This window comes from Bidens hawaiensis, unplaced genomic scaffold, assembly GCF_021521415.1.
Source record: "Bidens hawaiensis isolate Kalapana, Puna unplaced genomic scaffold, B.hawaiensis_p1.1 tig00025005_1, whole genome shotgun sequence".
Taxonomy (NCBI): Eukaryota; Viridiplantae; Streptophyta; class Magnoliopsida; order Asterales; family Asteraceae; genus Bidens; species Bidens hawaiensis.
Window position 1 is genome coordinate 40,370 of NW_027493972.1, and position 144,179 is coordinate 184,548.

The window sequence follows — 144,179 nt, forward strand, 5'->3', positions numbered from 1 at the left end:
GTCCAACGTTGTAGGCTAAAAAAATTTATAGAAGCTAAATTTATATATATTTAACAATGTCCTTTGTGACTAGTGAAGGTTGTTTTAGTTATATTCATAGAAGCTAAAAAATATATATTTAACACCCTTGCAGGAAGAGCATTTGGATGAGCATGCTCAGCAGACTCAGCAACATCAACATAGGCATGTTGTTAGAGTTGAAAGGGTGTCCCACCAGCTTACTCAGGATTTTGAGCACTTGAAACACCGCATCGAACTTATGGTGGACATGCAGGTTATGGCAGGCTGAGTTGGCGCGGTCACACGGTTTTGTTGTTCCTGAGTTGACGCAGCGACAACAGGATCCAAGTCAACCCTCCCTCCACATGGCTAGGGTTTTGACGTTTCTACAGGTTGGTCATATTTTGGTACTGTATTTTAGACTTATGTTTTTAATGTTATGGTGTTAAGACTTATATTATCTTTTGGGATATTTCTTTGTAATGTATTAGGGATGTTTGTTTAAAGTTTAGTTATGATGTTATTTGGTATTTTCTTTTGTTTATTTGTATCTTATTATTGTTCTATTTATTTATCATATTAAGAAGCTACACCAAGAATGTTGTGTTGAACTTCTTGAAAATTCACATGTTGGACAAGTTTGCCCAACCCAATTTTCCAAGACTTTCTATGGCAAAATATTATTGTAACTATTAGTATACCTAAATTCATTTATTATAAATTGGTATAGTAATAATCTAGCAAATTGGGTTTATGCTACATGTTTTTTCCTTCTGAATATACGGATCTCGCGCCGAACGAACAAGACAAGAAACTAGTTATACATTATAAAAGTTTAAGCCTTTTAAAGTTATAATTTCTTAAAAAAGTTATACCAAAGTTCCGAATAATAAACGGGTAGTTAACACATGCATCTACCCAAAGCTATACCCTTTCTCAAAACTCACACGTCCTAAAAAATATCGTATAGTTGCTTGTTTAAAAAACTCACAAACCCAAAGTTATGCAAATTGTTAAAAAAAAGAAAAAAACCAAGTTCTACTATTGTATAGTGTCCATACAATCGTATTGAATGTTCCTGGACAGCAGACAAAGGCTGCAAGAATCTGACAAAAGCTGCAGTCTTATACGATCGTATAAGAGCCATACGATCGTATAGATTTCAAGGGTGTGTGAATAAGTCAAATGGTGTGTGGATAACAGGAGCATTTAGAGATAAACTTTTTAATAGTTTAATAATATACCCCTATATGTTTTAGAAATAAACTTTTAAAGTATTTTTATGTGGTGACAACATTTGATGTTGTTGTTGCTTAGCGGAGCCGAGCCAAAAAGAACTCAAATATGCTCGAGCTCGGTTTATTTAACTTTCATATAACTCGAGCTTGAACTTAAGCTTGGCTTGTTTTGATCTCTATTTTTAAAGTTCAAGTTCGGCTTGCGAGTAGTTTTTCAATCTTGTGCTCGGCTCATTAACCATTTAAATTAAGTTGAAGTTCAGATAAAAACGCAATGCGACTAAGCCAACGACAACAATAGCATAATCCTACTATGTAGTACATTTGTACAAAGTAAACCACCATGACATTCTATATGTTTATTTAGTGAAACAGAGTGTTACAATGAACTAACCTTTTTCCTATTTATAATGCGTAAGGCATATTTAGTCTTCTGAAAGGGAAATGAAAAATCATGTCCAGTGCTTGTATATTTGATGAATAGTAGAAGTTTTCTAGTTTTCACAATGAATGAATAGATATAAATACAAGTTTTTTTCTTTCAAATAGGCCTCAAAATTTCCTAAAAACAAATATGTTGCAAACACATAATTATTAGCAAAATATAATAATGAGGGAAATAACGAAAACATATTTAAGCTAGACATATTATTTTAGTGCTATTTTGTCAAATTTATAAACTAAATTTGATACTACCACAAAGGAGAAAAAATAAGGTTATTTTACACATATTTAACATTCGTACATACGCAGTTGTTAAATCTACTGCTACCGATATAAGACGGTCGCAAATCAAAGCAAAATCTATATAAAAACTCCGACCGCCTAGGTCACGGTGCAAAAAATTCCAAACCTCTAGCCACCGCAGTTGCAAAAAACTCCGACCGCAAAATAAACAATTGCAAAAACTCCGACCGTCTAGCCATTGAAAATAAACGGTTGCAAAAACCCCGACCGCAAAATAAACGGTTGCAAAAATTCCGACCACCTAGCCACCGAAAATAAATGGTTGCAAAAACTCCGACCGCAAAATAAGCAGTTGCAAAAACTCCGACCGTCTAGCCACCGAAAATAAACGCTCCGGCCACAAAATAAACAAATAAACAATTGCAAAAACTCCGACCGCAAAATAAATGGTTGCAAAAAATCCGACCACCTAGATACCAAAAAGAAACGTTTGCAAAAACTCCGACCGCCTAGCCACCGAAAATAAACGGTTGCAGAAACTTCAACCGCTAAGCTACCGCTACGCTTGATTGGCATTTTCGGTAGCAATTTTGCTAAATCGGCCGCTAACTTTGCTACCATTTTTTTTGGTAGCAAATTTTTTGTGGCAATTGCTCAATTTTCTACTAGTGGTAACCCATTCGAGATGTTTTAAGGGGTCGGATGACAATCTCAACATATCCGACAGCTTCCTCCGTATCTCTCATAAAAATAGTGCAGATGTTGGAGATTTTAGCGGGTCAGTTCGGGTTTAGAATTAGCATCGGGTGTAAAAAAAGGTTGAGGGCAGTTCTCAACTTTACACGAAAGAGACCGAATGACCTAAGATAAACCCGAGCCCAGAACAAAATCCAAGCAGTTCGGTTTGGTATTCGGAACAAAAGGGCCAGTCACCTTTTGCTGGTCACAATCCGAACAACAAATATTGAAAAAGCAGGTGGTGTGCATTCATGATTAAATGTGAACTGATTGCAAGTATAACCTGTAAATATGTTTTTGACAGAATTGATTATTGTTAGTTCAGCACATTCAAAAGTATATTTCGTAATTCGATACAAAATTCTATACAAATTGTCGATAAACATTAAATAAACTACTTCAAATTTACTTGTTTACACAATATAATACTTGTTTAAATTTTCAATATAATATTACGCCTTCACGGTATTGCTTGACAAATCCCTGAATAAAGAGAAAATCTTGATGATAAATACTTTTAAAAAGTTGCAGGCTTAAGTTAAAACTTAGGATCAGATTATTTGTTGTAAACCTGGCAAAACGACGAGGCTGGTCAGGATGAGTCCTTTTAGAAAATAGCATGGGTCAAAACGGGTTATTTTACAAATTAGTCCGAATTATTACAACCCAACAATCTGTTTTTGACAGAATTAATACTGATAAGAAACATACAAGGGTTCGGAAGCTAATTTGTCTATCATCATACTAAACACATGAAAACTGAACAGTCAAAGTCGCTTTATTGTGCAATCAAAACTAAAGAGAGTAACGATTAACAATGTGTTAAAATAACAAATAATATTCTGGGAATTTTGATGTACCTGATTAACATTGTAACGAGATACTCGTGTTGTGACTGATTAAGACCGAGTATCTGTTGCACCACTGTTCTTTCAAAATGGTTGTAAAACCAAACGACTCAAGTTGCTCCCTGGACCCATAAATACGCAGACCTTTCAATTGATAAATGCTCTGCGGAAGACAACTTATGCATGTACCTTCTATATCTAACACCTCCAAACATTCTAAACTCCCAAGTTCATCCGGCAATTTCTTAATATTATCACAAAAGGTGATCTTCAAACGTTTTAAACGTCTCATCTTACATATGCTATTCGGAATATCTAGTAAGGATTCAGAACCCATTATGCGTAAGACCTCTAAACACTCTAATTCACATATATTCTCAGGTAACTGCTCAAGAGCCAAACAAGAATAAAGTTTAAGTGATTTTAGATGTTTTAACATACAAATGTTATCTGGAAGACGTTGAAATTGTTGCCTCCACAAAGATAGCATCTCTAAACTTTCTAACCGCCCCAGATCCTGAGGAATACTTCCTTCAAGCGTAAGCTCTCTTAGGTGTTGTAAGCCACAGATAGTTGCCAAAATGTACTCAAGGTTTTTGCAAACGCACGGCCCAAAAGAAATAAGTTTCTCAAAATTTCCACTCCACGAAGATCTAAGTTCAACATATTTACATGTAAACGTAAACCTTGGCAAACTACGTTTACGATACAGTGGACATAGATCAACGCATTTTACATCTATTTCAAATGTAGCTACAGAATCAAGATAAGCTGAGTCATGCTCTTTGTCAACCCTAAAATATGCAAAATTTAAGCAATGCTCTAATTTAAAGTCGACAAGGTTTTTTAGACATGCCATCGAAGCATTAATTTCTTGAAGAAAAGAGCATCGTTCAAGATATAATTCCCGAAGATGTGGAGTCTTCCCAAGGTTAAGGTTACTCACCTTAGAATGACTTAGGTCGAGGACCTTGAGGCTTAGACATTCAACGGGCATGCGGAGTTCTACAAAGTCTCTACATTCTCTAAGATTTAACATTTCGAGATGTGGAGTCATGCTAATGTCAAAAGTTCTCAACTTTGAATTACTGAGGTCAATGAACTTAAGCTTATTGAGAACCTGTCATAAGGAACAAAAATGGATGATTATTAGGGTAATGACAAAGTATAACATTAAATGCAGTATGCAAAACAACCAATCAACCATTATTTACCTTTCTTTCTCCCCCTACCCAGAGTTCAGATATATTTCCATCACGCATGTCAAGGTTAACAAGCTTATTTGCTTGAAACGTTTCAGGTAAGGACCGAAAAGGGTATCCATGCCAGCATAGAGATTGTAAGGCATCTGGTAAGCATTGGCTAACTTCATCATTTTCTAAATATAAATATCTGCAATCCATGTAAAGTAATCTAAGTTCCTTCATCTTTCTAAGACCATTTATGTTAATGATTTCTCGATCAACATATGTAAAATTTAGTTGTATACTTCGTGTTGCTTTGGTGCCCTGTAAATAATAATAAAAAGTTGTTATGAAAATTTGACATAGAAAATAGAAAACGTTCTGGTTTTCCACCATTCATATAAGCTTGAAACTTACCAATTCATTAACCAATATATCTTTAATTTCCTCTTTAATCCATAATCGACTATGTTTGCTAGGTTAGTTAGGGTGCAAACGCCGAACAATATTCCTGCCCATTTCTTCTATATGGTCATGGATGTCGAAACCGTCTCCATTGGAAATAGTTATTAATGATTTTTGCTCAAGAACTCTTAAACCAATTCGCGCATTAAATCCACAACTTTCAAGTATTCTGATTGTTCTGTATTTCGTTTCACCTTTCAAGATGCATACAACATCTAAGAATATTTCTTTCTGGTCATTTTCTAGACCATTATAGCTTAGTTCCAATTTTTCTAAAGTTTCTTTCAACGGAATATTTTTTAGTCTATTTACGGCATCTACCCATTCAAGTTCACTTCTACCACAAAGATGTGAACCCAAAACTTTGATTGTTAAGGGAAGACCAGCAGCGTAATGTACAACTTTTTCTGATAACTCTTCATACCCGTTAATTGGAATCTCTCTCCCAAATGCATGCCAACTGAAGAGGCAAAGTGCTTCCTGATCCGATAACAGATTGACATCATGAATGTTGTTCACTTTGTGTGCTATCAGCACTTGCTCATCTCTTGTTGTGATGATGATTCTACTTCCTGGCTTAAACCAATTAGGCGTACCTGCTAATGCGGCAAGCTGTTCAATATGATCCACGTCATCTAGAACAACAAGAACCTTTCTACCATGCATCATCTTTTTCATCATATATTTTCCATCATAAACACTGTTTACATCAAGTTTTTGATCATTTAAGACATCTTGAAGGACCTGCTTTTGCAATTCCTTCAAACCAGAGCCTTGTGAACGTTCCTGGACATTCTCAACAAAGCTTTTACTTTCAAAATGAATGGATATATGATCAAAAATAGCTCTGGCCAAAGTCGTCTTTCCACCACCTACCATCCCCCTGATCCCAATCATAAGAACATCATCGGAATCAAGTTCTAGAGATGAAAGCACGTTTAATACCCGGGTCTCCATGCCTACTAACTTGTCATCAACATTCAAGCTGATTAAATGTAGCTTTGGTGAAATGTCTTTAATAATTTTTTCAATGAACTTAGCTTCATGCCTGTGTTTTAAAGAAGATTCAATCAGATTAGTGAAAATCCCAAATGGACAGTGTATATTTCAATTCTATATCAGAGCACCGACATTGGACCCACCTTCTATGAAAGGCACACTACAAAGATAATTATTGAAAATATTTTTTCGTTAATGGAAATCAGACAATCTTGGGAATTTATAGAAGAAGTATTTTTGAATTAGTGATCCTTCATATAATTCACATTATAACTTGAATCATTTTTGTTATCATTTTATTAAGCGAAGCAATATTTGAATAAATGGCGGTTCGGTAAATCTCATGGGTGGCTTTGAGGAGAAATCAAATGATAATTTATTTATTATTTATTAATTAATAAGGTAGTCTTAATTCAGTTTAGTCTTATCCTAAACTCTATTTGTATTAGATACAAATTATGTACTATTTGATTAGGATTAGAACCGTCTGGGTGTATGTCAGTGTACACCCAGACGATTGAGTTTTTAAGTTTGTAATTTATCAATAAAAAAATTGAACCGTTTGTTGGTGTATTGTGGTGTTTGATCAGTAGCTTGTAGCCAAAGGTTTCGTTTGTTCGTTCAAGAAGCAAATGCAGGTTGAAGGTTCGTGTTCTTGTAATCTTGTTTGTGTTGCAGAATCTAGCTCTTCTTCTACTGTTAATCACTAGTGAAACCGGTTCTAAGGTTAACACATTTCTTATTTTTTAAACAGATTTTGAAAAACCCTTATTTTTATTGCCCTGTGCGTATATACTCATGTTTTCAACTAGGAATATGACAATATAAACGAGATGAAGGTATTACCCATCAAAGGTATTCGTCAATTCCTATCCCGCAAGACTGGTTGCCTCTTCCATGGAACGTCTCCATCTTGCAACATCATCTTCACTTTCCTGTTTAACAAATTGCAAAGCTTTCTTAGTATTAACTTCTACAACTATAAAACAAAAATGTTTTCATTTTTTATGTTAACAAATGCAAAATGCAATGATAAAGATACAACATCTTCCAGCATCCTCTTCCTCTTTCGTGTGAACCACTTAAAGAAGGAGAACAGCCCGCTGCCCTTTTAATGTTTGGCAACAAGTTTTGCAAAGGCTTCTCCAACTGCCCCACTTTGGTGGCGGACTTCGGTGGGTTCCACATCATAGAAGACCGGGTAAGCAGTCTGCTCCTGCGTCTTATGGCACTCCATAATCTTTACGAGCTCGTTTAAGCACCATGATGAAGACGCATAGTTCTTGGAAAATATAATGATGTGAATTCTCGAGTCTTCAATGGATCTTACGAGCTGCTCATTGATTCTTTCCCCTTTTTCGATTTTTTCATCATCTTTGTATGTGGTTATGCCTCTATTGCAAAGCGCATGATACAGATGATCAACAAAGGTCTTACGGGTGTCTTCTCCCCTAAAACTTAAGAAAACATCATATTTGAAGCTTTTTTCAAATGATGAAGCTGAAGTAGAAGCCATTGAATGTACGCTTCAAAGCCTTCAAGGATCTTAATAAACCCAAATCTGATTGCAAACAAACTTGTAAGAAATGACAGAATAACTCTTCAAGGGTTGATATTTTAAGTGGAAAAATATGTGCACTAACGTGGAGAGAGTAAAGCCTCTTATTTGGTCTAGAGAAGATAAGATTCATGTTCTTTGTAAGTTGTAATGCCTTTTTGGTGGAGGGAGTTCTAGAGATCATACTTGAATTTAAGCTTAAAGGCGGATAAAACGAAATCTGTATTAACAAAAAAGAGAAAGATTAGTTACACAAATAACACATTAAGTACATCTGGAGGGTAGATGCCTTCAAGAGCTGATATATTCAGTGGAAAATGTTGTGAAGGTACATGTGGAGAGTAAAGGCAACTTTTTTGGTCAAGATAAGATAAGATTCCTTGTCTGCTTTTATAACCAAAAAAGGGAATATAAAGAATTAGTTACACAAGTAAATATGTTAAATAGGCTTGTTACTGTTCAGTTTTCTAAGTAACTCCTGAACAATATAAAAATATATAAATATTTGATGTATTTTAGGAATCATAACAGGGAAACAAAAGCATATATTTAATCTAGGACTATGATTAAAAAACATATACCCTGCCCACTACTTACTTCTTCGTTGACTTGATTTCTTAGCAAAAGTTTAAACACAAATATAACTGTTCCGTTAGTTAGAAGCTTTTGATAATTAGATAAAAGCATTTGCATTATAAAAAAGTGCTCCTGGACTTGATTGATTTTTTTAAAAGTTCAAAAGCTAAAATAGTAAACTCATAATTTTAAATATATATTGTGTAACAGTTAAAAATAATCTGTTTAATTGATTTAAAAATAAATATATAATTGTAGGAAAACCTTAGGGGTCTGCAGGTCAAATGGTCAACTATAAGAGGAACTGATCAAATGGTTTAAATCATGGTTTAAACTACTTGTTTATATATTAGTTGTAAATTTTAGGTGTCTGCAGGTCATTTCTCAAAGTTGTTAGTAAGGTAACAAAAGTACTAGGTTGAGTTATATTGCTTTTTGTTCTCATTGCATATCTTTGATGTATTGTCTATCTTTCAGGTGTCTAATAGCCATGTGTGATTCTGATATTTTATAAATGTTTTAAATATATTGAATGACATTGTTTTGTTGGTAAAGTTGAATATAATCAGCTCATCGCTGCTGGCTGAAATACTTATTGTAATGATTCCTAGGAGAAATTTTAATCTCTGTTAATCTTGACAAGCTCGTCTAAGCACCATGATGAAGATGCATAGTTCTTTGAGAAATTAAACAATGATGTAAAATCTCAAGTCTTCAATGGATGTGATGAGCTGCTCACTGATCCTTTTTCATCTTTGTATGTTTAAAGGATCTGATAATATAAACTAATTGGGAAACCGTTTACGAACTGAAGTGAAACAGAGTTGGAAGAGATGATCAAATAATCCTTTAAGAGCTGATATTTTGAGCGGAAAAATCCGTGCAAAATACATGTAGATAAGTGAAGAAACACAGATCCGATCCCCAATACGGGTCCTGGATCTAATGAGTCCACAGGGTAGCATACGATAACAACCGGCACAATATGAGTATAGCTTCCCAAAGTCCAATGATCGGAACCTGCAAAACAGACACCGTGAGTCTCGTCACGGGAAGGACAAGAGGGGGGGGGGGGGGTCTTCCCGTAACCACCCTCCGGCGTGAGAATCAGTACAGTTCTTCAGAGAAAATACTAAAGTATTAAGAGTAATACTATCAGAGTATATGTGAGTGAATACCTCATGCAGGTTGACAAGGTATTTAGAGCCGAAGGATGTGGGAAGGTGATTGGGCCAGCTGTCCTTTCTAAAAGACCTTAATAACCGTTTGGGCGCGTGTCCCTTTATGATAGGTTGAGCTATACGTCCCATGTGCATGAGTATAACAACCCGGACACGTGTCGCCTTACGATAGGACGGATCAAACCCTGGCCATGTGCACGGTTATAACAACCTGGGCAGGTCTTCCTCATTTATTGGCTAACGGGTCACGTATTCTCCAAGTAATAATCGTGGTTATTCTTCTAGAAGGTAGTTGGTTATTTACAGCTGTCCTGTTGGCATTGCCTTCCGGTCATTCTGGCGAACAAATGTCTTATTCTGCGGATGACTTCTGAGGGTGTCTGGATGCTTCCGCATGTGGTACAAGGGTGTTCTTCCTCTACCATGTCGTGCGGGTGATCCGTATGTTCCGCGGGTGATATATGAGGAGTTCCTCTCCCACCCGCATATGGTACTTAAGGGTATTTGGGTCTTTTTGGTACCCTACCTTTATAAGTCCCCCCAGTCCAGTGTTTCTTCTGCGTGAAGTTTTTATGCGGGTGAAATTTTGGACTTAATGTATTTTGGGGTTTTTGAATATTGTAAGTTGTTGGGATATCTTTGTTGGAAATTGTGGATAATCATGAAAAAGGACAAGTTGACCACTCGCAAGCGCATGAATAGATGATGGGATGTTTATGATGGCTGTCACTGTACCCGACTGTGCAACTTTTTCTCTTTTTTGAATTTCCCGCGTGACGTGGCAATCTTTGATTGGGCAATGACTTTCTCTCTCCACTGTTCATATCCCATCGCATTAATTGCGATTGGTACAAATAGTGGGAGATATCTTATGTTCGAAGTTTTATCGCCTTTGATTTCCGAATATCTTCCTTCTTTTTCTCCCTGAATATTTTGATTAATCACTAAATTTCTTCCAAATCTGTTCATTGTTCTTCATTTCTTTTGCTAAAGCGATGGGATTGACGAAATAGAGATTCAGTGGGATCGATCAGACTTCGAAAGGTTGATCGAGACCTATGGTATTCCACCAGAATGGGAACATGAGTTCCCCTCTGCCGGGTCCATAGCTAGCCTACCACCTCCTGGTAAGATGGTTGTGTATTCCGATTACTTTGTATATGGGAATTTACGTTTTCCCATTACAAAGTTTTCATGAAGGTTTTGAGCGCGTATGGGATACATTTATCCTAGTTACATCCGCGTGCTGTTATGAGAATTCGTCATTACGAATTCGTGTGTACGGCACATGGGATGTCATCTCATCTTGACCGATTTCCTGTTTTCTACCAACTTGCCAACCGCGGCGGTTGGTTCACGTGCCAAGGGCTTTCCGATAGGAGTATCGATTACGAGGTTGAGAAGGGCTCGAAAGATTGGCGCAACAAATTTTTCTGGATATCAGAGGACGTAGTGCCTATTACTATGGTCCGGCGTGCGGCCACTGAAGCACTCCCGGAAGTCGTTACGGCTTCCCACGAGGGTCGTGATTGGTTCCGTGTCTTAATGTCGGAACCGATGCCGACGCGGGCGCTACCATAGGAAGCACTTGTATGGGCAGGCATGAGCCGCCTGTGGCCATCTGAGTTCTTGGAATATGTTTTTCTTGGTTTGGACGAACGTAAGCCACCCTCTTTGATTTTCTCTTGATTGTAACTTTATGATTGATTGTTTTATGTTTTCCCTTTCAGGTCAGGGTTCTATGCTCAACGCTCTTTTCGAGGATAGGGGTTGTACCCGGAAAAGCATCCGTGATGCGGGTGATAAACCCATCCTTGAAAAGACTAAGGACTGATTCCTTTTCCCAACGAAGGTGCGAGCCGAACCCTTAGTTTCGGACACAACCTTTCAATCAGGTGTGTATGTTCTAAACCCTCCTCCCCTTAATGCTCTTACTTCTGATGGTGTGATCGCCATTCTATCATCGAGTGACGATTCCGCATCCCAAGAAGAGGGGAGCTCTGATGACGATGCCTCTGAATTTTTCTATGTCTCACACTTATTGGCAGAGTTGGAGAAAAAGAAGACTTTCTCGTCCTTTCAGGAGAGTGATGCGGGTGCCAGTACCGCGGACGCCGGCGAAGGATCCTCAAAGAAGAAGCGGAGGACTCACCGTCCTAAAAAGCCTCAGTCTAGCCGTGCAGAACGCATGAAGACGGTAACTGGTACGTGTTTCATTGTCTACTTTTTCACTGCTTTAATACGTGTTTAAACGTGGTTTTTGTTTGTGCAGATCCGTCGATTATTGGGGATGATATGTCGGAGACATTGCCATCACCAACCCCGAAGTTTGAGAAACGATCGTCTCCTCCTCGTGAGAGGGAAACTATGAATAGGCCGCCTACCCCTCCGATTGAGACTACCACGGAGGAGCCAAACCTCCAGTCCGGAAATGATAGTTCTTTGGACTATCTTTTTTAGGCTGGGGACGTTGGTGGTTTCCAGAAAAACCTTGCTGTGAATGCAGAGGGTTTTAGGACTAAGGAATCTCCACCTCGCCCTCCTCCACAAATTTTTGCAACTTCTTCTCCTCCACCCATAGGTGGGAGGGGGGGGGGGGGAGGTTCTCATGTTGGACAAGCATCTCGGGGTGTCTGGGAGGCAACAACACAAAGTGCTCCTCAACAGTCCTCCTCGATCCCCGTTTGCCTTGAAACTTCAAGTTCACGTTATTACGGGGACGCGAATCTAGGAGATGAATTTGACCTGTTCGTCCCGCCATGGGATATTATCAATAGGTCTCGGGTTTCCGACCCCGAGACTTGTATGAGTTTTGTCAAACACCGTGTGCCGCCTGCAGAAATGGCGCACCAGCGTGAACATTCCCGCCATGATCTTCACACCGACTTATCTTTTTCCTTGGCTAATACTTTGGCCTGTAGACAGGAAATCTTACGTGAATGGCGTACCATGGGCGGGAAACTAGGTGAAGCTTCTCGAGCTGTCGAGATTGAGAAGAAAGAGGCTGAAGATCATCGCTTGCTAGCCAGTGCAGCCAAGTGGAAACAGACGGACGCAGAGATCGCCCTTAGGGGTGAACAAGATCGAAACGCTGCTGCCCACGCTAAAATTCAAAAGAAAAAAGGAAGACTTGGTGGGAGCCATTGAAGCTAATTCGGCCTTATAAAGCCATGTATCCCGTCAAGGCAACCGAATTCAGGAGCTTAAGGCAGAGCTGAAGTTGCAGAAGGAACAATCTGAGCTTAAAGATAAAAGTGCTGCTGAAATGCAGTCTGCGTATGATTCCTTGCTGCAATCTCAGGCGGAGGCAGAAACTCGCGCCACTGAAGCTTCTGCTGACAATCAAAGGATTGCCAGCGAGATGCGGGAGCTGCGGAGTAGAGCAGAGCGTGCCGAGCAAGATCGCCAATGGTTCCTCACGCGAGGACTTGACTCTGTAAGTTTCTTTCGTTCATTTATCATTACGCATTTAATACTACCGATACTAACGAATCGCTTCTTTGCCTTTGTCAGGTCATTTGTCAAATTAATGGAAGTACTGAGCTTACTGACTGCTTTGCACATTTGATGACTGCCTCCTCCCAGCTTGGACGAGTGAAAGGCTTTAACGAGGGGATGACCTATGCTCAAACTAATCGCTCCTTTGAAGATCATCCGCTTCATGGCCTTGATGTCAAGCAGGAATACGACACGCGGATCAAGGAGTACGATGGCTTGGTGTTTCCTCTACAAAATATGGTCCCGGAGTTTGCCTCAGCCCATGATGGCGTGCAGCAATTGAGGAACTATTTAGATGATGAGTCTGAGGACGCCTCGTCTGAGGACACTCCTCCTGAGGACGCATCTGCTCCTAATCCATATGATAGATTTAATGTTTAAGACTTTGTAATTGTTTCTCCATATTTTTGTAACCGTCTTTTGATTATTTAATGGAAAGAAACTTTTTGTCTTTGTGAATATTATATTATTTGTGTGATAATATCTTTTCAAGATATTTTTGAAATTTGAATTTTTGCAAGTTGGATAATTTTGATGACGTGGCGGAGTGAGGAACTTTAAGGGACAACTGACAAGACGTGTATGACGCCTTTTTAAAGCCTGTTCGCAATTTCTTGAATCTCCCGCCTGACGTGTCAATCATCTAACGGCCCACGTTTTCTCTCTCTTCTGTCAGTCAGTCCGTCACATTTATTGCGATGAGTATAAATAAGTCATTTGTGGTTTCCAATTTAATCTTATCGCTTTCAAACTCTCTCTCTCTCAAACACCCAGATCTTATAGACTTCTTATATACATTCATCTCTGATCAATCATATCATCTTAATGGCAGGTAATAAGAAGAATACTCCGGCTATTCATGAGGTTGTTGTTAATTTGAAGGAGAAAGATTACAACCACGTCATCAACGTATATGGTTTGGCACCGAAGTGGGGACCAGAACGTCCTGCCAACGGTTCAATTGCTACCAATCCTCCGCCAGGGAAGATGGCCGTGTATATTGATTTCTTTACGACGGGGAACTTCCGGCTACCCGTAACGAAATTCATGAGGGCCATCTTGACATCTTATGGTCTTCACTTGTCCCAGATTCATCCCTTCGGGATGTTGCGGGTTTGACACTTTGAGTTCTGCTGTCAGGCCAACGTTATTGAGCCTACAGTTGCCCGGTTTGCCGCTTTCTATAAATTGACGAGCCGGGATGGGTGGTACGGTTGGGCCTCTACCAAGAAGGAGCCCATTGGACTGAGTGGTACCGGAGCCTTTACGAGTGGAAACCCAAATTCTTCTGGGTTCGGGAAGACGCAGTTTTGTTTGCGATGGCTCGTCGCAAAGCGGACGATGTTTCCCCCTCCGTCACATCGACCACCGAAATCAACCTTCCGTGGTATATCACATTGACCAAGACCCCTACGCCACTGCGGGTAATTCATGAGGGGGCGTTGGTGTACGCGAAGATTCAACCTGCCAAGGCTGCTCCATCAAAGAAGCCAAAAAGGCAAAAACCCGCTGATTTGGAAACGCGCCTTCACCGACTTGCTTCAGATGATATCTCTTTGTGTAAGTTTAATGTTTCTCAAATTTTTCTATTGTTACGGATCAAATATAACTTTTTACAGTGGCCCTGAATGATTTCTCTGAAGATGTTTCAGGTCTTAAGAGCTCGACTCCTCCTCTGCCTCCACCATCTCTGCCTCTCAACACTGCCAAAGATCCAATCTTTGTAGCGGATGACTCTACTCTGAAGAATAAGGAAGTTGGTGACACTGGTTTCTTAAATATGTCACCTTCCTTCAATGTTCATCCCTTCAGAGATCAAGGAGGTGTTAGTGCATTCGCCTATGGGCGTCAAACCTCTCCTCCTCCTAATAAGGAAGACTCTTCCCCACATCATCCGCGTTGGTCTTTACGTCGAAATTCGACGCTAAACGACGTGGATGTATGTTTTGAATATCTGCGGGAAAGCCTTCCCGCTGCTGAAAGGGAGCGACAACGTCGCCGTATTCACCAAGAGTTATTAAGCTCAAACTCTTATCATTTGGCGAATACTATTTCCACCAATCGGTAAATATGCCAAGACTGGCTAGCGATGAATGAGGAGTGGGATGACTTAGAGGTCAATTTGGCTGAAGCCAAGAAAGAAGCCCTCGGGGCTATTGATGAGGCTAAAAAGAGCCGTCGCGCGCTGGAAGCAGAGAAAGCTGCTCGTTCTGTCGCTGAGGAAGCCATGGCTATTCTCCAAAAGCAATTGGATGAACAAGCCGAGTTGATAAAGTCTCTTCAGGCTGAATCAGCGGCCAAAGACAAGCGCTTGAATGACCTTGCTGCTAAGAGTCGGGAACAGGTCTTAGAATGCGCGGGTCATAAAATGGAACTTGTTCGGGCTAAGGCGGACAAGAAATGGCTGCTGGCGGAAGGGATCCCCCAGGTAACTGTGTTTTTATATTCTCATGATCACTCGTGAAACACTTGCTTATAGTTTATTAGCCAGGTTATCACTCAAGTCCGGGCGAGTGATGAACTCGGAGATTGTGTCGCCATTCTTCTGAATGCGTCCAAACAAGCTGGCCGTCAAATAGGCTTTCAGGAAGGCTACAAATTTGGTTCAGAATCCAAGCTTCCGGAAGAATATATATTGTATATTGCTGCCGTAATCATTCAGAAAACAAAAGCTTTTGATACTTTGAAGTTTTTTCTTACGGAGCAGATATCTGAGCTTGCGGATAAGGAGGATGGCGTTGAGCAGTTGAAAGCTCTACTTGACGTTGAAGGAGAAGATGAAGAATCTCAAGATGATGCGGAAGATAAAAATGCGGAAGACGAAGACGCAGCATCGTGGATAGAAATTTTTCTTCCTTGTAATTAAGATCTCTTTTTGTAATCCCTTTTGATAAGTAATAAGAAGTTTTGTTATCCGAGACACTTTGTTTTATTCTTCATAATATAAGTGCTTGTAGGATCTTCTTTGTTTGTAAATACAGGATTACAAAATAGTAAGTATTACATATAACTGAAATAAACTTTCCATAGATAAGGCATAAGCCGAATTACAAAAGATGAAATTACATAATTTGTGTGTAGCTAATTAGGCACGCAGGCCAAAAAAGAAAAACGTATTATATGTAACACTTCTTCAATTGGGCCCCATTCCAAGTTCTAGGGATCTAGTCCTGTCCAACTTTTCTAACTTGTAGGCACCTTTAGATAATATTTGTTTAACTTTGTAAGGGCCCTCCCAAGTCGGGGCCAACTTGCCCGGAGGCTCTTGCCCGGAAGCCTCGTTGTTGCGGAAGACAAAATCTCTCGTATCAAACTCACACTTTTGGACCCGCGAGTTATAATATTTTTGCAATTGGCGTTTATAATTGTGCTCGCGGATCGATGCTAGTTCCCTCCTCTCTTCGAGGAGGTCAAGATTCATCCGGATTTCGTGATCATTGTCATCGATCAATAAAACTCTTGCGGATGGAATCCCAATTTCGGCCGGAATCATGGCCTCTGTGCCGTAGGTTAAGCTAAAGGGGGTTTCAGAATTACTAGAATTCTTTTGGGTGCGGAAGGCCCAAAGTACATGGGGCAACTCGTCAACCCAACCCGTCCGTTTAGTTCCTAACCTTGCTTTGATTCCTTCCTTGATTGTCCGGTTGGTTCTCTCAATCTGATGGTCTACGGATGTGAAGATTTGAGAAATATGCAGTTCTTTCAACCATTCCTGTAGCCCACTATCCGTGAATTGAGTGCCATTATCACTTACTAGTTCCAGCGGAAGGCCAAACCGGTAAATTATGAATTCCCAGAGTAATTTCTTAACACTTGTTGCTGTTATGGAAGCAACTGGTTTGGCTTCCACCCACTTCGTGAAGTAGTCGGTCGCTACTATTGAAAAAACTTGACGCGTCCCGGGGCTTCAGGGAAAGGACCCATTGTGTCGATAGCCCATTTCTAGAACGGTCAGGCTGAAGTGACTGGAACAAGCTCTTTCTTTGGTCATAGCGTGTTGGGAACATGGCGTTGGCATGAATCACACTTTCTGATTTCATGCACAGCGTCCAGATGCATTCCTGGCCAGTAATATCCAGCATTCATCAGCTTTGCTACGACCATGCGCGGGCCCGCGTGAAGACCACAGATGCCTTCATGAACTTCTCTGATTAAATAGTTCACGTCTTCGGCATCCACACATCGAAGTAGTGGACCGAGGAAGGAACGTCGGTATAACACACCGTCATGCATCTGATAGTTCAAGGCTTTGTGTTTGATCTTTCGGGCCGCGGTTTTTCCTTCTGGAAGGGCTCCTGATGACAGGTATTCTATGATAGGTGTCATCCAAGATTCCACTCCGGTTTGAATTACCAAAACCTGATGTTGCGGTATAGATGGGCGATCCAATATTTCAATGCGGATGTCCTTAGCGAAGTGTTCAAAGTTCATTGAAGCCAACTTGCTAAGAGCATCTGCTGACTTGTTCTCGCTTCTATTTATGTGGATTACTTTGATGAAGAAAACTGAAGCATCAAATCTTTTGCCTATGACACATATGAAGCCATTACATCATATTTTGCTTCGTACGTGCCATTGATCTGTCCCGCGATTAACATGGAATCCACGCGGGCTTCCAAGTGTTTCACCCCAAGCTTTTTGGCTACCCGCAGGCCTGCCAGGAAAGCTTCATATTCCGCCTCATTGTTAGTACTCTTAAAGTCTAACTTTATGGCGTATGTGAATTCGTGGCCTTCGGGATTGACTAGCCTGAGGCCTGCGCCAGATCCCTCACTGCTTGAAGCCCCGTCCGTGAACAATGACCAAATTTGTCCTTGCTCAGGAGGTGCTTGAGGTTGCTGCTCAATCAAACATTCTTTCTCTTTGTGTTGCGGGACTTCAGTGACGAAATCCGCCAACACCTACCCCTTAATTGCTGGCCTGGGTTTGTATTCTATCGCATGTTCACCCAACTCGATGGCCAACTTCGCTAATCGTCCAGACAATTCCGGCTTACTGAGAACGTTTTTGAGTTTGTACCCGGTTAACACGTTGATAGGGTGCCCCTGAAAATACCTGCGGAGGCGTCGGGCGGCATAGGCTAGTGCTAAGACGAGTTTTTCCAGCGTCTCCGGGTCTGACAATGTTCTGCTGACATAGTAGATCGGTGTTTGAACATTCTTTTTATCCGTCAGGAGGACAACCCCGATAGCAATGTCTTATGCCGATAGGTATAACGTCAAAGGTTCCCCCGCAAAAAAGGTGCTGTCAACGTGGGCAATTCCATCAAACACTTTTTGACCTCCAAGAAAGCTTGTTCCGCTTCTGCAGTCCATTTAAATTGTGCTTTCTTGAGGCGGTTTCTTAATGTTGAGACGAACGGATTGGATTTAGCTGCATGATTCGCCAAAAAGCGATTCGGGGCAACCAATCAACCATTAAGCGTCTGAACATCTCTGAGGGAGGAAGGAGAAGGCATGCGGGCTATAACTTGGACTTTATCTGGGTTAGCTTTGAAGCCCGCACCAGTGATAATTACTCCAAGAAATTTCCCTTCTTCCATTCCAAACGAACATTTGGCTGGATTCAGCTTCATGTTAATACTCCTCAAAGTTTCAAATGTCTCTTCGATGTCCCTCAACATTTGATCCTCCTCGATGCTTTTGATTACAAGATCGTCCATATAGACTTCCAAATTCCGACCAATCTGATTTTTGTATGCTATGTCCATCAATCGTTGATATGTGGCCTCCGCATTCTTCAGTCCGAAAGGCATCATTTTGTAGAAAAAGGTGCCCTGATCAGTACGAAATGTTGTTTTATCCTCATTGCTCGCAGCCATACGGATTTGATGATAACCTTTGTAGGCATCTACAAAGCATTTGAATTTGAATGGGCCTATAACTTCAACCTTGAGATCGATCTCTGGTAACGGATAACAGTCCTTGGGACACACCTTGTTTAAATCCTTGAAATCTATACACATCCGCCATGTCCCATTGCTTTTAGGAACAATAACCGGATTGGCGACCCAAGTCAGATACTAGATTGGACGAATAATTCCAGCCTGTAAGAGGTCTTGAATTTGCTCATTCATTGCTTTTGTTTGTTCCGGACCCATCTTACGCTTTTTCTGGACAATTGGTGTAAACATCGGGTTTACCCTTAATTTGTGTTCCGCAATGCTGTAACATCCTAAAATTTTTTATATTGATAAATAAAAGAAAGTTATGTTTAGTAATTTCACGTTTTAGTTATTTAATGTCGAGTAAGGAACGGGTCTTGGGCTTAGTTATTTTATGAACTCGGCCTGTCTCGACCCGTAGGAAGCCAACCCGAGCCTAACCAAACCCGTAGTATATAAACGAAAGTTCTTGACACTTCCACCATTTTTCACCATCTTCCTTCACTTACACCCACCCAAACACTCTCATTTCTAGAGAGAGAAGCTAGAGAGAGAAAGTTCTCAAATCACAAATCCGAGTCCACAATCTTGTTCCTAATCGTTTTTGGTAAGTCCCTCTCGAAAATCATCCGTTTTCATAACCATTTCGGCCTCAAATCGAGCAAAAACGTAACTTGAGTTTTCGGGTCAAAAACCGCCTTGTTTTGGTGTCAAAATGCAAGCTTTTGTGTTTAAAAGTACTAGGAATCGATAGCCCTTTCAATCCCGAGCATTTCCATGTCAAAAACTTCGATTTTGGGTCAAAAATCTGGAAAATCTGGAAAACCCGTGGGTTTCTCCGTCGCCCAGCTTGAAGGAGTCGAATCAGACTCATTCGATCGAACCAGTCGATCGAATCAGTCCATTCGATCGAATGCGTAGATCGAACAAGTCCAGTCGACCGAATAGGGAAGCAACCGAATGGTCTCCAACTCATTCGATCGAATGAGTTTTGTATTCGATCGAATGAGTGTTGTATTCGATCGAACGTGTTCCTATTCGATCGAACGTGTTCCTGTTTGATCGAACGTGTTCCTATTCGATCGAACGTGTTGTATTCGATCGAACGTGTTCCTATTCGATCGAACGTGTTCCTATTCGATCGAATCAAGCCAGAACCAAGCTGTTTCCAAGTTCGCCTAAGGTTTAACTTCGCCTGAAGCGAAGTTCGTCTATAAAATAAATTAAAAACCTAATGGAAAATGTGTTAAGGCAGTTATCGAAAATAAAATTTTTCCAAGCTGACCTGGCAGCTTAACCCCAGCCAGGGGCTCTGCCCCTTGGACCCCGCTAGGGGCTGCCGCCCCTAGAACCCCGCTGCCAGGGGCGCTGCCCCCGGACCCCCGTTCGTTGTGGGTCATATATAGATAGAAATACAAACGAGTAGCAGTAGTTAATTGATATGTGTAAATATTATACAGTTAGCCGAGCCCAGTTAAAGAAAGGAATTACGATCAACGGCGAGCGTAACAGGATCCAGGTGAGTTTCTAGCCCCATTCCTTGTTATGTTTTCGGGGCTGTGTGCATACTTGATGTGTTGTTAATACATTTATCCAAAGTGATAAGTGTATGCCATAGGTGATATATGTGATATGTATGAATGATTGCTTGATGGTTCGTGAACGATCTTCGGATATTGCACGTACTGTCAGGTTGTAACGTTATAAATATGGCAAGTATGATATGTATGTTTATGTGTATGAACGTAAGAAAGTTAATAAAAGAAGGAAATGACGGTTGTATGGTTATATGGTTACAAAAGGGGTACCGAGCCCTAATAATACTCGAGGTATGATGTATGGTTGTATGGTAACGAAGAGGGAATCGAACCCTACTAATATTCGAAAACATGGGACCAGACCCTAATAATATCTGTGATGTTAGGGACCAGACCCTAATAATATCTGTGATGTTAGGGACCAGACCCTCATAATATCTGTGATGATAGGGACCAGACCCTTATAATATCTGTGATGTTAGGGACCAGACCCTTATAATATCTGTGATGTTAGGGACCAGACCCTTATAATATCTGTGAGGTTATAGGGCGAAAGGCTCTTTAAAACGTATGATTATGAATGTAAAGAAAGTATGTAAGTAAGAAAGAAAGTATGTAAGTAAGAATGAAGGTATGAGTACTTATGTGTGTATGAAAGAAAGTTATGAGGTTAAGTACGTATGTATGTAACAAGGTATTGCATGGTAGTGTATGATTAACTAGAACTCACTCAGCGTAGCTGACTTTTAGTATGCACGCAGGTGAGTAGGTTGAGACAGCTGGCTTGAGTGGAGGACACATGGCAGAAGACTAAAGCCTGGCATCTGAAGATCCGATATGTTTTATAAGTTACGTTTTGATTTTGAAAGACATGAGGAATGTTTAAAGACATGATTATGAATTGATATGTAATGTTTTATGAAAGTTTTATATTCCGCGTAAAGTTTTTAATTAACTCTGATATTTAGAACTGTGTTTATGAGTAAATCCAACACGAAAGTAGGGTTACCGGTAACGGGGCCTTACAAATGCTTCACGGGACACCAGTCATGTCCGCGGGTTGCCATGCGAAGACATCAACATTCTTTGTTAACAACTGTTTCAGAAAGGTCCTCACTATCTCAGCGATAGCAGGTCCGATTATTACAGTTTGTTCTGGGAATTTCTTATTTAGGATCCATTTCTCGGGTTCAGTCCGCCGGGTTTGCTTCGGAATCTTACTTGGCTTAGAGCTTTCTGTCGCGAAGCAATGGCGATTGACGTGAATGATAGCTAATCAGGTACGAGTTGGGATTCCAACCGCGCCGTGTGCTGTAGAAGGATAAGCATTGAAATCTCCAATCTCTTCCCGCCTCAAGATGATGTCGTGTTTCGATGTTGCTGGTAAAACTAAAAATTCGACCTCCTCAGTCCTTGAATGGATTCCGCCGCTTAGAGTGACTGGGAAGGAAATCACCCCTCGCGGATGCATTACCTCCCCTCCAAATCCTGGCACAGGAGCATTAATGGGTTTCAATCTCTCCTTGTCTTCCTCATCAAGTTTCTCAAAGCACTGTTCGTACATGATGTCAGATGTACTACCAGTGTCAAAGAAAACATATTGGGAGCGATAATGACCAAAGAGAGCGGTGATGATCAAGGGGTTCTTGTTACTGGGACCTCCCATGATTCGAGGAAAAATTACTGGCTCATTTTTCCATTCTTCTTCGTCGGACTCTCGTCTTTTTCCCCCAACCTTTCGTCCGCCTTGAATCATGTGAAAGTTTAAGTCCTTGACTTGCCTTTTGGACGGGCCCTGGTTGTCCCGTACGAGAGTTTTACCAGTCCCGGGTTTTCCATCTTTCACCAAGTGTCCAAGTTTCCCGGACTTTACAGTCGCCTCCATCTCGCTTTTTAAAGCATTACATTCGTTCGTGTTGTGACCAATGTCATTATGGAACGAACAATGTTTTTTGGCATCAAGGAATGACCTCCTTGTGAGTGGTTGCGGTTTTCTAAAATTCACATTCTCTGTGGTGAGAATTTCAGCGGGTGTCTTTGAAAGAGGAGTCCAATTGTTGGGACCTTGCTTCTAGGGTCCCGTTTGGTTTTTATTGCCAATAAGAGATATTGCATCGAATGGCTTCGACACTTCCGTGTTCGGTTGAAGTCTTGACCAGATTGGCCCCTTTGCCTATTTATTGGGCCGTGGAGTTTGAAACTCCACTTTCAACTTTTGTTTTGAACTATTATACCCCAATGTTTTTTCAGTTCTGGCAAACAACTTCGCCGTAGTCATGATGTTGTCCCATTCTTGTGGCATTCCATCCCTACCTGTCAATGTGCGGATCAACGCGTCACATCTGACATTCTTGCGGAAGGTACCGCGGAGCATGTCCTTACTGATTCCTCCGATGTTTAGACTTTTGTCGTTGAATCGGGTATTAAAATCTTCCACGGATTCGTTATCTCTACGGATAACGTCCAAATTTTCTGACTGGTCATGAGTATGCTTCTTTTGCTGGCTGAACTGTTGAGAAAAGTTTTTCACCAGATTATCCCAGCTAGAGATTTGACCATCAGGTAACTTTTCAAACCATTCTCGCGCTGCCCCTGTTAGTGTCAATGCGAACATGTGACACCAATAGGGGAGCGTCCATCCGCTCACACCACCTACCGCCACAAAGTTTTGAAGATGATCGCTTGGATCAGTCATTCCATTATATTTACCCACTAATGTAGGTATTTTAGCATTAACGGGGAAAGGTGCCATGGCAATGCTTGTTATGAAATTTGATTTCTCAGAAAAGGCTGCCGGGCGGTACGATTTAGAGAAATCCCTCTCTGCATCACTATGATACTTAGTATGGCGGACTACGTCCCGCGGACGACTGCTTCTTTCCCGCGAACGCATCCTGCTGTCACCAGTGTAAAATCTGACGTCTTCCGAGTGATAAGTTGAATCATAGCTATCATATTCATCTTCGAGGGTGGCATCCGCATGTCCATACAAGGACGAGGGCACAACCTTCGAAGTTCACCAGACTCTTGTTCCATCTGTTGACTATACCGCATCTGACTTCCTCTCACTGTTGGTGGAGGGGAAAGAGATCTCCTGGGAGATTCTTCGTAAGTGCGGGCATGGAAACGTTCATTGCGCACCCTACGCTCATACTCAGCTGCCAATTTCTCTTGCTGGATGCGGAGCCACTCTTCCGGAGACAGTATTTTCCTAGACCTAGAAATATGGCGGTGAGACCTCGCCAGGCCAGAGTCTCCTGAATTGTCCTCCAGACCCGCTACTGATCGAGTTCGGCGAGTTTCTCCCATAATTCTTCCAAGGTCACCCATATTGGAACCTTCTGGTGCCGTAACACGTCTTAAATCAGTGGGAGTTGTCCCAGCTGGCGCTGTGACACGTTCAAGGGTACGAACTCCCGGTGATACATCAGCATTTCGTAACCCCGGATCAATGATACGTGCAAAAACACTTGAAGCAAAACCTTTAGGTGCTTCAGTATTAATGACACGTGAAGTAGGTGAATGAGTTCCCGTCGACCCTTCAGTAAGTCTACTCATACTGAATGAACCAAAAAACCAACGAAAATTAGTGCAGTTCTAACACCAAAATGGATGGCGCCAATGAAGAAACATAGATCCGATCCTCAATACGGGTCCTGGATCTAATGAGTCCACAGGGTAGGATACGATAACAACCGGCACAATATGAGTATAACTTCCCAAAGTCCAATGACCGGAACTTGCAAAACAGACACCGTGAGTCTCGTCACGGGAATGACAAGAGGGGGGGGGGGGTCTTCCCGTAACCACCCTCCGGCGTGAGAAGCAGTACAGTTCTTCAGAGAAAGTACTAAAGTATTTAGAGTAATACTGTCAGAGTATATGTGAGTGAATGTGAATGAATACCTCATGCAGGTTGACAAGGTATTATAGCCAAAGGATGTGGGAAGGTGATTGGGCCAGTTGTCCCTTTCTAGAAGACCTTAATAACTGTTTGGATGCGTGTCCCTTTGTGATAGGTTGAGCTATACGTCCGATGTGCATGAGTATAACAACCCGGACACGTGTTGCCTTACGATAGGATGGATCAAACCCTGGCCATGTGCACGGTTATAACAACCTGGCCAGGTCTCCCTCATTTATTGGCTAACGGGTCACGTATTCTCTATGTAATAATCGTGGTTATTCTTCTAAAAGGTAGTTGGTTATTTACAGCTGTCCTGTTGGCATTGCCTTTCGGTCATTCTGGCGGACAAATGTCTTATCCTGCGGATGACTTCTGAGGGTGTCTGGATGCTTCCGCATGTGGTACAAGGGTGTTCTTCCTCTACCATGTTGTGCGGGTGATCCGTATGTTCCGCGGGTGATATATGAGGAGTTCCTCTCCCACCTGCGGATGGTACTTAAGGGTATTTGGGTATTTTTGGTACCCTACCTCTATAATAAGACACGATTCCTTGTCTGCAATTACAACGAGAAAAATCGGGGGCTAAATAGTTAGCTGCGCATATAACACTTGGTGTTCTATTAAACTAATTTTGTTGAGTTTAAAACAATATGAATTAAAAGAATTTATATTGAACTTTAATACATATTCATATTTCCATTCTCTGGGAAAAAAATCAATCTTCATGAATCTAGGATTCGGTCACACAGTTGCTTGGTATAAAATAACAAAGGCTTGTTCTATTCGATCAAAGGGGTTACAATTAAGAAAAGTAAATAACTTTTTAAATAGCTACACAATTAACGTAAACCGCTACCAACCATCTAAAGACTCGAACTTGATAAACAAGTCTGGCGAACCTATTAAAAAAACTACGTATAACATTCAGATACACCATGTGCCCAAAGAATCCTTCAACCCATGTATAGAACCATGAACTATAGAATTGGTATTAGGTTTCTTTATTCAATAATCAATGTCAAGGCAATTACATGATTAAATAGGACTCTTCTAAATAAGAAAGAGAATCAAACTAATAAAAAAAATGATATTCTAATAAAAACATAATATTCTATATTCCCCTCAAGATGGAGCATCTAAGTTAGCAATGCCAATCTTGCCAAGAAGAAGATGTAGTTGTTGAGCAGAGAGTCCCTTTGTTAGCAAGTCCGCAACTTGCATCTTGCTGCTAATGTTCATAGGAGTAATTTCTTTTGAGGTAACTCGTTCACGGACGAAATAACAATCCATTTCAACATGCTTGGTGCGCTCATGGAAGACGGGGTTGTTGGCAATGTGGCGAGCCGCTTGATTGTCACAGAATAAATGTTGGCAATGATGCGGGGACCTTGAGTTCACGAAGCAACCATCGAACCAATATCTCACTAACTGTAGAGGCCATAGCTCTGTATTCCGCTTCTGCAGAGGAGCGTGAGACAACCGCATGCTTTAAGGTTTTCCAAGAAATAGGTGAACCACCCAATAAAAGGATATACCCGGTGCGTGATCGTCTGGTGTAGGGACAGCCTAACCAGTCAGAGTCACAATAGGCCGTTAGAGTGGGATTTCCTGCACGAGAAAGCAAGATACCTTGACCTGGTGAATTTTTCAAGTACCGAAGAACCCGATGGGCAGCTTCCAAGTGGTTGGTTCTGGGATCAGCCACAAATTGGCTTAAAATGTTAACTGAGTAAGTGATGTCGAGCCTCGTAGCTTAAAGGTACAAGAGTCTCCCAATCATGCGACGGTACTGATTGGCGTCAACCTTTGATTCATTCTCACTTTTGTCTAACTTCAATCCTTGTTTGATTGGAAAGGAACAAGGTTTGCAATTCAAGTTCCCACTATCCTTTAGGATATCCAAAGTGTATTTCCTTTGGCTAAGTACCAACCCTTCATTCGTTCTGGAAACCTCAATACCGAGGAAGTACTTCAATTGACCAAGATCTTTCACACTGAACTCGTTGTCAAGTCTTCCTTTGATTTCTTGAATTTTCTAAAGACAGTTTCCCGTAATGATTACATCATCAACGTATATCAAAACAATCACATGGACATTATTGGCCTCGAACGAGAACAAGCAGTGATCGGCATGCGACTGCTTAAAATTCAAGGTTAAAAGAAACGCGGCGAACTTGTGATACCAGTTACGTGAAGCCTGTTTCAACCCGTATAAGGACTTCCTCAAGCGACAGACTCGAGTCTCATTTTCTTTGGAGAAACTTTGAGGAATCTTCATATAAACTTCTTCGTCCAGATCTCCATGCCAAAAAGTGTTGTTGACGTCGAGTTGGTGGATTATCCAATCTCTCTTGACGGACACAACCAACAAAGTACGAACCGTAACTAACTTGGCTACCGGGGCAAATGTATCATGATAATCAATCCCTTCCAGTTGGGTGAATCCTTTGGCCACAAGACGAGCCTTAAACCTTTCGACCTCACCATTCGGTTTAAACTTGATTTTGTAGACCCATTTCGAATCTATGGCTTTCTTTCCCTTTGGGTGTTCCAAGGTCCAAGTTTCATTTTTCTCCAAGGCTTTAATCTCCTTTTGCATAGCTTCACACCAACGAGGATCCTGTGCAGCTTTTTTAAAATGTTTAGGCTCATCATTTTTATTGATAGCCGACAAGAAAGCCTTGTGATTAGTGGAGAAATTATTGTAGGAAACATAATTAGAGATGGGATAGTCTACCTTGGAGGAACTTTGATTGGATGCGGAAGCCGGGTGTTTGACCGAAGGGGAATTTGCAAGACCAAATCTTTAAAACTTTGATGGTTGATGCTTGGCTCGGTGAGGTCGGCTCTTGGTATGAAGTTCTGGTTCCTCATCAGGAACATTTTGGTCATTATTTTGGTTTGCTTCAATATTTTCTTGATTCACTTCACTAGAGTTTTCTTGTGGGCCATTCGAAACAATTTCTTGGACTTCATCAAAAGCCTCATGGGCTTCACTTTGATCTGATTGGGCCTCGGCAGAACTAGAGCCACCTGGCTGATCTATTGGGGCCGCCTGATCAGGGTCAGGGACAGTGGTTTGGGCCTGGTCTGGACAAGATGGATCCATACTCACATTTGGGTTGGTGCTTTTGATCTCCTTGGAACAGTGACAGTCATGAATTACCACGGGTTCATTTTCAATATTATCATTAATAGTTTTGATGCCCTTGAAGGGAAAATTATCTTCGTGAAATATAACATCCCTGCTAATAATGATCCTTTTAAACTCAAGATCAAGAATCTTATAACCCTTTGTTCCAGTGAGGTATCCGAGAAATACCCCTCGTTTCCCGTCTTCAAACTTATCTCCCTTCGTGTCTGTGTTTTTAAAATAAGCTAGACACCCAAAAACCTTTAGGAAATCGTAGTCAGGTTTGGTTCCCCAAACCATCTCAAAGGGGCTGTTGTTTTTTATAACTTTGGAAGGAAGTCGATTGATTAAATAGGCCGCGGTTAAAATGCATTCCCCCCAAAATCTCTTGGGAACATTCGCACCAATTCTCAAGGAACGGGCAGTATCAAGAAGGTGCCAATGTTTTCTCTCAACGACCCCATTTTGTTGAGGGGTGTGAGGACAAGAGGTTTCCAACAAGATCCCCTTTTCGTTATAAAACTCCAACATATTGTTGGAAGTGAATTCCCCACCGTTGTCACATCTAACCCTCTTGATTGATTTTTCAAAATGTATTTCGACCATCTTGTGGAATTTTTTAGACACTGACTAGCATCACTTTTATGTTTGAGAAGAAATGTCACACCCGGCCCTGAACGGCGGAAACAGCCGGGCGCGTGCGAGTGGGGATTGATAATTAAGCACGGGCCATTGCAAACATTCAAAGTAAGATTTTCATTGCGCATGAAATGTTTAATACAAATACATTACATTGTTTAAAAAATTACATAAAAACATCCAAGTATAAAGACTGTTGAAGATTTCCACGCCATATCCCCTTGCGCGGCGGGAACAACCACGCGCATCGAAGGGATAGAACTAAAATCTTCCAAAAAGCTAGTTTTAGATGTTCAGCGTGAGGTGCTCTAAGTGTGACTCCATGCGCTACCTAGTTATCTCCTGAAAGACACGTAAAACATTTGAATCAGTATAAACTGAGTGAGTTCACAAGTTTTAGTAACTTGATAAATCGTATTGCATCATAGTCTTGGCGAAAATCATATTGAAACACATTTCTGATTTCATGTCTAAAAATATGCTTGATAAACCGTATGAAAACATAGATCTGACAACATATTTCTGATAGAACCGTTCCGCGGGTTACGCGCGAACGTTTCTGGAAAACGTGCTCGTCCATGCAAAGTGGCGCTGCCACTACGAGCTAAAATAATGTAATACCGTCCCGCGGGTTACGGGTGGACATTTCTGAAAAACCGTGCTCGTCTATGCAAAGAGGCGTTGCCCCTACGAGCTAATCAGTAATACCGTCCCGCGGGTTACGCGCGGACGTTGTGCCGGAAAACAAGGCGCTCGTCCATGCAAAGATGTGCGACCCCTACGAGCGGGCTCAATCCCATAGTACTGCCCCATTCTAGGCACTCGTCCATGCAAAGAGGTGCGACCCCTACGAGTGGGTGGATCAAACCAGCAGTCCCTACCCTTAGAGATCCACTGGTAAAGTGATCACTTACTCGAATTCTGGCGCACATACATCGTAAACCATAGATAACCGTTTGCATTGCTCATCATGAAACATAATTTAAACACAATCGTTTGCATAACTTGTAAGTATACCATGATAAATCGTAATTTAAGTACGTGTCCCTTTCCCCGAAAACAGTTTAAAAACAGTGAAAATAGTGAAAATAGGGGCTGTGAGACTCACCTGTGGTTTTTGTTAAGGGATTAATCGAGATTCGGGTTTTCTTGGTGTTGGCCTCGGAATTGAAGGTCTAGAATACGATTAAATAACAAGAAGTATATAAGAAATAGGAGAATATAAGGGTTGGAAAGTAGATCTCAAGGTTATAATCTCGGCTTACCTAGTAACAGGAACGGAATTGAAAATCAAACGGATGCTTGGGCGATGATTAGTGCAATTTGCAACTTTAAGAGAGATGTTTGAAGTGTGTTTTGGGTGATAATTTAGGTTACATATTTATAGGCAAACTCAAGGGAACACAATCCCTTGCTTTAGGGGATCGTAATCTTTTCATATCTAGGTGTAATGATGATAAAGTATGGAAATTATTATTATTTATTTAAAAGTGGAGGAGTGGATAAAAGATTCTGATTTGATTTGGACAGGACATGCAGGTCTGTGGTTGGTGGGAGTAGGGTGGCTGACAGTTGACTTTTCATGTTACAGTGTGCTTTTTCAGGTGCTTTTGTCAGTTGTACAGTAAAAAGTGGAAATCTCTGAAACACGCTACTGTTTCCTTTTGGGCGGGAATAATCTCCTTACATCTGGAGAATAGACTAAGTGTTCTGCGCGTATAACTTTGTGCGCATAGCTTTCTGCGTGAAGGACATTTCTTTGCTGCGGGTAGGTGCGTAACCTTCTCGCAGTTAGGGACATTGAGTTTCATTTGTAGATTCTCCAGGTGGTCTTGGTATTTCAACATAGTGATCAGTCATGTTGAAGTCAATTCCATCTTGGAGCTTCAGACAAACTAGCTCTCAATGTTCCCGCCATGCGGGGAGGTTAGTTCCCTTTCCGCATGCGCATAAACGTTTTGGGATGCACCCGCCTTATAATCATGCGGGACGGTCAACCCATTAGACAATATAAAGTTATGGAAACATAAAACCAAAACACTCGCGCATGGCGCATATAACATATGCCCACGCTGGTTCTTAACATGGCGCGCTCGCGCAGGGTGCACATAACAAATACCCGCGCTGATTCTTAACATGGCGCGCTCGCGCAGGGCGCACATAACAAATACCCGCGTTGATTCTTAACATGGCGCGCTCGCGCAGGGCGCACAAAATTCACAATCACCTAATTTATAGGATTGGGAAATTACCGGGTGTCACATTCTCCCCCTGTTAAGAGTATTTCGTCCCGAAATTTAGGAGACGTTGCTGGCAGGAGCCATGCTTTGAAAGAGGTATGGGTATTTCTGGCGCATTTGATCTTCTCTTTCCCACGTGAATTCAGGCCCACGCCTTGAGTTCCATTGAACCTTTACTAACTTGATTCGGCTTCTGCGCAACTTTTGTTCTTTCCAATCGGTTACGGCTATAGGTTCTTCTACGAAGTGCAGTTGTTTGTCGATGTGAATCTCTTCCAACGGTAAAATCAACGTTTCGTCAGATAAACACTTTTTGAGGTTGGACACATGAAACGTATCATGAACTCCACTGAGTTCGGCGGGTAAACGGAGTTTATAAGCAACCGGACCGATCCTTTCCAGGATCTCAAATGGTCCAATGTAGCGCGGATTCAACTTTCCTCGCTTGCCGAAACGGGGGACTCCTTTCCATGGAGAGACTTTCAAAAGTACTCTATCCCCTACTTGAAACTCCAACGGGTTTCCTTCGCACATCTGCGTAGCTCTTCTGTCTGTCGCGCGCTGTCTTAAGGCGATCCCGTATCTGAAAAATCTTGTCTGTTGTTTCTTGGATCAATTCTGGACCAGTCATTTGCTTGTCACCCACTTCAGCCCAGCACAGTGGGGATCTACACTTGCGCCCATACAAAGCTTCAAACGGCGCAGCCTTGAGGCTTGTGTGATAACTGTTGTTGTATGAAAATTCAACCAATGGGAGATGAGTATCCCAGCTACCTCCGAAATCGATCGCGCACGCGCGCAGCATATCTTCCAATGTCTGGATTGTTCGCTCGCTTTGTCCATCCGTTTGGGGATGATAAGCTGTACTCATGTCAAGACGAGTACCTAAAGCCCCTTGTAACGATCTCCAAAATCTTGAGGTGAATCGACTATCTCTATCAGAAATGATGGACACCGGGACTCCATGTTTTGAAACTACTTCTCGAATATATAATCGGGCTAACTTTTCCATCTTATCGGTTTCCTTGATCGGCAGGAAGTGTGCTGACTTAGTTAGCCGATCTACAATAACCCAGATCGTGTCGTAACCCCCAGGTGTCCTTGGCAGTTTGGTAATGAAGTCCATAGAGATTTGTTCCCACTTCCACATGGGAATTTCTGGCTGTTGAAGCAACCCTGATGGTTTCTGGTATTCAGCCTTTACCTTCGAACACGTCAGGCACTTACTGACATACATCGCGATGGCGCCCTTCAGATTGGGCCACCAATACAGCGCTTTAACATCTTGGTACATCTTGTTTGCGCCAGGATGTACAGAATATCGCGTTTTGTGAGCTTCGTTTAATACTTGCTCGCGTAATCCTCCCTTGAGAGGGACCCATATGCGGTTAGCGAAATATAGATTGCCGTTCTCTTTAAGTTCCAAACTCTTAATCATACCCCCAAGGGATTCGTTTTTAACAAACTCTGGTTTCAAGGCTTCTTGCTGAGCGTCTCGGATGCGGGTGGAGAGCTCTGCGCGAATGGTCAGTTTTAGAGCCTTGACTCGTGGCGTTTTTATTCGCTCCTTCCTACTTAGCGCGTCTGCTACCACATTCGCCTTTCCAGGGTGATACTTTATTTCACAATCATAATCATTCAACAATTCAACCCATCTTCGTTGCCTCATGTTTAAATCCTTTTGATCAAATATATGTTGAAGGCTCTTGTGATCCGTAAAGATTATACACTTTGTACCGTAGAGGTAATGGCGCCAAATCTTTAGCGCGAAGACAACCGCTCCAAGTTCCAGATCATGCGTTATGTAGTTCTTTTCATTGGTCTTGAGTTGGCGCGAGGCATACGCTATGACTTTGTCTCGCTGCATAAGGACACATCCGAGTCCCTGATGTGAAGCGTCGCAGTAAACGACGATGTCATCCGTCCCCTCAGGCAGAGACAAAATTGGCGCACTACATAACTTCTGTTTCAACATTTGAAACGCCGCTTCCTGATTTTCGTCCCAAACAAACTTCTTGTCTTTCTGAGTTAGCGCGGACAGAGGTAGAGCTATCTTGGAGAAGTTCTCAATGAAGCGTCGATAGTAGCCAGCTAGTCCTAGGAATTGCCTCACCTCAGTTGGGGTTTTTGGCGCTTCCCAGTTTTCGATGGCCTTGACTTTGGAAGGATCAACGTGTATTCCTTTCTCGTTTACAACGTGACCGAGAAAGTGAACTTCTCTAAGCCAAAACTCACACTTGGAAAACTTCGCATACAACTTTTCTTTCCTCAACAATTCCAAAATCAATCTCAGGTGTTGCTCATGCTCGGCCTTGGTCCGAGAGTAAATCAGAATATCATCTATAAACACAATCACAAACTTGTCCAAGTATGGTTTGCACACGCGGTTCATCAGATCCATGAATACAGCCGGCGCATTAGTTAGTCCGAAAGGCATCACTAAGAACTCATAATGGCCGTATCTAGTTCGGAAGGCTGTTTTCGGCACATCTTCCTCATGGACCCTAAGTTGGTGGTATCCTGACCGTAGATCTATCTTCGAATAATAACTGGATCCCTGCAACTGGTCAAATAAGTCGTCAATCCTCGGTAAGGGGTACCGATTCTTGACTGTCAGCTTGTTCAGCTCCCTGTAGTCAATACACATTCTGAACGAACCACCCTTCTTCTTAACAAACAGTACTGGAGCTCCCCAAGGTGAAAAGCTTGGGCGTATGAAACCCTTATCCAATAGTTCCTGTAACTGATTGGATAGCTCTTGCATCTCAGATGGAGCTAGTCGATAAGGCGCTCGAGCTACTGGCGCAGCTCCTGGGACTAAATCAATTCGAAACTCGACTTGTCGCGGCGGCAGTAATCCGGGCAAATCTTCAGGAAAAACTTCTGGAAATTCGCGCACTACTGGTAAGTCTTCAATTCTTCGCTCATCTCCTTTCTTCTCTACTACATGCGCCAGGAAGGCGTAGCACCCTTTCCTTAGGCACTTGCGCGCCTTTAGGCACGAAATCAGTTTTGTCGCAACTCCCCTTCTTTCCCCTTGAATTACCAAGGTTTCTCCGTTCAACAGTGGGACCCGAACCTGCTTCTCATGGCAAATAACTTCCGCGTGGTTCTCGACTAACCAATCCATACCTATTACAATGTCAAAACTTCCCAAGTCTATTGGCAACAAGTTAATATTGAACCCGTGACCTCTCATGACTAATACACATTGCTCAGTCCTTTCGTTCGCGCACAACTGTCTACCATTGGCCAGTTCTATAGTATAAGGTATGTCTAGCCTACTGGTCGCTAGGCCTAGGGAGTTTTTAAACTCCGTGGATATGAAACTTAGGTCAGCGCCAGTATCAAATAAGACAGATGCAAAATGGTCGTTAAGTAGAAACGTACCAGTTACTACATTCGGCTCTTCTTTTGCTTCGCCCGCGCCGATCACAAAAGCTCTCCCGCGAGCTTGGTTTCCCTTTTGCGGGCAATCCCGACTAAAATGCCCTGGCTTCCCGCATGCGTAGCAGTTGTCGCTCGCTCCAGCTTCTCTGATACGGCAATTCATCGTCTTGTGCCCTGGTCTGCCACATTTGGCGCATTCGATTCTTGCGCATTCACCCTCGTGGTGATACTTGCATCTGCTGCACCATGGACGAGGCCCGCTGTATCCTTTTCGCGGTGGCTCCGCGGCCTGAATCGCGTAAGTCCTTGCGCTTTCTTGCTTCTTGAACGGTGGCTGCTTGGAGTCGGACCCTCGGTGGTGAGAGTTTCATTTCCTCTTGGAGTCAGAGATTCGCTGCTCGTTTCCGCGTGTAGTCAACATACCCGCACGGACCGTATCCCTTGTAAGGGTGATGGCCCGCGCTACCGCCTCATCAAAGGTTGGAGGTGCTGCGGTGTTGAGCGGAACCCTAACAACAGGAGGTAACCCAAAGATATACCTCTCGATCTTCTTTTCCTCCGTGTTTGCCATGTCTGGCACCAACTGGCAAAGCTCGTTGAACCGGTTGTTGTAGGCGTCGATATCCGTTCCTATCATGGCGTGGTTCCAGAATTCCTGCTGCAGACTCTGAATTTCTGCGCGAGAGCAGAACTTTCTCATCATCATTTCCTTCAGCTCCTCCCAGGTCTTGTGAAGAGCAACTTCTCGCCCCAAGGTCTTCACTTGAAGCTTCCACCAAGACGAAGCTGCCTCTTGGAACATGCAAGTCGCGTAAAGGACCTTCTGGTTCTCACTACATCCGCTAATGGAGAGAACTGTCTCCATCTTGTCAATCCAGTTGTAGAGCCCAATGGCCCCTTCGGTACCCTTGAATGGCCAAGGCCTACAGGCCATAAATGTCTTATAAGAGAACCCTTTGTCCAAGGCTCCTGATTCGGGTTCTGGGGCCTCGTTCTCCTGACGACCCTGACTAGATTCGGCCTTGCTGGCCTCATGTGTTGCGATCGCTTGCGCGATTATTTCCGCGAGTTCCTCGGGTGTCATGGTAATTCCCTTGGCTCTAGTTGGAGGCATTCTCGCTTTAAAAGAGTGAAAATATATCAAACTTAGCGCATGTACTCTGAGCACATAATGTTCTTATCTTTATTCACTAGACACTGTGTGACCCGTGTTCCTAAGTGTGTGTATAGTTTCTTTTGAAAATATTTTCTTTGAAAAATATTTCATGCGATTCCCCAACGGTTATAGTCTAGGTTAAAACTTCTTTTCCTAGTTCGCTATAACCAGTGCACTGATACCAATCTGTCACACCCGGCCCTGAACGGCGGAAACAGCCGGGCGCGCGCGAGTGGGGATTGATAATTAAGCACGGGCCATTGCAAACATTCAAAGTAAGATTTTCATTGCGCATGAAATGTTTAATACAAATACATTACATTGTTTAAAAAATTACATAAAAACATCCAAGTATAAAGACTGTTGAAGATTTCCACGCCATATCCCCTTGCGCGGCGGGAACAACCACGCGCATCGAAGGGATAGAACTAAAATCTTCCAAAAAGCTAGTTTTAGATGTTCAGCGTGAGGTGCTCTAAGTGTGACTCCATGCGCTACCTAGTTATCTCCTGAAAGACACGTAAAACATTTGAATCAGTATAAATTGAGTGAGTTCACAAGTTTTAGTAACTTGATAAATCGTATTGCATCATAGTCTTGGCGAAAATCATATTGAAACACATTTCTGATTTCATGTCTAAACATATGCTTGATAAACCGTATGAAAACATAGATCTGACAACATATTTCTGATAGAACCGTTCCGCGGGTTACGCGCGAACGTTTCTGGAAAACGTGCTCGTCCATGCAAAGTGGCGCTGCCACTACGAGCTAAAATAATGTAATACCGTCCCGCGGGTTACGCGTGGACATTTCTGAAAAACCGTGCTCGTCTATGCAAAGAGGCGTTGCCCCTACGAGCTAATCAGTAATACCGTCCCGCGGGTTACGCGCGGACGTTGTGCCGGAAAACAAGGCGCTCGTCCATTCAAAGAGGTGCGACCCCTACGAGCGGGCTCAATCCCATAGTACTGCCCCATTCTAGGCACTCGTCCATGCAAAGAGGTGCGACCCCTACGAGTGGGTGGATCAAACCAGCAGTCCCTACCCTTAGAGTTCCACTGGTAAAGTGATCACTTACTCGAATTCTGGCGCACATACATCGTAAACCATAGATAACCGTTTGCATTGCTCATCATGAAACATAATTTAAACACAATCGTTTGCATAACTTGTAAGTATACCATGATAAATCGTAATTTAAGTACGTGTCCCTCGCCCCGAAAACAGTTTAAAAACAGTGAAAATAGTGAAAATAGGGGCTGTGAGACTCACCTTGGTTTTTGTTAAGGGATTAATCGAGATTCGGGTTTTCTTGGTGTTGGCCTCGGAATTGAAGGTCTAGAATACGATTAAATAACAAGAAGTATATAAGAAATAGGAGAATATAAGGGTTGGAAAGTAGATCTCAAGGTTATAATCTCGGCTTACCTAGTAACAGGAACGGAATTGAAAATCAATCGGATGCTTGGGCGATGATTAGTGCAATTTGCAACTTTAAGAGAGAAGTTTGAAGTGTGTTTTGGGTGATAATTTAGGTTACATATTTATAGGCAAACTCAAGGGAACACAATCCCTTGCTTTAGGGGATCGTAATCTTTTCATATCTAGGTGTAATGATGATAAAGTATGGAAATTATTATTATTTATTTAAAAGTGGAGGAGTGGATAAAAGATTCTGATTTGATTTGGACAGGACATGCAGGTCTGTGGTTGGTGGGAGTAGGGTGGCTGACAGTTGACTTTTCATGTTACAGTGTGCTTTTTCAGGTGCTTTTGTCAGTTGTACAGTAAAAAGTGGAAATCTCTTAAACACGCTACTGTTTCCTTTTGGGCGGGAATAATCTCCTTACATCTGGAGAATAGACTAAGTGTTCTGCGCGTATAACTTTGGCGCATAGCTTTCTGCGTGAAGGACATTTCTTTGCTGCGGGTAGGTGCGTAACCTTCTCGCAGTTAGGGACATTGAGTTTCATTTGTAGATTCTCCAGGTGGTCTTGGTATTTCAACATAGTGATCAGTCATGTTGAAGTCAATTCCATCTTGGAGCTTCAGACAAACTAGCTCTCAATGTTCCCGCCATGCGGGGAGGTTAGTTCCCTTTCCGCATGCGCATAAACGTTTTGGGATGCACCCGCCTTAGCATCATGCGGGACGGTCAACCCATTAGACAATATAAAGTTATGGAAACATAAAACCAAAACACTCGCGCATGGCGCATATAACATATGCCCACGCTGGTTCTTAACATGGCGCGCTCGCGCAGGGTGCACATAACAAATACCCGCGCTGATTCTTAACATGGCGCGCTCGCGCAGGGCGCACATAACAAATACCCGCGCTGATTCTTAACATGGCGCGCTCGCGCAGGGCGCACAAAATTCACAATCACCTAATTTATAGGATTGGGAAATTACCGGGTGTCACAAGAAAAGTCCAAACGGCTCTACTAAAATCGTCAACTATTGTAAGAAAATAGTTAGCTTTTGTGTTGGACGGTGTCCGATAACCCCCCTCCCCCCCCCCCCCAAAAAAAAAATAATATCACAATGAATCAAATCAAAACAGGTAGTAGTTTAATAAAAATGGTAGGAAAAGACAACCGAGTATGTTTGGCTCTAGAACAAGAGTCACAAAAATTACCCAAATCAAGAGTACTAATATTGAGAAAATCAATTCTAGCAAGATTTCCCTTTGAAGCGTGGCCAAGTCTTCTATGCCATGTCTCGACCGAGGTAGCCATAGCCTTTCTATCTTGAACCATCTTCATCTGGTACAAACCCCCTTCGCATCTACCCGCATCAATCAAGTTCCTCCTCTGCAGACCCTGCATGACACAAAAGTTAGGGAAAAAGGATATGCAACATTGAAGGTTGCGACTGAGGCGACTAACAGAAAGAAGATTGCATTTAAAATCTGGGATATAAAGAACCCCGTTAACTTTGGCTCCCCCCGGAAACATATATTCTCCCTTTCCTTTTACGGGAATGGAATCCCCGTTAGGAATGATAACCGGCGGCTCAAAGTGGGCATCCCTTTGATTAGTAAGGACGTTTGATAAGTAAGTAATATATATTCGGTGCAACCCGAGTCGAGAAACCACTCACCTTCCTCGTCTTCTTTGAGAGCCATATTGACAACTGGTTTCATACCTTCTGTTTTACCTTCTCCATTAAAATGTCTTACAAAAAGTTGGCAGTCTTTGTTGCTCAGACCTGGGATCGGACTAGGGTCGGTCTTGACACAAGCTGCCTTTGCCTTTGGTTTTTCTCTCCCTTCTTTCCGGGCCACCATCCCGGGTAACCAACCAGTTTAAAACAACCTTCCCGCCTATGCCCATCTTTGTCACAAAAGGTGCAGTGTCCATTACCTTCCTTCATGTTTCTCGGGTCCTCCTTCTCTTTGTTCTTTTCCGTGTTCGGTTTAGGCGGGTTGGTCAAAACCCCTTTCTTCTCTTTATAACTTTGGAACGCAGCGGAATCGTTCATTCTTTTACCCATGGACACAGCCCTCTGTTGTTCATCTTCCAAGACGAGAGACGGTATGCCTCTCCCAAGGTGGGGGTTGGTTTCATAGCCAAGATTTGAGTTCTTATTGTTGAGAACTCACTGTCAAGGCCAAGAAGAAATTCATAGATTTGTCTTTGTCTTTCATATCCACAAATTGCTTGCCCATCCCACATGTGCAACCAGAACATGAGCACTTCGGTCCCGGAAACACGGAGCTCATCTCATCCCATATAACCCTCAGCCGTGTGAAATAGGTAGAAACAGAAACACGATCTTGTTTTGTGGTGGAGATGAGTTGCTTCAATTCGTAAGCCCTAGGAGCACTCTCCTCCCCGAAACGTTCTTGGAGATCATTCCATATTTCTTGAGCAGTTTTCGCATACTTCACGCTGTCTCGTATATCTTTTTCCATGGCTGTACTCAGCCACCCCTTTATCATGGCGTCACACCGTAGCCATGCCATGTGGTTGGGTGAGATTTCTCCGGTTTTTCAAAAGTTCCGTCGACGAACCCGATTTTGTTTATTGCAAATAAGAAGTTCTCCATCTCTTGAAACCAATCAAGATAGTTGTTATCATTAAGGATTTCGTTGACATGGACTTGTCGTGGGTAATCGGATGGGTGAAGGTAGTAAGGTGAAGAGTGATCGGTGGTGTCGTTGGGTTTGGTGTTTTGGCTGGAAGCATCATCGCCAGTTTTGTTGTTTTGGATGGAAATATTGTCGCCGGCCATGGTGATAGTGGTGGTGGCCAATTAGGGCTTGAACGGATTGAGCAACTGCTCTGATACCATATAGAGTTGGTATTAGGTTTCTTTATTCAATAATCAATGTTAAGGCAATTACATGATTAAATAGGACTCCTCAGGAAGAGAATCAAACTAATAAAAACATAATATTCTAATAAAAACATAATATTCTATATGAACTACCATTGTACCCCCGGACCATTTAGTAGTTTGAGCTACAACCTGCTGGCCCGTTTGACCCGCTGACCCGATTAAAATTATTTTCCAACAATAAGCTCCTTTTAGTACGGCTTTATTCAAAAATTTTAGCACTCCTATCTCAAGTAACTCAATATGTAAATCTTTGAGTCAGCCTTTTTAACTTTCACTATTGTGTCCTTAATTACTGCTCATTTTGGTAATAAAATCTATTGAACCCGTTGTCTTAATGGAAGTTATTAAAAATCAAAGGTTGATTTTTGTGATTAGTGTTATAAGTCAATCCTTGTCTGGCTTGTATTGGACTGAAAATTATGTATTGGGTTTGGGTGTCCAAAATGTTGGTATTGGGCTCTTTGGTAAACTTTTTCATAGTAAGGGTAATTTGGTCATTAGGCTCTTTGGTAAACTTTTTGGTTTTGAGAAGAGAAAGTTTAGGCACAAATGAAGGTAAACAATATAATCTTGAGCTGCGCAACTGGTTTGGACTAGTAATAAAGTTGTCACTATCTGCAGTAAATTCTACATCTTTATTGGACTTACTTGACTTTATCCTCGATTGAAAGTTTTAGAACAATATTCTGTTTGATTTGTGTAAGTATTTATTTTGCGACTTTATGAAAAAGCAAAAGAAAAGCAGAATTTTGTAAGAAGTTGAAAATAATGCCGTATTTGTTGGGTATAATCTTGAACTGTCAAGTTGGTCAGGGTCAGCAGTTAACGGGTCAACTGGAGTTAGATCGAGTCAAGCTGGATTAAAGGGATTTACGCTTGTTTTGAAGTGTTTGTTGCTTTGCATTTTTCTTGTTTTTATGTTTATTAGAGTTAAATCTTGGATTCAACAGATCGATTGTATGATTGCATACTATATGAATAATTTGTAGCTGCCAACAAGCGAAAAGTAGCTGATACATTATGACAAGAAAGTCCATCATAGTCAAAAGGTGTATTTGGAAAAAAAAACAGTTCTGACCAAAGAAAAGTCAATGTGGCAATAAAAAAGTCATTATTGGCAAAATAGCCCAAAATGACCATGACAACGGTAGTTTCCATGCAATCCAAATGTTGATAACCAAAGAGCAATTCAATTGATATAATAAAGAACAAGAGATGGTTGATGAACAAACGTGAATTGTGATAATTATGAATAATAATAAACACTTATTACAATTGTATTGACATCGGTGTTTATTATTATTCATAATCACAATTCACGTTTGTTCATCAATCATCTCTTGTTCTTTATTATATCAATTGAATTGCTCTTTGATTATCAACAGTGGCATCAAAACCAAGGTTTTTATCGATTTTGGAATTATGTTGTGAGCGTCCTAGGTTTAATCGATCCATTGTGAGATTATTTGTGTTTTATCAATCGATTAAAGGAAAGAGAGTGTTGATCAAACAATTAGCAATCGGTCCAGAAATTGACCAGGGAATTGGTCAATTGAGAATTATCTTCGTGATTAAAAGGCGATCAGATTGATTAACCCAAGAAGCAATTCGTATTAATTAAATCAAGTAAGTCGTTCAATTGAACCTATTCTTTTAGAGGGCCGTCGAAGAACAATTTAATTTGTTTGTTTTGTTTGTTTATCCTCGCTTAACTTGGGCATCAATTGATTGTTTAAATACAATAATTGCTATCAATTGATTGTGGAAAATAAAAGGAATAGTGATGAGGACAACCCACGTTCAATTCAAATTGTAGGGGGTTATCACAAATTTCTTAAATATTAGTTTTTTTTGAAGTAATAATAAAAGAGCACATTTGGATTGAGTGCTTATTTATTTGTTTTGGTTTCAAAAGATTGGTAGGGGTTATAATAGTTGAAAGAAGTTAAAAAAACAAAAAAAAAGTTTAAGAATAGTTGGATTGATTTGTTTGGCAACCGAAAAACCCGTGTATTGTTGTCGGTGAAGACGAACAATTGGTTTTGATTTGCCTTGCAATCGAAAACCCGGATACTATTCTTGGTCGAAGCAGTTGGATAAACCAGTATACCGTTTGTGTTTTGAATAGTCGGCTTAGGCAACGGATAAACCCGTGTACTGTTGTTGGTTGAGACAAACAGTTGGTTTTGGCTTGCCTTGTTAAAACCATGTGCTATTCTCGGTTCAAAAAAAAGGTTGTTTTTTGTGTTTTGAATAGTCGGCTTAGGCAACGGATAAACCCGTGTACTGTTGTTGGTTGAGACAAACAGTTGGTTTTGGGTTGCCTTGGTAAACCCGTGTACTATTCTTGGTAGAAAACGGTTTGGTTTTGATTTACGTTGTGATCGGAAAACCCAAGTACCATTGTTGTTGAAATAGTTGGTTTCAAAAACCCGTTCACTGTTTATGGGATTAACAATTGGTTTGTTTATAACCCGAAACTGTTTAGATTAAAGTTGACAACAAATTTTTCAAAATTTGTAATAGTCAATTTATCAAGTTTGGGAAAAAGAAAACTCGTAAAATGGTCGAGTCCAAGGATAAAGAAGTTGTGACTTCAAAGAAAGGAGGGACATCAATGAGTTTTCAATGCCCTGTGTTAAACTCCACAAATTTCACCATTTGGGCTATAAAGATCAGATCGATTTTTAACGTCCATGGAATTTGGGAAGCCATCAAACCAAAAGAGGGCAGCGAAGTTGATGAGAAAAAAGATAATACTGCAATTGCATTATTATTACAAGAGATTCCAGAATACATGGTATTGCAAATTGCTAAGTTTACTTCGGACAAAGAAATTTGGGATTCATTAAAGGTTCGACATGTTGGAGTTGACAGAGTTAAAGAAGCGCGTTTAGAAACACTCGAGTCAGATTTTGAGTCTCTAAAAATGGGTGTTGACGAGTCGCTTGATGTGTATATCGGGAAAATAGGTGAGATTGCATCACAAGCGAGCAATCTTGGGCATACTATGAATGACAAGAAACTGGTCTGAAAGCTACTCAGTTTTGTGCCAGAAAAATTCATACACATTGTTGCTGCGATCGAGTAGTTTGTGGATCTTGGTGCAATGTCATTCCAAGAAGCCGTTGGAAGGTTAAAGGCTTTCGAGGAACGCACCAAGAAGAAAAACAAGGATGTTGACATGCATGACAGACTTCTGTTCACTAAAGAAGAAGGAAAAGAGAAAGAAAAGGAACAAAAGTGTGAACATTGCGGTCATGAAAGTTCAAAGAAAGGAAACAAAGAACGTGGTCGAGGCAAGTATGGGAAGACTTGGAAGAATAAACAAGGAAATCAAACCCAACAGGACAAGGATCACATAAAATGTTTCAAGTGTAATGAACGTGGGCATTTCATGCATGAATGTCCAAATTGGAAAAGAAGGGAGGAGGCAAACTTAATCCGGGATGAAGATGACGAACCAACGCTATTGTGATGGCAACCGGATCTTGAAGAAACGAAGACCTCACTTAAACTAAGTTTAGTTTAAGGGGGAGTATATTAGTATATAAACTAAAATTATTATAATTTATATTAAGTATAGGGGTCTTATTGTAATTAGTAGGGTTAATATGTAATTATATAGTCTATAAATAGGATGATGTCAGAAAAATTAACACTATGTATTCAGTATTTTCAATCGCATATGTTTAGTGTTTTAATTCAAGATTTACTTTTGTGTAACATCCATCTTGTCATTATTCAATTGTGAATTGTGTGATTTGTTCGCTGATTACCAACATCAAATTCCCATATTACCCCTCGCAGCCCATATTATTACCAAGATGACCAACTTGTCATAGTGTCATGTCACACAAATCAACCTCATATAAAAGATAAAATGATATAATGACAAAATAAATTTATTAATTAAAAAAGATCGTATTAAATAATTGATTAATTACATTAATCATGCAGCCAAGATAATCGGTTTATTGTTTTGTTCTTCACTGGAAGATGTTGGTTGTTTGTATTCAAATTGTAATTCAAACTAAAATTTGTCTGTTTTTTAACGATCTGATTTTTTTACAAATTAACTTTAGTGAGCAATGCATGCTAGTAAGAAGATGATGTAATTCTCTTGGGCATTTATGTAACTCAATTGCTATATATCCCTTGACCAAATGTTGTTTATGAGATCATTTCAAGAAAATGATAGTTTTATAAGCAAGAAAACAAGAAAATGGAATAGATCTAGTAAGAAACGGAAATACTTTGCAAAACCATATAATATAAAATCTTACGTAAATGAACTAAGAGTGAAAGGGGTAATAGATAGAAAGTAAAAATCTAGTGGCCAAAATTAGAAGACTAAGTTTACCACCTGATTACGTAATGTACAATTATAAAGAAAACCCTAAGCCTTATGTATTTTCACATGTGACGTCTAATTAAATGTTTAGAAATCTATACATGAGCGAAAAGCTCCAAATACAGAAAACAATCTTTATTCCCCGCCACTCTAAATTATGAAATCACGAATCTTGACGGGATATGAAGTGAAATATTAATAATTATGAAGAATCTAAGAAATCTCTCGTTCACCTCTTTTGTGATTGTTTAGATAATCTTCTCAGAAACTACAATCTTCTTTCCTTGCACCCTAATTTTGATATCGTCCCCACAATCTTTAGCATTCTTCCAGAACACAGAGATAACATTCCTGTACGGATCACACCTCACTGTAATATCTTTTAGAATCCATGATCTAGTCCGAAACGGAATGATCGGCTTGAAATGTCTGACTTTCGTATCCGAATCATTCAAAAGTGCACAAATTATATTGGGTCCATGTCTTTCACAACTCTGGCCATTTGTATTAACAAACAAGATAAAACTGTTAGAATCAAAACATATCACAATTATAAAATTCAATGTATATCCGAATATGTACCCAACGGACAAGTATTGTTTATCCGTATAAGTATATGTATCATTTAAACGTATAAGTGTTGACCACAACCATGTATTCATATACGTATGAGTATATATAACGTATTAATGTTCGATCAGCAGATATGATTTTATGTGTCATAGAGTGTAGTATTACTATCTACACCAGCCAACACATGTAATACAACATTACAACTTGAGTAAAGACACACTTCTCACGCGGGAGAATGTGTGGTTGGCACGCCTGTACGTGTAGGTAATTCTTTATGAACGTGAATGTGTATTTGAAACAAATTTGGTGAAAAGTAAAATATGATATATACAACTATCAGCTATCCATATGCATTTAATTTTTGTCATAAATCAAAAACAAGAAAATTGAATATAGTAAGAAACTAATAATAATAATAATAATAATAATAATAATAATAATAATAATAATAATAATAAGAGTAAACTAGGGTCTTCGTCCATGTGGTTTGTCCAAATCTGCGGTTTTAATCCAATAATTTCAAATTTGCGATTTTCGTCCCTGTGATTTCATTTCACTTGCAATTAAACCCGAATTCATTAACTCCATTAAGTCTGGTCGTTAAACTCATCCGCATGCTCCACACGTGAAGGGCATTTTGTCCTTTTTCTCTCCAAATAAACCTAGTGCTAATTCACAAGCCCCTCACGTGAAAGGCTTGGGTGTATTTAGGAAAAAAAGGACAAAACTGCCACTCACGCGAAGGGCACGCTGACGGGTTTTACGACCAGACTTAACGAGATTAGTGAATTTGGGTTTAATTGCAAGTGAAATGAAAACCATAGGGACGAAAATCACAAATTTGAAACTATTGGACTAAAGACATAGATTTGGACAAACCACATGGACGAAAACCGTAGTTCACTCTAATAATAATAATCTATACTATATATATATATATATATATATATATATATATATAGGAGTTGTGGGCAAATTAAGACGGTAGATTTTAAGGGATTTACAATTGTTTAAACATATGGTACAACCTAAAATGAGAGCAAAGTGGTAATTCTAACATTAAATTTCACCTGTTTTCCAATTTCTTTCAAAATAGTTACAAACTTGCCTTAACTTTAATCAACTTAACTTTTGTAAATTTAAATAATAGTTATAAATTTGGCCATTCATCTTATAACCATACATTCTCTATAATTTCATTTTTAACCCAAATAACCCACGATTTTTAAACGGTCATAGCTTTTTCGTACGTTAATATTTTTTTAAAAAAGTTGCACCATAAAAACGGGTATTTAATTCTCTTTACTTTGAGTATGATACTGTCATAGTTTCTTTTCAGTTAAAAAAAAATAAAATTTTGCGTATAAGCATTTGCAGTCCGTTTATTATGGTTTTAAATTAAACTATGAGCCAAGCCATTATTAACGGTTTTTTGTCACAGAAAACTGAAACTAGACCACTGAAAATTGAAGCCCAACAAAACAAAACCATTAACAATGGTTAGGTTCCGTTTCGTTTGTACTTTGATTTTAAATTGAGTTTAAAATAAGAAATATGAATCTACTTATAACAGGCACCCAAATCTATGTGACTACCAAGGTTTGTGTTTCCCGCTGCATCGTGCGGGCACCCGTCTAGTATTAATAGTATAACAAAATAAACAATAAATAAAAAATAATAAAATTATTTTCCATACGGACTGATGAGGCCTATATATAGATGTAACCCTAATATCTTTTTATAAACACACAAAACATTCTCTGTTGCTTATAACGCCGCACCTGCCATCGTTTGATTGTTTATGGGAATGAGAACTGAAGAGCTGATTGTTAATTACTAATAACATGTTGATTGTTCATAGGGTTTTATACAAAGAATCAAGTACGTATATACATCCTATAATTTACCTCTTAGATTAACAATACTTATTAAACGTTAATTTATTATTTTGAAACCTCATATTTTATCGAGCACCTCAGAGTTCATGGTTGTTGAAAAAAAAATGTTATTTAGCATTAATTCTCAATGATCATCTCATATTTTATTACATCTAATCACCAAATTTTACTATTGTTCATTATCTATACATCCAAAATGCGGTAAACATATATGGTTCAGTTTGGTTAGTTTTGGGTTAAAACTGAACCAAACACCAAGAAGTCGGTTTTTGAAACTGTTGGGTTTTCTATTTTTTGGGTTACCGTTTGGGGAAAGTTTTTAGGCCGAAACAAAATTGGCCAAATAATGAGTTTAGGCCATAATGTTTTTGACAATTAATGATTAATTGATTATTATATATTTGGGCTTAAATATTTGTATTACACTACCTGTTAAATTCTTACAAAATTACTTAACATTTACACAAAAATATATATAGTTCTGCAGTTGGGTTTTATATTTTTAACATGCTAAACTGTAAGAACCAAAAATTCAGTTTCTTCCGTTTAATGCAAGTCAATAGATCGTTGTGTATGTAATTTCTAAAATATGAAGTCAATAGAATATCATTCCCATATTTATTTATTTATTTATTTGAATTTCAGGTCAAAAGTTTTGGGCCTTAACCAATAGATTATCTTTTCACGAATGTGAGCTTTCGTAGGTGGTTATAACAAAATCTGGATTAGGGTTACGCAGGCTTTCTATATATACGAATGAAACTCCCTTTCCTGTCCAGACCCGGCTACCAAAGATGGCATTCTCATTCAGAGATCAATGTAAGAGCTTTTAGTTTTGTTTTAACGAATCTTATTTGCCTAAATCGTTCTTTACATGTTTGAAAATTACAGCTTGTTTTCAGAAAACGGATTTGTGAAATTTTAGTTTTGATATTTTTATGAACATATATCCATTTATTTAGTTGGTGTTTAATGTAGCATATTTACTTATGTTTGAGAAACGAAGTAAATCGATATCATACATATTTTCCCTAATATTTTGGGAATTTTGTTTCACTACATGCGTCTTGTGATATAGATCTCAGACAATGGATGAATAATTTGTATTGGAAATATCATTTTTGGTTTCATATTTGGCATGTTTAAATCATTTGGAATTTAACAATTTCTACTTGTTTTGTCCAATTTAAATGTTAGGTTTGACGTTACGCATCACACATTACTGTGATATTTGGCTAATCAATTAGGAGGGGATTATAGCATGTTGATTGTTTATAGAGTCTTGATGGTAACAAAATTCTCGACTTCATTCATTATGTCTCATAATTAGCAACCAACTTTGTTAAGGTCGCAAAAATAACGACCACAACAAGCTTTTTCGTTTATGTTTTTTATTCTTTCAATTTTTAAGGTAGCCAAAAGGAAATATATTATAAGTATTCTTGAAGTCCAAAATATATTAAGCTAGAAGCAGAAGTTAACTAGTGTAAAATGTATTAATTTATAATTCAACTTCTTTATGTAGCATGACAACAAAGGAAACTTCGACTTTGTGTTAATTTGTTGATGCGGACAAACCAAAATATCTTAACTATCACGAGTTAGTGATGAAACTTGTGATGGTGAATGGGTTCATCGTGTATGACAACACACTCTGGAATGGATTTGTTGCTATGTCTAAGGATTCGGTTACAAGGCAACTGAACAAGGCCGAATGGATACTTCAAAAATTTAACAAAGCACCTTGAAGTTATTGTTATGGCGTATGCCTGTTAATGCTATAATTATGGAACAATGCCTGATGCTATTAAGTGAATGGTGTTATTTATGGAACTTAATGATAGTGCAGAACTGATTCCTTTGATAACGTGTGGGTGAAACGCCTACTTTTAAGAAATACGTTTATGAAAAACATACTTAAGTTATATAAATAAAAGTTGTAAATATGTGGTCTAAGTTAGTAAATTTTGTATTTTTATTTACCGAGGGTCTTGAATTTAGATGACCAACATGACATGTTGTTGTAGAGCCAATAGTTCATATTAGTTTTAGGATTGTGTATGTTTTTATATTTGCTTTTAGTCGACGTTTATTTTGTATGGACAAATTGTAAAAGTTTGAGAAATTTGGGACTATATATTAAACTCACTTGGAAATAAAGAGAATTCTCTCTCTACCAAACTCCTCCAACTTCATCTTTTTTTCTTTGTCTTACAAACTAAGATCCGAACTCCGAGTGTTGTTAGTGATTTCCGCTAGTTAACAACACGGATTGATCCGAGTAAAGTTGTTAGATCCATCCAAAGAGCACATACAAGTGGTATCAGAGCTTTTGGCACAACTTTATGGTTTTCGGATCAAACTTTTCGGATTTTGATCTTAGTTTTTGGTAGATTTGAGGTTGTTCTTCGTGTTACCGACTACTTTTGGAGTGCTTCACATCCAAGAAATACCCGAAAATATTCAAATTTAAGTTTTTGGTGTTCTTGATTTTTGTGTTCGGGTTCAGATCCGGAATAAAAACTCAGATCTAGACCAATCTATTGGTTTTTAGGCTAAAGTCCTTTAGACTTTATTGATCTTTGGCTTAATATCTTCCCGGAAAAAAAATTGAGTCGAATGGGTATTCGAGTCTGACTTTGACTTTGACCGAAAAACAATATCAAAGTCATTAAAAAATTCTGCAAATAGTATTGTTATATAATATTAATTTCATCTTTACTCCTATCTTTTTCATTTTTCTTGTTTTAAATTCAATTTTAATATTATATATATATATATATTCAAAATATTATAATATATGAAAATTTCCAAAAAGATTTTAAGTTTTTACGTGTTCGTATATATTTTATTAAATCTTTGTTTTATTCAAAATCATGTGTTTTGTTGTCAAGGTCGTTCATACAAAGCTCGTTGGAAACCTGAGACTTAAACAAATCATTTACAAGTTGAGAGACTGAAATTGTATTTTATGAAAAGTCAAGATAAAATAAAATTTCAGAATTATTCTGCAAATACTTCAAACCAAGGGCATGCTTTGAAAAGGAAATTCTTCTTTGACCCTCTGAACGAATCTTATTCGCTCCAAGTTTTGTGCAACCATACATGGACGGGTAGATCAAGATCAAGTGTCCTGGGCTGCAGAGACTGAAGTTGCTGATGCTAAAGCTCTTAACAGAAAACGAGAACGTGACAGTTGCCGGCTTTGATGCACGGAAACGCCTGCAACCCACTGTACCCCGTCCCGAAAACTTGCCGGGGATGGAAACGCCTACGGGACGTTTCCATAACGTTTCCTGAGATTTGGGGACGTTCCTTGACCGTTTCGATAAGTCAAAGGGTGTTTACAGGCCGTTTCCAGATTTTGGGGACGTTTTTTAAAGGTTTCCAGTTCAGAGGTAATTCTTGTAAGTTATGGAGCTATTTGCGTAAGTTTCCAGAAAAGAGTCGATTCATATATCTCAACCCTATTCAGTTGATCCAGTCACAGATCTCCTTCAACAACGAAATTCAACAATAATATTCACAAATCAAATCATCTATCACGATTATGGCTAGTTCTCAAGAAACACAAGGTCAAAAATCTTCATCAACACCAGTGTCATCAACTGATGATCGCCATTGTGAGAGTTTGTAACCAAAAATGCAAAGCATGGTACATGAGGTACTTGGAAGTTCACGTGTAATTTTTGTGGCGACAATTGACAAGGCTCATATTCAAGGGTTAAAGCACATCTACTTGGGATCAAAGGTAATGATCAATTGATTATATTGTAATTTATATTGACTTATGATTGATTATCATTAAAAGATGTATGAATTTTGAAGATTACATCAACGTATGAATATATTTTGGGCTTTGTGGTACATTATCTATAATATATATTTAATTTTTATATGTATTTATTGTCGTACCCGTGCCGTACCCGTTTCTTGATTTTTTGAGTTTTGTTGTTTCCTGTTCCCATACCCGTGCATGTTTCCCATTCTCGTACCAGTTCAAGTGCAACATAGGTTGGCGGTTGAACCTAAAAAGGAACTGATCATGTCGAAGGACAAAGTAAAGAAACAAGTCGGCACAAGAAAGTCAACAAAAGAAAATTAGATGTCGACCCTCCCACATCTGATGTTTCTAAAATCTGCCGTTGCCGATACTTAGCGGAAAATAAGATTGAAGTTCAAGTCTTCAAGATTGGAAAATATAGATTTGTCCAAGATTCAATCTCGTTCAAGCTATTGGATCAAGACAAGTACTAAATTTCAGGGAACTTGATGAAGGTTCCTGAAGATACTCAATCCTAGAGGGAGATTGTAAGGCCAATTTTTCATATTAGTTTTATAATTGTGTATGTCTTTATATTTGCTTTTAGTCGGTGTAATACGTACCTCAGTACGTTTATTTTGTAAGGACAAATTGTAAAAGTTGGAGAAATGGGGACCATATATAAGGTCACTTTACCCATTTCTCCAACCAACCTTTCACAACTCTTCATAATTCAAAAACCCACTAGGAAATAAAGAGAATTCTCTCTCTAACAAACACCTCCAACTTCATTTTTCTTTCTGTTTCTTACAAACTAAGATCCGAGATCCGAGTGTTGTTAGTGATTTCCGCAAGCTAACAACACGGATTGATCCGAGTAAAGTTATTAGATCCATCCAAAGAGGACCTACAGTTGTGAATCATTTTCCTATTGGCCAATGTTGGATTTTTCATTGTATTATTATATTTAATAATACGAATTTTATCAGTAAATGATGGATTACTTACAATTAGTTAGTGGTGAGCCGGTAATGGACCGTACTGGTCAAGAAAATTCGATTCAGCGGTTGAGGATGGAGTGAGCAAAGAAACCAAAAGGTGGCTCGAAGCCAAATAAAACCGACTTAACTGAACAAACAATTGATAGACACCTCTCTTTTACTTTTGGGAATTAAAAAAACGATTTTAACCAAACCAACCAGAACCACAAGTTATTATCTTAAATCTAGCGAAACAGGCGGGCTGGGTGGTAAAAACCGGTGCCGGTCAGAACGGGTGCAGGACAAAAGGGCCGATTTAAAAAATGGTTACTCACCAAACCCATCAACCAGTTTTAACCTGTTTAATAAAACTCACCAAACCCGTTAAACTCATTTAGATGTATTATGTTTTTGTTCATTGTAGCCCTGCTTGCGGTGCGCACATATGATGTATATATGTGTGAACCCTCGGGTGGGCAAAAGTGAAATTGCACTACTTTTGACGTTATTTTACTAATCTCGTGAAAATAACGTTAAAAGTGACGGACGGTTAATCAGGCATCATGTAGTGGCGTTGATAGCTAAAAGATAAGGGTACATGCACCGATCAGCCGGTGTCCCGATGATTGAGTGCTATGTGCCTTATGTCCAAGGCTTGATGCAAAACTACTATCGAGCCGGGGGTCTCACCGGAAGCAGCCTCTCTATCCCTATGGGGTAGAGGTAAGGCTGCCTACATCTTACCCTCCTCAGACCCTACCATAGCTTTGCTATTGGTGGGATATACTGAGTACGATGATGATGATGATGATGTTTTTGTTCATTGATAAAAGTTTCTACAGGTTTTGCTTCATAATTTTTTATATATTTAGCTCCTTCCTAAAAGTTTTTAAATTTTTCACTATCATAGTAAACAAATATACCCAAAAATCTAATAAATATATATTCAACCTAAAATACCATGCAAATCTAATAAACATGAATTAACTAGAAATTGATAGTTTGATTTTTCAACCAGTTCTTTGTAAGCAGCTCGGTTAGTATCCGGTTACTGATCATATAGATACTAATCTGGTTTTGGTTTGGAATAGACCAAAATATTAGGCAATGATTCAATTCAGCCTCATAAGCACCAGTGTAAACAAACATCATTGTTCAACTCAAGTATTATTGTGTGATAAACGTTCAAGATATTCAAAACATATGTGCAAATATATGTAGAGAGTAAAGGCCCTTATTTTGACTAGTTTGTGGTCAAAACTGTTTTTTTTTTGTTCTTTTTTGTTTTTTGTCTATTCTGACTTTTTTTTATCAAAGTTGACCTTTTGACTATGGTTGACTTTCTTGTGGTCAACTGCACATGCTGGTGGTTCATTATTGTCTTAATATATCAGCTACTAGTTTTTTGTTGGCATCTTAAGATCATTCTTAGTATACCAGGTACACAATCACAAAAACAAGCTATTGAAGCCATTGTCTTAATGGAAGTTATTAAAGATCAGAGGTTGATTTTTGTGATTAGTGTTATAAGTCAATCCTTGTCTGACTTGTATTGTACTGAAAACTCGGTATTGCAGGTCCAAACATATGGTATATCCACTTTTGAACTCTTTCATAGTAACGGTATTTTGGTCGTTGGGCTCCATAAAAAAGTTTAAGGACATGATAATTCAGTTTGATTGGGAAATGAATGAATTGTTACTTAATAGCAGCATTTTTGTTAACCATGAGTTTCTGGTCATGCTTGACTTTTTTCTGGTCAAACATGACATATGGAACTTCCAAAATATTTTTAATCAATTTTGACAATTGACAATAATTGAAGAATCTAGTGGATCAGTTGTATTGCTGATTCTTACAATAGATGCAATATTGATAAATTCAAGGGTAATTTAGTCATTTGATACTGAGCAGCTTGTTTGGACTACTAATAAAGTTATCATATCTGCAGCAGTTTCTACATATTTGGTTTATTGGACTTATTTGACTTTCTCCTGATCAAACTTGGCATCGGTATACTGTTGACTTATCCCAGATTAATAGTTGGTGCAGATTAATATTGGACTTTTTGTAAAGTGTTGTCTGGACAGAAGATGGTCATTTTTGACAAGAAGAGTTATGTTGACTTTCTTATAGTCAAAATTTAGCTGAAGTATGAATTGGTCCCTTTTATTCGATTATGAAACTGAGTTTGGTACTACATATTGACCAATAAAACCAAGGAAAATGCAAAGCAACAGACACTTCAAAACAAACATAAATCCCTTTATTCTAGCTTGACTCGATCCAACATGACTTGACCCGTTAACTGCTGACCCTTGACCGAATTGGCCCCTACGTGACCCTAGCCGACCCGGAAATTCTGTTTTTCTTTTGATTTTTCTATACGAGTGTATTCAAATTCATAAAGTGACATAATAGTGTGGGCTTGAGGGTGACATGGAGGTGACCAAGTGATAATGCACCTGTCAGAGTGCACAATGTATTTTATCTGTCAAGTGAAGGCAAATACCCGAAAATTATGAAAACGGAATCGAAAACTCATCGGCCTTGAAACAATTAACAACATTTTACCTGTAAAATATGTGATTGCAAGAATCTGCAAAAAATGGATTTTGAAATAATTAAGGGGTTCAAATTAATGAAAGAAAAAAAAAAGAATAATTATAACATAGAAAATAAAATATTGAATTTTGAAATAGAAGTTATATAATTCATAACAAAAATTAACATAGTGACATCTCCATAGATGAACCGAAGGGTTTTTGTTATTATGGTTGATGATTAAAGAGATACAAGATAGCCCATTTAAATAGGGAACAAAGTTACATATAACTACCATCTAAAGATATAGAATACAATAAACGTTCTAACAGACCCCCGAAAGCTAAGTGCGGGGAACGACCTGAAGCTTGGACCGTAGAAGGAGAAAACGTTGTGATGGTTGAGGCTTTGTGAAGATGCCAGCTATTTGATCACCTGTGGATATAAACTGAACATTTAGTTTGCCTTGAGCCACCTTTATTCTCTGACAAAGTGAAAGTCAACTTCAATGTGTTCGTGCATGAAACATGGGATTGGCAGACAGATAGGTAGCACCCAGATTGTCGCACCATAGTGTGGGTGAGATTTTAGTTTTAATACCAAGCTCATGTAGAAGAGCTTCTAACCAAATTAATTATGTTACCGTATCTGCAAAAGCTTTATATTCTGATTCAGTAGAGGAGCGGGAGACCGTACGTTGTTTGCGGGCGGTCAACGAGATAAGAGTGTACCAAATATATAGCTAACCCCCTGGACCGACGGTCATTTGGACAGCCGGCCTAGTCGGCATCAATATAAGCTCGAAGAGAGGTTGGCAAGTGAGCATCTGTGAAAGCATGTAAACTGTTTCAGTTAAATCACCATGTAGGAAAGAATTTTGTACATCTAACTGTCGAAGGGACCATTTGTTTGTGACAGCAAGAGACAACACTACACGAATGGTTGTTGACTATTAACCGGGCTGAATGTCTCATGAAAATCAACACCAGGTTGTTGCCTAAAACCTTTGGCAACGAGTTGGGCTTTATAGCGGGTTACATTGCCAACAACATCCTTTTTTAACCTGTATATCCATTTGCAATCAATAAGATTAGTGTTTTTGACATAGGGTACCAGTGACCATGTTCTGTTCTTAACAAGAGCATCCATCTCGTCAGTCATGGCTTGTCGCCACTCAGGAGATTTGTTAGCGACGGTAAACGATGTAGGCTCAATTAGGATATTGGGAGTAACTGAGGTGTGATAGAATGACAAATTATATGGTGTGGTCCGTTTGGGATTAGGCCGAAGATTGGCGGGTCGAGAGCGGGTAGGTGGTGGGCTTGGGCTTGGTGTATTTGGAGATGGTGGGGTTATTGAAGCAACATAAGTAGGATCAGACTGAGGTTCAGTTGAGGCAGGTTCGGAGGAAGGTTTGGTTGAGGCAGGTTCGGAGGGAGGTTTGGTTGAGGCAAGTTCGGAGGGAGGTTTAGTTGAGGCAGGCTCGGAGGAAGGTGAAGTGTTAGGTACGGATTCTGTGGTGGGAAAACTAGTAAGGAAAGAGGAGATATATGAATCAGTAGGTTTAGGAGGTGATGGTGAAGTGGACAGTTGAAATGGTAAAATATCCTCATTGAAACGAACATGTCTGGCGATATAAACACGCTTGGTGGCCAAATCCAAACACCGATAACCATGGTGAAATGGACTATATCCAAGGAAGACACCCGGAGTGGATCAAAAGTCCATCTTGTGTCGATTATAAGGAAGAAGGTATGGAAAACATTGGCATCAAAAGACACGGAGAAACGAGTAATCCGGGCGTCGTTTAAAAACATGTTCAAAGGGTGATTTGTTGGATGAGACCCGAGATGGAAGACGGTTAAAAAGATAAACCGCTGTTTCAAAGGCGAAGTTCTAAAAACGTTGTGGGAGGTTAGAATGAGCAAGAAGGGTAAGTCCCGTTTCCACAAGGTGGCGGTGTCGACGCTCTACCACACCATTTTGTTCACTAGTGTGTGTACAAGAACGTCGGTGAATTATACCGAGGGAGGTAAAAACCGGGTTTAAGTTGCGAAACTCCCCACCCAGAACAGTTTTTAATTTAGTGTTGAATTGACGTTCCACCATAGTAACAAAGGTTTTGAATGTAGAGAAAACATCTGATTTTAGGGCTAAGGGGTAAATCCACATATAGCGTGAATGATGGTCAACACATAACATAAAAAACCCTGGACAATCAAAGGAGAGCGTTGGTGCAGCCCCCAAAACATCACAATGTATCAAATCCAAAATATTATGGCTATGGAAATTAGATTCATATAAAGACAATTTAGAAGATTTTCCCAACTGACACGACGTACATAATGATGGAAATAGTTTTGTAGAAACATGTAAAGAAAAATAGAAACAACTGAATGAAAAACTCGTTCATGAGGATGCCCGAGACGTTGATGCCAGATAGTGGAAGATGCTCGAGTGGCTGTAAAGGAAATCTTTTGGATGGACTTGAGTTGAGGGAGACAGATGGAGTAGAGACCATTTTTACTTGGGCCCATGAGTAGGGTAGTGCCTGTACGTTCGTCCTTCACAACAAAAAATAGCGAGTGAAACTCAAAGAAAACATTATTGTCAAAACAAAATTGTTGAACGGACAAGAGATTCTTTTGAATTTCTGGTACCTGAAGTATGTTTGAAAGATTAAAGGTTTTATGTGGGGTATAAAGTTTAGATGAACCAATGTGAAAAATGGGCAGAGGTTTACCATCGCCAACATGGAGGGCATCATGACCATAATATGCTTTGGAGTTGTCTAAACTTGATAAGTCCAGTGCAACATGGCTGGTTAACCCGTGTTAGGAAGCCAAGTAGCACCAGATGATGAACCAGTTTCTGAAAAACTTGTAACATTGGCCTAAAAGACTGTTCGAGTGGTAGAATTGGATTGATTTGGCATTCAGATGGGAGATGTCCAATACCACATCGGTTGCAATGTCCATATACTGTATTTTTGGTTGATGCCCATGCAAACTGCGTTCGATTTGCCCCACCGTTACCACGGCCTCTGTTGAAGTTGCCACGAGAATTTCCTTGTGAGTTTCCATGCATATTCCCTCGATTGCTGTTACGAGCAGTATGGAACGCCTGTGGTTAAGGGCTGCTACTGGTGTTGGAACCAATATGGTTTAGTTGCAGCCCTAGTTGTGAGGCTAACTGTTGCAGAGCTGACACTTGGGACTCGTGCAGTCCACTCGAAACACCTGTAGAAGCCGTAAAGGCATGAGGAACCATAGTTGATGCTAGACTGTTTTTTGTGAAACAATAAATCATGGTCACTTAGAAGCCCGTGTAATTCATTGAAAACAATTGGTTGAGAGCGAGCGATGAGAGTAGATTTCAGGCCATTATACTCTTCCCGCAGGCTTGAGATAACAAGCATGACAAGATCTTTATCTTTAAATGGTTCTCCAATATTGGATAAGGCAACAACATACCCTTGGGCTCGATTAAGGTAGGCAATTGGAGTCTCATCTCCTTTCATCTCAATCCTCAACAATTGTGTTTTCAATGTGTATTCTCTAGAGGAGTTGTTGGGTGCATATGCTTGTTCAAGTGCAAGCCATAAGTCTCAGGAGGTTGTCCCTTGAACATGTTGAAACGAAGCTTCAAAGATAGTTGATGTGATAACCATCCTGACATGTGCATCGTTTGCAACCTATATAGGGTAGTTAAGGTTGTCAACAGATGAAGATTTCTCTCCTTGGATTGTCTGTGGTGGACACAGGATCGTTCCATCCACATATCCAAAGAGGTTATTTGTTGTTAGGAATGGTTGGATCATTGCCTTCCAATACCCATAGTTTGTAGGGGATAAAGTGAATGGGAATTTATGAGAATTGTGGGCATGTTTATCTGCAGTAGAGATAGTAGCAAGCAGTGCTATTTGTTATTGTTAACAGATGCTTTATCTAGGAAAAAAAATGGAGGAACTGGATAGGAATTCCAGTGGTTGTAGTGGCGGCCCTAAAGGTTGGAAGGCTGACTGATCGGTTTCTGGCTGTGATGCCAAGATGAACCGAAGGGTTTTTGTTATTATGATTGATGATTAAAGAGATACAAGATAGCCCATTATATAGGGAATAAACTTACATATTACTACCATCTAAAGATATAAAATACAATAAACGTTCTAACATCCATTTATGGTAAAAAAGAATGAATCAAAGAAGACATTACCAAGAAGCATGCTTGATCCATAAAGTAAGACAATGTCCTTCACCTGATTTACTCAACCACCAGCTAGGAGTTGAGAACATAATTCAAAATTGATTAAAGTTGGAATGCCTGATGTATTTCTTCTGTCAAGTGAAAAGGCGAACTCCTGAAATTGTGAACACGGACTCAAAAGTTCGTCGTCCACGAAACAACAAAAGAAATGCTTACCGGCCAAATATTTGACTGCAGCAAAGTTAGGGGGGTTAGATTAAAATAAAAAATGGTTATAACATAGAAAATTACTCCCTCCGTCCCATTATAAGTGTCCACATTTTCCTTTTTATTTGGCCCACTACAAGTGTCCACTTTCAAAATTTATTAGCTAATTTCCAAGTTTACCCTTAAACACACACAACTAACATTAATAAACAATATTAATGGAACCCACTTTCCAAGGGAATTATTGTCATTTGGTAAGAAAAAAAGTGATCACTCAATTCACCTTAAACTTTGTGTTTTTCAAACCTAGACACTTATAATGGGACGGAGGGAGTAAATAACAGACAATTTCCTCAATTTAACCAAAAAAAAAGTCCTCGGCCGTTGCCATTGATCAGAAGCTTTAAGTGCCTTGTTATTGAGAATAGAGAACCATACATTAGATATACAAACATATTGGGTTTCCTATTACCTACATATAGACGGACATCAACTGCGGGAATCATGATACATATGCAATGCAAACATTTTACATCATTGTATAGATGCTTAGCAACATGATCATAAAACTTCTTATAAGCACTAAGTTGGTATGTCAAGGATACTTATAGATGAGAGTATTTTGTGTTATGGAAATTAAAGTGAAATAGAGATAAGACTTTAATTTGATAATTTCAGAAAGTACCTTTCTTTTTACACTATTAAGAGTATTTGATGTTAAATCAGCTTTCTTGACCGGTGAGATCATAGAGGGTTACATAATATGGATGAACCTTGGAACCTGCTTTTTTAAACATAGTTTGAACTAAATGAACAAAACAATCTGCCAAATTTTGTTGACTCAAAAGTCTTTTTTTTTTATTATTTTTTTTTGGCAAAACTCAGAATTAACACAGAAATAAAATTCAAAGCAAACAAATGCATGACAAAATACAAAGTCTTAAAATCCGCACAAGATATTAAACATACATGTGGCGTGGATGTATGTTGACATCACAAAATACAAAATGTCTCTTTCAGAGGACAAATTGAAGCTGTCAGAAATAAACTTACTGATAGTTTAGTTCAAGTATCATCAACGAGCATTTATAATGGCAACTAATTGTTTAGAGCTCCTACAATCTTTCCATTCATATGCAAGTGTTATACGGGCTTCAAAACACCACTTAACAACATAACATAAGCATATATTGAAATTAATGCCGATTTAAAAAGGTAAAAAAAGCAACACACACAATCACGCATAAATATTGTTGGTTCATGACCCTTTGAAAAGACACAATACACAAACTATTGATCGACTTCTACTTGTGCATGTGAATGTGAACTGAATATACACGAAATGTTAGTAATAGTGGCGACATCGTTAGCAGCGACCTAGAAATGTCGTCGCTATTGACCTCTAAAATTTTGGGAGGTGCTTTTTCCCTCCGTCAACCACTCTCTCCCTCCTAAATTACTTACACGTTTTCCTTTGTCTACCAAAATTCCCTCACAATTTCGAACCCTAATTCTACCAAAATCACTCTCTACCCCAAACTGAAAAACCCCTCCTTCCTCACACCATAGCAGCCTCCGATTAACCACAGCCGGTACACGTTGCCACCACCACTGTACCAGAGCTAAACACCACCGCTGGTACACGTAGCTCTAGGTCCCTTGACCTTATCTAACAAGACGCTAACTATTACCGGCTATCTTGGATCAACCTCTACACTAGTTGGCGGAAACAACTAGTTAGGACCGAGATCTCGGATCTTGTTTGTGATTTATTCCGAGAACAAAGAAAGAAAGAGAGAGTTAGTAGGTTAAAGATAATATTTGGCAATAGGTTACTTGTGTATGAGACACACACACATTATATAGTGTGTGTGATCTCATGCACGCTATTCATTGATGTACGGCCCAATGGGCTCCAAAGTACAATGGACTAAGGGCCAAACATACAAAGATATTGTTTAACAAACAAACATAAACATAAACGTAATGAATTACATGTACAAAAGACTTAAATAGAAGAGGGCCCGACAATCTCCTCTAGTCTTTGGTATTCGCCTTATTTACTTCCATCACCACTCGCACTCGGACTCGTAATCGAAGATATCTTCTGGATCTTGAAATGGTTGCTTTTCAACAAGAAGTTTAACGAACTTGTTGAATTTTCCAACGATGGCGTCCGTATTGTCAGTACGGACATCTTCTATAGTACACATGGGCGACTCCACAAGCTTCTTGAGGTCGCTTAGTCCAAATCCTGCGAGTTCGTGCTCGTCAAAGAACCTCAGGACGTGAGTGCATGTGTAGTGAATGATGACTTCACCATGCTTGTTGTCGAACTCCCACGCGATGAAGTAAAAAAGAAAGTCGTATTCAAATGGCATGCCATGAAAGATTAGCCCATCGTGGTCTTTCAGCATCTCATATCTTCGTACTTTGGACTGCTTGTTGGTGAAGGGATTCACATCTTTTGACATGTAGGACCTACCCGGATTGACGGCGAATTCGGGTAGTCCTTCTTGTATTCGCGTCGCAGAAAGCCCTTGAACCATGAATGTATCGAGTCTTTGCCATCGTCTCGAGCTATGGTTTTTCTAAAGTAGTTCATGTCGAGAACTGACAAAGTATGCATATCCTTGTAAGTGAGGTATGTCAAATCACCATTTGTGCGATGAATGGCCCAACTTTTGCTGTCTGGGTGCCATCTCGCAAATAGAATCGGACCTGAGTCATGGAACGGCTTCGATCTCCACCACATGCTTGCCATCCGTGTCACGCTGTAGTACTTGATTCCTTTTCAAGACTTCCTTCGAGCAGGCTTGGTGGCGGGAGCAACAACCGGCTCATCAACTGCAGCAGGCTTAATGTTTTCTCTAACCAGAGTGTCAGGGTTAGGAGAATAGTTGATGCCATTATCACTATCAGTTTTATTTCCTTCCACGGCTTTCTCAACCGGTGATTCGGTGCCTGCAAAATAACGAACATTAAATAAAGAGGCGATTTCAGCCTCCACTGCAGCATCCGTTTCACGAGTTTTCTCGGCCTCCTGTGGCGGTTCATCATCAACAGCCTTATCACCGGTAGCATCTCCACTACCATTACCATCACCACTACTACCACCATTATCACCACGAGATTCATCGAAAGTATCATACTCGTGGTCGTCATCATCATCATCTTTCTTTTCATCCTCTTCAACTTCAGTTTCCTCACTGTCAGTCTCAGTCTCCTCAAACTGACCGAACTTCTCACCAGGTTCTTCACCTTTGTACTTGTAAGAACTCCCACTTGAAGGCTTAAAGATAGCTTTCATAACAACGGATTGTTTGATGACTTTTGCATGAAATGGCTCAACGAATTCCACTGCATTTCCCTCTTCATCAACTTCATCCGTATGCATAGGTTTGGGTGTGTCAGGAAGCAGGTAGTCCAATATCAGTGATGTGTTGTAAAACACACTTATTTTCCATACCTTTTTATCATCTTTTTATTAATAATTTATATAATAATTAATGCTTTTAACTCGTTTTAACTTGATCTTACAAAGTTTAATATTTTGTGTAGGTTACGAGTTCTAAAAGAGAAATGGATCTGGTTTTGGAAGATATAAGAGGCTCGTATGATCAAGTTTGAAGAACCAAGTTAAAGCCCGGCCCGACCCATTTATATGAAGCCTTACATATCTTAATATATAATATAACTTAAAAAAAACCCTAAGCACCTTGACTCTCTTTTTGCGATCGGAATTAGCAAAGAAAAAGAAAATCAGTTTTATTGTTTGTGTTTTGGTGGCCGGCTGTTTGGTGTTGGGTTTTAAAGAGACAAAACTTGAATTGGGTTGTGTGGCTGGAAACAAATCTCACGTGAGCTGCTACAATAACAATTTTAACATAAAAACTCAAACCAACACCCCATAACACCCTACCTTAGCTGCGATCGGAAATTTACAAAGAAAAGTTTGAAAAGTGGTCGGCTATTCTTGTGTTTCTTTTAAGGAAACAAGTTGAATTGGAGTTAGGTTGTGTGGCTGTGTTTTTGTTAATTCACGTGGAGCAAATCACAAAGAAATAACAACAAACAAATTAAAAACCTAACAGCCCTCTAAGATTTCCGATCGGGATTTTGGACGGCCACCAAAGAAAGAAAAAAGTTTTGTGCAAGGGTTGTGGTGACTAGGAGAGGAAGGAGATCATCAAGGGAGACTTGGTACAGCAGCTACGGGTCATCTACATCAATAAACTCAGCCATAATATTGAGTATTGCATTCATAAACTTTATTCTATTGTTCAAGATTCATACTTGTTTATTTGATCTTTTAACTTGAATTGTTTTGCAATTGATTTGAAGATTGAGTTGTGCTTGATTGATATTGATTCTTGAATGAGTTTAATTACGTTTTGGTTGAGTTATATGATGTTTACATTAAGTATATGCTGCTGCCCAAATAATATATTAGGCTAAACTAGTTAGTTCTACCTAGGTTAGATGAATATTGTTAGGTTTTAGTAAGTAATATGGATTGTTGATCATCATGAATTGAATTGTTAATGAAAAGTTTGGTTTAACATTAAATTAGGTTGTGTTTAGTGGCCGTGTTTTGATTAATTATACTCATATACCTCTTGCTTTGATTGATTGAATCGGTTTTGGTTGATTTTAGCTTGTTTGAACTCTTTACTTTGTGTTTAGAGATTGTTTGCGGGGTGTACAACCGTAGGGTTTAGTGGGTGTGTTAATTAGATAAAATCAGCGGGTAGGCACCTTCTTAGAGACCGAGAGGTGATAGGAAGTAGGGTCGTCTCATAGCTTTTACTTGTTAGAATTAAGATCGCGCGAGAGCGGGTTCGGTTCTTGTCGGGTTTGGGTTTGTGAGCGATTAGTTGATCTAGTGTAAGTTAAACTAAATTGTTCCTCTATCCTTGGTTGCATAGTATTCGTCTCCATTAGGGTAGTGTGTCGGTAAGACCGAGAGGAGAGTCGACATTAGAACACTTTAGCAATTCGTTACCCGGTTTGTTCTTAAAATCAACTAAGTGTAAGTTAGAGTTTGTTAGTGACACCGAGAGGTGAACTAGCTTTCTTGAGTGAACCTTAGTTGTGTCATCCTTAGATACCGGTGTCGTGAGATTCTTCAATCCATTAGCTTATTATACCTTCAATAGGATTCTTACCTAGGTAGACGTTTTCTCCATTGATAAGTCTTATTCTCAAAGTTTTGTTAAGTCTTGTTAGGTTAAGTCTTTTAAGTTAGTTAAAGTAAGTTAGGTCAAGTAATTAATTATTAAAAATCATTTAAATATTCTTAGGTGAGTCTTTGTTAAGTATTAAAAACGTTTTCACGTGTCCTTGTGTTCGATACTCGGACTTCCTTAGTTCTATATTACTTATGATCGGTACACTTGCCGGTTGTATATAGTTTTATTAGGAAAATCCATTTTATAAATTTAAAGCTTAGTTGTGAGTTACTTAGAAAGAGCATCATTAGACACACATCAAGTTTTTGGCGCCGTTTCCGGGGACACGGTTAGGGGCGTATTGAGAACGACTCGACACTACAAAAAAATTGGTCTAAGGAAACCTTTATTTCACAAAAAAAAACTGCATTAGGTGAAGTTGCATTAGACCTAATGCAACCTTTTTGTTAGATAATGCAACTGTTTCTTTCAAATGCAACCCTTTAAAAGTGTTGCACTTGAAAGAAACAGTTGCGTTATTTAACAAAAAGGTTGCACTAGATCTAATGCAACTTCACATAATGCAACTTTTTTTTTGTGAAATAAAGGTTGCCTTAGGCCCAAGTTTTTGTAGTGCGAGTTAGGACTTACCTTGTTTGCTACTTGTTTTTCTTATTTGCCTTGTGTGACACCCGGTAATTATTTCACACTCTAATCTATATACTTGATTTAAATTATGTGTTGATTATATAAGTTATATGACGTATAAACCATAGTATACTTGAAATGTGAACGAGAACAGTCGTAATGCCTATAGGATTGTATAAAGTGCCGATGAGAACGATTATATGATAAAGACAGCCCAGTAATAGTCAGAGGTGACAAACATATCAAGCTAAATATATACCTATGATCCAATATAAGGGGTAATGGTAAGACCATGCCCAGTAATGTTCTAATACCCTAATTAGGACCAAAACGCCATAAACGTTTAAATAATGGAATATAGTCGCCGAACCGGCCAAATCAATGATACATTATACAGTGAGACGACCAAGATATGAAACTATGAAGGAATTAAAGGTATACTAGTCAAAATAATATGAAGTTAATAATTTAAACAATCCATAAAGGATTACAATATGGAGCATTATTTAACCAAATATAACTCCGGGCTAAATTTAAATATACATCATACCGGGAACCAAAATAAATACGGGTTCCATATCATTTACAATATACCCAAAGTTCAAACAGAAGAGTGGAAAAACTCTGCGTGACATTGGGAAACCCGTGGGAAGAATCCTTGCGAAAAACCCTAAAAATCAAAAATCCTTTTCAAAGACCCTGTGCTCAAAGACCCTGTGCTCAAAGTGCTCAAAGACCCTGTGCTCAAAGTGCTCAAAGACCCTGTGCTCAGACCCTGCGGGAAGACCTGCGGGAAGACCCTGCGGGAAGACCTGCGGGAAGACCTGCGGGAAGACCCTGCGGGAAGACCTGCGGGAAGACCCTGCGGGTAGACCTGCGGGAAGACCTGCGGGAAGACCTGCGGGAAGACCCTGCGGGAAGGGAATACTTCCGCCCAAAATGAGCCAGTCTGCTTCTGGAAGATCTTATCTTTTACCTGCCAAGGTATGGGCACAATATTGAAAGTACTGCAAGATCAAGCAAAATCTTCCTAACCATTCCCTATGGCCGCCTATCCCCATTCCATCAAATAAACAACAATAAAAACCATGCTTTGACTAACTATTTCACTTTATGGTGTAAGATTTGACACCCTTAAATCAAGGGATTGTAATCTTTTGGATCCCCCAAATCAAGGGATGTGTTCCCTTGGGTTTGCCTATAAATAAGACCAATTATTTTGATGAAAAACACCACACACAAACTCATACAAACCCTTAAACACACTCCAAATTTCTCTCTTTTCATGGCTGAAGAACAGCAGCAGCGCAACACCAAGCAATAGCCTCTTTGCAACCCATTTTCTCTATAATTCTGCCCTGAACCTTCTGAACCCTATATATCGTTGGAAAGCTAGAAGAAATCCTTAAACCGTAGTGGAAAGCCTAGAACGGATCTCTGCCCGGAAAACCTCGGTAAGAAGCTTTGAACCTTCGAAGGTCACTGCTGGGAAACTGCATTTTCCAGCAGTACCCACCTCTCTTCTTTTGTTCATATCTCACAAACTACTTGGTATTTTTCGGTGATTCTTGTTTAGAAATCCAAGGAAACTCGTAAGGATCATGAACCATCTTTCGAATATCCATTTCCGGCTTAATTTCAGCACTTGGTAAGCCTAAAAGTCTAATTGTTCTTCATAAAATACTTGCTGGAAAATGATTCTTTTCTGTCCAGCCAACACACACTCGTTTCCTTTGATTTTAACACTTGTGTTCATGTTTAATAAACATATTCTAGAGCCTACACTACAAGACCATCATCCAAGAGCCTAAACACGCTCAAGAACGTCTCGAAAAACCGACATTTCCAAGGTAATAAAATCATATTATGTTTAATAGAAAAACATGGATTAAGCCTAAGATACATATATTTAATGAGGTGATAAATCATGAATATAAACTTGAAGTGTGACATATAAGTAAGGATAAATCATGTTAAGTAAAAGATATAAAGGATTTAAAGGGGTGTTTAAGGAAGGTTAAGGTAAAAATGATCTTCAGTAGTAAAACCCATTTATAAATAAACAAGATGATCTAAATGTAAAAATGGAATTTTGGTTATGTTAAACTTTACAAAGGATATAACTAACGTATTAAAAACCGTATCGGGTTTGTCATAAAAGTAAAAATAATAATAGTAATAATAATAATAATAATGATAAAATATGAGTACTAGTAAGATATATATAATATATGCTTATAAGATTTAAAAAGGATATTAATAATACTTATAATATATACATAACAAAATAAGTATACAAGTCATACACATATATTCCTATATATGTGCAATAAATATAAAATACGGGTTTTTGTGATGGACATTGCGAGTAACTGGAAGGGTGGAGGTGCCGGTAGTCGGGACGTCCTGTCTAGGCTGGTAGATGAATATATCATAGATGGGCCCGTTAACTACCTGGGGACTAACGATGAGAGCACCAAAACCTATTAGGCCAAAGCATGTCACGAACGTCATGATTACCGACTAATAATTTGTATCGAGCATTCCCTAATGCTCGGAGGATATATATATAAAGAGAATATAACGGGCATATATATAACAAGTATAAGACGTTGTCTAACGTCCATATCGCTAAGGTATAAAAAAATACATATATACCGTCACCTCATAAGTATGTATCGGGCTAAGTATTAATAGTAGTATAAGTATTATGTACTGAAGAATGTACGTATACGATATAATACAGGAAACTCACCAAGTATAACGGAACATTATTCCTCGATTTAAGGTGAGTCTCACAGCCCCTATTTTCACTATTTTCACTATGTTTTAAACTGTTTTCGGGGCGAGGGACACGTGTTTAAATATGTTTTATCATGGTGTATATCTTGATTTACAATGTGCGTGTACATGAGATATTTGGCGCGCTCATGGTACATAAAGTCCCCGGTATATATTGTAACCATAAACTATAGGCAACTATAGCCGAGGAACTCTACGGGTAGTACTACTGGTCTGACCAACCCACTCGTAAGTGGTCGCGCCACTTTATAAGACGGGTGCTTAGTTTTCCGATTTATTTATTCCCTCGTGGACTCGTGGGATGTTATGTGGGGCTTTATGGTGTATATATATAGTCAAGGAATGGTTACGAACTCATGTATTCACGTTACACTGCAAGTCATGGATACTGCATTCATGACGTTATGAGAATTATATTAGAAAGCATTTTATCGAGTCACAAAACTTGTGAACTCACTCAGTTTATACTGATTAAATTATTTTACGTGTCTTTCAGGTATTTAGCCACGTGGAGAGGTCACGGTGTCTCACTACGATTTTATGTTTAACTATGGAAATTTCATGTATGAGGATTTTATATTTTGGAGTTTTCATGGTTATATTCCCCCTTCGGCGGGACATAACTGTGAAATCTCAATATGTTACATGTAAACTTTATTATTGGTATTTTGTAAAACTTATATCATGAATGAAATCCTCATGTATTTTTATCATATAGTTGTTTGCTTAACCGCGCTCTCGAAAAACCTTTCATGAGTCGCACACCGGTTGTTTCCGCCTATGGACCGGGTGTGACAGACTGGTATCAGAGCCATGGTTATAGCGAACTAGGATTCAACCCTGAGTCTAGGCTATAACCCCTTAGATTCCCTCGTGAAAACGTTTTTCATGCATAACATGTTTTCAAAACTTGCATTACACGAGAGTGCACGTGTCTTCACGACACCTTTATCGCAACTAATGGTCTAGTATAGGAATGACCAAAATAAGGGATAGGAAAAACATAAAGCGATATTATCACTAATTAAACCTTAATCCTTTCAGCGATGGCCTTCCCAAACAATGATCTATATCATGGCCTAGCCATCACTGACTCGAACTCCGGCTCTAACTCTGACACTGATAGCAGCAGTGTCCATATGAGCGACGTTGTTCCAATTCCTGATGATCCCATAGAGATCTCCGATGACGAGCCTACCGAGGTAATCAGGCTCGATGAGGACGACAAGGTAACTTATGACGACGACGACCTTGAGGAGATGGAGGAGCTGGCGGCAGTGCCCTCCGAGGAGATACGAGCCGCCGGGCTGAAAAGGTATGCCATGGACTCCGACGACGAGGTGCCCCGGACTATACATGAGGTAGGCGAGTCCTCACGCCCCCAAGGGCGCGCTACCTCCGATGATACAGAGGTCCCCATACCACCGACCGCAGCAGCCGCCGAGGCTGAGAGAAAGGCCCTTGAGGAATGGCTCATGGATTGGGAGCAGAGGGTCGAGGTGTTTATGGAGAGCGTGAAAGGCAAGGCCTGTGAGACCAGTCTCCGCCTTGATAATCACTATGACTTGATCTCCGATGCAAGGATGAGGATACTGAAGTTGGAGCATATGGTAGGGGATGCATTGCACTTAGCTGATGTGGGAGCGAGGCGGGCCGCTGCCGCCGAACAAAGAGTGATGAGATTGGAAAATGAGGTTAAGACGATTCAAGCCTTTTTGGGAGACGTGTTTCCACCACCGCCACCACCGATGCCATGAAGCGACTATAGACTAGTATTAGCGGGTAGTAATCATATGTATGGGAAGTAATATATTACGGACTACGATCCGATCTTTTGGCAAAACGCTTGTATGTTGCAGGAGTTTGTAGTAGACTTAAACATAAACTTATGTAATCAAATCTTTTGATGTAATGAAGTTATGATTATGATATATGAGTATGAGTATACGATGTGGTATAATGAGATGTAATAATAAAATCTATGTATGCGAGTATATGATTGATAAGTATGACTATAAATATATGGGTGTGAATGTAATAAGTATCGAACCCTACAACTACTTACATACAAGCGTGATGCCAATACTAACCGATCCTTCTTATTCTCAACTTGAAGGAAAATGCCAAGGAGAAGGAACGACAGTTTACCTAATACACCTGCGCAATTACAAGAAGTCATAGCGCAAGCGATAGCCGCCTACGAAGCCAGTAGGGGCGACTCAAGTCAAGAACGAAGGAATTCCGCAAACACTGAAAATGTAGCTCCAGAGACTGGCGGTGAGGAACGAGGATGTTCCTACAAAACTTTCATGACATGCAAACCGTGGTCCTTTAAGGGAACGGAATGAGCCATAGGAGTTATCCGTTGGATCGAGAAGACAGAATCTGTGATAGCAATCAGTGGATGCACAGAAAAACAGAAAGTGTTGTACGTGACATGTATGTTTCAAGATGAAGCCCTATCGTGGTGGAATTTACAAGTACAAACCCTAGGCCGAGACGTGGCCTATGGTAAGACCTGGAAAGAGTTAAAGGAGATGATGGAAAAGAAATATTGCCCAAGGACTGAAATGCAGAAGTTGGAAAATGAGTTCTGGACGCTCACCATGAAGGGAGCCGACATCACAGCATATAACACGCGATTTCACGAGCTATGCCGAATAGTTCCGCATATGGCCACCACTGAAGAAAAGAGAGTTGAAAGGTACATCTGGGGATTAGCAACAGTTATCAGGGGACCAATCACGGCCACTAGGCCTGCGACCATGGCCGAGGCTGTTGAACTAGGTCTGAGTCTGACAGAAGATGCAGTACGAGCTGGCACCCTAGGAAAGCCAACTCAGAAGGAAGCAAGCCAACCATTCTCCCAACACAGCAACAGCCGCCATAACAATCACAAGAGGAGCTGGGCCTCTCGTAATCAAGGGTCAAGTTCCAAAGAACCCCCTGTCAAGAAACAAGAAACTGTGAAAGTGTATGCCGCCCAGACCACGGATCAACCACGGAAGACGTATAGCGGGTCAAACCCGTGGTGTGACAAATGCAAGTATTATCATGTTGGTGACTGCTCAAGTATTGTGTGTAAGCATTGTCACAAGAGAGGGCATGTGGAAGCTAAGTGTAGAATTAAGAATGGTGCAGTAGTTGTGAAGCAAGAACCGGGGAAAACGACACCACGAGCTTGTTATGGGTGCGGAAATACGGGTCATTTTATCAAGGACTGTCCGCAGATGAAGAATACAGCTCAAGCTAGGGCTTTTGTTATCGGGGCGGGTGAAGCTAAGGAAGACCCAAATGTCGTCACTGGTACGTTCCTACTTAACAACCACTATGCGTCTGTGTTATTTGATACTGGTGCGGATTTAAGTTTTATATCCACTGAATTTAAAGACCTACTTGGTTTAGCACCTAGTAAATTAGCAACGCCCTATGCTATAGAATTAGCTAATGGCAAACAGTTACGATCTGACGATATAGTGGAAAGTTGCGTACTAGTGATGGGAGAATACGAATTTAACGTAGATCTGTTGCCGATAGATTTAGGAAGTTTTGATGTCGTTATAGGCATGGATTGGTTAGCAAAGAACCATGCTGAAATTATTTGTTATGACAAGCAAATCCGCGTACCCTTGGCAAGTGGTGAAACGCTGACTATTCAAGGGGAAAGACGTGGCACTGTGATGAAGTTAATTTCGTGTATGAAAGCACGAAAGTGCTTGCGAAAGAAGTGTCAAGCTTTCTTAGCCCACGTGGTGGAGAAGAAGGATGAAGAAAGGAAGATAGGAAGTATACCTATAGTGAGAGATTTCCCCGAAGTCTTTCCAGAAGATCTACTAGGGTTACCACCTCAAAGACAAGTGGAGTTTCGAATCGATCTAGTACCAGGAGCTGCACCAGTAGCGCGAGCACCTTATCGACTAGCTCCCTCGGAAATGCGAGAACTATCGAATCAATTACAAGAGCTACTAGACAAGGGTTTCATACGCCCGAGCTACTCACCTTGGGGAGCCCCGGTACTATTTGTCAAGAAGAAAGACGGTTCGTTCCGTATGTGTATTGATTACAGGGAACTTAACAAACTGACCATCAAAAATCGGTACCCTTTACCGAGGATTGATGATTTGTTTGACCAATTACAGGGATCTAGTTTCTATTCCAAGATAGATCTACGATCCGGGTACCATCAGCTGAAGATACACGAGGATGATGTACCAAAGACTGCGTTTCGAACGAGGTATGGTCATTATGAATTTCTAGTCATGCCTTTTGGGCTAACGAACGCACCTGCCGTGTTCATGGACTTAATGAATCGAGTGTGCAAACCTTACCTTGACAAGTTCGTGATAGTGTTTATAGATGACATATTAATTTATTCCCGAACGGAAGAAGAGCACGAGCAACACCTTCGATTGATTTTAGAATTGTTGAGAAAGGAGAAGTTGTATGCAAAGTTTTCAAAGTGTGATTTTTGGCTAAGAGAAGTACACTTTTTAGGCCATGTCGTCAACGAGAAGGGAATTCATGTTGACCCTTCAAAAGTAGAGGCCATTAAAAACTGGGAAGTGCCGAAGACACCGACGAAAATACGACAATTTTTAGGTCTGGCAGGCTACTATCGACGGTTTATTGAAAATTTCTCGAAGATAGCACAACCCCTTACTGCGCTCACACAGAAAGATAAACCTTTTAATTGGGGAGATAAACAAGAAAAGGCGTTCCAGTTGCTAAAACAGAAGCTTTGTAGTGCGCCTATCCTAGCTCTACCTGAAGGGACGGATGACTTCGTAGTTTATTGCGATGCTTCGCATCAAGGACTTGGTTGTGTCCTTATGCAAAGAAATCAAGTCATCGCGTACGCGTCACGACAACTCAAAGTGCACGAGAAAAATTACACCACTCACGATTTAGAATTGGGCGCAGTGGTGTTTGCACTTAAGATATGGCGTCATTACTTATACGGCACCCATTGCACAATCTACACCGATCATAAAAGCCTACAACATATATTTGATCAAAAAGAATTAAACATGAGGCAACGACGGTGGGTTGAATTATTGAATGATTATGATTGTGTGATCAAGTACCACCCTGGAAAGGCGAACGTTGTAGCAGATGCTTTAAGCAGGAAAGAAAAGGTGAAAACATCACGTGTTAAAGTTTTAGGGCTAACTATAAGTACGAACCTCACCACCCTTATCCACGAAGCCCAACGAGAAGCTTTGAAACCTGATAATATCAAAGACGAGGGTCTCCGTGGTATGGTTGACAACTTAGAATCCAAAGAAGACGGTACCCTGTACTTTGTCAACCGAATATGGGTTCCTCTCAAGGGAGGATTACGTGAAAGAATACTTGATGAAGCCCACATGACGAAGTATTCCGTGCACCCCGGTGCAGATAAAATGTATAAAGATGTAAAGGGATACTATTGGTGGCCTAATCTTAAGGGTGATATAGCAAATTATGTGGGAAAATGTTTAACTTGCGCAAAAGTCAAGGCGGAATATCAGAAACCATCCGGATTATTACAACAGCCCGAGATTCCCATGTGGAAATGGGAACAAATCTCGATGGATTTCATTACGAAGTTACCTAGGACTCCAGGAGGTTATGACACCATATGGGTGATAGTCGACCGGCTAACCAAATCCGCGCATTTCTTAGCTATCAAAGAAACGGATAAGATGGAGCGGTTAGCTAGACTATATATAAAAGAGATCGTGTCAAGACATGGAGTCCCAGTCTCGATTATTTCTGAACGCGACAGTCGATTTACGTCTCAGTTTTGGAAGTCGTTACAAAAAGCTTTGGGCACGCGATTAGATATGAGTACCGCCTACCATCCCCAGACTGACGGCCAAAGCGAACGAACTATACAAACATTGGAGGATATGCTAAGAGCGTGTGCAATTGATTTTGGTGGTAGCTGGGATGTTCACCTTCCTTTGGTGGAATTTTCATATAATAATAGCTACCACACGAGCATAAAGGCTGCACCGTTCGAAGCTTTGTATGGTCGTAAGTGTAGGTCGCCCTTGTGCTGGGCGGAAATTGGCGACAGACAAATGACGGGTCCCGAACTAATTCAAGAAACAACTGACAAGATATTTCAAATAAAAGAACGACTGAAAACGGCCCGCGACCGACAGAAAAGTTATGCGGATGTGAGACGCAAGCCTTTGGAATTCCAAGTGAGAGATAAAGTTCTTTTAAAAGTCTCGCCATGGAAAGGAGTTCCAAGGTTTGGAAAGCGGGGCAAGCTCAGCCCAAGATATACCGGACCGTTCGAGATCCTGGAAAGGATAGGTCCAGTGGCCTATAAGTTGAAGCTACCGGAAGAACTTAACGGGGTACATGACACATTCCATGTGTCGAACCTTAAAAAGTGTCTATCCGATGAATCTTTAATTATACCTTTAGATGAAGTACATATTGACGATCGGTTACACTTTATTGAAGAACCGATAGCCGTTACCGACTGGAAAGAACAAAAAATACGAAGAAGTTGGATTAAATTAGTAAAGGTCCAATGGAAATCTAAAAGAGGACCCGAGTTTACCTGGGAAAGAGAAGATCAAATTCGAAAGAAGTACCCACACCTTTTCCCGGACCCAACTATAACGGATAACTAACAACAAATTTCGGGACGAAATTCTTCCAACAGGGGGAGAATGTGACACCCGGTAATTATTTCACACTCTAATCTATATACTTGATTTAAATTATGTGTTGATTATATAAGTTATATGACGTATAAACCATAGTATACTTGAAATGTGAACGAGAACAGTCGTAATGCCTATAGGATTGTATAAAGTGCCGATGAGAACGATTATATGATAAAGACAGCCCGGTAATAGTCAGAGGTGACAAACATATCAAGCTAAATATATACCTATGATCCAATATGAGGGTAATGGTAAGACCATGCCCAGTAATGTTCTAATACCCTAATTAGGACCAAAACGCCATAAACGTTTAAATAGTGGAATATAGTCGCCGAACCGGCCAAATCAATGATACATTATACAGTGAGACGACCAAGATATGAAACTATGAAGGAATTAAAGGTATACTAGTCAAAATAATATGAAGTTAATAATTTAAACAATCCATAAAGGATTACAATATGGAGCATTATTTAACCAAATATAACTCCGGGCTAAATTTAAATATACATCATACCGGGAACCAAAATAAATACGGGTTCCATATCATTTACAATATACCCAAAGTTCAAACAGAAGAGTGGAAAAACTCTGCGTGACATTGGGAAACCCGTGGGAAGAATCCTTGCGAAAAACCCTAAAAATCAAAAATCCTTTTCAAAGACCCTGTGCTCAAAGACCCTGTGCTCAAAGTGCTCAAAGACCCTGTGCTCAAAGTGCTCGAAGACCCTGTGCTCAGACCCTGCGGGAAGACCTGCGGGAAGACCCTGCGGGAAGACCTGCGGGAAGACCTGCGGGAAGACCCTGCGGGAAGACCTGCGGGAAGACCCTGCGGGTAGACCTGCGGGAAGACCTGCGGGAAGACCTGCGGGAAGACCCTGCGGGAAGGGAATACTTCCGCCCAAAATGAGCCAGTCTGCTTCTGGAAGATCTTATCTTTTACCTGCCAAGGTATGGGCACAATATTGAAAGTACTGCAAGATCAAGCAAAATCTTCCTAACCATTCCCTATGGCCGCCTATCCCCATTCCATCAAATAAACAACAATAAAAACCATGCTTTGACTAACTATTTCACTTTATGGTGTAAGATTTGACACCCTTAAATCAAGGGATTGTAATCTTTTGGATCCCCCAAATCAAGGGATGTGTTCCCTTGGGTTTGCCTATAAATAAGACCAATTATTTTGATGAAAAACACCACACACAAACTCATACAAACCCTTAAACACACTCCAAATTTCTCTCTTTTCATGGCTGAAGAACAGCAGCAGCGCAACACCAAGCAACAGCCTCTTTGCAACCCATTTTCTCTATAATTCTGCCCTGAACCTTCTGAACCCTATATATCGTTGGAAAGCTAGAAGAAATCCTTAAACCGTAGTGGAAAGCCTAGAACGGATCTCTGCCCGGAAAACCTCGGTAAGAAGCTTTGAACCTTCGAAGGTCACTGCTGGGAAACTGCATTTTCCAGCAGTACCCACCTCTCTTCTTTTGTTCATATCTCACAAACTACTTGGTATTTTTCGGTGATTCTTGTTTAGAAATCCAAGGAAACTCGTAAGGATCACGAACCATCTTTTGAATATCCATTTCCGGCTTAATTTCAGCACTTGGTAAGCCTAAAAGTCTAATTGTTCTTCATAAAATACTTGCTGGAAAATGATTCTTTTCTGTCCAGCCAACACACACTCGTTTCCTTTGATTTTAACACTTGTGTTCATGTTTAATAAACATATTCTAGAGCCTACACTACAAGACCATCATCCAAGAGCCTAAACACGCTCAAGAACGTCTCGAAAAACCGACATTTCCAAGGTAATAAAATCATATTATGTTTAATAGAAAAACATGGATTAAGCCTAAGATACATATATTTAATGAGGTGATAAATCATGAATATAAACTTGAAGTGTGACATATAAGTAAGGATAAATCATGTTAAGTAAAAGATATAAAGGATTTAAAGGGGTGTTTAAGGAAGGTTAAGGTAAAAATGATCTTCAGTAGTAAAACCCATTTATAAATAAACAAGATGATCTAAATGTAAAAATGGAATTTTGGTTATGTTAAACTTTACAAAGGATATAACTAACGTATTAAAAACCGTATCGGGTTTGTCATAAAAGTAAAAATAATAATAGTAATAATAATAGTAATAATAATAATAATGATAAAATACGAGTACTAGTAAGATATATATAATATATGCTTATAAGATTTAAAAAGGATATTAATAATACTTATAATATATACATAACAAAATAAGTATACAAGTCATACACATATATTCCTATATATGTGCAATAAATATAAAATACGGGTTTTTGTGATGGACATTGCGAGTAACTGGAAGGGTGGAGGTGCCGGTAGTCGGGACGTCCTGTCTAGGCTGGTAACTGAATATATCATAGATGGGCCCGTTACCTTCCTGGGGACTAACGATGAGAGCTCCAAAACCTATTAGGCCAAAGCATGTCACGAACGTCATGATTACCGACTAATAATTTGTATCGAGCATTCCCTAATGCTCGAAGGATATATATATAAAGAGAATATAACGGGCATATATATAACAAGTATAAGACGTTGTCTAACGTCCATATCGCTAAGGTATAAAAATACATATATACCGCCACCTCATAAGTATGTATCGGGCTAAGTATTAATAGTGGTATAAGTATTATGTACTGAAGAATGTACGTATACGATATAATACAGGAAACTCACCAAGTATAACGGAACATTATTCCTCGATTTAAGGTGAGTCTCACAGCCCCTATTTTCACTATTTTCACTATGTTTTAAACTGTTTTCGGGGCGAGGGACACGTGTTTAAATATGTTTTATCATGGTGTATATCTTGATTTACAATGTGCGTGTACATGAGATATTTGGCGCGCTCATGGTACATAAAGTCCCCGGTATATATTGTAACCATAAACTATAGGCAACTATAGCCGAGGAACTCTACGGGTAGTACTACTGGTCTGACCAACCCACTCGTAAGTGGTCGCGCCACTTTATAAGACGGGTGCTTAGTTTTCCGATTTATTTATTCCCTCGTGGACTCGTGGGATGTTATGTGGGGCTTTATGGTGTATATATATAGTCAAGGAATGGTTACGAACTCATGTATTCACGTTACACTGCAAGTCATGGATACTGCATTCATGACGTTATGAGAATTATATTAGAAAGCATTTTATCGAGTCACAAAACTTGTGAACTCACTCAGTTTATACTGATTAAATTATTTTACGTGTCTTTCAGGTATTTAGCCACGTGGAAAGGTCACGGTGTCTCACTACGATTTTATGTTTAACTATGGAAATTTCATGTATGATGATTTTATATTTTGGAGTTTTCATGGTTATATTCCCCCTTCGGCGGGACATAACTGTGAAATCTCAATATGTTACATGTAAACTTTATTATTGGTATTTTGTAAAACTTATATCATGAATGAAATCCTCATGTATTTTTATCATATAGTTGTTTGCTTAACCGCGCTCTCGAAAAACCTTTCATGAGTCGCACACCGGTTGTTTCCGCCTATGGACCGGGTGTGACACTTTGTTTGTTAGTTTAAAATAGTTTAGCTAATTTTAGTTTATTTTGTTTATTTTAATAGTTGTATGCGACGTACTCGATCTCTAGGACCACCAGAAGCCGAAGGATTTTCTGAACCAGAGAGAGTTGCGTGAGAGACGTCGTACCAAGCTGTCTTCTAGTTCTTCTTCATCGTATGTTGGTAATACATCATCTTCTCCTACTTTTTCTGAACCCGTCATTAGGGATAGGATCATGGGCGACGCAGCACTACAGAGGAGGACAGTTGCAGACCGGGCCCGTCCGGTCGACGCTGGCGCGAGATCCAGCATTGCACCACCAGCCATCACAGTTCAAACAAATTGGCATACTCCATCGAACATTCTGAACACCATCTCCCATTCTGCTCAATTTCACGGGTTGCTCCACGAGAACCCACATTCTCATCTCACTCGCATTACACGTATTTGCGACACTTTTCATTTTGCAGGCGTATCCGAAGACGCCATCAAACTCCGCATTTTTCCGTTCTCACTCGTTGATCATGCAAGTCTGTGGCTTGAGTCCCTCCCACAGGGATCCATTGCTACTTGGGCTGCCATACAGACCCAGTTTCTTGAAAAATATGATCCTCCGGCTAAGGACGCTCGTTTGCATAACCAGATTCATTCTTTCCAGATGGAGGACACCAAGAGTTTCTACGAGGCGTGGGAGAGATTCAAAAATCTACTTGCTTTATGTCCGAACCACGACCTGTAGGACTGGGCAGTTGTTGAAAAGTTCTATAACGGAGTGATGTACGCGACTCAGAGTATGCTTGACACTGCTGTGGGAGGCAACTTATTGACGAAAAAGGATACCGATCACTGCATTGCCTTTTTTAACGGTTTAGCCATGAGTGAATACCAGCGACCACCCGCTAAGAGCACCAAAACTGTCGAATAGCACCGCACTTGCGGCATAGGTTGAGGCATTGGCGAAGATCGTGAAGGACTTACAGGTGAAGAGTAAGTTGTGCGAGATTTGTAGAGGAGGGCATGATAGCGTTCAGTGCCCCGTAGGTTTCCAGGAAGAGGCTGTAGACTTTGTCAGTAATCCAAACCAAAATCAAAATTCTTTCAATTCTTATAATTCGGGGTGGAGAGGTAACCTAAATTCCAACTGGAGGAACAGAAATCAGTCTGGCTTCCAACAGCGTTAGAGTCTATTCCAAGATTCCGGTGAGGGAGCGAGTAGTGGGGAGAAGAAGCCCACGTTAGAGGAGATGACGGAACAGCAGACACAGATGTTGTCGCAACTTATGACTCGAGAGGACTCCCGTCACAAAGAGACTCAAGAGAAATTTCGGAAGCACGAGTCATTCATGAGAAATCAGGGAGCGTCAATTCAAAATCTTGAGCGGCAGATGGGAGAGATAGCAAGTCATCTGAATGAGAGATCACCAGGAACATTTCCAAGTAATACTGAACAAAATCCGAAGGCGTTCGCAAAGGCTGTGACGACGAGGAGTGGTGCAGGGGCATGTAGCGAGCCCATGATTCTGGAGGAGCCTGCAGTCGATGGAGAGGAGCAGGTGGATGAGGAGATTCAGTTAGAGTCTCCACCGACCAAGGTGCATCAGAGGCGAAGCCCAGGAAGTATAGCACAAGCCGAGAATCAGCCGTTACCTAGCACACCAGCGAGAGTCTACCAACCTAGACTTCCATATCCCAGGAGAGTCCATAGGGATAGAGGCGAGGAGCAGAACTCCAAATTTCTTGATCTTTTGAAGCAGCTTCATCTTAACATTCCATTCCTTGAGGCACTTACTCAAATGCCGAAATATGCAAAGTTCCTTAAGGATATTCTTTCGAATAAGGAGAAGTTAGCTGGGGTCTCTTCCATCCCATTGAGTGCTGGTTGCTCTGCAGTCTTGCAGAGAAAGTTACCAGAGAAGATGTCCGATCCTGGGAGTTTCACGATTCCCTGCATCTTGAGTGATAATAAGGTTGTTCATGCGCTGGCAGATCTTGGTGCCAGTATTAATCTCATGCCGTATTCCGTGTATCGCAAGTTGGGTTTAGGCGAGCCAATGCCTACCCGTATGAGTATCCAGCTTGCTGGTTGTTATGTGAAATACCCCCGAGGGGTGTTCGAGAACATGCTTGTTCGTGTCGACAAGTTCATCTTCCTGGTGGACTTTGTCATCTTGGGCATGAAAGATGATGATAGTGTCCCACTTATCTTGGGCCGACCATTCCTTGCCACTGCACAGGCGTTGATCGATGTGTGTGAGGGTAAGTTGATCTTAAGAGTTGGGAATGAGAACGTCACCTTTGACGTTCGATAGTCACTGAAACACCCCAAGTCTGCTGATGACTCCCTGTACTTCATTGATACCATCATGGAATATGTTGGGGAGTTTTTCAGCGAAATCTGTGGAGGATCTGCCTCCGACACCCAGATTCTCGATAGGGAGATTCCAAAGATTGAGATGGTTGCCATGACCAATCAGTCCTTAGATGACGACACCGAGTCGCATATCCCTGAATCTGGCCTGTCTGCTGAGATCGTACGAGACGATCCTATGGACCGACCTTCGATCAAGAGTCCTCCTTCTTCCTTAGAGCTTAAGGATTTGCCTGCCCATCTTGAGTATGAGTTTTTAGATGAAGAGTGGAAGTTGTCGGTTATCATCTCATCTGTTTTGACGGAGGTTGAGAAGGAGAAGTTGTTGAGGGTGCTACGAGAGCACAAAGAGGCGATTGCATGGAAGATTATTGACATTAAGGGTATCAACCCTTCGTTTTGCACTCATAAAATCCTCATGGAGGATAATTTCAAAACTGTCGTTCAGCCGCAACGGCGGCTCAATCCGAAAATGCAAGAGGTCATGAAGAAGGAGGTCATTAAACTCCTTGATGTGGGGATCATCTTCCCCATTTTTGATAGTGCTTGGGTGAGTCCAGTCCAAGTGGTTTCTAAAAAGGGTGGCATGACTGTCGTTACCAACGAGAGGAACGGGCTAATTCCCACTAGGACTGTGACGGGATGGCGAGTCTGCATCGACTATCGCAGACTAAATGATGCCACCAGGAAAGACCACTTTCCTTTACCCTTCATTGATCAGATGTTGGAGCGTTTAGCAGGTCAGCAGTACTACTGCTTCTTAGATAGTTTCTCCGGGTACTTCCAGGTTCCGATAGCTCTCGATTACCAGGAGAAAACCACTTTCACTTGCCCTTACGAAACGTTTGCCTATAAACGTATGCCGTTCGGACTTTGTAACGCTCCAGCCACATTCCAGAGGTGTATGGTGGCCATTTTCCATGATATGATCGAGGACTCCATGGAGGTGTTCATGGACGATTTTTCCGTATTTGGGAGTTCCTTCGATCATTGTTTGTCTAATCTTGAGAGGATGATGTCCCGCTGCGTTGACACCAACCTAGTCCTTAACTGGGAGAAGTGTCACTTCATGGTTCGCGAGGGCATTGTTCCGGGGCATAGGATTTCGAGTGCGGGGATAGAGGTTGACCGCGCGAAGGTCGAGACCATTTCTAATCTTCCCCCGCCTACTTCTGTGAGATCCATTCGTAGTTTTCTAGGTCATGCCGGTTTCAATCGCCGGTTCGTCAAAAATTTTTCTAAGATCGCGAGACCCATGACCAAACTTCTGGAGAAGGATGCTCCATTCATTTTTTCTGAGCAGTGTATCGAGGCGTTTGATCTTTTAAAAGAAAAACTCGTTAATGCCCCAATCATGGTTGCTCCCGACTGGTCATTACCATTCGAGCTGATGTGTGACGCGAGCGACTTCGCAGTCGGAGCGGTTCTTGGACAGCGGAAGGATAAACACTTCCATCCGATCTACTACGCTAGCCGGACCTTAAATGGAACACATGAGAGCTATACCACCACCGAGAAAGAACTTTTAGCTGTGGTGTTTGCATTCGACAAATTTAGGTCCTATCTTGTTCTGTCCAAGACGATTGTGTACATAGACCATGCTGCTATTCGATATCTTTTCAACAAGCAGGATGCTAAGCCTCGTCTTGTTCGATGGATCCTGTTGCTTCAAGAGTTTGATATTGAGATCCGTGATAAAAGGGGGCGAGAATGTGGCGGCCGATCATCTTTCACGTCTAGAGGGAGCTGAATTAGGAGATTCGGGGGTGAGGATCGACGATCATTTTCCGATGGAGAGTCTCATGTTTGTTACGACACAGGAGGAGGGTTTTCCATGGTTCGTTGACCTCGCGAACTATCTTGCTGACGGATACCTCCCGAAGATGCCTTACCAGCAAAAGAAGAAACTCTTTGCTGATGTTAAGTTATACTTGTGGGACGACCCGTATCTTTTCCGTATCGGTGCTTATCAGCTTATTAGGAGGTGTGTAGATGTTAAGGAGGGATGGCAAATTCTGAGCCATTGTCATGTGGAACTGACAGGAGGTCACCACGGTGCGAGTTCGACAGCGAAGAAGGTGTTTGATTCTAGATTCTATTGGCCATCGATTTTCAAAGATGCTCATTTGTTCGTTAAAAGCTGTGACCGATGCCAACGTGTCGGTAATATCTCATCCCGGAATGAGATGCCCCAAAATACGATTCAGGTATGCGAGGTTTTTGATATTTGGGGTATTGATTTTATGGGCCCATTCCCGTCGTCTAGAGGGAACAAGTACATACTTGTGGCTGTTGATTACGTTTCAAACTGGGTCGAGGCCAAATCCTTGCCCACTAACGACGCCCAAGTTGTAGTGAGATTTTTGAAGAATCTTTTCTCTCGTTTTGGAGTCCCGAAAGCCTTGATTAGTGATCGAGGTACTCACTTCTGCAATGTGCAGATGGAGAAGGCGTTGCAGCGCTATGGGGCCACCCACCGGCTTGCGACCGCCTACCACCCACAGACTAGTGGGCAGGTGGAAGTGAGTAATCGGGGAATCAGGCGTATTCTTGAGAAAACCGTTAGTGCGAATCATCGGGATTGGTCCGACAATTTAGATGACGCTTTATGGGCCTTCCGTACAGCCTACAAGACTCTGACTGGTTCCACACCATTTCAGATGATTTATGGGAAGGCCTGTTATCTTCATGTTGAGTTGGAGCACCGTGCTGGATGGGCCCTTCAGAGGGTTAATCTTGATTTATCTGCCGTAGAGGGCAATCGTTTCCACCAGTTACACGAGTTAAAGGAGCTCCGGGATCATGCGTATACAAAGTCATTTAAGTATATGGAGCGGACGAAGGAACTGCGTGATAGAAAGCTGAAAGGTAATAAGCAGTTCATGTGTGGGGATAAGGTCTTATTGTATAACTCCTGGTTGAGGTTATTCCCGAGAAAGTTGAAATCCCGATGGTCGGGACCGTTCACGGTCACTGAGGTATTCCCGTATGGCACGATTGAGATACAAGATCAAAGCGGGAAGTTTAAGGTGAACGGTCATAGGTTAAAGCACTACATAGGCGAGCCGGTTGCTGATCAGACACTCCGGGTATTCTACCTTGACTCATTCACCAAGGCGTAGACGTGTTGAATGCATCACTCGGGAGATTGCTCGAGTTGTATAGTTTGTATTATGATTTTCTTTATTATCTGTTTTTATTTATTTTATTTTTGTTAATTAAAAATTAAAAAAATATAAAAAAATTATTAAAAAATTCCAAAAAAAATTAAAAATCAAAAAAATCAACAAAAATCAAAAACACAAAAATATATTTATTTCTTATATTTTTGCTTTCTGTTTTGTACGCCGCTCATGCGAGCGAGTTTGAGTTATTGCAGGTATTATTATGCGCATGGTAGCTCTGATGGCGTTTTGGAACTGGTTCACCCGAGGTTGCGCCTGCGAATGAAATGCTATACGGTCGCTCGATTGATACACAACTGATGAAGAATCTGCATATAAACCAGGGGAGTAACCCGTTCTCTATTTTACTTTTTGCTATTTTAAGTTTTAATTTTATTTTATTTTATTTATTTTCCTTGTTCTCATCGAGGACGATTTCGTTCTAAGTGTGGGGATTGGAATTTATTTTACTTAGTTGTAGAAAAAAAATTAAAAATAAAAATAAAAATAAAAAAGTTAAAAAAATATAAAAAAAAAGTTTTAAAAAAAGAAAAAAATGTCCCTTGAAATTTGTTTTTGTTCTACGTTAAGCAGGAAATGATATTATTACCAATGTGCTAACGAACTCTCGGAACTTTTGAAAAATATATAATATAATAATAAAAGAAGGGATGGTTTGCATATCTGATTTGGGATGTGTCGGTAGACCCAACTAGCTTTGATAGTCCTTTTTAGCAGTTTTTATATATATAATAATTTGAAAACGGTGAAACCGAATTTCGATGCTTAGGGAGGATTACCATAATCTGAAAACTTTGACATGGTAAGACTTAGATGCACTCAAAACAGCACACCACTACATGTCCATCTTTTTACGAGCTTAGAAATAGTTATATATTTTAGGGTGATATAAAAGATCAAAAAAAAAAAAAGAAATATGTTTTGAAAGTTATGTGTATTATCAAAAGTTGTTCAAGAAAAGCAAAATGCTTGTGAAGAAAGTTATGTATTATAAAATGCCAAAGAAGCATTCTTTAAAGTTAGTAAAAGAGGCCAAAGATGCACATACTAGACGGGACTTAGAGTTTACGTGTTACTTTGGGGATGATGACTCTGAGGATACACTATTGGGGCACGAAGGTTCTTAGTCAATAAATATCAAATTAGGAATTTATAGGACAAAGTCCAATAATATTTAGGAATAGCTCGTACGACCTCCACATGACCATTCATCCATCAAAATTTCACCGAGTGCATCTAATTAGTACCATCAACGAGTCCTTAGCTTATGGTGATTTGTCAGACCAGTTTTCTTCGACTCTAGTCTTCTAGTCTCTTTGTCTGAGATGGGGTAGGTGTAGCCTTAGTTTTTAGACTTAAAACGTTTAATGCAAAAGGGGGGCTTGATTGGCTGGTGGCTGGGTTTAAGTGGACAACAATATCGGCAATCGCGGTCAATATGTCGAGCTGTTTCTTGTGCTTTGATAATGATTAATAATCTGAGAGTTTGTTGTATTTTTTTTACTTAGTTATGATCCTGTGTAGATTTCTTTTTCAGGGACGAAAAAGTCATAAGTGTGGGGATGTTTGATGTGTTATAAAACAGACTTATTTTCCATACCTTTTTATCATCTTTTTATTAATAATTTATTAATAGATAATGCTTTTAACTTGATCTTACAAAGTTTAATATTTTGTGTAGGTTACGAGTTTTAAAAGAGAAATGGATCGGGTTTTGGAAGATATAAGTGGCTCGTATGATCAAGTTTGAAGAACCAAGTTAAAGCCCGGCCCGACCCATTTATATGAAGCCTTACATGTCTTAATATATAATATAACTTAAAAAAAAAACCCTAAGCACCTTGACTCTCTTTTTGCGATCGGAATTAGCAAAGGAAAAGAAAATCAGTTTTATTGTTTGTGTTTTGGTGGCCGGCTGTTTGGTGTTGGGTTTTAAAGAGACAAAACTTGAATTGGGTTGTGTGGCTAGAAACAAATCTCACGTGAGCTGCTACAATAACAATTTTAACATAAAAACTCAAACCAACACCCCATAACACCCTACCTTAGTTGCGATCAGAAATTTACAAAGAAAAGTTTGAAAAGTGGTCGGCTATTCTTGTGTTTCTTTTAAGGAAACACAAGTTGAATTGGAGTTGGGTTGTGTGGCTGTGTTTTTGTTAATTCAATCAGCTTAATAAATCTGGGGTACATCATTCTTTGATTCTTGGCAAGTACGTTTTGTTGAATGTACTTGAAGAACAACTAAGAGTAGATGTACTTCATCTTCTTGGTCAGACATAACATCACACACACCCAATTAGCATTTAGCTTATCAAACCCGCCCTTCTAAGAATATAGACAGTTGGCTACTATGTGAAACAGTAGCTTCCAATAGACAGGCAGATGCCTCTTCTCACATGTTGACCACTTCACATCATATCCAATTTCCTCCAAGTAGTCAGCAATTTGTTCCTTAGTGAAAGAGGTGCATGCGTCATTTGCATTATCGTTTATCTCCAAGGCTCTTCTAATAACCTCCACAATCACTGTCACCTTAGCCCATCAATCTCTGAAGTAATTCTGGAACTGCCCTTCTTTGTTTTTGCCTTAGTCCAAAATTGTTCTATCCAAGAATAATGAATTTCAGGATCAGAGAGATTGCGTAGGATAGTGGACATTTTTGTAATCCCTTGATCATATATATGAATACTTTAAACTTCTTCTTTCTCGGGATTTCCAAGTAAAAAGAACTATTATGACCCTATTAAGACACAAAAGAACCATTAGTGTTGATAATTGAGTTAAAATATAACAATTATATACGAAGATTAACCTAAAATAAAGTCAAACTTAAATTAAAACTTTACAAAAGTTATATACAAAACTGAAATAGAAAATATGTCAAGTATTCGAATAGAATGAGTTGTAAGGACACAACAAAAAATTTACTAAGTCATGAACATTTGAATCGAATCAGTATGAGAGAGTCCTTTAATTATAAGTGTAGACAAGTCAGGACAGTTCAAAAATTTATAAGTATAAATCATTCGAATCGAATGATCAATCTATTCGAATCGAATGAGCATTCGATTCGAATAGAATTATCATTGGATTAGAAATTCTATCATTAGCATTTGATTCTTTAATCATATGAGATTCAAGCATTCATCACTTAGTCTTTCAGAGGTTTTAACTTTCTGTTCGAATGGCCATTCGAATACACCATACATAGGAGATTTCTAAAATTCTTATCTTCTTTGAATGAGCATTCGAATGTCCGGTCCTTTGAAATATTTATCATGTTTTCACTCTATTCGAATGGTCATTCGAATCGAATGCCCACTAGAATACATTATCCTTGGCCACATTTTCAACATAGCAGATTCTTCTTCATTCGAATATATCACACTTGATCGAATTTCAAAAACCTAATAACATTTGAATCAAATAAACATTCGAATCGAATGTCCATTCTATTCGAATGGCGATTCGAATGGCTTGACCTTGACATATTTTCACGAAACCAATCTTCAACCAAGTTCCAATTCATATACACAAGGCCATTCGCATGCAAGTTCATTCGAATACAATCTCCATTCGAATACATCTTCCATTCGAATACCAACATTCAAAATATCATAAACTCAACCCTTGAACACATTTATGGGTTCATACATATGCAATATGAAGATCTGGGCAAAGTTAATACATATTCAAACACCTCTTATGGGTTAATTGACCCCAAAACTGACCGAAAACCCTAAAAATATGAAAAACTATACAAACAACTATAAAACCTCAATTAAATCAACACGAGGACTCTAAATGATATCAATATCAAGGAAATAAATGCAAATCCAACAATGAACAACATAATGATGACCAAGCGGGCATGAACAGTTCCGATGGGAACTGTTCATGAACCCAGAAACATAATAACATGGACAAAAGCGGTAAATCTTTACCACGGGGAACATTTCCATGTTGTTTGATGATAATTAAGAGTGATTTTGATAGCAGATTTGTGCCTTTGTTAACTAGATCTGAGAGTAGATCTTGAAAGAGTGGAGGCGGTGTAAAGTTTGAGAGAGAAAAATAGAGAGAGAGTGAAAGGATTAGGTTGTGAGTGAATAAAGTAAAAGAGAAATTTAAATGACCTATTTATAGGGTCAACCTATCTCGCGATAGGGTCAAAACATCTCGAGTTTTAAACAATTTTACACTCTCGACCCGAACTCTGAAAATATTTACAAATTTAAACCCGCAAAATATTTACCCACCGAATCCAAGCACTTCAAATATATACAATCTATAGTTAGTTGACATTATTTTATACATATGTTACAGGTATGCTTATTAGAGGATGAAACAAGAGAAGACACTAGACATAGGGTTATTAATAAAGTGTTTGACATGTTTTATTTCCTTGTAATTTCTTCTTTGCAAAATAAGTTGTTATTTGTATCTTCAATGAAATAATTATAATATTGTCACATAATAGTGTCACATGTGTTTTGAACAATCTGTACATCACACCTGGGGTATTCCGCTTTAGCCGGGGTGTTACAATATCAAACACTTTATTAATAATCCTAAGTCTAGTGTCTTCTCTTGTTTCATCCTTTAATAAACATAGGTGTAACATATGTATAAAATAATGTCAACTAACTTAATAGTTGGTGAGTTCACACAGTTTGATATAATACATAAAAACCATACAATTCCATGAAAACTTGTGAAAAGCAAATAAGGTCCTTCCCCAATGGTAGCAACCAACGTACTAGGATAATGAGGCCCTTTTCAACTCATAACAACAAGGTTCTGAGTGCAAGGGGGAGTATGATCATACTTTCTTGAAGGAATCCATGTGCAAGTAATTTTGAGCAAGTAACAAGTAAACATACAAGTCCATGTAGCGAATTGTAGTTTGTAAGCGAAATCGCAAATAATTGAGTTTTGTAGGATACATATGTTACAAGAAACAAAGCAAGACTGGTTGTACAAGGTTTCTCTCAATGGAAAGGTCTTGATTATAATGAAACTTACGCACCTGTAGCTAGGCTCGAGGTAATCCGTCTCTTCTTGGCCTATGCCTCGTACATGAATTTCAAAGTGTATCAAATGTACGTGAAGACCGCTTTCTTGTACGAAAAAGTGAATGAGGAGATCTACGTGAAGCAACCACCAGGTTTTGTGGATTCTGATCGCCCAAACTACGTTTACCGCCTTGATAAAGCTCTATATGGCCTTCACGAGGCACCTCGTGCTTGGTATGCTACCTTAGCTGAACATTTGCTAAAGAATTGCTATAGAAAAGGAGTTATCGATCAAACGCTCTTTATCAAGAAGGTGAAGGGTGATCAGATCTTGGTCCAAGTGTATGTTGACGATATTATCTTTGGATATACATATGATAAATTGTGTAGAGAGTTTGCCGAGGTCATGCAAAGCCAGTTTGAGATGAGCTCGTTAGGAGAGATGACTTTTTTCTTGGGTCTTCAAGTTAAACAAAAGGAGGACATAATTTTAATTCATCAAGAAAAATATGTTCGATACATCGTCCAAAAGTTTGGGTTCAAAGACTCCCCTCCTTTTTCTCACTAAGAGGCCTGTGCTTGATCCAGATCCATCAGGAATTCCAGTTGATCAACAACTTTACAGATCTATGATCGACTTCCTGATGTATCTCACTGCCAACAAGCCGAACATCATGTTTCATGTCTGTCAGTATGTAATCCAAAATAATCTCAGCTAACTACTGTAAAGCATATTTTTTGGTACCTAAAGGGAAAGCCTTACTTAGGTCTTTGGTATCCCAAAGACTCCCCTTTGGTGCTGCATGCTTACACCAAAACTGATTACGGGGGGATGCAATCTTGATCGAAAGTCAACATCGGGAGGATGTCAGTTCCTGGGTGATAGTTTGATTCTCCTGGAAATGCAAGAAGTGAGTCACCATGTCCACCTCCACTGCTGAAGCTTCACAATCCATCATCAGCTGCAGGATTACGGTTTGAATTTCGTTAATACCCCATTAAGTGTGATAATGAAGCAGCGATTTTTAATTTTTATTGTAAAAACCCGATCCAACACTCAAAGACAAAACACATTGACATCCGAATGCACTTCATTCGTGATTGTTATGACCGGAAACTTGTCACTATTGAACGGATCCATACTAATTACAAATTTGCATACCTTTTTACAAAAGCCTTCGATCGTGCCCGATTTATGTTTATAGTTTAGTCTCTGGGGATGATCTCATTTGTACAAAATTAAGTTTTTCCTTATTTTATTTTGTTTTTATTTTTTATTTTATTTTATTTTATTCCATTTTATTTTTAATCTTAATTTTAATTTTATTTATTTTTCTTTTATTTTACTTTCTTATGATACTGTGTTTTAAAATTATATTTTTTTATTTTAATTTAATTTAAATATAAATTCTAGTTCGCTCTACTATGTTATATTTTTTATGTTTTATTTTTATCTTTTTATATATAAATTTGTAAATATTTTTCAAATATGTCACAATTTTAGAGGGAGAAAATGAGTTAAGTTTAACTCGCCAAAAAGATTTTCAATCTCGTTAGGAAAAAAAAAATGAGTCACCTGACTTACCAAAAATATTATATATTTTATTACAGAAAACACCATTAAAATCTTTGAAAATATATTCTCTCATTTAGAGGGAGCTCCTGCTTAGAGGGAGTCGGATAATTAAAATTATAAAATTTTTGAGAAATTGGTCCAACCTTTGAAAAATGATAAGAAATTATCCATAATGATCCTAGTACATGAAAAGAGTAGATCAAAAGCCAATAAGATCATTGCTTGATGTGTAGATAGACTTGAGAAATGAGTAAGTGTGACAATGATATAAACTTAAATACTCGCCTACGCTAGTGGTTATACTCTGATGAAGCGGTTGCCGAGTCCAAAGTAAGTCATATCGATGAAGGAAAAAATGTCAATAGTAAGTCATTCATGAGCCCATTAGTGATTGGCTCAATAAAAATTATTTTTTCTTAAGATTCACATATTGAAAAATAAAAAATTATTAAAGCAGAAAAACTGCAAAATGCTTAAAGGTATTCAAATCAACAACAAAAATGTTGATAAATTTATCAAACAAAAAAGGGGTATATTAGAACTACGTGATGTGGGGCAAACATGTAAGTCTTAAACACTTTATACGAAGGCATGTAAGTCTATATGGCATGTAAGTTCATGGTTCAACCTTTAATACTGTTTGAAAGAAAATTTGCAAAACGTTTAAATAAGCCAAAAATGTTTATGCTTGAGGTATGATGGAGATAGTAACATGTCGAATTAACAGGGACCACATAAGTATTGTGCCTAATTCATACCTTAATGTATCACAGTGAAATCAAAATACTTGTTAAGTTTAAAATGGACAAATATGTCTACAATCCACATTGGGCTCTTGGCATAATAATATCCAAATAGAAGTGTGATCTAAGACGTTATAGATAATGTGATTCCATGTTGAGATCTTTCTCACCAAAAATATGTATCTCTCAAGTTATGTAAATTAAGACTAAAATTAATATAATTAATATAATATTAATTTCATCTTTACTTCAAATTCTTTTAAATTTCTAAAGTTTTATTTACATCTTAAAATTTTTTTGACTTTAATTTTATATTTATCCTAATTTTTATTTTTTATTTTTACTTTTATTTTATTTTATTTTCAATCTTACTTTTTAAGTGTCTAGTTAAAAGGGTTAATATTATACAACAAGGTCCTCTATGCAATGTTTGCTAAGTGTTGACCCGACAAAAATATATCTTGTATATATTTAAAGTGTTTGGATTCGGTGGGTAAATATTTTATGGGTTTAAATTTGTAAATATTTCAGGGTTCGGGGGTTGAGAGTTTAAAATTATTTATAACTCGAGATGTTTTGACTCTATCGCGAGATAAGCTGACCTTATAAATAAGTCCAACCAAAATATCTTTCATTATTCACAAATCTTATACACTTTTTCTCTCTCTTACCCTCTCAACCACCGCCGCACCCATCTTCTTCAAGATCATACCCAGATATTCAATTAAACACAAAATCTGCTCTCATAATCTCACTTTCATCATATCAACATGGATTTGTTCTCAGTGGTACAGATCTTTCATGTTTTGATTCATGTTTTGTTTCTGGAACTTAAGAATGATCCTTGACGAAACTGTTCATATCTTATTGAGTCTCCATCTGTCGGTTTCTCTTTTTTTGTTGTTATAATCTTATTTTCGATATCATTAGGACCTTATGTGTTGATTTAATTGAGTTTTTGTCAAGATTTATATAGTTTTTGTAATTTTTAGGGTTTTCGGACATATTGGGGTTAATAAACCCAGAAAATGAGTTTGAAGGTGGGTTAATGTTGCCCAGATCTTCATAATGGATGAACATGAACCCAGAAACATGTTAAAGGGTTGATTTTGTGATGTTCTGGAAGTTTAAGTATTGTATTCGAATGGTTGTTCGAATCGAATGGACTGATATAATAGATTGGGACATTTGATTAGATATGTGGTGTTGAGAAAATGTTAAAGGATTGAGTATTCGAATAACTATTCGATTCGAATGAATATTCGATATAAATGACTTTTCGATTGAAATATAATCAAGCATGAAATTTGACAAGTACCATGTAATCGAATCCTCATTCGATTAGAAAAGACAATCTCAAAAAATTTGCAAGGACCATCTAATCGAATGACCATTCGATTAGAAAAGAAATACTCTTAAAGAATCTAAGTCATGAGTAATCGAATATCCATTCGATTAAAGAATCAGAAATGTAAAAGATATAGGACATTCAAATCGAATAAGAATTATATTATATTGGAATGATCTAATCCAATTGAATGGTCATTCGATTCGATTAGAAGATCCATTCGATTCGAATGGTCAACACTTGCAAAAATTTTAAATTGATTCAGATTGAATCTAGTCTAATCTAATCTCTAAATCAACCATATCGAATGCTAATTCGATTAGATTAATTTAATTTAGATTAGATCAGATTCAATATTCGATTAGATTACACTTAATATTTTCTCAAAGATTCATTTTCTTCGAGATTCAACCTGATTCGATTCGATTGCTTGTGCCTTGGAAGTATTTTGTAACTCATTCGATTTGAATACTTGACACTTGAACTTTTCTGTCAAACACTTGGTCATTTGTTTCGAATACTTCATACTTAGACAGTTTTCTGTTTCAAGTCCAAAACTTGTATATTAATTTGTAAAGTTTGTTTTATTTCTAATTTATCCTTAGTTTATTTTTGTATATAGTTTTTAACTTAATACTCAATTATCAACACTAATGTTTTCTTTTGTGTCTTATAGGGTCATAATAGCTCTTGTTCCTAAGAAATCAAAAAGAAGAGAAAGTATAAAGTGTTTATATCAATGATCAAGGGATTACTAGAGTGTCCACTATCCTCATATCTGCTGATCCTGAAGTTCATAGTTCATGGGTAGAGCAGTTCTGGACCAAGGCAAGACAAAGAAAGGCAGTACTAGAATCACCTCAATGATAGATGGACTGAACGTGGTGGTTAATGAGGAAGTTATTTGACAAGCTTTTGGAGATAAAAGATAATGCAAATGACCCATTTACTACATTCACCAAGGAAGAGTTGCCGAGTTTTTGGAGGAGATTGGGTATGAGGTAAAATGGTCTACTTATGAGAAGAAGCATCTGCCCGTTTATTGGAAGATTCTATTTCACATAGTTGCAAACTGCCTATCATCTCAAAAGGGTGGCTTTGACAAATTGAATGCAGACTGGGTTGGGTGATGATGTGTTTGACACGCAAAAAGATGTACAATTACTCGAAGCTGTTCTTTAAGTATATACAATTGAATGTACTTGCCAAGAATAGAAGGATGATGCATCCTAGATTTATCCAGTTGATCTTGGACTACTTTCATCCTGACACACCCAAGCCTGTCCACACGAATGAAGTTGATAACGAGGGAAATGCGGTTGAAGCAAATGAGCCATTTCATGTGAAGGTGATTCGATAGTCTACTATGAAAGGTATTCTTGAACCTTATGGAAGAAGTGTGCACAAGTATAAAGGTGAAGAGCCTGGAGTTAAGTTTGGTCAGTTTGTTGAGACTGAAACTGATAGTGAGGAGACTGAGGTAGAGGAGGAAGGTGATGATAGTGGTGATGACCATGATAATGATGATGGTCAGGATGAAAGAGATGATGAAGAAGAGGAATAGGATGAGATTGTTGATGAGCTGGCTGCTGAGACTGAGACTGAGCTGGAGGTTGACGTCATTATGGAACAAAGGTCAAAGAAGAAGCATGACAAGGGTAAAAGGAAAAATGGTGAATCCTCCAAGAAGTCCGCTACTGCTGCTGAGGAGGAGGAAGAAGAAAACGAGCCAGAGCGTCCACTTAAACGCTTGAAGAAGTCTTCGCCTTCCAAAGTGCCTAACATAAAGGTACATTTTCCTTCGATTTCAGCTATGATTACTGAATCCGTAGCACCAACAACCTTAGCCACACAAACCACCGCACCACAAACCACCACCATGCCTGACCCACAATTAGGATCACCCACCACTTTGGCCAAAACCATAGAAGCCCTTAAAGCCAAACAAATAAAGTACACCAAAGACCAAACCTCGACCTCACCAAAAACCAAAACCAAACACAAATCACAACCCAAACCCCAAACCAAACCAAAAACTAGGATTATTCTAAAAACCAAACCAAAACCCAAACCAAAAACTCCATCTCTGAGAGACGAACCCATCACATCTCCTGAAACCACACCAACCCAACTAGATGAGCCCATGCCATCTATGTTTGAAAACATTCCCATAACCACCCAAGCTGAAACCTTGGCCTCCCCTAGGACTAATGCACCCGTCACCTCACCAAAATACCTTTTCACTTCACCAGTTAGAAGCACAACCTTTTGGTCTTCTACTTTCACCACATCCATACAAACCGAAAACACCACCTCAACTATAAAACCACATCCGAGCCAACCAACTTACCATTAGCCATAACCACATCATTCCCAACCTTATCCCTAACCCTACCCATACCAACCACGTACACCACACTCAATCATATCAACCACTCCTCCCTCAACCCATAGAAGCCATGTCATAGCTGCAACTCCAATCTCAAGTGGCAAATCAAAGAAGTCACCAGTGTTTCAAGGTCCTATCCTCGATAGGATTAAGGCATTGGAGGAAGCAACCGAGAATAGAGCCAAGCGTGAGCTTATGTTAATCAAATTCATCAAGAATCAACAAGCTATCAATCAAGAAATTACTCGACAATGCGATGTTCTAGCTGATCAATTAGCTATTCTGCAAGAGCAATGAGACTTGGTTCAAGCACGAATTGCAAGTCAGAAAGAAATATTGGATCAACTCGTTGCATACCAGAATCAACAGTCAGTAGGAATTGATAAATAAAAGGAATTGATAAATCCAAATTCCTTGAGGAATGTTGTTCAATAAGATAGGCTTGAAAGAATTAAGTCAAGGGTATCCAAGCTAGAGATAGATCTTCCCTCCTCCTCTAACTTCGCAAGCAACTTTTTAAGGGAACTTTACTCCACACTTGATAAAGTTTGGATTGACTTTGAGCGACTGGTCTCAAGAGTTAGGTTGTTGGAAGGTGGAAACAACAGGGTTGTCAATAGGTTGTTGGGAGAGAGTGTGAGGCTGCGTGGCATGATTGATCAGCTAGAAGGTCAAATGGAGGATCAACGCGACTCTCAAGGTCGCATTAATGAATCGTTGGTAAACCGCTACCTTGTAGTTATTGAGGTAATGCGGTTAACTGATGAGGACGTGGATAACATGAGAATGCATCTCATGGAGACCTTTCGTTGGTTTCTGCGTGCAAATGAGCCAAGGACCGAGTGTTGGTACATGTGTGTCAGTAGTTCATAGTCTAGCATTTGTAATCGAGTCTGTAATGTAATTATGTTTTGTTTATGATTGTTTTGTACTACGCGAAGTTGTCATCAAGTTCGCTATGGCGAACTTGTTGAATCAGCGAAGTTATGGACAACTTCGCCAATGGCGAAGTTGTCGTGTATAAAACTGTTTCGCTGAAACAGTTTGGTGGTTGGTCGTTTAGGGTTTGTTTCAGTGTGTTTCATATTGGTGTTACGTGTTATTCTCTGTAATAGTGACCGTGAGTCACGTGTTCGGTTATCAATATAACGTGGTTGATTTATTGCTCGTGTGATTCTATCTCTACACTCGTAACTACCTGCGCAGGGATTCCGCACCTGCGTTGTTAGCGATATCCCGTGTACGATCCGTCCAGGAACCTACACCGAGCAGAGCAACAGATGAAAAACTGCTCTTGCTAATCTGTTCACTGATTCCGAAAGAGTCAGATCTCTAGGAAACTTACACGGTTTTCTATACATGGGTGAACCTCGAAAGGATGCTGGTGAAGGCGGATCAGGTGTGAAGGAAGTTGATGAAACTGCTACTACTTTTGAACCTGTTGTGAGCACTGAACTTGTAATTACTACTACGTCTGGGCAGGTCAGTTCCACAAGTTCACCACTTGTTACACCCGCTACTGGTGTACAAGTCAGTGCTGTCTTTACAACTGCTTTTATTGAATATGTTCCACAACAACAAGTAGCTCAATGTGGTGGAGGAAATGGAAACAATGATGACAATGACGAGTCTGATGATGAAGATGATGATGGTGACGATGATGAGAATGAGGAAGATGATGATGATGAGAACAATGATGATGATGACCACGAGTATAACAGTTTTGATGAACCTCGTGGTGGTAATGGTGATGCTAGTGGTAGTGGTGATGCCACTGGAAATAAGGCGAGTGATGAGGAACTGTCAAAAGAAGCTGTAAAAACACATGAAACGGATGCTGAAATCGCCTCTATTTTTAACGTTTGTTCTGTTGCAGGTACCGAGTCACCAGTTAAGGAAGCCATGGAAATAAATGATGACAACGATGACAGCATCAACTATTCACCCAATCCAGATACACCGAAAAGGGTGAATATGAAGCTTGCTGCTGAAGAGCATGTTGTCTCTCCTACTGCTAAGCCTGCCAAAAGAACAGGGCGAGGTGAGAACTATTGTTGGTAAAGTTTGTCAAGGACCAACAAGCAATAAAAGAGCAGGTAACAAGGTAGCGGGATGCTTTTGCCGATAGAGTAGCTCAATTGGAAGAAAGCCGATATCTGGATAGAGCTCGGATTGAAAGTCAACAAGGTTAGATCGATAATCTTAAAAAATGAATCAGCAATCAACAAGAGTTAATCAATCAAAACTCTTTATGAAATGCTGAGCAACATGACGCAATTGAACGACTCCGATCAAGAGTTTATCATCTAGAAACCGATCTACCTTCCTCCTCCAACTTTGCAGACAATTTTAGGAGGGAGTTAGATTCTACTCTTGATCATGTATGGATGGATTTTGAGTGTCTGGGTTCAAGGGTCAGTTTGTTGGAGAGTGGGTCCAGTTCTTCTAGGGACATGGATTGGTTGAAGGGTGAAAGTGTTAGATTGAGTTCGAGGATTGAGGCGTTGGATGGAGAGATTGAAGAACACAAAGACTTCATTGATGGTCAAAATCTGGTGCATGAGTCCCTTGTCAACCATTACCTTGCTGTCTTGGAGGTAATGCGGATGACTGATCAAGACGTGGAGAATCTGAGGACTCCCCTGATGAGAACCTATAGGGGATTCCTGCAAAGCAATGAGCAAAGAACCGAACCCAGCAACAGAAAAAGATCTGCGCTAGCTAGACTTTTTTATGATGCCGAAAGAATAAAGACTCAAGGTAGAACCCATGGAATCTTCCCCTAGTGCTCCCACAAAGGAAGCTGGTGGAAGCGATACCGATGTGAGTACCAATGTTGAAGAGCCGATGATGGTTGTTGGAACCATCGTGAGTACTAAACTCGTTGCTACTACTGCCATTTCAAATGGGAAGGTCAGTGCAATGACTTCCGCTCTTGTTGCAACTACATCGGTTTCACAAGTGAGTGCTCTAGCTGCTACAGTTGTAGCTCTTGCTGCTACTTCAATTGCTCTTGTTGTTCAACAGCCGTTGGTTCAAGGATGAAATAGTGATGATGAAGATAATGACGAGTCTGATGATGATGACCCGTATGACGTTGGGAATGATGATGATGTTGAGAAGGAGGACGAGGAAGATGACACGTACGATAGTTTTGATGAGCTACGTGATGGAAGTGGCAGTGACGATGATGACAGTGATGGTGATAATGTCACTGGAGGAAATAAGACGGGTTAACAAGAACCGCCAACTGAAGCTCAAAAGACTCGTGACACTGATGTTGCAGTTGAGGCTGAAATAGCCTCCGCTTTTGACGTTTGTTCTTTTGCAGATACCAGTTAACATGTTCAAGGAGCTGGGGAAGAAAATAAAAGTGACAATGATGATGGAATAAACTACTCCCCAAATCCGTATACTTCGGAAAGGGTGATTGATGTTGTCACCCTTCCTGCTAGGACTACTCAAAAGAAGAACAATAAATGCATCAAGTACTACAGTGTGAGAAAAATGGCAAGCTTGAGATGGAGGTTGAAGCCATATCATGACGACTCCCTATCCTCTACACATGATGGCACAAAGATAGCAAAAGTTGGGCTATCCGACGTGCTAATGACGTCCTGACATACCTTTCTTATGGAGATATGCACACCCTGTCCATATTCGATATGAACTACTTCAGGAGGACAGTGGGTGGAGACGAAGAGGAAAGCAAGGTGGAAGGTTGGTTTAAGTCAAAGGAAGTCAATCCCGTTACCGGAAAGAAGACAAAGGGATGGAGATACAAGATGGCCGACGATCATGGAGAACCTATTATGCACGGAATGCCCTTTGATGGCGACTTTCTTTATGACTTTGTGTTATGGGAATTCGACAACAAGAAAGACGAGGTGATCATTCAATTTGACAACATGCATAGCCTCCGCTTTTTCCAAGAGCACGAGTTGGAGGGTTTCTGCAAGGCTGACTTACTCAAGCTTTACGAGTCACCCCTGTGCACTGTTGAAGACGTTCGTCGTGATTGTACGAATGCAATCATCAATAAGTTCAACAAGTTTGTTCGCCTTCTTGTTGAACAACAACCATTTGATCATGGCGAGGTGTTTGAATACGAGTCTGACTCCGATTGAAGACACGAGCTAACAGATTAAATACTAAAGACTAGAGGGAGATTGTAATGCCCATTTTGTTATTAGTCTTTTGCATTTATTTTTACTTTAACGTTTATGTTAGTTAGCTAGTCAGATTGTCATTTTTTTGTATGTACGGGCCCGAGGCCTTGTAATATGAAGCCCATTGGGCCGTTATAATACAATAATGGTGCATGAGAACACACACTATAAATAGTGTGTGTGTCTCATGCAAACACAACCTTATCCTTATCTACAAACTCTCTCCCTCTCCTTTCTCTCTTCCCTCACGGTAATAAACAAACCAAACAAGATTCGAGATCCCGATTTCTCACTAGTGATTTCCGCTATCTAGTGTTGAGATTGATCCAAGTAGACTAGTCTTTGTGTTGTTTGATCCGTCCATAGGACCTACAAAAGTATTTAGGATAACTTTTAACAAAGCTTTATTTGAAGCAAAACTGAAATGGAAAAGAAGAAACGAAAACTGAAATCAAAGGTGGGATAGGGCGGCGGCAATGGCCGCTGTGTCTAGGTTTTGAACTCGGTGGTGGAAGCTAGGGCTATGAAGAGTACCTAAGGTTGTTATATATATATATATATATATATATATATATATATATATATATACACACTAGCGGAGGAGCCCGCACGTTGCGGCGGGGTTGTATAAGGGTGTTAGCGATACTGCGATAATGCATTAGTTACGTGGTATATCCTTAGTAAAGGTTGGTTCAGCCAAACTGTATTTGTATCTAGTAGGAGAGCTCGCGCATTACGACGGGGACACAATGGGGATTTGGTTGATAGGGGGTGGGTCGTTATGGTACTGCTTTTGGGCGGGTACGCCCTTTTAAACTAAGCGCTAATAAATTAATATAGGAATTAACAATAACAACTTTCAATGGATTTAAGTTGTGAAACGGAAAACTACATTAAGGGCCACAATCAGCAATTTGGAATTTGTATCAATTTTTTTTTTGGCACAAGATCCTTTAGTATCTTATTATTTAATAAAATCTGGCCATGTAAACAGAGTTAGCCGACTTTATATAGAAAAACATAGATAAAAAAAACTGGATGGGTAAAACCGAAAGTTAAATAGATCGGTATGTAATTTTCAAACTCGGTGGCTCATGATTCGTTGCGTTTTTTCCTGAACTACTAATGCAGGGTTGGGTGTTGTAGACGTTAAACATATTATATGTAGCGCATGAAAGACTTTTTGACAACCGACAAAAAATGCCAACACAACCATATGCTGGAGCTTTAAAACAACAATCTGGAAGCAATCAACCAAAAAAAGTGCAATTTACTCTATTTTTTACCTTTTAATGTAACAGGTATAAAAAACCTTGTAAATCTCTTCATATTTATGAGTCAACTAAACCTTTTTCATATAACATTCACCGGTCAAATATAGAAAAAACGGCAATTTTGACTTCTTTACTATCGATAACAGGTCGTACATGTTAAGTCGAATAAATAATTAGCCAAAAATCATGTAAACCGGTAAATAGATCAATAGTGGGCTGCCATAATGAATTTTAATGATGTGACATACATCAAGTAGTACATGCGTTACAGTTAATTCTTTGAAAAAAAGAACCTAGGCATCTTAACCTGTGTCAACAATTTACAACATCTCATGCTGCTTCGTTTAAATGCGAAAAAAAAGAAAGAAAAGTCCAAAAAAAATAATTAATGTTTTAATCTCTGGACAGTTTACTAAACCAAAATGAGACAGATTCACCATATACCTTTGTTGTCTCATAAAAAGCTTAATATGAATGGGTGAGCAATGTCGTTTGGCGTAACCGTTGAGAACCTTTTCAGCGCCATCACTCGATGCCTCGATGGTTTCTTCAAAGAAGAGAAATCAGTTAGTATAATTAAAAAAAACTAAAATCTAGTGTCGTAATTGCAGTCACCTTTTTATTAGCTTTTCAGATAAAAACTTTTAAGCTAACAGTAAGCTGTTAAAAGTCCAGGTGTTGTAATGAATTCTAGATTGTTAAATATGACAATTTACCTACACAATGAAAACTTATAGTGTTAGATTCGGAAGACAGTGAGTGAACTCAGTTGTCCAAAGCTTCCTAAGCTTACAATGGATTGGTTTATAGATTTTGGTATTTAATCGACTAAATTCGGTTTTAAAAAAAAACCCTAACCATGTCCATAATATGTTACAATTTGAGCCAAAACTGAAATTTGATAACATATTAACATTACCTGTACAAAACTGGAGATAGAAAGAAGTCGCTCGTCTTGGTTATTTTGATTTGTAGCCTGATAATTAACAAAGAATTACATGTCAATGACAAAATGCTAATGCAATTTGACAAACTTAGAAGGAAAACGTCAAAACCTCCACCCATTCTCAAAGAAATGGACAAAGTGACGAAAAAAGTCATTGTTAAGAAATGGACAAAGCGACGAAAAAAAGTCATTGTTAACCGGCCATCTCAGCAGCAGCAACATTTTTTGGTTCCGGCTCCAATCTCAACGCCCATAACAACCAAAGCACCACCACCAAAGAACTATGAATCTACAAAGGGTAAGTACTAAAAGAAACAACTTATTCATCTTTATTCATTCTTACCGTTAGGTGAGCTACTGAGCTAGCCAGTGTTGAACCATTAGCCGATTCAGGCAGTTTTGACCTGTTATGCTTGGCAACTACCTTTCAGCCGTTAACCAACCCAGGTAGATTTGACCCGTTAACCGAAGCGGACAGTTTGGACCTGTTAACTGACCCAATAGCACATTACAAGTCCATTTTGCAGACCTAATCTGCCAAAAAAATAACCATGTCTTTGAAAACTAATTCTCCCTTTTAAATTAATAAAACCAATATGTTCACTAATGCATAGACACAATCTTTGCAATTCACATGGCATATCACATATGCAGATTAATGTATGGCAAATGTATATTAAAACCTAATGCACATGTAATTAATTATGATTGGTGAAAATGGTTGGTTAAACATGAGCATGGTAGACAGGTATAACCTCAAAGAGATCCTTACATTCAAAAGCTTTTTTAGTTGAAACCTAGTATCTTTCAAATGACAGTGAGTTTAGAAATTTACTTAAGATATGAAGAGTATTATATTCTAACATATTGTTACAAATTTGAAAGTAGTAATTTTATAAAAAAAAAAAATCATGCAAAACCCAAAGCAAAAAGATATGCGACTAAGACAAATTTACTCAGACATAATGAAAACGGACTAATACAAAACCTACCCAGGCGTCAGACTCACTCCGTAAACTTATTTCAAATTTCCAACTGAAGCAAAACATTACCGTTATGCCGGCCGTGTTCGGGTTGGCCTGTTTAATAACAGGAATAGTAATAATAACATGTAGAGGTTATCTGGTTCGATTTAAACCTGTGAAACCATTCAAATTGTATCAGTTTGGTTTCACAGTCGGTTTTTTTATCGACTTTCGGTTACATCAATGTTTCAACTGTATTTTTGGTTGACATTAGTTTCTATCAATCGTAATAACTCTAATCAAAGTCCAGATTCTACTCTAATTATAAACTTACAAACAAGGCATAATCAATATCACAGTTTAGAAAGGCAATTAGGCTAATCAAAACCACCCTCATGTAAAATAAATAAGTACCAGAACCAGATGAATTGAAAAAATTATGTACTGAGAACCCACATTGTTATGACCCAAAACTATATTTCTAATGGCATCAAAGTAATACAAAAAATGACAACAAACGAGACTCATACAAAACACCGAAGATGCTCAAATACAGAACACCAAATACAACACAAACAAAGAATGACAATTGACAAATACAAAATTATCATCTTCGTGCCAGTAATAATAAGACGATGATGTTTAGCACTATTGTAATTAATGAAAGACAGTATTTGAAAGAAGCAAAACTTACATACTTGCGATTTAGCGGACTTCTTTAATCTGTTGATTTCTTTAATACGAATCGATCAACAATGTGTGCAAAACAAAGAAAGATTATTAGGCAAAATTCACATAAGATTATAACAAACATGTGGTGTGAAAATATAATGATCTTGATATCCATAGCAAACATATAGTAGGTAATTGAAGCGAATCTTCATTGCAAGGTTTGATCAATTGAAGCATTCAATAGATGGTTGCAATCAAATTGATCGGTAAATTTGAATTTGTTTACCGCGGTAAACTGGTTGGGTCTTAATTCCTCATGTGAAGAAACAAAAATGTAAAGTTCTTCAAGGCTGGCACCCTTTCAACTCATTTATTATTAAATTATTTTTATTATTTTTCATAGTTATTTACATATATCTATAATTATAACTTTTATATATTATATATAACACAATATACATTTATTTTCATACATTTAAATATAATAATAGTTACTATAATAATATGTTAAATAAAAAAATATGTAAATAAAAGGCTTGTCTAGGCTTGCCAGCCGGCTTGAGCTCAATATGTGAAGCTTAATTTGGCTCGAGCTCAACATGTGATGCTTCGGCTCGAACCCATTTGTTAAATGACCGTTGCTCAATATTCATCAGCAAAATCGTTTTACCAATCTGTTTAGGCTTGGTTCGTTTTAGTTTAAGAGAGCTCGGGCTCGAGCTTGGCACTTTTAGAACTGCTTCTCTTACCTATTAACAAATGTAGATGAAATATTAAACCGCTTGTAATTGTAATGGTGCAGTGTTTGAAAAGTGTGGGAACTGCAAATCCTCTTGTTCTTATTGATGAGATTGACAAGGTATAAATAACTGAATACCACATTTATTGATTTCATTTGGAGATAGCTTTTATTTAATATAATTTCAATTTTATCTTGATTGCCATTGGGAAGAGGACACACAGGTAGTCCGGTAAGTGCAATGTTTGAATTGCATAATGTAGATTGAATATCTTTCCTAAAGTCCAGAATTTCAAAATTTTAGACTATTAAAAATTGATTTTACATAATAGGAAAACCAAATAAATCACGCCTAAACATTTTCCTATAGATACATACAGAAGAAAATCAAGAGTTTAGTTCACATGACTATAATCTGCTTGTCATAGGCCTTTGTCTACAATTGGCTTGTATGTTAGTGGGCAAGATTATTTAATATATGGTCTGATCTAACACATGACCGCTAATGTATCAAGAAACATGAACGGGTACAATAGGGGTAGAATAGTCATTATATAAAACTGTTTTCAATTAACTTATAGAGGCATTTTGACGGGTGAGTTGGGTAATGCGACTCACAACAGCGCATGCTGAAACTGGTCATAAAAGCAACATGCACAAAGATTAAGACAACAACAACACCAGATGATGTTGCAGTTTCTACCACCTGTCCAATACGCCCACTTGATCCAGGAACCACAACAACTTCAACTAAGAAAACAGTTTCAACAGAAAGGACTGCAATCTGCATCTAATTGTCCTTGGGATGGCGGTGTTTGTTCTAGAATACTAATGCAATAATTGTATCATCAAAAGCAACGACCCATCGTGGGTATATTAGTGAAATTTTAATGTCGCTTTCATTTATTTAGAATAGTAGTATTGATGTTTACTTTAGTAAACATGCCTGGGTTAAATTACTTAAAATTTAAAACTGAAATATAGTAGGCTCATCAGGCTCTCTAGCCTACTTGAGTTCGATAATTGAAGCTCGGGTCAGGCTCGGTTATTACATGAGCTTACTTTTTGGTTTTGGCTCAAGCTTGTTTAACCTTGGCTTGATTCGAGCTTTGAGTGATCCAATTTTAAGTACTTACAGTTAGGGGGTCAAGTGTCATTTAATGTTTTCTTGTTGGTACAATATTTGTACAGTGGCATGGAGTGTCCTGATCCGGATGCTAATGTCTTCAAATAGGGTGTTTTCTTTGCACTTATTCAGGGTGGACTCTTCAAGGTGATTATGATCATTATTATGATTCAAAGCCATGGCATCGGTTTTTTGATATCTAAGGGTAAATTAAAAATCCTTTTTTACCCGTTGTGCAGGTCGGGGAGAAGCTCTCAAAGCTGTCAGTTGACGTTGTGTTGTACAGTGAAACTAATCCATGATGTCTAGACTTGGTCTTGAGAATTACGAGAAAAACTTCAAAATGGCTTGTTAACCGACCGCACTTTGCCCCTTCTTACCTACAGGCAAGTATGTAACTTTTGTAAAAGGTACATTACGGTTTTGACCCATTTAATTATAATTGGGTCGATACATGTATGCTTAATCTCTTAATGGGCAAAACTTTAAAAAATTTCAAATGAAAGTATTAAAATAATCGGGTCAAATGTGGCCCAAGATGCACTTGTAATGCATAAAACTCACTTAACCATTCTGTTAAAATTTTATTTTATTATTGAAGGAAAATTATTGATCATAGTTGACACTAATCATAAGAAAAACTTCAAAAAAAGGCTTGTTTTCTACTTCTTAATAAAGAATGTTACAATCTCGACCCATTTACTTACGAAGGGTTTGTGAGGTTTATTTATCATAGCGGTTTAAACAAGTAACTTTTTTTTAAAATCTGGTAAAAAGGGTATCGGGCCAAAAGCTGCCCAAGTTGCATATCTAATGCATAAAACTTCCTAAATCATTTTATTTAGATTTTGTCATTTTTTTTACGATTGTTATATAAGTTGAATGAATAATTATTTAGTATCTAAGTAAATATAAGATTAATTCAAATTAAATTGTGCTTTAATAATTACTCATGTTTGGTGTTATATAGGTACACACCAGTTGCCTGATTATCTTATGACCTTCATCTTCATCTGGGGCAAAGGAAGCCATTGGCTGTAGAGCTGGAAATTTGTTGTGGCTTCTGTCAGAGCATATGTCCTACTCAACTGGGGTTGTCCTTTTGGTGTTATTAGTTTTTTAATTGTTGCCTGGTACTTGATGCATTGTTGTATATCATTTTGGTCTCGCATATGATTCATACCACCGAACTTGTCATTTTTGTGGTGCATATATGTGTGAGGTAATAATGCTTCCAATTATTTTTATTATAAATAAAGTTTATGGTATTATCTTAGTTAACGGTTCATAAATATATATTTATATATCAAATAATAAACAAATATTTATAACTTATCCGGTTCTTGAATTTGGTTTGACCAATCCAGTTGGTCCAACGAATATGACAAGTAACACATATGTCATCGCTAACATCCTTATACGACCTCGCTGCGAAGCGCGGGCTGTATACAGAAACCAAGTATTACTATCGAAGATGTCCGTAACACGAGCCGCTACGAACTGAATCATAAATGTGTCCCCGCCGCAACGCGCGGGCACTCTTACTAGTTATAATGTAATATAGATACTAGGTTAGAACTCGTGTAATACACAGGTTTGTAATAAAACAAAATAGCAAAAAAGAATAGTATAAATAATTAGCAAAATGTGAAACATGAAAACAAAAATACTATTCATAAGTCACTTAACTTCTTTTTTTTTTCTTATTTGTGTAATTAAAATTTTGGATGCATTTGAACCCTTGATTTAACAATTCTAAAATGATGCAAAGACTTTTTATTATCAAAATTTGAAAAGAAATCTTCTTGTTTTCTTCTTTTTGTTGCAATTGAAATTTTAAACGGATTTTAACCCTTAATTTAACCATTCTAAATTGAGGCAAAGACTCTTTTATTATCCATATTTGAAAAGTTCATTATTAACAACCTGCCTAATTCTAAATTCTAACTTATAACCAATCAACCTTGTGTCTTAATAAACTTCAACATTAGTATTAATTTAATAAAATTAAACATAAGTATTTTGTAGTAGTTAACAAACGTTTTTACAAAACTTTTTTTTTAATCTGAAAACATCAACAAAAATCATGTAAAAAATACCCAGTTCAACAAAATCATATAATAAAAATCCGAAATTAATAAAAGATCATATAAAAAGACGTCATATTTGTAAGTAGGGGTGTCCAAAATACCCGAATTCGATTAACCCGACCCGACCCGAACACGAATAAGCAAATTCGGGTCGGGTTAAATCGGGTAAAAAAAAGTATTAATTGGGTTATTCGGGTCAACCCGAATAACCCGAATTGTTAATAGGGTCAGGTTTCGGGTTCATTTTTGGGAAAAAGTCGGGTTTCGGGTTAACCCGAATAGCCCGATTAGTAGCGATACTTAACTTTATATACAATGATTAAAAGGTTAAATAAGCACTATAAAGGCAATAATGTTTCATTTATGTTGTGTTCATTTAAATAAACGAACGAGCATGAACACATATTTCACTCGTTCATCTATGTTTGTGAATGTTTGTTTATGATCGTTCATTTAAGTTTGTTTACGTTCGTTCATGTTCGTTTACATATTAATAGAAAATTATTAAATATTATTTGCATTTAGTAATTATATCACCCTAATATGTTTTATATTTGTTTGTTTGTGTTTATTTAAATGTGTTCATTTATGTTTGTTAATGTATGTTTGTGTTCGTTAATGTATGTACATATATGTTCCTTCATGTTCGTTTATCTTTGTTTAATTATGTTCATTTATGTTCGTGAATTCTTCGTTTGATTTTAAATGAATGATCATGAACACAAATATTTGTTCGATTAAGTGTTCGTGTTCGTTAAAAGTTAAATGAAAGAATACGAACGCCTTTGTTCATGTTCGTTCGGTTCATTTACACGTTTATATGTGCAATTATAAGATAATTACTTGTAAAAGATATTGAAAATTAAGTGGAATGAGAAATTTTGCAACCTACAAGTTACAAATACATAAAACAACTTAAAGTTATAAAGTAACATGGTTAACCCGATTAACCCGACTAACCCGACCCGAAAACCCCGAAACCCGAATAACCCAAACCCGACTAACCCGAACCTTAATAGGGTCGGGTTTCGGGTTAGATATTTTTTAAGGAAAACCCGACTAACCCGACCCGATTAACCCGAAACCCGATCGGGCTAACCCGATTAACACCCCTATTTGTAAGTTAATTGCCAAAATGTACACATTCTAAAAATTTGTCTAAATGTTAATCGCCAATTGAAATAGTTAGAAAAAAAAAGTATTTAACAACTATAAAACAATTGTTGATTTGCTGTAGTGATCAAAATTGCATAAAACTTCTAAATGGCACCCTTTGTTAATGAAATACATGATTATCAGCTCATATTCAACATTCAAACATCCAAAAATCTAAAAAAAACATCAACAAAGAATTATGAAAAGGGAAGCAAACATGCTACCACTTTACACCTCAATATGATTTAGAGAAAATGACTGTTTGCGTCCCTGTGGTTTCAAGGTGGAGGCACAATGAGTCCTCAAAAGAAAACATGAACGGGTTGAGTTCCTATGGTTTCAAAATTGAACCATTTGAGTCCCTGCCAGATCTAAAATTACTAGTTTACCCTTTTTTATGATCCATGAGTCCTTGTGGTTAAGTAATTGCTTAGTTTTAGTCCATCTTTAAAAAATACCTCCAAATTACATAATTAACCTCCAAACTATAATCAATCAAGCCATATTCAACAAAAAATAAATGAATCGAACTTTTTTTAACAAAAACAAAAAAAAGCTTAAAAAAACGAACTAAACTAATTTTTTTTAACAAAAATAGATGAACCAGACTTTTTTTACCAGAAATACGAACCGAACTACATGTTAATGAAAATAAGCGAACCACACTACTTTTTTAACAAAAATAAAGGATCGAAGTAACTTTTTAGAGAAAATAAACAAACAATTTTTTTACTAATTCTTATTTAACTAAACGAACGTAACTACTTCTAAAATAAGCAATCAAATCACACTCCCACTCCACCTTAGCACAAGCTACGACGATATTTTTGTTAAAAATAAGTTTGGTTAACTTATTAATGTTTAAAAAAATTTTGGTTCATTTATTTTTGGTAAAAAAAAGTAGTTCGATCTGTTCTTTTATTTTTGTTAAAAATAAGTTTGGTTCGTTTTTTTTAAAGTAATTCTATGTTTGTTTTTGTTTAAGTGAATTGTTCAGTTTGTTTAGTTTATTAAAAAAAGTAGTTCGTTTTGTTTAATTGTATTAAAAAAAAGTATTTCCGTGCTTTCTTTTTGTTAAAAAAGTTGTCCAGTTAATTTCTTTTTGTCAAAAAAGTAGTTCGTTTAGTTTATCTTTGTTCAAAAATAAGTTTGATTCGTTTTTTTTGTTTAGTTCAAATGTAGTTGGATCCGTTTATTTTTGTTAAATAAATGAACTAAACTGCTTGTTAAAAAAAGTGGTTCGGTTCGTTTAGTTTAGTAGAAAAAAAGTAGATCGATTCATTTATTTTTGTTAAAAGATAAGTTTGGTTTGTTTATTTTTGTTAAAAAAACAAGTTTGGTTCGTTTATTTTTGTTAGAAAGATAGTTTGATTCGTTTATTTTTCTTAAAAAAACAAGTTTGGTCGCTTATTTTTGTTAAAAAAGAAGTTTGATTCGTTTATTTTTGTTAAACGAAATGAACTACTTGTTAAAAAAATGATTCGGTTCGTTTAGTTTGGTTAAAAAGTTAGTTTGGTCAGTTTATTTTTATTAAAAACTAGTTCAGTTCATTAATTTGTTGAAAAGGTGGTTCGGTTTGTTTATTTTTGTTAAAAAAATTGGTAAAGTTTATTTATTTTTGTTAAAAGGTGAAAGGGACTCAAAGTGACCAATTATGAAAGTTCAAGGACTCAGAGTGACAATGTATATATATATATATATATATATATATAAGTAAAATGCTAACATAGTTAAGTAACAGCATAGACTCAAATAGTTCATTTTTGAACCCACATAAACTCAACCAATTCAAATTTTCTTTTGGGGACTCATTGTGCCTCCTCCCTAAAACCACAGGGACGTAAACAGTAATTTTCTCTATGATTTAAGTAAAACAAAGGCCATAGCCCATATCACCACTCATGATGCAACCAAAATTAATAAGATACAACCAAAATACAAATACAGTATGCACAGGCCAAATTATATCTCATCGTCTATTATAAAGATGACAGAAGATGTATAAGTTTTTTACATATATATTTTGTTGCCCTTGCAACAATCCAAGAAGCATGTCCGCACACAATAAACAACAAAAAATAATGACAACGGAAAATACAATACGTATGCAAGAAAGCTTAAATCTTTACTTTACGTAGCTATAAATTCATATTCAAATATAATGGAAAGGATTTTGAAAATGAGAACTGAAATTTAAATCCTTAATTGTTGTAACTATATTATGGTAAATAATTACAAGAGTGATTTCATTTTGAAATACCGGTAATATGGGTATAATCAATACATATGCCATTAGTTACGTTTAAATATATAAGACACCATAAATCTTGATATGTTACATAAATTGGGGAATTATGTACATTATGTTATGTTTAGTGTTAAGTAATTATGATACCATGAGATATAATAAAAAAATATTAATAATCATCTTTAAGTTCCCAAAACAATCTTTTGTTTTGTAAACCAAATTTACCCAAACTGTCCTTTAGGTTTTTCTAATAATGTTTGTTAAAGAGAATGGATGTTTTGTTAAAAGTATGATTTCTTTAAAATAATTATGAAAAAAAGTTAGAAAATGTCATGTGACAATTTGAAGAATTTTGGTGAAAACTAAATGAAGAATTTTGTGGAAACTCCACTCTTTTATTATATAGGTAGATATATATAGATGATATGTAAACCCTAGGTTTAAGGTGGGCCCATGCGATACTTAACAATAGTACAATCCAATATGATACGACTGTCAAATAACTTTTAATTGGATACGAGTTAAGGAACTCCAGTTCTCTAATAAAACAGAAAACGAAACAAATTAATAAGGGTCGAATAATAGTAATAAAGTACAGAGAAAGGTAATAAAATGAAATCCTTCATCGATTTCCTTTGCAGGTCACACGATCTAAAAAACAAAATTTTGAAAATTCTGATTTGAAGATGAAAATTCACACACAATCATTTCGTCAAGAATGCGGTGTGCATAAATTAAATACGATATAAATATGTAGAATATGATTCAATTCAGCCTTAAATAACCAGTGTAAAAAAACATCATCGTTAAACATAAATCATCATTTAGATATTTAGATTTTGATTCAATTCAATCTCATAGTCAGCAAATTAAACATACATCATCATTGAATTTAAGCATTAATGATTAATTCTAAATTGATTGTAAGTATAACCTGAATAAGTTTTTGACAGAATTTGTGATAAGAAATATATAGAGGTTCCCAAGCTATTTTTTCTAGTATCATAACAAACACATCAAAACCAAACAATCGAGCTCGCTTTGATTTGGAATCAAAACAGAAAAGAGTAGCGATTAACAATATAAAAAAAAATTGTGTGTAGCTATTTGGACTGAGATACTCAGGTTGTGAGTGCCTATCTTACTCACAGCTCTACCCAGTAGATGTCCTTAACGAATTGTTTTGTGGATGTAAAACCATAGGACTGAAGCTGCTTTCTGGACCCATAAATATGCAGGCCTTTCAATTGATAGATGCTCTGTGGAAGACAACTTATGCCCGAACCTTCTATATTTAACTCTTTCAAACATTCTAAATTCCCAAGTTCCTCTGGCAATTTCTTAATATCATAACAATAGGTGAGACGTAAACGTTTTAAATATTTCAACTTACATATGCTGTTCGGAATTTCTCGTAAGAATGCGCAACACCATATGGTTAAGTCCTCTAAACACTCTAATCTGCATATGTTCTCAGGCAACTGTTCAAGAGCAAAAGAAGAATTAAGTTGAAGTGATTTTAGATGTTCCAACATACAAATGCTATCCGGAAACTGATGAAACGGTTGCTCCTTCAAAGATAGCTTCTCTAGACTTTCTAACCGCCACAGATCCCGAGGAATACTTCCTTCAAGTTTAAGCTCTCTTAAATGTTGTAAACCACAAATAGTTTCTAAAATATACTCAAGGTTTTCGCAAACACATGGACCAAAAGAAATAAGTTTCTCAAAATTTCCACTCCATGAGGATCTAGGTTCATCATATTCACATGTAAACCTGAACCTACGCAAATTATTGTTAGGATGGACTAGGCACATATCAACGCAATCTACACGTATATTACATGTAACTACAGAATCAAGATTAGCTGATTTATGCTCTTTGTTATAGTCAAAAGATGCAAAATTTAAGCCATGATCTAACCGAAAGTTGACAAGGTTTTTTAGACATCCCACCGAAGCGTGAATTTCTTGAAGATAAGAACATTTTTCAAGATATAATCCCTCAAGATGTGGAGTCCGCCCAAGGTTAAGGTAACTCACCTTAGAATAACTCAGGTTGAGGAATTTGAGGTTCGGACATTCAACGGGCATACGGAGTTCTACTAAGTCGTGACATCCTTCAAGATCTAGCACTTCGAGATGTGGAGTCACCCTAAGGTCAAAGGTTATTAAGCTTGAATAACTGAGGTTGAGGAATTTAAGCTTATAAAGAACCTGTCATAAGGAAGAGTTTATGAATATCAATATAATGAAAAAAAATATAACATTATACGCATTATATGCAAAAACTACCTAGCTATAGCTATTATATTACCTCTCTTTCTCTCACTTCCCAAGGTTGAAAAATACTGCTCCACCACAATCCAAGGGTAACAAGCTTGTTTGCTTTCAATGATTTACCAAAATACCGAAAAGGGAATCCACGCCAAAGTAGAGATTGTAAAGAATCTGGTAAGTATATGTTAGGTGTTTTATCTTCCCGTTTTCCATATCCATCAAGCACATATAGTAATCTAAGTTCATTCAGATTTCTAAGACCTTCCCCAATAATTCTAGGGTCAACATTAAAGTGCATTCTTATACTTCTTGTCGCCTCATTACCCTTAAAATAAAATAAAATTAAATTAAATTTTCAGATGAAAACTTGTTTCAATGAATAAAAATGTTCTAGTTTTCTACCATTCATATAAACTTGAAACTTACCAATTTGTTAAACAATACTTTTTCAATGTCCTCTTTATTCCATAATCGACTATATGTGCTAGGCTCATTAGGGTGCAAACGCCGAACAATATTCCAGCCCATTTCTTCTATATGGTCATGGAAGCCCAAACAACGGTATTTGAAAGCTATCAAAGATTTCTGCTCAAGAATACTTAAACCAATTTGAGCATTATACCCACAACTTTCAAGTATTCTTATTACTTTGCATTTCTCTACACCTTTCAGTATGCATACAGCATCTAAGAATATTTCTTTCTGATCTTTCTCTAGAGCATTATAGCTTAGCTCCAATATTTTTAAAGTTTGATATTCAGGAATTGTTTTTAGTCTTTCTAAGGCATCTACCCATTCACTCTCACTTCTACCACAAAGATGTGAACCCAAAGCTTTAATTGTCAAAGGAAGGCCAGCAGCATAACATATAACTTTTCTTGTAAGCTCTTCATACCCTTGATTAGGAATATCCCTCTTAAATGCATACCTACTGAAGAGGCAGATAGCTTCCTCATATGATAACAGATTGACATCATGAATAATGTTCACTCCATGTGCTACCAGCACTTGCCGATCTCTTGTTGTGATAATGATTCTACTTCCTGGCTTAAACCAAGTGAGCTCACCAACTAACACCTCAAGCTGGTTTATATCATCCACATCATCTAAAACAACAAGAGCCTTTCTACTAGGCATCATCTTTTTCATCTTATATTTCCCATCAGGAACACCTGCTACAACTATGCTTTGATCATTTAACACATCTGAAAGGACCTGTTTTAGCAATTCCTTCAAACCTAAACCTTTTGAAACTTCTCTCACATTCTCAACAAAACTTTTACCCTCGAACCAGTTGGATATGTGGTCAAAAACAGCTCTGGCTAAAGTGGTCTTCCCACCACCTCCCATCCCCTTGATCCCTATTATACGAACATCATCAGAATCTATCTCTAAAAATGAAACTACACTATTTACCCGGGTATCCATGCCTACTAACTTTTCATCAATGCTCAAATTGATGAAATGTGGCTTTAGTGAAATATCTTTAACAATTTTTTGGATGAATTTTGCTTCATGCCTGTGTTTTCAATTAGTTTCAATCAGACACAATCATATATGAACCAGTAGTATAGTGATATAATCATGTTCCAGGTCAATCTATCAACAAATTAAAAGAAAACATAACAAAAGATATAAGCTGACAAAATTACCCATCAACGGTGTTCTTCAATTCCCACCCAGCCAGACCTGCTGCTTCTTTGAGAGCATCTCTCCACCTCCCAGCAGCCTCTTTCTCTACGTGTTTTGCAAAGGCTTGTCCAACTGCCCCGCTTTGGTTGCGTATTTCTGTGGGTTCCACATCATAGAAAATGGGGTAAGCAGTCTGCTCCTTCGTCTTCTGGCACTCCATAATCTTGACAAGCTCATCTAAGCACCATGATGAAGATGCATAGTTCTTAGAGAAAACAACAATTTGAAATCTGGACTCTTCAATGGATCTGACGAGTTGATCACCAATCCTTTCCCCTTTCTCTATTTTTGCATCATCTTTGTAAGTTATAATGCCTTTCTGCTGAAGAGCAATATAGAGATGATCAACAAAGTTCTTGCGGGTGTCTTCACCCCTGAAACTTAAAAAGACATCGTACTTAAAGTTCTTTTGAACTAATGAAGATGAAGTAGATGCCATTGATTGTAAGCTTGATGGACCGAATGAAGCGAAATCTTTAGTAGTGGAGAAAATTTATTTGAACTGATTAGATAGTAAAGAATCAGTAGAGCGTGTAATAAGAAGACAATTGTTTGAAAAAAGTTTATGAAGGGCTGGGGACAAAAGGGTATGCATTGCAATAAAAAAAAGGATAAAGATCGACTAATGATAAAGAGCATCTGAATCAAAATTATTGAGTATGCGTGATTACCGGCTATCATGGGAGTGGTGTTTTCTTAAAATATAGAACAATGCTAAACCCAAGAGGTATTAAAATACATATCATAATAGACTTTATGGGTTCCAAGACATAGATCCATTATAATTGTGATTATTTTACTAATAATGAATCTTACACAAATGTTTATATATAGGTGGGCTTAGAAAATAGAACAGCGCTAAAACCAAGAAATTGATTTAAGATTCAAATACAGACCATAAGAATGTTAGAGTTAAAATAGCGAGCAGATCGAGGAAATCGCGGGACAGGCGTATTTAATTGTACTCTTGTTTTATTTAATTACTTGTATATTGTTTTCTGAACATGATGATTAGTTTATACTTATAAGAGTAAAGTGCCATTTTCTTTCTTGTGTTTTGGTACATAATGCAAATTTAATCCAAAAAGTTTAATTTTTGTATATGGACACTTCTCGTTTCCCTGTTCTTGTTAATTACATCCAAATTACTAACCCATTAAATTTAATCGTTAAGTCAGGGTTAGCTATCCAAATTACGACGAAGCGACCCCTTTCCCCTTTCCATTGCCCTTGGTTCTTCTACTCCCCGACCGACGCATCTCGGTAGTATTCACGGCTTCATTATCGCTTAGGTTGAAGTTTCGAGCGTCGGAACGGGGCGTGTCTGGATCAACCGAAGACGATGTTTTTGACGATTTATTACGCGGACCACCTTCGGCTTCGGCATCCAAAACCAGGCCCCATTTTGGGTGAAACCTCAAGTGGTCTTTCCAAATGCCAAAGTAATTGAAGGGCCCCGAGACCTTATGTTGTTGATACTCTTTCAACGCGTTTTCCAAGATTTCCGCGTCCGAGACACCGCTACTCCTATTTCGATTCATCGAGAGTAAACCGTATGGAAGCCCATGCATTTGGTGTTTCATTTCGACAGTAACGAATCTTTTTCTCGACGCGAGTCCCCGCCAAGATCGTGGAACAACTATTTAATTTTGTGCCAAAATACCCCCGTTTTTTTGATAGTTCGCTACAAAAAATAAAAACATTACAAGTTCAATGTTTTGTATTAAGAAATTTAAAAAATATATATGTATTTTAAAAACCTACCGCATTTGGCATCTTCCGATATCGCGCACCAAGCACGAGCACATAGTACGCACTCGTCGACACTCCACGGTATCACCGTCTTTTTAACCCAAGGTTCCCCGTCGGGCTTCTTTGCGTGTTTTCTCGGACGTCCGCGTTGGCTCCAAGCGCCTACGGTCTCCGGGACGGGTTGTGTCTCCGGCACGAACTCGACGTCGGGTTGGGTCTCCGGGACGGGTTGGGAACCCGAAATGGCAAAAATGTTTGCCGTTGGGTTTTGGAAACCGGGCACCGCATTTGGCATAGAGTTTTGTAACAATGCGATGTACGCGGCATTTGCGGGTCCATCATAGGTACAGTTGGCATCTGGGCGGTAGATGGGTTCGGTTGTGGATTTTGGTTGCCTTGAATTACTTTGGTTGTTATTCGGAAATATTTTGGTGGAAATATTTGAGTAAAAAATATATAGAAGTGGAAGGAATAGAGGAATGTGTTAAAAGATATGAGATTGGTTTGGTTTTATAGTATAAATTTAATTAATATAATTTTTTTTAAATCCCAACGGCATGAATGAATCAACGGCTATTTTTATTTTTATTTTTGTGCCCATTTACGCGTTATAATCAAACGTTCAAAAAAAAACCCCAAAACGCCGGGGGGGGGGGGGGGCGGTGTACCCCCGGCGTTATACCATACAACGCTAGGCACAACGTGCCACTACGGACGGTCTTATCATTCTTACATACATTTTACATAACTGATTAGAACTATGTGTTCTCATGTTATTACATTACATGCTTCTCGTGGGCATAACCAACATACCCTTATCATTCTCACTTCTACTTTCCTTTTTCTCGATTCTTTCATCATCTTTGTAAGTTATAATTCCTTTATTGACAAGAGCAAGATAGAGATGATCAACAAAGTTCTTGCGGGTGTCTTAACCCGGGAAACTCAAAAATACATCATACTTGAAGCTCTTTTGAACTGAAGAAGATGAGATGTCGTTGAATGTAGGCTTGAAGGATCTGATGTAATCAAATGTTTGAACTGGGGAAAGGTTTACGAACAAAGACCCTTATTTGGTCAAGATAAGATAAGATTTCATATCTGCATTTTCAAAAAAAAAAAAAAAAAAAAAAATAGGAGGCTAATAAATGGTACACAATGAGGGGCAAGGCAAGGTTCATTACACCCCTAGATTAACCTAAATCACTACTACAAAATGATATATTTTAACAACACATTAGCCAGCAATGTGGTCATGGTCATTTTGGGCTATTTTGCCAAAATTGACTTTTTGTAACGTTGACTATTTGTGGTAAACTGTTTTTTTTTGTCAAAAATAATCTTTTGACTAAGGTTGACTTTCTTGTGGACGGTCAACTGTGTTGGATAATCTTGATGTTTCGGGTCAAATACAGGTCATGGGTTCATGGGTCTTGAGTCAAATATCAGCCAGCTTATGGAGTTTCGGTTTTGATTACGTCGCATGCTATTTTAGAAAGTGATGAGATTTGACTGAGTTATGTGGAGCTACTCATGTAAAAGTTGGATTAGTTGTTTTATTATAAATATGATAGAAGTAGTATGTAGGTTGTTTTTGTTAGGATCTTGGACACACACAAACAAGAACAACAATGCAAGAGAGAAATAAATGAAGATGAACATGCGAGAGTTACGTGGTTCGGTCTAGACTGACCTACCTCAACGGGCTACAACCAAGATATTTTATTATTGTTACTTCCTCGCTCGTAAGAATTACAAGGTCAACGATTAAAATATATAGACTAGTTAGGGTTTCGGTCTAGACTGAAATAAATAAAGATGAACACGAGAGAGTTACGTGGTTCGGTCTAGACTGACCTACGTCCACGGGCTGCAACAAAGGTATTTTATTATTGCTACTGCCTCACTCGTAAGAATTGCAAGGTCAACGATTACAATATATAAAGACTAGTTAGGGTTTCTAGCTTGGGGAACAAGATAACGTAAACGGACCCTAATAAAGAGATATATGGCTGTCACAAAACCTCCCATGTCATCCATCTTTATAAAACTCATTTAATCCGTCTTCAAGTAAAACCGAGCCCAAGCCTCCACAAACCCAATAATCTCCCACTTAGAGGCTTGGTAAGGTTCTAACTGCCATCCGCTATGAATACTTGTACCTCTAGTAATCTCCTCGACTCACCTGGTTGCAGCCGACCTCTCATCAACATGAAGGCCCGTTGAAGCTCCCTCATGATCCAACACATCAGTCATGGCTAAAAATCGTCCTTTGTCCCTATCGGCTCCCACTTACACGAACTGTCGTATCCTGAAATACCTTGAGAACAAAAACCACTCTTCATATGTAGCAGGTAACCTTCTGGAGAGACAGAGACTTTAACTGATGGAATATTAGTTCTTTTAACCCACTATTGTCTAGTAGATATAACTAAAGCTTTGACTGACTAACCGTTAGTGCTCCCACTATCATGAACACCTATAACCGGTGTTCCTGAACCCTTCCATACATGTTCAACCTGAATCTGACCTGTGGCTCTGGATTTATCTCCAACAAAGCAAACCTTCTTCTGCCCACTAAACTATGTGAACCGGATTTTGACTTTCTTCTGAACTGAGGCGGTTATCCTCAGACATACTACTAACCATGTATAGCGAACCTCCTTTTCTTCCTCAAGCCATGACAAGATTACCTTTAACTACCTTCCACTGTTCATTCCCGAACTTAACTCCACGATCCTGATCATCCAACTGCCCAACTGAAATCAACAATCTCTTTAGACCTGACATCTCTCAAAGTCCATGAGCCAGCTGAAGTCTTCAAATCAATGTCACCCATGCCCGTAACATCAAGAGCTTCATTTTTCGCAATTTTTACCCTTCCAAAATCACCAAACATTAGATTCTTCATCGTTTCACTGCAGTGATTGGCATAAAACAATGCACAAGAATCATAACCCAGGAATCAACGTTACTCACAACACCACAAACCAAAGCCTCATCATCACTACTGAACCCGTCATCTATGTCGTCTTCTGTAACCTTCACTTTTTTCTTACCATTCGGACAATGATTCCTGAAGTGTCCTGTCTCTTTTCAACTCCAGCATTCTATATCTTTATGATTATTAGGCCAACTCCTCTTCCTACTCCCATTGCCTCGTTGTTTTCCTCTACCTCTGCCTTCTTTGACTAACATATTGCTCGACGATTCACCTGAATTTCTGCGCCTTGAATCTACTCCAAAAATGAAGTCCCGAATCAAGCAAGTTTATTTGATATTGCTTGTATAGTCAAATAAATTAATTTGTTTAAAACAGTTTTGAACAACACATTAGCCAACAATGTGGTCATGGTCATTTTGGACTATTTTTCCAAAATTGACTTTTTTGCCAACGTTGACTATTTTTGGTCAAAGTTGTTTTTTATTGTAAAAAATGATCTTTTGACTAAGGTTGACTTTCTTGTGGACGGTCAACTGTGTTGGATAATCTTGATGTTTCGGGTCAAGTACGGGTCATGGGTCTTGAGTCAAATATGGGCTACTTTATGGAGTTTCGGTTTTGATTACGTCGCATGTTATTTTAAGAAGTGATGAGATTTGACTGAGTTATGTGGAGCTACTCGTGTGAATTTTGGATGAGCTGTTTTATTATAAATAGGAGAGAAGTAGTATGTAGGTTGTTTTTGTTAGGATCTTGGACACACAAACACGAACAATAATGTAAGAGAGAAATAAATGAAGATGAACACGCGAGAGTTACGTGGTTCGGTCTAGACTGACCTACTTCCACATGTTGCAACCAAGATATTTTATTATTGCTACCGCCTCACTCGTAAGAATTACAAGTACAACGATAACAATATATACGACTATTTAGGGTTTCTAGCTTTGTGAACAAGATAACATAAACAAACCCTAATAAAGAGATATATGGCCGGCCCAAAACCTCCCATGTCTTCCATCTTTATAAAACCCATTTAATTCGTCTTCAAGTAAAACCGGGCCCAAACCGAGCCCAATACTCCACTAACCCAATAGTTTTGTACTCTCTTTTCAAAATATATTACTATATATAATACATATTAAGAGTTTAACAATTTGTTAAGCTTGAGGTACCACCATTATAATAATAATAATAATTATTATTATATATAATAAAGAAGAAGTTTGGTGACGTTCGACTCCTATTGGTCCACTTGGCAGCATTGGACTAGGCCAAGTAATTTATATTGTTTTTTTTGTTACAATTTGATAATTAAATTGTTATTCCTGTCGTCTCGGCATTTGGGACCGACAGGTTTTACCGACTCATTGTTGCAACGCCCGGGACGACAAAGCTCGGGGTTTACCAACAATCGGGTTTTATTGACATTTTTGTTTTAATTCAAGTTCTATATGCCCTTAAAGAACGTAACTGAAACCGAACAAGTTCACATCGACTCACCGACGCAAAGCCCAGGGCAAACAACACTCTGGTTTTACTAACGTCTGAGTTTTACCGACTCATCACCCCAAGGTTCGGCACCGAAAACGCCCGGGTTTTATCAACGTCCGGGGTTTACCGACTGAATAAACGTCGTTACATATTTCATGTCTTTATAAGTTAAATTGAAGAATTTATTTCTTAGGTTTTAATGCTTGGGTTTTACCAACATTTGAACCATAACTGACGTAATTGAAATTGGCCAAATTCGCATCAACTCGCCGTCATAATGCTCAGTTTTAACCTGCCATGGGTTTAACAACAAACTTGTTTTAACGCTCGAGTTTCAGCAACACTCAGGTTTTCACGACCGGACAAACGTCGTTTAAACATTAAAATTTTTAATATGTTAATTAGATAAAGTTATTTTTTGGGTTTAAATGTGGTATTTTTATGAACATAATCAATACCGACCGAATACGTGTTAACTTGCTACTGCACGCTTGGGTTTTACTAACGGCCGAGTTTTACCGACCTAACAAACACAATTTTACATATTTTAAATTCTTTTTATAATACGTTATACGAGTACGTGTCGCTACTTTTTGTGTTTTTTATTTTAAATATGTTAGTTTTACGAATAATTTTTTAAGTTTACTTCCAGCGACCGGATTTACGTTGACTTGCCATACTATAATGCACGATTTTTACCGAACGAGTCTTCAAGCAGAGCGCTCAGGAAAATCATTGCCAATTACGTCACGACCTTTAATTAATATGTTAATTATTTTATTATAAGTTATGCGAGCGTCAATACTATTTTCTACGTTGACTGGTTAATTTTTTTATTTAGTTTCCATATCTTAACTAACCCAACTCACACCCTCGAACACACATTAGTACACTGTTATAACACGACGGGATCTAATATGGCCCTAAATTAAATGATGAAAAATTTCAAATGGCTCTCGTGGGATCCTCAAACCAGATTAAAATTCAAAACCCACGATACCGTCACCCAAATATGATTCTGAGTGGTAATTCGTTGAGATTTGTTGCTGATGTTACAGAAGCTTTTGGATCTCAGAAACTTGACAAATCTCGTTGGAACTGTCAATTTGTTATGGTTGGTTGGTTATAAGTCAAAGTAGTCTTGTTTGTATTCTTGAAAAAGTAGAGGGACTGTAGGTGTCATTGTATAATAGTGATATGAGTTAGTTAGTCAGTTGGTTGTTAGGTCAGTAGGTATTAACGATCAATAACAGTATCAATTGGTATCAAAGCTCACCGATCCTTGGTGTTCTCGTTCCCAATTTGATTGTGTATTCGTTCGTTTCTTTTTGGTTATTGAATCGATCATTCTTTCGATCGATTCTGGAAATTCAGTTCATTTCTAGCCGAAATTGATCAATTGTTGATCAGTTTCTTCCGATTTTGATTCAGTTTGACCTAAAACTGAATTCACTCAATTTCCCCCAATTTTAACCTAAAATTGAAATCATTCAATCGTCGGTGTGATTCTAATCACTAGTGTATCAAATTCATTTTAGAATCCAAATCCGTGACTCAATTTGATTCTAATAGAGATGACAAACACACGAAGCAATATTGATCTTGAGAAGACGGTGAAGGAACATACAACAACTTTAGCTCTGATTGGTATGATTCTGGAGAGGTCTGAGCAGTCACAAGCCAAAACTGAGCAAGCAATTACTGAGATACGCCAAATTCTGGATAAATTGGGGCACAACATTAGTTCAGGCGGTGCTACATCAACAAACTCGGGTTTGGATTTGAATAATAGTTTCCGTACTGAAAGATTGTACAGATTAGGAAAGATTGAATTCCCTAAGTTTGATGGGTCTGGTGATGTTGAAGATTGGTTATTAAGGTGTGAACATTTTTTTTGAGGCGGATGAGACTCCGAATCATTACAAGGTGCGTTGTGCTGTAATCCACTTAGAGGGGAAAGCAATGAAGTGGCACAACAACTTCATAAAGAATTGTCCTATTGCTGGAGTGTCTTGGTCTGAATATGCAAGCACTTTTACAGATAGGTTCTCCACTACCTTGTTTCAGGATGGTATGGGTATTCTAACCTCAACTATTCAGACCGGTTCTTTAGAAGAATATTGTGATAGGTTTGATGAAAATCTATTACGAGTAACCATTGCTGAAGAATATGCAATTAGCATATTCTTAAAAGGGTTAAAACCAGAGATTAGTGCCATTGTGAGAGTATTAGACCCTAAGACAATGAAACATGCTTATATGTTGGCAAAGAAACAAAATGTAGCTCTCTCTATTATGCCTAAACCTCATTATCACATATCTAACTCATCTAATTCTAGTATTTTGAATCCCACTCCTGTCACTTCTGTCAAAACCACTTGTTAACACATCCCATCTTCCCTTGTTACCTGCACCCCCTATTTCTAACAAAACTACAACTACTAGAAGGTTGAGCAATAAGGAAATGGAAATTAAAAGGTCTAAAGGTGAATGTTTTTGGTGTAATGATAAATCTGCTCACAAGTGTCCTAGCAAATAATTATTTGTGATAGAATTGTTTGGTGACGATGAGGAGATAATCCCTATTGTTGATACCCCTGTACATGACACACCCATAGAAGATCCACTTATTTCAATTCATGCACTCACCGGTGTACCATCTTATTCTACCATGCAAGTGGTGGGCAATTTGGGTACTAAGCCACTACAAATATTGATTGCTTCTGGTTCAACCCACAATTTTGTGGATGAACAATTAGCAATCAAGTTAAGGTGCCAAACTAAGTCCATTGAAGGAATGAAGGTGGGAGTGGCAAATGGCTCACAACTTCAGTATGCCAAGATTTGCCCTGATTTCCAGTGGCAAATGCAAGGTTTATGGTTTAAAGTCGATGTTTTGGTTTTACCATTAGCCATTTATGACATGGTATTGGGAATCCAATGGTTGTTACCTTTGGGAAATATTGTTTGGAATTTCCAGAATTTAACCATGCAGTTCAAAGTTGGAGTGGAAGTCTATCAACTAAAGGGTATCAAGTCTAATCACCTATCCTTATGTTCATTAGAAGTGATGGACCACTTGCTTAATTCTACAAGCCAAGTGGTAAGTTCTCAGTTGTTGAGTTGGCAAACTGACAGCAAGGGAGATCAATTCCAACACAAAACTATAGTTTCTGACATGGTTGCTCAGGAGAATATTCAGTCCTTGATTAAAGAGTTTGAAGATGTTTTCCAAACCCCTTCTCATTTGCCGCCCGTTAGAGATTTTGACCACAGAATATTACTCAAAGATGAAACTATGGTGATCAATCAAAAACCTTATAGATATCAAGCTGCTCAAAGAGATGTGATTGAAAAAATGACTAGAGAATTACTTGATACAGGAGTAATTCAGGGCAGTTCTAGTCCTTTTGCAGCCCCTGTGGTCTTGGTTAAGAAAAAAGATGGGTCTTGGAGGATGAGCATAGACTATAGGAAACTTAATCATGCTACAATAAAAAATAGTTATCCTATTCCTCTAATTGAGGAACTTTTAGATGAGTTGGGAGGTGCCACTATCTTCTCTAAGCTGGACTTGAGGTCAGGCTATCACCAGACAGATTCGTATGTTTCCAGATGATGTGTACAAAGCAACTTTTAGAACTCACGAAGGCCATTTTGAGTTTTTAGTCATGCCCTTTGGGCTAATAAATGCACCAGCCACCTTTCAATCACTTATGAACCACACCTTCAAACCTTTACTCAGAAAATCAGTATTAGTCTTTTTTGATAACATATTGGTTTTTAGTAAAACTCAAGCTCAACATGTTCATCACCTAAGAGAAGTTTTGCAATTATTGAGGGATAGCCAGTTGTACGCTAGGTTATCTAAGTGTTCATTTGGAGGATCTAATGTGGAATAATTAGGGCATATTATATCAGCAAATGGTGTGGCTACAGATCCCAAGAAGATTGAGGCCATCAAGAATTGGCCTGTGCCAACCAATGTGAAACAGTTGAGAGGATTCTTAGGTTTATCTGGTTACTACAGAAGGTTTGTTAAGTCTTATGGGATTTTAGAAAAGCCACTCACCACCCTATTGAAGAAAGACAATTTTGTCTGGAATGATGAAGCTACCTTAGCTTTTGAAACCCTTAAACAAATTGTATGTGCTCCTCCTGTATTAGCTCTTCATGAATTTACTAAAACCTTTGTTCTGGAAACTGATGCTTCAGCAAAAGGTATTGGTGCTGTTCTATGCAGGACAACCACCCTTTAGCATTTATTAGTAAAGCCTTATCCCCAAGACAACAAGCACTTTCAGATTATGAAAAGGAGTTGTTAACCATTATTTTTGCCGTTAAGTATTGGCATCATTACTTGTCTATGGGGCATTTTGTTATTAAGAGTGATCAAAAAAGTTTGAAGTTTTTATTGGATCATAGGCTAACTACTCCATTGCAACATGTATGGCTCTCTAAGATGATGGGGTATGATTATGAGATCATTTACAAGCAGGGTACTGAAAACAAAGTGGTTGATGCTTTATCAAGAGTTAGTGGTCCAACTATTTTCACTATGTCCTTATCCACCTTGGATGAGAGTTTGCTAACCAAAATCAAAGCTACTTGGCAGACTGACAAGAAATTACAGGCCAGATTATAGAAACTGCACTCTGGTGAGTCTGTGCACAAATATCAGTGGGATGGCACTTTGTTGTTGAAAGATAAAAGGATAGTGGTTGGAAATAATGATTCTCTTCAACAATATATTATTGCACTATGTCATGATTCACCTATGGGGGGCCACTCAGGTGTGCATGCTACTTCTCAAAGAATTAAACATTTGTTTACATGGAGAGGCCTATCTAAACAGGTGAGACAATTTATAAGGAATTGTGGAATCTGTCAAAGGACTAAACATGAGAATGTGTCTTATCCAGGTCTACTCCAACCTTTGCCTATTCCTAAGCATGTGTTCTCTGATATTTCCATGGATTTTGTGGGAGGGTTTCCTAGGGTTAATGGTAAAGATACAATCTTGGTAGTCATTGATCGGCATACCAAATATGGCCATTTCGTTCCCTTAGGGCATCCCTACACAGCTGCTACTGTGGCTCAGTTGTTTGTAGACAATGTCTTAAAGTTTCATGGTTGGCCATCTACTATAGTTTCAGATAGAGATCCATTGTTTCTAAGTAATTTTTGGAGGGAATTCACTAAACTACATGGTGCACAACTTGCTATGTCTACAGCCTACCATCCCCAATCTGATGGTTAGACGGAAGTTGTAAATAGATGTATTGAGTCTTACCTCAGATGCATGACTTTAAGCACTAATTCAAGTTGGTTAAAATGGATCTCACTTGTAGAATGGTGGTACAACACCAATTTTCATTCTGCTATTCAACAGACTCCTTTTGAAGCATTGTATGGTTACAAGCCACCCATCTTTATACCCTATATTCCTAACGATTGCAAGGTTGAGGCAGTAGATCAGTTATGTTGTGAACGGGAAAAGCATATCAAAAAACTTAGGCATTCTTTATTACTGGCACAGAACCGTATGAAGCAGTTTGCTGACAAGAAACGGACTGAGAGGTTGGAAATTGGGTGTTCTTAAAGTTACATCCATATTCTCAAGTTTCCCTAAAATTACCTAAAGCTCACAAACTAAGCCCAAAATACTATGGACCATTCTTAATTGTAGAAAGGGTGGGAAAGGTAGCCTACAGCTGATGCTCAGATACATCCAACCTTTCATGTATCTTTACTCAAACCTGCAAGCGGTGACCACTCAATTTCAGTACCTTTACCAGCAGCTCAGCCCAGGTTTTCATTTTTGCCGGTTACAGTGATTGACAAGCGTATGATAAAAAGAGGGAATAAAGCAGCTATTGAAGTATTGATCAAGTGGAAAGATTTACCAGTCTCTGATGCGACCTGGGAGAACCTTGAAGAACTTCGAGCGCATTTTCCAGAGTTTGATTTTGATGCTTAAGTTTATGGTTGGTTGGTTATAAGTCAAAGTAGTCTTGTTTGTATTCTTGAAAAAGTAGAGGGACTGTAGGTGTCAATGTATAATAGTGATATGAGTTAGTTAGTCAGTTGGTTGTTAGGTCAGTAGGTATTAACGATCAATAACAGTATCGATTGATTTGTGACCTAGTTCTGTTCTCTCTCTCTCTCTAATCTCTCTTTCTACCAATCTCACGTGTCACAATTAGACTCGATTTCAGCGGCTAGAACTGACTACTTGAAGCGAAGTTTGGGTGATAATTGGAAGCAAAGATTGATGTTTGGAGACGGTACTGAAGTTTAGGTACTAATGCGAACTCAGTTGATTTTATTGCTGATTTGCAAGACTCTAATGTTGAAATTAGGGAGATATTCCAGTTGATTTACAATAGCAACAGGTGAAAGTTGTTCGTGTGTGGAAGGATATTCCATGGTTTAACTTCAAATTTCCTACACGAAACATCTGAAAATATGAATTATGTTGAACTAAACATAGAGAGTGCAAGTACTAACTTCAGGCTAACTTTTCTTACAGGTTTTGTTTTCTTTAGTGAGGTATATGCAGAAAAGCTTGCACCAAATGATTTCCAAGGTGTGTTTATTTTTTCGTTTTTATGCATCATTCAGCTTTAAGTGTGATATTGGATTGAAATCTTGCCTATTCAGACAGGGAGTATTTAATCGTCATTATTTGGTGTGTGGTGATGCATTATCATGATTTTCCATGTTGCAATTCTGGTAGTAGATTTTGCTGGTTGGAAGCTATTAAGAACTGTTCATTGCTGCCATTTAGGTTCGATGCTAAAGAAACATATCTTTTTCGCTATAAAAGTACATTGAAATAATACATATTCTAAAAGAAAATGTATTCTGATTTTCTTTTTCTTTGTTTCTTTAATCTAATCAATTACGCATACTGTATGAACTGATGAAAACATACAATCGAACCATAAATTTTTGTTGGGTTAGGTTATGCCCAGTTTGGTTCTGTTTTTTGTTTGTGTTCGATTTATCAGTTTTTAAATAATTTGTTAACAATGATATTCAGGCCTAAATAAACTATCTAAGGCTATTTTATTCGGCCGAAAGCTTCCAAGCCCAAATGATAAATCCGGAACCGAACCAATCACAAACTGAAACATGAAACTGAAAGGTTTCCAAAAACTCAAAAACCAAATGTTCTGTCTTAGGCTTGGTTTGAGCCTACACCCAACACAATCCAACCCATACACACCCTATGACCTGTTATATTTACTTATATTTATTTAATTTAAGTTTCCACATAAGTTTTAGTTAATGATCACCTATCTTTCTACATGTAGCAGGTAGTTCAAGCTCAAAGAGCCGAAGCCCAAACAAACAGGTCTTTTGTTAATAAAGCTTAAAGACGAGCCTGTTGCACACGATACACCCCCTCTTCCGGTATTGCTTTCGTTTATTAAGCTAGGTACTCACTATTCTTTTTTTGTTGTTTTCACAGTCCAATCGTTGTCCGACTTGTATTGGACTGAAAAAAGCTGTATTGCAGGTCCAAACATACGGTATATCCACTTTTGAACTCTTTTATAGTAAGGGTATTTTGGTCATTGGGCTCCGTATAAAAGTTTAATGATATGATAATTCAGTTTAATTGGGAAGTAGATGAATTGTTACTTAATAGCAGCATTTTGATTAATCATGAGTTTCTGGTCATGTTTGACTTTTTGCTAGTCAAATATGACATATGGAACTTTCAAAAGACTGTTAATCAATTTTGACAATAATTGGAGAATTTGGTGGATCAGTTGTATTCTTGAATCTTACAATACATGCAATATTGATACATGCAAGGGTAATTTAGTCATTTGGTAGAATAGTCAAAGTTTAAGTGTAAATGGAAGTCAACAAAAGAATCTGCAAAATTGTATGACTAAGCAACAGGCTTTCTCCTGTTGTATGAATTGTTTGTTTTTACCTTTTTGACCCATTAAACATGTTTAAGTGTTTAATGGAACAGTGGAACTATATTTATGAGGTCCCTTCACCGTCGTCATGGATCAGTGGTGGGCTTGTTACAGAGAACAGAAAAAATCAACAATGCCGAATTGAGGTTGTACAATGTCTACTTCTATTACATACATCAGATCATCATTGTAGCAATCTGCAATACTGTTTTTGTAATAATAATTGTACCAGAATAAGATACAAGGAGAGGTTCAAACCTTTGTAACAATGTCGCGTTACAGAAAGGCTTCACAGCCAAATAACGTCATCATCGGCAAATCAGGAAGGGGTCCAGGTGTCCTGTATACTGCAGTTTATGCAGACAGCTTATAAATCCTATATCTTACCACAGACATGACCAAGCAAGTAACCAGGTCCCAACAGGTTTACCCAGGCGTGCAAGATGTGCATACGGCCGCATTGTTTCAGGCAAATACAGATCAATCCATGAAGCAGGGCATTTGGTTAACTCAACGTCGATGTTTAGGTAGTTACGTTTTCGTTTTGGGCATTTTTGTAACTGTTTTGAGTAGTTAAAAGCTCAAACACTAAGACACATATTCCGAAAGATAATAAATTTTGCTAACAGCGCGAGTTTCATTGTGAGGTCTACTTGCTTCTGATCCCATTAGTCAGACCGCATTCAGTTCACTAATAAAGTTTCACGTGGTAACTAAAATCATACAAAATTTGAAATTAGAAAATATGGAAAACTTTATAGTTTCCAATATTGAAGACACATGTGTAGATCCACTAATCTCGGAAAGTCAAGTGGAGTTGTCCAATAGAAAAATAGACGATGAGGTAAACTTGCCATCTCATTCTAATTGGAAAACTCGCAAGAAAGAGGCTATCAAGATGGGAAAATTTCCAAAATGGACCTACTTTGTAAATAGATTCCACTTTTGTCCCCCAAATTTTAGAATTTAAAAAATGTCCCTCTCTAACTCATCTTTGACGATGTCTTAGGAAATCTAACGCATCTTTGACGACTTGTTTGTAAAACACATCATGAAAGATGCGTTAGACTTCTTAACACATCGTCAAAGATGAGTTAGGTATCCAAACACATGGTCAACGAAGTGTTAGCACCTAAAACACATAGTCAAACATCACATACATTATCAAACAAAAGAAGTGGTTTAAATAAACCGGAGCAACAACATTTTTTTTAACGGCAAACCGGAGCCACAATCACGATATAATAAGGAACTTGTTTGACCATTTTACCCATTTGATTTTAGCGGTGACATGCCTCCATTTCAACTGTTCATAGTCTTTTCTCTGAAATATTTTCAAGCCGAATATGAGCAAAAGCATTGGCCTTGTAATCTGTATCAAGTAGTTGTAAGGTTTATTCATCTATACAAATAAATATAACCGACAAAATTCGTAATTAGCTGATCGAGAACAACATATTCAACCTGCAAAATGTGTAAACACATATATTCAACCTGTAATTACGATAGATCGCAGGGCATTTAATCGAACAATTGGAGTTCACAATGCAAACCCCAAAATTGTGGGAACACAGACTCAAAAACTCATCAGCCTCGAAACAATATAGCAATAGCTTACCTGCAAAATGTGTGATTGCAAGAAGCTTATGTGAAAAATGAATATAGAAGACGTATTTGATGGAAGCCGGAATATCAATGGAGATATCGTATGCCTTGAGAGCAGTAGACGCAGAATGGAATCAGCCCATGAGGGAGTTACAAGAACTCGAGATGGTGAGATTGATACAGAATGCAAAATCTCTTCCAAATAAAGTTTGTTCCATCATCCTATTCATAATGAATAACTTGAGATGAGTAACTAGACATTCACATCATCCTATTCATAACCTTGGCTCTTTTCTCTCACGAACCATTCATTTGTTGATTTTGTTCACTGCTGCAATTAGCATGGAGTGGGTGTTATATTATAACATCCATTAAAAGGGATACATCACTCGCTAAGATCTCCTCGTAGCATTTTATAAGGTTATATTGGTAATGGAATACATATCGTAATATAGTTAGAATATATCTTTGTAAATTATAGTGTGATCATGTTTCCTTTGTATTTAGCCCTATGTTAATGAGAAGGGCAACAATCTTTCATGGTATCTAGAGCCTAAACCCTAATCTCTCCTATCTCCTCTTCAATCTGTCGCCACCTCCTTCCCTCCTCTTAATCGATTATTTTTTTCTCTACCTCATGACTACCTGTTCAAACTCCTCTACCACCATGGATGCCAAGCTTTACCCAGTCGTTGCCATCTCAAACATCCGGACCTTTATTCCTGTAGTTCTAGATAATGAAACGGCCGGGTATGTAACGTGGTACGAGCTTTTCCGCATACACTGCATCGCGTTTCAAGTTCAAGGTCACATCGAACCGAACACTTCACCCTTGGCTATCTCCGGTGATAAAGCAAAGGTAGCGGCGTTAGCCTTTGGAACCGCTTGGATGCAATAGTTCTACAGTGTATTTACGGCACCATATCCCAGGTGCTACTGCAAACAATCATTAAGCCGAAAACCACCGCATACGATGCATGGTGTGCCTTGCAAACCCTGTTCCAAGATAACAAGCCTTCTCGAGCACTATACCTCCACCGAAAACTAATCAACACAAGACTCGAGAATTCTTCCGACATGGAAACCTACTGCAGAGAGATTAAGGTACTATCCTATCAGTTAACGAATGTTGACATTGCTCTTTCTAATCAGCAGCTTGTACTCCAATTGTTCATGGGCCTCACAGAGCAATACGAGACCACGACGACAGTCCTTAAAAACTAGACACCACTGCCAAAATTTAACGAAGCAAGATCGAGCCTTTGTGAAGCTGCAACACAGAAATCACATCAAGCCCTTCAAGCATGTAAAGCAACAGCAACAGCTCTGCAGGTCTCGACCTCAAAACCTGATGCATCCGAGACCAATCAGACCCGTGGAAGAGATTACAATCGGCAAGAACAATAGGGTCAAGAACAACAAGGTCACAGTGGTAGGGGTCGGTTCCGTGGGAGAGGACGTGGTCGCCAATCCTATGGTCGCGGCCGTGGAAACTCATACCCGTTTCAACAAATGGGTTACTCACCATGGCATCAAATGGTCCCTTTGAACCCGTGGTTGCAATGGGCCACACCACCGTGCCCTTACCCAACCGCAAACAGATCTCTAGCTCAAACTCAAGGATCTCCCTGTATTCTCGGTCCTCGACCAAATCAGTCCTACACCGCATCGTATGCCTTGACCGAAATCGATCAAGCGTTACACACGATGTCACTTTATCCATCGGAGCAACCTTGGTTCATGGACACTGGAGCCACAAATCATATGACAAACCATCCAGGCAATTTTTCATCTTTTTTTAATACGGGCATTTCTCGAAACATTATTGTTGGTGATTGTAATACTATTCCCGTTAGTGGATACGGCAATCAAACCCTAAAACCACCATATCCACCCTTTAAACTCAATAATGCCCTTTTAGCCCCTTATATTATAAAAAACTTATAATCCGTACGTCGCTTAACTACGGATAATCAAGTTTCCATTAAATTCGATCATTTTGGTTTTGTTGTGAATGACCTCAAGACCAAGGCTCGTATCCTACGCATCAATAGCTCCGGGGATCTCTACCCACTCACACCTCAACACCTATCCAAGATTCAATCGGCTTCAACGTTCGCTGCCATCTCTCAAGACATCTGGCATCAACGATTATGCCACCCAGGCCTAAAGTTATTGAATTCTCTTAGAAAGTCTTGTTTTATTATTTGTAATCGTTTGAATAATAAACTATGTCAACCGTGTGTTTTTAGCAAATTTACTAGACTTCCTTTTGATGCTTCATTTACACCTACTTTCATGCCATTTGACATTATTCACAGTGATTTATGGACATCTCCCGTCATTAGTACGAGGGGACACCGTTATAACATCTTATTCATTGATGATTTTACCAATTTTTTATGGACTTATCCTCTCGCCCATAAATCCGATGTATGCCCCACATTCATTTAATTCTTCAACCTAATACAAACTCAATTTAAGCGCAAATTTAATCAATTTCAATGTGATAATGGTAAAGAATACGCAAATAATCTGTTCACCAATTTTTGTCAACTAAATGGCATGACATTCCAATTCTCTTGCCATTATACATCATCTCAAAACGGGAAAGCCGAACGCACCATTCAAACCATAAACAATATCATCCGTACCCTTTTATCTCAAGCCCACCTACCTCATAATCTATGGCGCCACGCGTTAGACCTTGCCACCTACATCCTTAACATATTGCCTAACCAAACCAAACACCTCAAGTCTCCAACCCAACTCTTATACAATCGATTACCATCTTATGATCACCTACGGGTGTTCGGTGGCCTATGTTATCCCCTTCTACCACACACCACAACTCACAAACTTCAACCTCGATCCACCCCTTGCGTGTTTCTTGGTTACCTGAACCAACACCGAGGATATAAATGTCTTGATTTAACAAACCACAAAAGTATTATTTGTCGACACGTTTAATTTGACGAGACCACCTTCCCGTTTCAATCCATATCTCAACCCAAATTACAAACATATGACTTTCTCAACCCCTCCCTTCACCCTATTTATTGGAGTCACACTCAACACATTAACACACCTAAGTCCAATAACCCAACCCCACCTCAATCAACCTCGGCCCACACATACTCTCCACCACCCTCATCGCCCCCTCCCATTCACACGACCCACCATCATAGCCACACCAACCCAACCCTTACATACACTAGACGCCCCAACAACCAGCCCCCAAAACAGCAGCCCGACACCACCAGACCCGCCCAGACTTCGATCTCACCACCCAACCACCACCCGCTCCACACACTACCCGAACCATCCGCACTCGTTTTATGGACGGGATTACAAAACTAAAACAACTATTTAACCTACACACCTTCGTCATCGAACCCATTCCCAAAAACCCAACGATTGCTTTATCCACTCCGGAATGGCATAATGCAATGGTTGTCGAGTTTAAGACATGGGAGTTAGTTCCACGATGATCCTTCTTTATATCGAAGTCTTGCCGGGGCACTACAATACCTAATGTTTACCGTCCGGACATTTCATATGTAGTTCAGCAAGTTTGCATTCACATGTACTCTCCAAAACATTCTCATTGGGAAGCACTACAACGAATTCTATGGTATCTAAAAGGCACGATATCCCTTAGGTTTGAATCTTTGAATCTGGGCCTGTCAACTTCGGTTTCTTTACGAGCATACACGGATGCTGTCTGGGCCGGATGCCCGGACACACGCCTCTCCACATCTGGGTATTGCGTTTATCTTGGAGATAATCAAATCTCTTGGTTGTCTAAACGACAACCAACCATCTCTCGTTCGAGTGCAGAGCCCAAGTACCTTTCCGTAGAGAATGCTGTTCCGGAAATTTGCTGGTTACGTAACCTACTCTTAGAGCTACATAAGTCGATTACCGTGGCTACACTGGTGTATTGTCACAATATTAGTTGTTTTGGATAAAAATCTGCTAAGGATAGAGTATCCAAATCTGTTATGTGAGGTTTAGTGCTAAAAATGATAACAACGATTATACGAACGAAATAAGGTTGAACACTGCGGTTTGTTGCGAGGAAAAACCCCTTGATCTTGTTTAGATCAAAGGAAAAAAACCCCGGGTGATGACAACTCGTCGATCACCAATTTATTAATCAAAAAAGGTTACAAGTGTTTGGAGATTGTGATCGATATTACAATAGAATGCTAGTATATAGAGAGAATTGTAAGTTTTGCTCTTAGTGTGTGTGAATACAAGTGATTTCTAATTGATCGTTATCTCGATGTTTATAAAGAAAAAATCAACTAACAACTAATCCGTATTAATCTGCCATTTCTCCACTCTCTTCCTCCGTGCCTTTGACCACGTTCCATAGAAGCCCAGTAGCGAATTAGACGGTGGACTGAGTCCTAGAGCCGTTGCACTTGATAAATATCAATCTTCACGTGTAGAATAACCGTTGAAAGTATCAATATATGAGGATCCTTGATTCTTACATAATCCTGTAGTTCTTTAGAAGGATAATTGATCCAGACACGTCTTCAAGAATAACATATCCTCAGTACTCAATTATTTGTGATTCAACAAGAAGTCCTATAAATCCGCCATTATCCCCACTAAACGTGTTACAACCATTTGACCACGTGCCATATCTTCTTGACTGCGAGTAAGTGGATAGACTGAGTCTTCTAACCGTTATACCTGCTAAATACAAGACTACACATGAGAGCAACCGTCAATTAGTAATAAATACTGAGGATCCTTGATCCTGATATGATCTAGAATACATGCTAAGGATAACTGATCCAGACATAGGCCAGGATAACGTATCCACAGTATCAATTTCCGTGTCCTAACAATTGCCCCTAAAATGGCGGTTGTGATAAGATCACAGCTATCATTTTTCCTTTGAATTCAAACTTCCTGCAAAAAACATATGAGATTTGACAAGCTAGATATAATTATTATATATCTATAGAGTTTCCTTGGGATCTTCCCTTCCGGTTATATATCCAACTCCTCTTAGTCTCCCTACAAATCATGAACAACAAATAACACTTGTTTAACCCGGGTGGATGGTCCATCTTTTGAATGGAGAAATCTGGGTTAAGGATTTTGGATAAGTCCTTGTGACTTATGTTTAATAATATAAAACTTTTAAATATTTGGTTGTTATTGTGAAAGTTTGTTTGATATAAATTTAGTCTTGTTGAAGAATTTAAAAACACCTTTGAATAAGAATTTTTAGAATAGAATATCCTTTTCAAAATATAGGCTAGGAATTTCATATCCTTAAACAATAGAATTTACAAATATCTTAACCAAGTAAATGTAAATTGACAAGTAGAAATCATACCATAAGATCTATATTTAGGTTACCATAAGTAATGAGCCTTCTGTGATCCTTGTAGAAGCAATTTAAGGATTTTGAATCCATAAGTTTTGATCTTCACAATGAACTTAGAAAATCTGTTGCAAACAACTCATAATGTTAACTGAGATTAAACCCATTAAGCTGGGGACAAGCCCATAAATAAACTGGGGACAAGCTCGTGCAACTGGGACAAGCCCGTGAATTGGGGACAAGCCCAAAAACTGGGGGCAAGCCCAAAAACTGGGGACAAGCCCAAACTGGGGACTGGCCCAATATACGGATGTTAACTGGGGACTCGCCCAAAACTAGGGACAAGCCCAAACTGGGGACTGGCTCAAGGATACGGATGCCAACTGGGGACTCGCCCAAATCGGGATTTAGCCCAAATGTGAGTGACGTGAAAACGTCAAAACCTTAGCTAACATGAAAATGTTAGAAACCTTTGTCTTAAGATAACGTGAAAACGTTATAAACCGGTGGTATGGTACATCTACCATAAATCGTAGGATCCTCCATATAGCCGAAGACAACGAAATCGTCAGCCACTAAGCGTGTATTGGTCCCGCTGCCCCGGACTATACGTTGGATAGCGTGTGCTCCAGGCGAGAGTGTAGAAAGTCTATTTTATAAGAAAGGTGAAACCTTTAAACCTTAGGGTATATGACCATCGGGGGTCATACCCAATCGTGGGCTAGGCCAAGGGATATAGTAAAGTACCTTAAAGGTGAAGGAGAGGTGGCTAACCTCTTGATCATCAAACATATTATTTAGAGCCCTGCATTTTTACTTAAGACTTGGACAAACGTTAACAATATGTTATCCTTAAACTAATAACAAGAAAATGAAAAGAATAAGTAACCAGATAGATATTACCAATTTTGAGATCCTTGATCTTCTAAGGATAATAGATCTTCAAAGGATAATTGATCCTGATCAGAAAAAATACTTCTTGAGGTGGATAGCATTCCATGCTCTTGGTAATCTGTTGCCTTCCATAGTGAGCAAATGACATGCCCCCTTTCATGCTTCCGACTCGATCAGATAAGGACCTTCCCATTTGGGTGCTAACTTCCCATCAACCGGATTGGTTGTGTTTTGGAAGGCTTTTCTCAAAACTAAATCTCCTTCTTGAAATCTTCTAATCCTGATATTCTTGTTGTATGCCCCAGCTACCCTTTGTTGATATGCTGCCATTCTGATCTTGGCCAGGTCTTTGAGTTCTTCAACAGTATCCAAGTCTTCAAGAAGGATTTCTTCATTGGCCTCAGGATCACGGATGCTCGTCCTGGCTGTAGGAACCAGTAGGGATAACTGCTCCTGATCCAAACACCGGTGAGAAGGGTGTTTGGCCTGTTGCATTCTTGGGCGTTGTCCTGTCAGCCCAAAGAATATAAGGTAGCTCTTCGGCCCACTTGCCTTTCTTGGATCCTAACTTCTTTTTCAGGTTGTTGATGATGATCTTGTTGCTTGACTCTGCTTGGCCATTTGCTTGAGGATGCACTGGAGTAGATGTAATCATCTTGATGCCCCAACTGTCACAAAAGTTAGTGGTTTTTTTCCTGATAAACTGGGAACCATTGCCATTAATAATTTCTAAAGGAATGCCAAATCTAGTAATAATATTTCTTTTAATGAAAGATATCACCTCTTTTTTGCGAACTTGAACAAAAGCTTCTGCCTCTATCCACTCTGAAAAGTAGCCAGTCATTGCAAGCATGAATACTTTTCCTCCTGGTGCCTTAGGTAGTTTACCCACAATATCCATGCCCCACTTCATGAAAGGCCATGATGAGGATATAGGATACATAGGTTCTGTTGGTTGATGAAGGATGATTGCATGCCTTTGACAAGCATCACACTTATTTGAGTACTCTATGGCGTCTCTCTTCATTGTTGGCCAGAAGTATCATGTTCTAAGAATCCTAGAAGACAGGGCTCTTCCTCCGGTGTAATTACCACAATCACCTTCGTGAAAATCTTTGAGCACCTCTTGGATTTCAGGATCTTCGATGCACCTCAAGTATGGATCTGCAAGAGATTTTCTGTATAGCATATCATCTAATAAAATGTATTGTGATACCTTGGGTTTGAAAGGTTTGGGATTCTCCGTGACTGGAATCTCTCCAGTTTGAATGTACTTCTTGATCGGGAGGATCCAGGATCCTTGGCTAGCTGAGGATAATGGATCCCAAAGTACAATCTGTGTCACTTGTTATCTCTCCAACTTCTTTCTCTCCTATTGCTGGCGAGAGTATATGGATGATTGAGTTCTTCGTATCTTCTGGAATTTTCAAGGATGAGGCTAAATTCGCTAAGGCATCTGCCCCAGCATTTTCTTCTCTTGGTACCTGAATGATACTAAACAACTCGAAGGATTTTGCTAACTCCTTCACAACTTCTAAATATTTGATCATTTTTTCACCTTTCACGGTATAATAACCGTTAAAGTGGTTAGTTATAAGTAAAGAATCCATATAAACTTGAAGGTACCTGATCCTCATTTGTTTGGCTAAAAGTAAACCTGCGATGAGTGCTTCATACTCTGCCTCATTGTTGGTGGCTTGGAATGCACATGCAATGGACTGGGGTATTATGTCCCCCGTTGGCGATTTCAGTAGTATGCCCAATCCCGTTCCTCTTACGTTGGATGCTCCATATGTGAAGAAGATCCAAGGATCCTTGGTTACTTCTAGTTGTTGAACCTCTAAATCAGCTTCCTTTTGCATGTCACTGCTGAAATCAGCCACAAAGTCTGCTAGTGCCTGCGATTTAATAGCTGTTCTAGGCTCATACTGAATGTCATATGCACTCAGCTTCACAACCCACTTGGCTATTCTACCTGACAATTCTGGCTTTCTAAGAACATTCTTAACATGATAGTTAGTTCTCAAGCTAATAGTATGAGTCTCAAAATAATGTCTTAATTTAGTGGAAGCCATAATAAATGCAAGAATTAATTTTTCTAAATGAGAATACCTGGCTTCTGCATCTAATAGACTTTTACTTACATAGTATACGAGATGTTGTTCACCTTCATGATCCTTCACAGGGATAACACTTACAGCATTTCCTGAAACAACTAGGTAGAGATATAAGGATTCTCCATCCACAGGCTTCATTAGAGCTGGAGATGAGGATTATTAACCCTTCAACGCTTTTAAGGCGACTTAATGCTTCTCTGTCCATTCAAACTTCTTGTTTTTCCTAAGGATGTCATAGAAGTCTTTGCACTTCTCTGAGGATCTGGAAATGAATCTGTTGAGAGCAGCTATTCTCCCCGTCAGTCTTTGGACATCCTTAGCAATAGCAGGAGACTTCGAGTTGACGATGGCTTCTACCTGCTCAGGGCTTGCTTCTATTCCTCTTTTGGTCACCATGTATCCTAGGAACTTCTTAGCCTTGACACCAAAGTGGCATTTTGAAGGGTTCAGCTTCATATTGTACCGATCCAGGATGTTGAAAGCTTCTTCAAGATCTTTGAGGTGATCCTCAGCTCTCTTTGACTTCAACACCATGTTGTCTATGTAGACTTCCATGGTTTTACCCAGCTGATCCTTGAACATCATGTTGACCAGTCTTTGATATGTTTCCCCTGCATTTCTTAGTCCAAACGGCATAGAAATATAACAGTATATGCCGATAGGAGTCATGAATGTTGTATCCTCTTGATCAGATGGTTCCATCTGAATTTGTTGAAATCCAGAGGAAGCATCCATAAAGGTAAGCATCTCATGTCCTGCCGTCGCATCCACCATGTAATATACATGTGGTAATGGGAAAGGATCCTTGGGGCATGCCTTGTTTAAATCAGTAAAATCGACACACACCCTCCACTTTCCATTCTTTTTAGAAACAACAACCACATTAGCTAACCATCGAGGATACTTAACCTCTCTGATCATACCGGCTTGTATGATCGTGTTCCTCTCAGGAGCGAATTTCCTTCGCTTCTGATGGACGGGTTTAATAGATAAATCAAGGCCTAACTTATGAGTAATTACCTCCATAGAAATACCTATCATGTCTGAATGTTTGAAGGAAAACGTGGATTTTCTTTGCTTTAGGAAGGATACCATATCCTTCTCAATCTCACTAGGGATACCGGATCCTAGGAACACTTTCACATCTGGATACTTAGGGTCCAAGGATACTTCCTTTAAGTCCTTCTCCCGAGCTTCAAGCACGTCCCTAGGATGTTGTTGTGGTTGCTATGCTATAGTTTGCTTGGTTGTCGGCTTCATTGATGAAGAATAATAGTTCTTGGCCTCTACCTGATCTCCGCCTATCCTCACTACTCCCCAAGGAGTTGGGAGTTTAATGCACTGGTGGTAAGTAGAAGTCACCGCCTTCATCCCATGTAACTAAGGCCTGCCTAAAATAACATTGCAACAAGAAAGGTTATCAATAACACAAAATCTTTGGTAAGAATTTAACCTTCGATATATATTGGGAGGTTAACATCCCCCAATGTCTTCTTGGTTTCTCCACTGAAACCAACTAGCACCGATGTCCTTGGGATGATCTACGAGTCTGGTATGTTCATCTTCTGAAGAACATCATGTTGGATGATATTGACCGAGCTCCTACCATCTACCAAGATCCTGCGTACATAATGGTTAGCAATAAATAAAGTGACAATCAAACCGTCGTGATGAGGATCCTGGATGCTTGATTTACTTCTTCATATAAGAATATCCTTTTTTCAGTCGTCAAAGTGGTGGATATAACCAGTCGTTCCCCATTATCCAACTTGGTTTCCTTGGCAACTCTCTTAGCTGCAAAGAAGGAAGTGCCACATTTGTCTGATCCTCCGGAGATGAAGTTGATCACTTGAGCATCTGGTGGGGGCAGAGTTGCTTTTTGAGGAACCTCTTCAGGATCCTGGATTCTGGACTTTTTTCTTCCCAAGAGCTCCTTAAAGTGGCCCTTGCTCAGGAGGTATCCAATTTCCCTCATTAAACCGATGCAATCATCCGTCATGTGGCCAAAATCTTCATGGAAAGCACACCATTTGGATTTGTCTTTAAATGTGGTTGACTTTTCGTTCTTTCAGGGCCACCTTGCTTTCTCACCTAGATCCTTCATGGCACAAATTAAACCATGAGTATCTACTGAGAAGCAGTATTCTGAGATGCTTGGGTAGTCTTCATCATCGTCTCCTTCTTCAACCGCTCGGACGTTTTGATTGTTGAATTTGTAGTAGGGTTTCGAGTTGTTGTTCTTGAACGAGAACCCTTGCTTCTTGTCGGAGGATTCTTGCTTTATTTGACTCCCCAGACGATCCTGGATCCTCTTGTCATCTTACAACCGTATGAATCTGAGTGCCCTGTTTCTGACTTCGTCTAAGGACCTGCAAGGAATCATCACAAGATCATCATAAAAGGGGGAGCCCCTCTGAAGTCCCATCTTGAATGCTTCAACAGCAGTAGCCATGTCAAGATTAGGGATTTCCAGAGCTTCCCTGCCAAACCTCGTAACAAAATCCCTACGGGATTCATCACTAGGTTGGATAACTCGGTGTAAATCACTAGTTAACTTCTCAAATTTCTTACTACAGGAAAATTGACTGTTGAACAAGTTAACTAGGTGCGAGAAAGAAGTAATTGACAAGGGAGGAAGACTCACTTTAATTCAGATCCTGTCAGTGTGGATCCAAAACCCTTGCATAAACAAGCTTCCTTAAGTCTCTCCGGAATAGGATTGATCTCCATCCTTTCTCTGTATTGAGCTACATGCTCCTCAGGATCAGTGGTCCCATCATAAGTCTTCATGTTAGGGGTCTGGAATCGCTTCGGGATTTCAGCATCACATATAGGTGGAGCAAATATGGATAACTTGTGGCTCCCTTCTGGTATCTCGGGAATCAGACGGACCACCCCGGGTACGCTGGATATCATATCCTTAAGTTTTTGTAGTTCCTTAGCCGTAGCTTGGTTGATACCTGCATCCTGCATGGTACCACGGTTAACATCTAAGGATATAGGATCATAAAAGTTACCTCTTAGCTGGGTGAAGGTTAGCATCCCGGATGAGTGGCTGAGGTAAGAAGCGTCTGCTACAGGGGTTGGTCCATCGAAAGCTATGGTCTGCATGGGGATTATATCTCCTTCGTGGACCTCGGATGACCTTTGATGTTGAACCCCTGAGGATCCTTGATCCTGGAAGAAGGATCTTTGACAGGGACGAAGGGTCCTAATGGTTGAGAGTTGAAGGATCCTTGAAGGTACGGTCCTGAGGATCCTGGTTGAAGGATGGATAATCCTTGAGTTTGTTGACCCATGGACCCCTGTTGAAGGATAGATGATCCTTGAGTGTACTGAGCCAAGGATCCTGGAGTAGTGAAATCCAACATCCTAGGCATCAAGGGAGTGTGATCCTCCGCTGGCCTATTAGTCTTCTTGAGATCTTCTATCTCACGAAGGATCCTCTGGTTGGTCTTGGTTTGCTGCTCCATATATGCTTTGACCTGCGGAAACATATTAGAAACATCATTGTTAGTACTAACCACCGGAGCGGCAGCAGTGGTTTTCGAGCTCTGGAAGACTGGTAGCTGTGTCTTGCTTCCAGCAGCAGCAGCCCGTGGTGTTCCCGTGATTGGCGGAGGCATCGGCGGCAAAGTCCTTGATGAGAGAGGAACCGAAGTTGGCATGGTTGATGAAGCAGAGGTTGATTGAGAGGCCATTGATGGTGATATGGGTATGAAAAGGTTGGAAGTGATAGGGTATTTTCTGGATTATAGCACCAATTGCCCCACGGTGGGCGCCAAATTGTTTTGGATAAAAATCTGCTAAGGATAATGTATCTAAATCTGTTATGTGAGGTTTAGTGCTAAAAATGATAACTGTTTTGGACAAAAATCTGGTAAGGATCAAGTATCCAAATCTGTTAAGTGAGGTAAGGTGCTAACTCGATAATGACAAGTGTGTAATCGTAAAATTGGTGAACACAAAGGTTTGATCACGAGGGAAAAATCCCTTAACCAAGATAGTCTTACTCCGGTCAAAACTTATCAAGGTAATCGTTGGTCGAATTACTTTGATCAAGGATTAACTAAGTAATCGTTGATTAAATCTTTTCGGTCAAGGATCAACGAGGTAACCTTTGGTCAACGAGTATGTGATTATCGTGATCTCCGGCACAAAAAAAACCCCGGACGGTGAAAACTATCACCGTCGTATATAATATATAAAAAGGGTGTTACAATCGATGTGGAGTATATGATCGAGATTACAATAATAAGCTAGTGAGTAGAGAGAGTAATTGCTTCTGCTCTAGAGTGTGTGTGTTAATACATGTGTTTCCTATTCGATCATAATAAGATAATATCACTAACAATATTTCCTAACTATCCGGACGTCTTCCACTAGCTGCTCCACGACCTTTGACCACGTGCCAATAGCCATCCAGTAGCGATATAAGCGGAAGAACGAGTCTTGTAGCCGTTGTTGATATTCAAACATCCATATTCGCATGAGATCATCCATTAACAGCTACATTGAACTAGGATCCCGGATCCATACTCCAGTTAGAGAATACTCTGTGAGGATAATTAATACAAGCACGTCTTAAAGTCTCCACACATGTCTAACACATCACCATACTAAACGCAATCATTAGTAAACAAGTAATACCGAGGATCGTCGATCCTTTATATCCTGATACATATTTCAAGGATAAACTATCTATAAGACAGTCAAGGATAAAGGATCCTCAGTATAAAATTTATGGCCTAACAATTGCCCCCAATTTGGCGGGTGACAGTGGGACACAGCTGTCATTTTGAAATTCAAAATTGCTCCGAAAACTGATAGATGGGACGGTTTTGCCAGAATATTTACCATTTAACCCCCAAGGTTAATTATAACCGTCTATATATGCCGCCCTATATCTTTGATTATATACACGCATCCTTTTGACGCATCAGGTATCCTTTCTACCTTTCTTTCTTTATTTTCTTTAATCATGTCTGCTGCTTCGTCTTCTTCTTCTTCTCCGGCTTCTTCTAATCCTTCCGAACAGGTTTCCGATGACCGCGAGTTGTCGGAATTGGAACCCCAATGCCTCATTGCCAATCCATCGATCGAGATTTGTAAATTTACAGATCCCGAGGTCGACGTTCTTCACTCGTTATTCCCTCCGAGAAACTTATTCCAACCCTATGAATCCAGTGTCAGATGTGATGTGTACTCCAAGGTTTGGATCTGTTTTCCGGCGACTCCATTTCTGATTGGCTACAAGTACCCTTTTCCATCTTTTACCCAAAGTTTTTTCGACTCTACCGGCATATCCTACATACAGGCTATGCCGATGATTTGGAGGGTTCTCAGCACTATCGAGAGAATCATTAAAGAGGAGAAAATCGATTTCGGCCTTCCCGAGTTATCTTACTTATATACCCTCACTACCCACAGTCCTTCTCGTTTCATCTTCAAATCCAAGCCCCGATAGCCCCATCCAATCTCAAAGGCCACGCTAAATGATTCCGTGTGGAGGAATCAGTTTTTCTTCGTAAAACGCAACTCAATACCAGGGGGGACTGATCTTCCTTCAACGTGGGTCACGAAGGGTAGGATCCTGGATCCTTAAGGAAAAGCAGGATCCTTTATTCTTCATTTTTAATCCTTATTCTTTCTTGTTGTCTGCAGTTGAGAACTTCGCATCATTGAGTAAACTACCTGGAACAGAAGAAAAAGCAAAACGGTTCCTAGAGCTGGATACCAAAGTTAGGACTTTTCAAGCTCGATTCGTTGAAGGTTTTTGTGAAATCTCCTTAAGTTCAAGCATGTCAAGTAAGTTAATAATTTTAAGGTAAATAAAATAAAATAGAACACTTATCTGTCGATTTTTCTTCTACAGGCACCAAGAAATCAGGAAAGTCCACTCTCAAGTTCTCCCTAGATGACATCGATTGTATGGTTACTTATCCTGCTGTCAAGAAGGAGGTTACAAAGGCTGGCACTAGCTCCAAGCCCAAGACCGCTACGACCAGGGCTAAATCCGCTGCTTCCAAGAGGAAAAGATCCTCCGATCCTGAGACCCATTATGACATTGTCAACTCTGTAAGTATATTGTATTCTGTCCTTTAGTATTTTAGGATCCAGTATTGTCCCAATTCTGACATGAAATTTATTGATAGGCTGCGATCGCTATAAGGGATCACTATGAAAAGATTATCCATCAGATGAGCGAGAAAATGTTAGGGTTAGGGAAAGCAGTGGTTGTTAAAGATAAGGCTATGATCCAGCTCTCCAAGGAGAAGAAACAGTTGGAGGATCAGCTATCCTTAGCCGAAGCCCAATGTCAAGAGGCAGTGGAGCAGGCAGCTGATGAAGCCAAGGTGTTGGCTGCTAGGTCGATATTCCAGGCGCGGATCAAGATGGCGACGGAGGCCAGTGATCCTGCTTTTGACAGGTCGGCCTGGGATGTGGAGAAATGGAAGGCTGCTCTTAACGACCTTTGTGGTGAGGACGACGAGGAGATGGTTGAGAACACCGAGGCTGGGACCAACGGCGTTAAGGAGGCGGTTGAAGATGGTAAGGGAGAAGGTGATGTTGCGGTTGAGGATGCAGCTTAAGTGGGCAATGAAGGATATCAAAGACAAGGCCCGAGCCTACTTTTTTGTTTAGTGTTGATGTGTTTATGAACAATTTCTATGGTCTGTAATAAACAATAGTAATTAGGATAAAGGATCCATGATCCTTAAGACAATCTGCGGGGGTGACAAAGGTGGGGGGATCCTCTGTTTGTGGGGATGAAGCCTTTGTTGCCCCTGTTTTTAAATTTCCTGCACTCATGAACTGTTAGTAACTCTTACTTAACCCGGATGGACGGTCCACCTTTTGCATGGTGAAGTCCGGGTTAAGAATTTTGGATAAGTTCTTGTGGCTTATTTTAATTAATATATAAATCTTTTGACTTTTTACTTGTTATTTATTTTCAAAAATTGTTAGATATAACTTTAACATTATTAATAGTTTGGCAAATAGTTTCAAGTAAAAGATTTTTAGGATAAAAGATCCTTATGAAAATCGTTTCGCATAGAATATCCTTACGAAAAATATCAGGAAAGAATATTCTTAAATAATAAATATTAGGATAAGACATCTTGAACAGTTGATAAAATTTATATAAGAGAATTTAAATTGAAAGATCCAAAATTATTGCAACAAATATCATACATAAGTTAATTAGCAGAGATCATACTAGAAGGTCTAGACAGACCTAAGTTACCAGAAATATTGAGCTCTTAATGATTCTTAAAGGAATAGCTTTAGGATCTGGGATCCTTAGTTTCTTGATCTTCAGAAGGAACTTAGAAAATCTGTTGCAACTAATTCATAATATCAATTGGGATCAAACCCATTAAGCCGGGGACAAGCCCATAAATAAACCGGGGACAAGCTCGTGCAACTGGGGACAAGCCCGTGTAACTGGGGACAAGCCCGTGTAATCTGGGGACAAGCTCGTGTAATCTGGGGACAAGCCCGTG

General features: G+C 38.9%; 2 protein-coding genes across 3 annotated transcripts; one reads left to right on the forward strand and one right to left on the reverse strand.

Annotated features, from left to right (window-relative positions):
• Window positions 1-3,370: 3,370 nt before the first annotated feature.
• Window positions 3,371-113,016, reverse strand: LOC143570541 (TMV resistance protein N-like). Of its 2 annotated transcripts, none has more exons than XM_077056169.1 (4): window positions 112,536-113,016; window positions 5,113-6,208; window positions 4,726-5,019; window positions 3,371-4,631 (listed from the first exon to the last, which is right to left on the reverse strand). In XM_077056169.1, the coding sequence occupies exons 1-2, from the start codon at window positions 113,012-113,014 to the stop codon at window positions 5,176-5,178; spliced, it is 1,512 nt and encodes a 503-aa protein (XP_076912284.1). In that variant the 5' UTR covers window positions 113,015-113,016; the 3' UTR covers window positions 3,371-4,631; window positions 4,726-5,019; window positions 5,113-5,175. The 2 variants fall into 2 exon arrangements, with proteins under 2 accessions (XP_076912284.1, XP_076912285.1); XM_077056170.1 differs by lacking the exon at window positions 112,536-113,016 and adding an exon at window positions 7,006-8,082 and having other exon boundaries at window positions 3,375-4,631.
• A 15,832-nt stretch (window positions 113,017-128,848) lies between these two features.
• Window positions 128,849-131,770, forward strand: LOC143570542 (uncharacterized). Its single transcript, XM_077056171.1, has 2 exons — window positions 128,849-129,169; window positions 129,211-131,770. Exons 1-2 carry the CDS (start codon window positions 128,948-128,950, stop codon window positions 129,532-129,534), a joined length of 546 nt encoding a protein of 181 aa, XP_076912286.1. The 5' UTR covers window positions 128,849-128,947; the 3' UTR covers window positions 129,535-131,770.
• Window positions 131,771-144,179: the final 12,409 nt, after the last annotated feature.

What these genes read in the sequence shown, in the direction of transcription:
- LOC143570542 (XM_077056171.1), top strand. Translation starts at nt 128,948, where the DNA reads ATGACTACCTGTTCAAACTCCTCTACCACCATGGATGCCAAGCTTTAC. An exon ending in TCTCCGGTGATAAAGCAAAG is followed by an intron (nt 129,170 to 129,210) that starts GTAGCGGCGTTA and finishes GATGCAATAGTT; the next exon opens with CTACAGTGTATTTACGGCAC.
- LOC143570541 (XM_077056169.1), bottom strand. Translation starts at nt 113,014, where the DNA reads ATGGCATCTACTTCATCTTCATTAGTTCAAAAGAACTTTAAGTACGAT. An exon ending in TTGAAGAACACCGTTGATGG is followed by an intron (nt 6,209 to 112,535) that starts GTAATTTTGTCA and finishes TTTAAAACACAG; the next exon opens with GCATGAAGCTAAGTTCATTG.